Genomic DNA, 102,312 nt, shown 5'->3' with positions numbered 1-102,312 from the left:
GGAATATGAAACTGCTTCATTTTGAACAAAATGGGAAACATGTTGGACTTTAGTGCCAACAAGGTTTATTGAGATACTATAAGATTCAACAGGATCACTGCCCAGTCTTAGATATGTTGAAATCATAAAATGAGTATAAACGTGGCAACACTGAAAGAGAGTATACATACCCAGCCTATATCTGTACTAGATTACACAGCGTCTGATCACCCAACAACACACTACAACATGCTGTTTTCTGTTATCTGGTTATGAATGGACAAAATGACGATCTCACCTCATTCAGATTTATTTTTGTTTTTCTTCTCCTGAGCTCTTAAAGTACTTGGATGGATGGATGGATGGATGTGATGAGATTATTTCTCAACTGCTGAACTTTGAAACCTAAATCATTTTATTAGCAATTTTTTTCCCCAAGAGTTGTCAAAGATTTGTAAATACTACATTAAGCAAACTTGGCTTTTAAGCTTTATAGGAAAAAAACAACTTCCGCTGGGATTAGAATATTGTGCCTATGACTGAACTGACAAGTTCAACCATCACAGCATGTTCTGGTCTTTCCCTCTGCAAGGGTCAAACCTGAGCCTGTCACCTCACTGGGCATGCCTGCATCACGTGACCATGTGTGCAGACCTACCTGTCATTTTTCAAAGAAACTTGGTGCACAAGTAAAGCCACAGTGTGTGAGCCAATCCTGCTCCACTGCACATGCTGGATTTACTGGGTTGCACATAGATAAAAGTGTCGGTGTAATAGTTTCTGTGTTGTTAATTGGCAGCTGAGTTGGAAAAGGAGAAGGAGGAGAAAGCAGCAGCAGCAGCAGCAGCAGCATTCCCTGCTCCGGTCGTCAGGGATTTAGGGAAGGACTGAATCCGAGCCCCGACTGAGACAAACAATAGCAGCTATGAAAGGCGAGGGGAGGGGTCGGCCTAATGCAAATATCCACTTTGTGCGCCCCCGGAGAAAACTGGTCTAAACAACTGACAACCACCAACTTCCACACGAAGTGATAGAGCTAGTGCCGCAGACGCCAGGCCGGGAAGCAGGGTCGGTTTTTGGGGGGCGGTTTACGTCTGTGCGCCTTTTACGCACAAACTTGCAAAGAAAGTTCTGCCATGGAGGCGTCACTGGAGAACTCCCTCGGTGTCAACAGGCGGAGAGGAAACGGTTTGTGGACACAGGAACCCGCAGCATCACCGAAATGTCCCGAGTGCACCTGCTGCTGAAGGAGCAAACACAGAGGTAAGGAGTCCAAACTCAGCTTTAGCTCTCCCTCCTTTTTACGCATCAGCTCAACAATCCATTCCCTTCTGCTTCCCTCGGTACTTTTCAGTTCTGCGTGCGGAAACCTTCTGGGGAAACTGCAGCTTTTTCGTCTCAACATACAACAGTTTTTGCCCCAGCCACCATTTCTTTCCCTCCTTCCCCCTGTGCGGCTTATTTAGTGCAGCTCTAAGCCTGTCTCGGGAAAACGTGATTATCCTCAGACCATCGATACGCTGGCTTTCATTCAACACATGCATGAGAAAGGCCCTGCAACATAATAGGTCAGTGGGAGCCTGTCTGCTGCTTGTATAGGCGTGGGGCAAACAGAGGGGAATCCCACCAGAATATTGAAACGATTGTTGTGTCCATGTGAGTGAAGCAGACAGAATATTAAATCGCCCAAGACGTGACACTGGACCTCTGGTATTTTGATGTTATTCCCCTTATCTATTGAGTAAAAAAAAAAAAAAAAGTCTATGTTATTATTATTTTAACATTCCTAACTTAAAAAAAAAAGAACTGATAAGTAAAGTTTGAGCCTTGATTTATTTGATTCTGCACTTTTTTATATCCAGTTGTCTTGTGCAAAAGTACTGGTGTGAAATGCTACTGTAAAACCCCAGCATATCCCCCCAGAGCACACATCAAAGTGGGCTCAACATGAGGCCTTTATCTGAACAATTGCTCCATTCTACCCTGCACCCCAACCCCGGCCACCCCCACAGCCCCCTATTCCCGATTTCCACTTGATTAAGCCCTAAGCTGAGCAGAGTTGAATCTGGAGGGAAAATGGTTCACTAATTCTGACTCTCTCCCATCTGACACAAAAGAGGAAGACTGTTCTCTCCGCTCTCATTTGAGTCATGGTTCAATAAGTTGACAGGAGTCCTCCTCTCTGACGTGTTGAAGCCCCATATAGTTGGACAAATATAGGCAGGACCAGATCGACCGCATGGTAAATGAGAGGCGGGAGGAAAGAAAACAGACAATTGTTATATACTCAATCAATTAATGGTAATTTCTTCTTGTCATATCAGTTGTGTGTATGTTTCTATCTGGAATCTGCTCTGACTGTGGAGCCAAATCTCCCTCTGCGACAATGAAGACCTCAGTATGCCCAGATGTTTTGCTGCTGGATGTAATTCCCTGCTTCTATAGCACCTTGCGTCAGATTATTTCCCGACTGCCATTAATTCATATTTTCATCATCCATTCATCTATTCATTTATTTTCTCAGTAAATCATTTGGTTTATAAATCTTAAGAAATATATTAAGATATTAATCGTAACTAGAATGTAAAGTTTTCTTTTTTCAAATAGTTGTAGATTAAGTTCAAAGTAGGTTTTGTCAACATACAAGGAATTAGCTTTTTTTTGGTGCATAACAAACATAACAATATACATGAGTAGGAACGATGAAGCAAATTAAGATGCAAGTACTAAAGCACAAAACTATACAATGAGATTCGATGTATCGAACTTAAATTCAATCAAGCCTCATCAAATTACACACTCATAGGTATCAGTCCTAAACATGCCAGATTTTTAAAAAATCAAGATCCATTCATTATTTTTCGAGAATCAATGAAAATGTTAAAAAAGGCCCTATCTTGAAATGTTATAGAAAGTGGATTGGTGAGAACATAAGCTCCTTGGAGGAGGTAAAAATATCCAAAAAATACCTTCAATATGAAAATATGTGCAATATGTTACAGATTGTGCAGAAGATGTGCAAGTGGTCGCTGGTGTGAACATTATGTTCATGTTCATGGGGTCAGTGTCAGTGCAGAGGGAAAGAAAGTAATAATGACAATATCAGTATGTAAACACAATGTGTTTTACACCAAAATCAGAAAGTAATTGACTATGTTAGTGTTTATCATCAATCCTACATTCTCATGCAAAAATGCAAAACAACTATTTGAAAAGATCTGTTTGTTTCGAGGTGGACACTCAGGTAGAGGTGTAAAGGCCGATAATGTAATTTATGAAGACTCTTTAGAAACCGTCCTGTGCTTGTTCGAGCTCAAACGTCCTCCAGATCTAACGAGTGCCGTTGAAAGTGTTGTAATCTACAACGTCCTTTAGCTTTTTACACTGTTTGTAAATCATTATCTGAATTGGTGAGAGTAAGCAGAGGCAGCCTGCAGACTGCACTGTACACATTCTCTGTCTGGTGTCGGGGTTGCCTGGCAATGTGAGAGGTGCCGCTGGATGAAGGCTGCTCCGATCGCTCTTCTTTTCTCCCTCTCTCCATCTCTTTCTGTCTCCAACACCCCCCTCTACCACCACACAGCTTGTTCTCCTCTCTGCATACTAATGAATGAAGCTAAGGCTGATTACAAACCAGGCCTGTCAAAGTGATTATTAATATTCCTCTCCGTGGCCTCCGTTTACAGGCACATAAACTTTATGGGAACTTACTCTACTATTGTTGTGTGTAGCGTTTGTTGTTTTCCCTAATGCAGTGTGAAATACAGCAGACAGACAGTCTCCCAGTCTCCTGTTAATGTCTGCCGGGTGGATTAGTTCTCTTGTGTTCGGCAGGACAGCTAGGTTTTTATATGTCTGTGCGTCGGCCACTAGAGGAGGGCAGTGTGCAATCTGTTTCGAGACGCAGTCAACCCAGTTTTTTTTTTTCAGACGAGTGGACGTCCCACTTGTAACTGTATTTGTGTCCAGGAAGTGTCTCTGTGAGCTACAAACGTTTTTTGCCCCTCGACTCAACATCTTTCAAAAGCCACATCATTTCAAGGGTCTATCTCCACTGCATCTCTAAACAGGAAGCAATCATGACCCTGACAGGTCACAGACACAGCGAGTGTTTCGTTTATATGAAAGCAGATGGAAGCAGGAGACAAATACAGCAACAGTTGGTGCAATACCACACCAGTGTAATAAACATAGACATGCACTGTTTCTTTAATATAATAAAGCAGCTCAATACATTTATGTGACAACCAGACTAGCTGTTACTTTGCAGTATAAGAAACTTCATACAAGGAGATTCGGTTTTTGTTGCCGTTTGTCTTTTAGCAGGATTATGATCAAATGAACAGATTTGATTGAAACTTGGAAGGGAGCAGTATGAGCCAAGAAGGAACCCATTAACTTTTCGAGCAGATTCGATTAAGGGGGCAGATCCAGGAATTTTATTTTTCTCTTTCTTCAACAAATTGCGATGGTTGTTTTTTGAACATTTGCCCCAATTTCCCAGTAAATAATTCAAGGACCTTGATTTACAAACAAACAGACATTGTTCACGGACTGATATCTATCTGTTTGCAATTTGATGCAGCTTGAGTGAATTTTAGGGGACTTTTGGCAGAAGTGAGTGCCAGTCTAGTGTTATTTGAGTTCATTATCTTATCTCCTCTGATAAAAGTGAAAAGTCGGACAATGCAACGAGAAGAAAGCAATGTTGAATTTTTCTTAATTTTAATACAGCAACATGTCTCATTTCTTGTTCCTAGTTTTGAGCTGCAGGCTCTTCTTTCTCTGGCATTTTCAAATATATTTAGTTAAAATAAAAACTACTTGAATATGGTGTTATTACTCCACTCTGTCTGTCCGATTTTTCCACTTATTTCGTAAAGAACATATTTATATTGAACATAATTATACATTTCTTCGTGATATTGGGTTAGTTTAATAGTAGCGTAATTACAATTTGATCTCAACCTCAACCAACTGAAGTCATAAATACATAAACAAGTAATGGTGTAGTAAATGTTTAACACTTCTCCATCAAGGCACATTTACTTTTGGTACGTCAAGCATATTTTGCTGATAGTACTGTATCATACTTGTGTAGGATTTTGAATACACTGCTTTTTCTTGGAAAGGAGTATATGTTTAAATTGTTGCATCACCACTTTTACTTTTCTTCCACCACTCAACAAAAAACAGAAACCTACGTATATAGGAAGTTTCAGAAACTCTGCATTTTGCCATTGAGGAGTTCCTCTTCCTGATAGGCCCTATCCTCCAGAGACGGGTATAATTAGAGCTATGGAAACAGGAAACACCTCGCCCTCCCTATCGTTCTCTCCCCCTTTCTCTCCCTCCTTCTCTCTCTCTCTCTCTCTCTCTCTCTCTCTCTCTCTCTCTCTCTCTCTCTCTCTCTCTCTCTCTCTCTCTCTCTATACTTAGTTATGCATTTTTTTCGTTCAAATTATGAGGTGCAGGGACAGTGCGTAGAGTCTGTAATGAGTTCCGTGATGTTTATCAGTGTGTCTCAGGTCCATAGGTTTACTGGAAATGAGGCTGTGGTATGTTCTTTGATTTTTTTTTTTTGGAAAGAAATCAACAAGCTGTTAGTCAGTCAAACTGCCTGTTAGTAAAGAAGAGTCACAGCTATTTTCACTCATAAACACAGCTTATTTCCTTTATTTCATATATTTTCGAAAAATGACAATTGCTAAAGACTAGGTGCCAAAGAACCCAACGGTGTTCAGTTCACAGGGATATGAAAAAAGAAAATTGCACCTCAGGTATAGGAGCTGTTACCACCCAGTGTTTGGTTTTATGATCTGAAAAAGAATTGTACCATTAAATAATTGTATCTACAGGAGTTGTCTTCCTGCGGCAAAAAGAATAAATATCAGAGAGGTAGCAGACATGTTTACTTCTATTCATCCTCTCGCCCTCGTGAATCATGATGTCAGACAGGCACTAATGCTGTATATCATTTCGCGCTGTCTATACCGTAATCCGCCCGAACTCTTCAGCCCGCCTTGCGTCACAATGCTCCAGCTGTGACCGCCTGTGATTCATTTGCGGTGAATGTTTATACGCCCAGGGTAGTTCAGTGCAAAGTGAGGGACATGGGAGACTGAGGGGCCTCTAATTTCTGCTCCTTCCTCCAAAGATTAAAGACCCGGAGGAGACCAGGTGTACAGCTCAGACCAGAGATTAGCCTCCCGTCGCACTTGCCTTCTCCTTAGACCACATAAACTGCCGCTCGCTGCTCGTGTGCTGACTCCGCCTCTGTAAAGGTGAGCACATTACGCTGTTCTTGTTGTTTTCTTTAAGAGCACGCAAGTTTCTCTTGATTCACTCCAGCAGTGTCTCCCTCTGCTTGGGCACGCTCAGTTCATGAGAGAGAGAAAAGTTTGCGGTTTTTTTTTAACTCCTTTATTGATTCAGAGGAGTGGCTCCCACCTTTTCCCCTTCCTGGTGTGGAATGCACACCTGGAGGTGTTTGCCGAGTGGCTGGAGTAATCCATATAACAATGCAGGCTGACATCTGGGGCCATCAGTGCTACTAGAGGCAGTTTGCACTCCAACAGCCCCTGCATTGTCCCTAGATCAATATGTGAGCTGCGCTTGATGTCTTTATGGCCACATTTATCTTTAATCCTTTGTTTTTAGCTCTGACTGAAGAATAGAAGGCTACCGATGATTAGAGTCATTTTAATTAGCAGGACATTTTTGAATTTTAGAAAATTAGTAGCATTCAACCAAAACCTTTGCACTCATTAATAGCACAATCAGGAATCAGAAAGCTCAGGTAAAGTGCAGTTGTCTAGACTGAGTTGACATGACAGGTCAGTTGAGTTGCGCTGCTCTTGGTTTCCCCTCACAGTGCTCACACACACACACACACACACACACACACACACACTCTGGAGGGAGATGGGTGCAGATAAAACGACTGGGTAACGCCCCGCCGAGGAATTGGGATGCCTGGGGGGGCTGGGATACTTTCTGCCTGGCTAGCCTTAATATTGTGATTCTCCCCCAGTCAACAAAGCAGTGTGTTTGATGGAACATGTCAGGTTCCTGCAGGACTTATAGGGGCCGGTCCTCTCCTCTGGTTAGACAGCTGTCAGCCCCTCAGAGCCCAGAGAGCCAGCGACTCCTCCATGTGTTGTTGGAGACTCTAGAGCAGCACAGCAGAGCGAGGTGAGTGCTGATTTTCAAATTTGAACACAGGGTTGGGTCGTTGAGTCAAATTTCCATACGACATATATTAAGTCAGGCTTCTGTTTGAAGTCAATGTACAGTTTAAGTTCTTGTCGAAACTGATTTATGGGCGCATGGATACCCAGGCATGTCTGTGCAGGAATACTAAAATCCAGCATCAGTGCGTTCAATATGTTTTCATGCCCTATTTCTTCTCCCCTGCAGCACAGATCAAGTTTGATTACTTTAGACTGTAAGGGGAGAAAGCCCCATTACTATACAGGGATTACTTATTAAAATCATTATTTCTAAACCCTTTATTGCAAAGTCTTACATCGTATTGACTGAACGATCACTGTTCATACTGTGGTATAATATGTGTTCTTGGTCAGACTGAGCGTGTCCTCTCCCTGACTCCTTGATGATCTGAGCTGTGAGAGCCAGCGCTGTAACTCGACCTTGCCTCCTCCAGCCACCTGTGCTCGTGTGCCCAGAGAAAACAGTGGCTTTTGTGTTGGAGTGAGACGTCCACACGGCAGGGGGCTAAGGTGCATTAGGGGGCTATGACAGGTGGCGCGCTCTTCCTGGGCCTTCCCCTGCAGTAAAGAGCATGAACACCGAGGGGCTGTTGGTCGGAACAGCTGCACCACCCTGCATATGTAGTCGGGGGGTAAAATGTCATTCCTGACAAAGACATCAGAGGAAGAGTGTGACTGTGCTGAACATTTGATTTAAGATGCGTTGCTCTTTTTGAAACGTGTCAGTGCAGCGTTTGCATATCTCCATACAGAGTCAGTTCTCAGTCTAAGTGCAGCGGCAGTGGGAGACTCGGGGGCTGGGTACAGTATGAGCGGGTTTGTGTAGCTGTGCGCATTTGTGTTGCGAGGCAATCAATCAAAATCCCGGAGGCTGACGTGTGCAGAAGCACCGCAGAGTCTGTCTGTGAGAGGAGGAACGGTCCGGTCAGACCGTCTTTATCTGCTGGGACTGTTTGGGAAGGGGCAGTGGGGGCAGTGGGGGCAGTGGCTCAGGCTGCCTGTGTGAGTCCGGATGGTGATGTGATGTGAACTCTCAGGTCCGTGTGAGGTGGACAGACGGAGGGCGATGACTCACTTCACTCTGTCCTCTTCATGGACTCAGCCTCCCTGTCCATAACATCCAAGACTGAACTGTGAGTATAAAGTATCTGTAATGCTGATTCATGCTTACCTTCCTTTAGGATTGTCCCCACTAACGCACTGAGAGTTGGTGGAGACGCTTGTTAGTCAACGACCTCCGTATCTCAAATGGTGAAGTTGAGTGAGGATCTATACTGCAACAGTTAAGCAAGTAATTACGTAGTTGATTGAAAGAAAATTGAGCAGCAACTCATGGAACAGCATTTTTACAAGCAAAACATTTGATTGTGTCAAGTTCTCACATTTGAGAATTGCCTTTATTCGTCTAACATCACAGTACATGGAGTCTTTTTGGAGTTTTCTGGTTTTGGTCAGATAAAATTGCTCATATGAAAATGTCACTTTGTCAAAAAAATATTCAATATTCATTTTAATTGATGATCAAGATAATTGCACCTTGCAGCCCTAGTTAGTATGGATTTCCTGAGTTGTAGCAAAGTAATGCTCCTGCAACATTTGCTTCTTTTTTTTTTTAATGTACAAGGATCTGGCAAACATTTTGTTGCTGGGAAGATGTGTTTATATTCAAATGACTGGGCAATACTTTGGTTATAGACAATGTGTTACCGCAACTGTTGTAAAGGGGTGAAATTTAAAGTTTTCATAACAACTGCTGCTGGGTGGCCTGTGTGGCACTGTGAGGTTGGTACGAAGTGAGGTTAGTACCAAGGTGTCACATTCCTCAGTTTGGTGTGTGTGTGTGTGTGTGTGTGTGTGTGTGTGTGTGTGTGTGTGTGTGTGTGTGTGTGTGTGTGTGTGTGTGTGTGTGTGTGTGTGTGTGTGTGTGTGTGTGTGTGTGTGTGTGTGTGTGTGTGTGTGTGTGTGTGTTTGTTTCAGTTCCTCACAAATGACCACCCATCTATATAACAACAGAGACTGCGCTTCAAAGTACAGTTGATGTACCTTCCAGTTAATGAGGGAGTTCTTTCCTCTCCAGTCGCCAAAGTGCTCGCTCATTGTGGGAACTGTTGGGTTTCTCTATAAATAATAAGGTCTTGACTTTAATATGTTATAATATGGCATTTAAAATTGAACTGAATTGAATACCTTTTATTTGAGTTCATTCATTTGCCATGGATTTTGTGAAGCACTTTGTAACCTTATTTAGATCAGTGCTATACAAGTATTTCGTTTTTATTATTATTAGTTCCTCTGATCATTCCTTCGTGTCCTGGATTAAGTTTGGTTTAACGTGTGTGTGTGCGTGTGCGTGTGCGTGTGCGTTTGCGAAATACAAATCTCCAAAAATCTTTATCCAAACAACTACTGTGTCCTACCTCCCCTCCTAAATCTGCCTCATATTTTTCATCTGTAGTCAGATGTGACGTTGAAAAATGATGAGACTGCAGCTCTCCCGTCATCTGACTAATTTGTTCCCTTGATAGATTTATCAGATCGTGTGCCACCCCTGGGACCGGCCTATCTGTTTTTTCACATCACATAAATATTGTTTACCAGAAGCCTGCGTAAATGAGGCTATTTTAAACTTTGTGGTTACTCGTGGAAAAACAACAGGAAAGGTTTCATTCTCGCAGTTGTACAAACATATTATTGTAAATGGTGCTGATGTTGTACTGTGCAGAGCTTCACCTCTGTCTTGATCTGTCTGTTTCCTGTGTATCTCAGTGCAGCAGGTTATGCTCCTGATCTAAATCATCAACTCCACAAACACACTGAAGTCACCTCTAGTGGCCACAGAGGAACGGAATGTTTACATTTCTTAATAAGGCCAAATTAGAGAGAGTCTGTGTTCACTATTTGAAACATTGTCAATCTTTGTTAACATCTTTAAGAGAGTGTATGTTCTAAAATATTGTCTTATATAAAATAGATCTAGAAATAGTCCCATCCCTCATTTCCATTATTTAAGATGACATTCTGTATATGGTGTTAACAATGTTTTATCTATGTATTACTAGAGCATGGTGGTATACAGTATGTGAGATAAGTCTTTAATTTGGTGGATTTACAAAATAGTCCTATTATAAACACCTACAACTGTAGACAGAGCATTAATGCTGTGGCTACAGGGGAAAACAAGTTTCACACAAGGAAGCTTTTTATTAATTAGACAATTAGATAATCTCACACAGATTTGCACAGTTTAAGATTTTGTAGAGAAGTTAAATTTAGTCCAAGATCCGGCTGCCCCAGCGGTTAAGGGGTTAAGCCGCCGAACCACAATGTTCCCAGTATGAGAGCTTCTCTGCTGCCTGTCATTCCCCCTCATTTCCTGTCATCTCTCTACTATCAACTTGGGAATTAAATACATAAAGTGACCCCACGATTCTTAAAAAAACATCTTCTTAAAGTTTAAAAATATAACTAGTCACCATGTGGCCTTGAGGGTCCTGGCTGCACTTCACTGGTCAAATTTACACAGGAAGGACTAAACAGCAGGCATCCGGCTCTCTCACTTTGGCCGCCGCATCTGCATCTTGGACGCGTGCCGACCTGGGATCTTTGTTGACTGCGGTGCCCCAACATGACCCGCTCTGATTCTCATGTGCAGCGATTTCAACCCAATTTGATAAGTAAGAATTAAAAGGAAGGAAAAAAGAAGACAAAAAAATGTGGGGGATGGAAGAGACATAAAAGAGAGAAAAAAATCGGCCCTCACCAACAGTGAAACCAGCCTAGTGGAAAAAGGCAGCAGAAATTATAGGGTCAACCCCTGCACAAACATCATGAGCTGCAGGGAGAGGAGGAGGAGGAGGAGGAGGAGTGTATATTTGCATTGTGCACATGTGTGGTATGTGTGTGTCTGTTTATACAGCAGATTATACAGTAGATATATACATAAGACTAAATCTAGATCCACTGTGTATATAACGACACACGCAGTCAGTGATTTACCTTGTCACTTCTCAGTTTACAGTAATGCCTCGGCTTCTTTGTGCTGCCCAGAAATGTGCGACATCAAAGTGTGTATCTCCCCCAGTGCCTTCTGTCAACATATCGCTAACTACAGTGCGTTTGAGTTGTGCGAGCCACTGTGTGTTGTGTGACTGCAGCCGGTGACAGTGTGTCTTCTTGTCTCTGTTGTATCATTGTGATGTGCGGCTCTAATGGCGTCCTGACAAGAGTCCAGTGCCTCTCTCTAAATATAAACCAACCTAATTAACCGCCCTCACTACCTCCTCTGTCTACGGGAGCCAGCTTAACGTGATCTTCCCATTCTCACACAAAGCCTGCTTTCTCGCAGAAAACGCTGCGTTCCAGCGGTGAAATCACGCTCACCCCTCTTCTTGTGTTTTTGTGTCTCAGTGAGTGTTTTCGTGTGATGCCTCACCAGTGGTGGAGGAAGTACTCAAACATTTCCCTTCAGTAAAAGCACATGTAAACAAAAATGCTCTTGAGTAAAAGTACCACATGAACTTTTCAACTTTTAAAATGTTGTGGAGGCCTTTTCCAAATAATTCTCAGGTGTTTCTTCAGCAGTGATGCTGCTGCTGCTGCAGGAGGCGGGGTCTAATGTTAAATTTATATAAGCATAGTAACTAAGTAAATGTACCATCAAGGAATGTCACAACTGAGTTTATTCTAAGATGTCCTCAAATGAAAAGAGCAATTTACAGTTTTGATGTGTTTTAAAGATGTGCTATCTGTCTTCTGAAACAGGAGGATGTCCCACATATGTCAGTGGTTTGTAAGTGCCAGTGACAGGTTTGGATATTCCCCTGACAATATTTAAGGGGGGACGCCATTGTGGCGAGCGACCTGAGCCGCCAGTCCTGTGCTGATGTCTTTCTTTCTTTTTCCTTTTGAAAAGCAGCAGAATAAGCTGAAACCCTAGTCCATTTGTATTGCCGGGACAAAGAGGGACCATTGTGGCAGGAGGGGGTGGAGGGGAGCTGCCGGTGGAGGTAGGGGTGCAAGGGGTCAGGGGGGGCAGAGAGGATTTAGTCAGAGTCCGACCCCTGCTGGGTGGAGTGTTGGGGGCTCGGGGCGGTGGGGGTGTGCAGGTCAGGTAGTGTGTGTGTGTGTGTGTGTGTGTGTGTGTTTTTTTCTGAATGATGAGCCTGAAGTTGCAGCAGTTTGCATTTATCCAGCTGGAAGAGGCTTCAGTAGCACAGCAGCAACAGGGCGGGGGAGGTTATGCCAGAGAGAGGGACTGAGGGAGGGAGGGAGGGAGAGAGGGAGGGAGGATGAGTGACGGGGAAGTCAGCGCACTGCCTCTCTCACGCTCCGACGGGAGTTTAGTCTGCTCCAGCTGCCAACACCACAGCACACTGAGAGAGAGGGGGACCTGTTGATATGCACAGCGATGACTTACAGCAGCACTTACTGCGTGGATCATACACTGGATTATAGCGCTTGGAGTTGATGACACTTACTTATTTATTGAAGTTTTGGATTTCTTCTCTCTGGGTTTCTAAATGCTGTCACTGGGCAAAATGCACTCCAGAGCCAAGTCCCGGAGTTGTGACAACTACCTGAGTATAAAGGTACAAGTTTGAATTATATGCTTTGAATTTCTCCCCATTATATCTTGAATGGGGTTTCTTTGAAAGTCTTTTGTTTGTCTCAGTGTGTGGTGTTTTCCCTTTTAACCCAGTTTTTCCTTTTTCTTCTGTGCTGGCTGTAAACCTGGCTTCTCGGGAACCTTCAGTGACTGTGTAATGTGTCTTATTGTGCCCATTCAGAGGATGGATGTTTTTAATGCCTCCACGTCTAGACAGCTGATATTTTTTACTTCTGCAGCCAAAACATTGCAGGCAGCTTTTATACACATGCATTAAGTGAGGACAAGGAAGGACAATGTGTACACTGATTAAGGATTATTTTATTGGTCAACATATACACACACACACACACACACCCGTTTATTTTCATTTAGTTCCGACAATTTCATGGCTTTATTTTCTCAAGGGAATATACTGATGGTCAACAGTGATTAAAGACAAATGTGCAGTCAAGCTGAAAACTAAACATTGAAGTTTAAGAACAGAGCTCATAGATAATGTGTGTTTTCATTGTGCCATCATCATCAATAGCAAGCTGGTATCTGGGGAAAACCAGTGAAAACAAGATTGACGTACAATTTATTATTGCTTGGGTCAGTGAAGTGCACGAGTTTGTATCCGCTCTGATAAGTCAGGTTTCTTTATCATCCCCCCTCTTGTTTTGGAATGCATCCTTTCTATATTTACCCCTGCGGAGGTATCAACACACTTTGTTAGTCTCCTTTGTCTCTGCTGTCGCTGCTCATCACTGCTCTGATTGGTTGAGGGCATCCATTCACTCTTTTTACCCTCTTGTTTGGATTTCTTTTCTGCAGAGACCCCATCAAATGTGTGATTGGTGTGTGTGTGCAGTGCATCTATCTGTAGTGTGTGTGTGTGTGTGTGTGATTGTGTGTGTCAGGGCTGCTCAGGAACAATATCCTGTCAATGTTGTTTACATCCTGAGGTACAAAGTGATTAGTTTCCTGCTGATGACATAAATCAAATCTTTACGATAACTTTAAGCTGCACCAAATTTCACACACTGATATGTCAGTCCTCTAAATATCCATGATTACTTTTCATCGAGATCCATAGGGAGTCATTCCCTGGGAAATCTGGGAAAAATCAAAAAATGCCCCATATCTCAATGAAGAAAGTGAAAAATGATTCATCAATGATTCATCAGCACATACATTGAATGGGTTCTTGCCTGACCCATACCACATCCTTCCAAGGTCTGTAGAAAGCTGTCCAGTAGTGTTTTGCATAATTATTCTAACTAACAAACAAGCCAAACAAAAAACAAAGGGACACGGGGGGGGGACATAACCTCCTCCATCCTTTCTGTAATGAATGTACGAAAAAATACTGTTGCCTGATGATTAGCAGAAGTATGTATCTTAGTTGCTGCATTATAGTCAGGTCAAAGGATGCAAAGGTAAATGATAGGAAATTAAAAATAGGAACCTTTGTCTGTACATGAGTGGGTGGGCTACTTTGTCACCCCCTGACTTCCATTATTGTCAGGGTTAAAGTTTATCATCTGAGATAACATTTACTAAAGTAACTTTTTACAACGCCATTCTAATATTCTGCTGCTGTCGAGTGGAAGAAAAACTGTTGTTATGTATCTATGATCTAGTGTGTGTGTGTGTGTGTGTGTGTGTGTGTGTGTGTGTGTGTGTGTGTGTGTGTGTGTGTGTGTGTGTGTGTGTGTGTGTGTGTTAAGTTACAATTCAGTTTGTAGGAATGCATCTCAAGAAATGCACGTGTCTCATCCTAGACTCTTGTGTGGAAGCTGAAGTCAGACAAAGGATCCGCAAACTCCACTGATTACTTCTAATAAATTGAATTAAACACAGGAATGTTTTGATTGCACAGGAATCTTTGTCTGGCATTGTTAGGTGACCTTACTTGGTTATCTCTCTCTGTCTCTATAAATAATATACACCGTTACGGTTAAATCTATTTGGAGTTATTCGTACAGTGTGCAGATCTTTTATCTGCCTCTGCCTCTCCTCCTCCTCTCATAAGATAGGATTTCTACTGGTGCAGATCAAAAGCAGAATCAGACTGCGGGTACTTTACTGAGGTCTCTCTAGCTTCCTTTGTTGGCGTCCTGGCACCTGGCAGCAGGGGCAGGTCTCAGCAACCTGTGGCCTTTGTCATCCCGCTGCCTTTCAGGCTGTTTGCAGGTTGGTTAGTGGGCGGCCTGTATCGAGGCTCCAGGGCTCTCCTGTTACACTCCCCTGGTGGCTTCATGCTCCACTGGAGGCCTGGTAGGCAGCGCCTTTTGTGTCCCTGACCCGCTAAATGTGTCAGTGACCACCTCGCGCTCACTCTCTTACTGTCTCTCACTCTTTCTTTCTCTGCGATGCACCCCTTCCCCCTTTTTTTCCCCCAACTCTGTTTCCCCCCTCCCTCTTCCACATGCTTTTATGCTGATTCATTTTGGAGAGAGCACCCAAACCCACTCGTTTAGCTCACTTGCTCGCCCCGTGCACCTCTTGAGCAGCTGGTTTACCTAGAGCTCAGACAAAAGTGTCCCACCTGGAGCACCAAGCCATTAATTAGCGCCCTGGCCCTCCATCACGCAGGCAGCGCGCTCACAAAGACCTGGCATCGGAGAGGGTGGGACTTCCCACCCTGCTCCGGTCCTGGCTGAGGTTCTGAGGCCAGACACACACAACAACCATACACACTGCATTCCTCCCGGCTCAGAGCGGATGGGAAGCTCTGCCCTGGCAGCTCAGCTCAGTCCCTCTGCTGAGACATGCAGATATGCCTCCCGCTGCCCAGGTGACACTTTATGAAAATGCATCCTGACGATGAAGAGTTGGGTGTCATGCAAACTATTGTTCCGATATAGGTGCTGTTTTTTTGTCTTTATGTTGTAGCATTGGATTACGTGGGCTGCAACTCCTGTGCAACAGGTTCAATAGAGTTTGATTTATGATTGAGCTCAAGTTGATGTTGAGTAATTGTCCTTCTGAACCCTGCTTCTGTCACTGCCACTGTTTTCACTGCCTTGGGAACCTGAAGAGAATCTTGCTAGTCTGTCCTAACTATGTAAAGAGGGCTTTCCTCCCATTGTTAGCTTTCCTCCAATAAAACACCATGTTATTCTTCTCCTCCCGGCTGCAACAGTGACTAATGCCCTGAGACATTTTTGTCTCTAAAAGCAGGCGGACTGCTAATGGAGGTGGGCGTTTTGTTTCAGGGCATCAACACTGTACGGCACATACCACTTAGAGAGGCGGAGCGCACAATGAGAGCCTTGTAGTGGAGCGGTGGCATGTGTACCAATGCACTGAACTGTACTCGCTCGCCTCTAATTGATGGCGCTGAGCTGCTTAGATCAACAGGACAGATCCTCTAAAGGGTGAAACACGGGATGTCTGCCAGGCTCAGTTTCACCACAGCACAGGCGATCTCTCCATTTCCAGTCGTTGTTCTTTTTTTCTTTTTTTTTAACACACTTTTATTGTCATGCAAATGCAGCGCACACATTCAAATCAAAAGTTAGCTGCACCCTCAGCGCCCACGTCCCTCAGCGTGGTGCACAGTTGTCACAGTGTTGGACCCTATCTATCAGCGTGGTTATCGTTGGAGTCAGATGTCTCTGACTCCAACACTGTTGTGTTCCATTCGAGGAAGGACAGATAGCGGAGGGATGTTTGGCCTTGGCTCTCACCGCTGAGAGGAAGGTCGGAGTCTGAACTGCGAACATAACTACAAGAACAGGTCAAACCTCAACCACGACCACTGTAACCACAAATTTCCCGACTCATTTAGTAACAAGTTGTGGCTAACAGTATCAAAACATGTCATCTGGACCACTGTGGCCCACCCCAGTCATGAAGGGGTCAGAGAATGACGTGGTTGTTATTAGAGGGTAGCGTTGCACCGTTCTGGCCAGAGTGGAGTTCATCCTGGACTTTCCAGTGGGGCTGTTTGTGTCCACTGACGGTGACGTCACTGTTACCAGGTGTTTCCCTTCTAACTGATGGAAAGACCATCAGGGCTGACATGTCATGTTTCCTGTCATGTTTCAATTTCCTCACTGTCTGACTAAGTGGAATCATTCCTTATAAATATAGTGAATATGCAGTTGCATGTATATCTAGTTGAATTTAAGTAAGCAGATGCTTGTAATTTGTATAGTTTTGGAAGTGTATCCTGTCAATACTAAGAAAAATGGTGACTTATCTGGATCATTTGACTATTTCACACATCTGGAAAACCTTCAATTGAAACAAAGAGAGGAAGAAAAGAGAGGCTGCATAATGTCCACATGGCCATAACTTGTAAATTAGTTAGTATTTCTCCAAAATCCAGATTTTTATATAGCACCAAATATAAACATGTACATACTCAGATACGCCTGATTTTTGTCATCAAGATCCATCAATTGTTTTCTGAGAAATCCACGAAAATGTCTAAAACGCTCTATCTTGCAATGATAAAGAATGTGAAAAACAAATCCTGGATTCGCCCCCTGATGTGGATCTGCAACAAGAATCTTCCCTTACCCATGCTGCATCCTCCCACCACGTTCCGGGATAATTCATCCAGTAGTTCTTACGTAATCCTGCTAAATGTCAAACAAACAAAACCTCCTTGGCATGGAGATCGTAAAAAGCACTAAAATGGTTGGCACACCATTATCATTCTTTTATTCATTTGTTCCTTTTATGACAAAATGAGGAAGAGGGGGAAAAACACACAAATTTGGTTTGGTAGAGTTTGGTCAGGTGCACCCCAGCTTAGTTTATTTTAAGGTCTAGCCTCACATGTCCAAGTTATCCTGTGCTGTGTAGTTTTCTTGTATCTTGAGAAAAATCGTTATGTGGCTCTGAGCATTTACTGCGGCACAAATATTTAAATCCTGAATTTTCTCTCATTTTCTTCAGGACGCTGAGTCTTTGGACAACTGTATCCAGAACACCTTGTCGGCCCTGTACCGCCCCTTCACTGCCACGGCCGCCACTGTCCTCTGGCAGCTCTTCAGCGTGGTGGAGAGACAGTACCGTGGAGACGGACTCCGCTGCCTTATTGACTTCTTGCTTCCTGCCAAGAGGATTCTGCAGATCATCCAACAAGAAACCTGCGTGAGTAGTTGATATCCCTGACATGGCACCTGAGGTTAAAATGGTAGAATCCAAGAACGGTTCACAGGGATTTGTTTGAGGCACAACCCAGTCGGAGATGTAGCTGCTGCTAACTGACAATGTTCACTGTATCAGGAAAAGTTAACTTGTATTTTTCTAGGCACAGTAACAAGGCACAGTACTCACCTTGAAAGAAAAACAACTAGAGTGATAAGACAAGATGTTTGTGAAAGAAGAATGTGAGAACAGTGCTGCAGAGTGTGAATATCTCTGCTGTGTGGGAAGAGGAAGCAGCAGACTGAGACAGGGTTGACAATTGTTCCAAAAACAAGTTGAAAAGTCGCCATCGCTCTCTGAAAAGAGACACAGAGGGAAACTGTGGTCTGTCATGGACGCTTGTGTCCAGAGTGAAACTCAATATCTGCTTTCAAAAGCTCTGATTGCTGTGGGTTGGGGCTCTATGACCGAAGCACTGAAACTGTATTCCTCTGTATTCATCTCTGTGGTGATTTCACTGTGACGATAGCCATGGAGCAATAGTATCAGCTAAGTCTAGCCCCTGAGAACAGCCCGCTGTGCATGAGAGTCTTTGTATCGCAGGCAATACGAGAGGCTTCAGAGGAAGATCACATCCTCAGCCTCGGCCTTGACTTTCATAAGCGATGAAAAAAAGTGAGCCCTTGAGCGGCGTATCTTTGTTTCCCTCCCAGGGTCTTTTTTTATGCTGTCACTGTGAAGGTTTGTGTTGTTGTTGCTGCGAAACCAGGCCTGATCAGACAGGTTTTCCTCTGAAGTCGAACAAGCGCTGACAGTGATTCATCCAGCGCGTTCCGTGACATCTCACCCCTCCATTAAACATGTGTTCTGACACTGTTTTGCAGATGTCTTGAAACCATGCAAGGCGCACCAGATCCGAGCTGTGACACAGACAGATGATAATAATGTTTTATGAAGAGCGGCTACTGACTGACTTCTCTGTTTTCTCTCAGGTGAGGTTCAGGGGCTTGTTGTTCTATCATGAGGGGTGGCCGCTCTGCATCCACGAGAAAGTCGTCCTGCAGCTCGCCCCTCTGCACAAAGTCCGACTAAAGCAAGGAGACTTCTACCTGCAGATCGTTCCTTTGGGCCGCAAGACCGCCAAGCTCGTGATAAAATGTTTGTCAGCCAGTGGGCAGGCCATTGCAGAAATCCCCATCGCAGAGAGCATGTATGGCAGCGTCTTCACAGCTGAGTTCTTGCAGAATGTGACACGTGACCGAAACCTGCACCCACTACAGAACTGCCTGCTCACCACCGGCACCTCTGTGTTCAGGACGCCGTGGAAGAACGTGGTCAACCCTCTGTTCGTCAGCAGCACTTCGGACGCCATCATGCAAGCACGCTGCAGCAGGGTGGGCTTCCGCGGCCAACTCAGCACCTGCAGCACGAGCGGATCCACGGGGACTCTGGACAGCCACCGCAGCTCCAGAGAGTCCCTGCACTCTCAGGGAGCTGACTCCATCTTCTCTGAGCCCACCTCGCCAAGCAGAAACCACACGGACCCCAGCGGAGACAGCCACAGCATCAGTGCAGCGGACACTGCTACACCCATCATTAAGATCGAAGGATCCACTGAAGAGAGTGGGATGGGACAGCGGGGTGAGGACACAGGTGGGAGAGGGCAAGGGTCCAAGATGCTCTCTTATAGCACGGACCTCAGTAACCCAAGTCCTCGACGTCGCCTCCCGAGGGATTCTGTAGCTTTTGAAAGCAGGAGACTCTTCCGAAAATCCTACATGGAGGCCTTGCAGAACCCGATGAGCCTGGGGTCCAGCTCTGAGTCGATCCTGGAGGAAAGCCCCGAGCACAGCCCTGGGCTCAGAGAGAGATCAGGGACAGCAGGCAGCAGCCCCGACACCCGCATCTCCTCCAGAGAACACTTAGCGCGGCGGTTGGGTGGCCGAGGCTGGCTCAGTGGCGATGACTCCAGGCCCAGCACACCTTTGCTTTACTTACAGAGGGGGTTACGGAGCGCAGAGAGACGCGCGGATCGTCGATCAAAGTCACTGGAGAGGACTAACAAGGCAGCACAGGTGAAAGGCCACCGGGAACGATCCTCCTCTGGGGGCTCAGTCAACATATCACCCAAAAAGCTGATGAATGGCTACACTCTTCGTTTTGGGAAGCTGGACGTGGAGGCGGCTCTTCCTGGTTCTGAGAGGAGAAGCAGCAAAGAGGAGTCAGGTGTGTAATGCTGCACTGATGTTCAACCCTTAGTTATCACAACGTACAAAAATCACACTGAGGTTGTGTTAAAGTATTTGCCTTGTATGTTTGTTTTACCTGCAGTGAAACGTGCACAAGCACATTTACTCGACAACCCTATTACACAATATAAACATAACTTATTACAACATTAAATCTACCTGGGGTACCTAAACATTCTATTAAAGGTGTATCACATAAAACAAATTTTTTAAAAATTAAATCAACAGCAAGCAAAAACAACAATAACAGTTTATTCATTCCATTCTATTGGGGCTGATCATCATCGATCAAACCAATGGCTGCTGACCACAGGACAGACTCTTCTGTTCTTTTTGGATCATCTCTGTCCTAGAGAGCTAACTGATTATGTGCTAGTTAGCTAACCAGACAATCAGGTTAAACAGATAGGGACAGACTGTATTTACCATTAACTCCTGTCTGACAACTGCAGATCATATATGCTACATCTCTTTAGGTTATCTTTATTTTGACTTCAGGAAGTGCCCAAATGTATATTTCCCTCCTTCAGAGAAGTTAAATGACTTTCCCAGATTACCCAAAGCATGCTGTCCCACTTTATCAAATATGATTGATAATGTGGGACAACTAAAAATGTTCATCAACTCAAGGCATATTTTGTTGCTTGAATACAGAAAAACCAGAAACATTGTCTTATTTATGACTGATTTATATCCTTAACATTTATCTTGTGAAATTCCTATGTCACTGACCTTGTCATGCAATTCCAAGGTGGAGCTTCTGATTGACACTTGCCCCGCCCCTTTCTCAGTCACATGATGTCCATACTAAACCTATAGTAAAAGTCCCGTTGACTACATTCTGTTAGAACAGGATATAGACAGACTGGTGATTAGGTTTTCCACATTACTAGATGACCAGAATTCACTAAAATCTAAATGTGGTCCATAAAGACAATTTTGCATCAGAAAGATATTTTTAAACCAGGTGATTTAGTTTTAGTTACACAGAAGCTTAAACGTCAGTGTTGACATGTTTGGCTTTCTCCAGCGGTGGTTGAATCATCCATCCACAGCTCATCATTCATCACTTATCAAATAATACAGCCTGAGGGTGTGAAAACAAAGCTTCACTCTTATTAGCCAGATAACAGTGGTTTGTCATCAGGCTGTGAATTTGCGCCCTGCAGCAGGAAGTGGTTACAACAGTGCATCAGGTGGACCAGACCTGGAGTTTCAGCAGAGACAGCTCACGTCTCTGCAGCATTAACGCTGTCAGTGGTGACAGGCTGCTTTTCAAAGCCCACACTGTGTGTGTTTTGGCAGGTTCGGGAGACAGGTATCGCCCTACTCTGGAAACAGAGGTTATAGTCACCACCCTGTGTTTTCTTTACCACTGTCAGTCTGTTTTGTTTTGTGTGGTTTCACACTGGGCAGCTCAGGAAATCAGCAGTGTGAGAATACCACAGAGGGAATCTCGCTGTTTTTACAAAACACGGCTTCTTCCGTGAATTGAAATGTGACCTAAAAACTGATCACAGCTGGTTCTATCCAGGTTTTTTATTTTTTAAATGCACCATATATTTGCTTATTGTAAGACAACACCACCATTCAGCAGTACAGTAGTTTAATCACATCACTGTTGCTAAGATTACCTCACAGGGGATTGTATTTCAGCAGGTTTCCCACTACGACATTTCAAAGGCAACAAAGGATCCTGTAAACCCTGTAAACCAACCACGGGGACCCCCCGCATCCCACAACTAGATGACCCTACACTGTTATTGAGGCTGGGGGCTGCACTAACCCCCGATGTGTTGCCTCATTTACAAAAGTTTCCTTTGTGAACCAATCAGCCACTGGGGATTGACAGTAAAAGAAAAAGCCTTTCAAACTGTGCATATGTCTTTGGAGAGTCCTTTCACTCCAGAAACACGAGACTCAGACTCACACCAAAACTCTGCAAGGGTCAAATTACTTGAGTCGAAGCAGCAGCCAGTGCAAGTTGACGGCTTTAAAGTGCATCCAGCAGAGTGCACAGAAAACCGACTTTCACACAGGACCATACTCCAGAGGCTTTGCTCTACTTTTGTCACTTCCTCTGAAAACAAAGCAATTTAGGAAACATGCAGCAAACACAGGCCCGGCCACACAGTCGCACAGGAAATGCACTGACTGTTGAAAGACAATAGAGTCTGAGCTGGGTGGGTTTACTGTCACAGAGCAGAGCAGAGCGGGGCAAGAGGCCTCAAACGGTTTCAAAAGGCAAAACACGACAGGTGTCCATCACACACTGAAACATACAGGGGCTTGCTTATGACTGTGCTATCGCCTCACAAGTACAGACACTAAACAAGTAAACGCATTTAAACCCTATTCATTTAAATGACCAGATCGTTGTTTGTCTCTGTGTGTTGGTCCTGCAATAAGCTGGTGATCTGTCCGGGTTGTACCTATACATCTCACCCAATGTCAGGTGGGCCGGGCTCCAGGACTCAACCCTCCATACATGGTGATCAATTAATCATTTCAGTCATTTTTCAAGATAAAATGCAGTAATATTGGGGCCCAGTAGCTCACCTGGTTGAGTAGGCTCCCAAATTATGGCATTTTTAACTTGAGGAATCGCCAATTTTTTTGCCAGTCACTGTTCTAATCAGTGATTTGTTGCAGCTCTACTCTAAACTGTGCAATTCATTTAACCCCGGTTGTTGACATTCTTCCTTGGCCAAGGCCCAGTGAAGTAAGCACTGTAGAGGTAACACAGATACTATACTCTGCTTGAAGATTTGCACACTGTGTTGCTGCCTCAGGAATCGGATCAAGTGTATAAAAAAAAAAAGCGTGGTACCACTTGGGAATGTCAGGAGCAGCATTCCAGTAAACAGAGCCTTGAGGTATGATGGGCAGAAGAGGAGGAGGTGAAAATATGAGAGTCTAGTAACACCACAGTTTGCTGTGACTCAGGCTGACTAAACACCTGGTCTCCATGGTGAGTCAGTGTAGACTCACTACTAAAGCCCGCCTATGCTACCTCTCGTAAACACTTGTTTCATGAGGGTATTACGCTGAGGTGAGAAAGCACTGAGGTGAAAGGAAACATCTAATTTCTATTGATTGGTGTGTATTTTTGGACAATGTGCGCTCAGTAGATATATAATTACAATAACTTGAGCTCACTGTTTGTAATCATCTCCCCAGGAGCGCGTGATGACGGCATCGGCTGTGAGAGCAGGCGGCACAGTGGAGAAGAGTCGCACAGTCCTAAAGCTGCCAATGGGACGGCCGTCAGTCCGGCCTCAGCATCCAGCTCCTCATGTGACGGTCACTCAGCTCGGCCCAGGCTGGGGTCAGAGGTCAACCAGGAGCTGCTCGCATCGGGCGCCGTGATCCTGCCAGGTAGGGGACGAGTGACATGGTTCACATGGTAGCTATTATATACATACAAGAACTGTCATGAGATAGTCCCAAAATCGTATATTACTCTTTAAATAGAAATAGAAATTGTGCGTATAGCTGACATGGATGAAGAAAAGTTCCCTTTTTCTTATTGTTTTTCAATATAATTGGGTTCATTTCAAGACCAGCATAACTGAACAATGAATCATTTGCATTGCTAATCATCTTGTAACCACTTTTACGAATCAACAATTCCTTTTAAATCAGCATAAACCACATGCTAAACAGTTGATGTTTATTTCTTGTTAATAGAACAGTGTGTTAATAGAAAGGCAAACTTTCAGGTGCTCTTCTTTTTATGCCTTAAGCTCCCATAAATTTCTTATCCCAGTGGGACGGCATAATTGACCTGCCACTGTGAAGATGAAGAGAGCGATAGTGGACATCTGCAGCGCGTGTTAAGTGTTGACCCCCTGCCGGCCTTCTCTCTTTCCAGGAAACAGAGATCGCGGTGGGAGGGCGGTGCTGCAGGTGTGCACGAGAGCTCAGGTGTGGGCAGGTGAGAGTTGCACGGCCAGTGACCTCACCTGTTTACTGGGCTACTACCACTCCACACTGCGGTAAGTCGCACATACTTAGCTTTTATTCTGTCTGCGTCAGGAATAACTTCAGGAGTGTTCACACCTGTCGTTTACCCCTGAGGTGAACAAAACCTCCGTCCCATCCAAAATACCTTTTACTCTTTTTCCTCCACACTTCTATGCATGATTAAAGAAGTGGTAAACCCTCTTATAAAAGAAGTATTTAACAAAAGAATAAATTGTACATTATCATGTAGATGTAAACTGATGTAAGGACATTTTAACCATTTATTAATTTGTCAGCATTTACCTTATGAAGTTGTTTTATCTTATTATAACTGTGTTTTACCTTGTCGTCAGTCATTATCTATTTATATAGCAGCCTCACTTATTGGTGCTTCACACTTATTGACAAATACATTAATTAACAGTTAGAACTAGGTAATGCATGTTATGACGCATTTATTCAATGCTCGTATATTGCTTATAAATGTCGCTTTAGATATAAATCTGTATTTTAATAATAGGCATTGAAAGGAAGAATTAAGAATCATCAATTGTCTGTTTCACAGGGTTTTCTAATAGGCAGGGAAATGTATTTGTTACAGCATCGGCTAGTCAAAGTGAGGTAGGAAAGAGAAGATGTCAAAGTATATAATAGAATAGAAATAAACAATGAAATGAAATAAAACATAAAATATGAAAATGTGCATTTTATACAATATTTTGGGTAGAGGTGACTGAGATGACTTGTCGTACATTACAGTTTTTCTAAAGCAGTAAAACCAAAACCAAACTGGCGGACTTTCACAAGAGTCGCACACACTGCGTTAATCCTCCTCCTCATTAATCAGGGTGCACTGACAACTTAGCTGTCCAAATCTAGTATTGCATGCAGTCCGTTTGTTTTTGCCAACGACGGCGCTCTAACTTAAATACTTTGGTTTCAGGAAAGAGAGGCAGGATCAAGGTCTGACTGTTGTAATAGACAGCAGGAGGCAGCAGCCGGTCCCAGCTCTGTTGTCATCTCTGTCTGAACTGCAGGTGAGTCCACAGTGGAAAATATGTAATTACCCTCCAACACGCCCTAAGAGGTTTCAGGCCCCACTCAATCTTTGTTGTCTCCTCAGCTGTAATGCTAGGTCTCTCTCTCTCTCTCTCTCTCTCTCTCTCTCTCTCTCTCTCTCTCTCTCTCTCCTCACACATTTTCTACTATTCCGTTTCGTTTTTAAGGAAGAGCCCAAGTTAAATGCGTAGTGACTGCACTTTAAGACATTTTTGTGAAAAAGGCTGCCCTCAGGGCTCCTGTGGAGAAGCCTGTGCTTACTTGTCTGTTTTTAACCACACACTGGGAGCGGGGTTGGCTTCAGCCGACTCGCTTAGAGACATGTCATCATGTGTATGATGATGAGTTGCTCTCTGATGTAAGACTGGTAATTCTGCAAACCACAACACATACATTAGACGTCTTTTTAAATGCCTGTTTCACAGTATTTAGCTGTGCACCTCAGGAAGTACAGGTCTTGTAGTTTTTATTTTCTTCATTTTAGGAAACTGTAAAAATGGCATGTGCATGTTTTTCAGGCTTTAGTACCAAATGCACTTTACTCGGTTCTCCTCCTGGTGGAAAAGGAGGCAGCAACTAAACCTGAACGAGACCTCAACCTGCAGGTAAAGAAACACTTTTTTTATAAGATGGATAAGAAGTATTTCAAACACTCAGTAGAGCGCATAACTCCACCAAGGTCCAACAGTCTCCTTAAGAATCTACATTTACATTCACTGGATCTGGATTTTTATTTATGTATGCACACATTCGTAAATATCAGTCCCCTAAACATGTCAGACTTTTTCCATCAAGATCTATGAATGTTTCTGTACTGTACTGTACTGTACTATACTATACTATCTGTCAATGTTAAAGAAAGTGAAAAAAGATTCCTGGATCTGCCCCCTAATCCAGACAACAAACAAACAAACAAATGCAGATAAAAACATAACATAATAAAGTGATGCATTTGAGTGCAAGATGTAAGTGGATTTCATAACGTGTGTTTTTGTTGTTCTTGGCACAGACTGAGACGCTGTCGTCTCTGAAGGCCCTGCTGAAACACATCGACCAAACCCAGCTCACACGAGACTTGGAGGGCACCTTCCACTACGACCACAACCACTGGATCCACTTCAGACAGGTGGGTGTGACGGAGGGGGGCTGGCCTGTCGCCAACATCATAAACATACTGTATTTGGAAGCTTACTAAAGAGCTTCGTGAGGGTGGGGTTGGTTTTTGAAAATAGTTTGGCTGTAAGTTGCTTGGTTCCATAGGAGAAAAAAGTTAATTATACTAATTGCTGGTTTTCTAAGGTTATGTATAGGTACAAGAAACGCCTGTGGGCCAGTAGGAACATGATCAGTTAGAGATATGGAAATTTGACTATTTCTGACTCAAGCCTATTTCATTTCGGGGGGGGAAGAGTGGTCAACTTTTCATCATTTTGATGTAGAGAATTTACAGTTCTGACACTTCTAATTTTATTTCTTCATCTGTCTCTTACAGAAAATTGAGCCATTTGCCAGCAGTTGTAGCGCAGCCATCACGTCCCTGCAGGAGTCGATCAGCACACTGAGCAACAGCGGCAACATGAAGACCTCAAAGGTCAGACCCAGCCCCTGTGGCCTGTCTGGACCTTCTGATTTATGTGCCTCTACTGACACACAATGGCTCCCTGCAGGAGTAAACATTTGAGGACTTTGTTTTGTGGTTAACCTTCATGATCTTTCAGTACAGTCGTGATCTTGTCGTGACCTTGAAAGGATGTTGTTTTCGAAAAAAAAAGTCAAGAGCATATACTTTCCACTGTGAAAATGTAATAAATCGTATATCATTAATTTCCCTGTTCACATGTTTGATTCAGGAGGTGTCCGAGGTGATGGAACAGCAGAGGCATCTCATGAAGCGTGTCCTGGATGACACGCGTCTGAACAGGCTGCGTCTCGAGGGAGGAACTGTCCTCGCCCGCATCAGGAAAGAAGAGGCCTGTGAGAATGAGATCTACAGGTACTGGAGCGAGAGTGGATGGACTCTTGACCAAGGCTGTGTCCGAAATCACTCACTAATCAATATGTAGTCCGCTATATAGTGAGTTCGCTTTTTGTAGTGGTGTCCGAATGTAATGCATCATGAATAATAGTGTTAAGTGTAAAACAAACATTAGAAATGTATTGTTTTATAGCTCACCATATACTGGATTTCGGACACAGCCCAAGACCTTTAAATGGGTAATACCTATTGTGACCTTTGACCCCTTTGTTGTTCATTCAGAGATGCTGTAGACACGTTGAATGCACTGTACAACCAAGTAGATGAAGAGGTCCATAAGCTTGTGATCTTGTCCAACAAGTCTCAGAAAGAGTTAGAGAGCCTGCTGGAGGTGCGCAAGTTTGAGGAGCAAACGCAACAGGTGACCTCAAACTTTACTTCTCTCCATATGTGGTCATCTGTGCCGCAGACAAGTCTCTGTTCTCAGTGAAAAGTGTGTCAACAAATAACATTAACATTTCCTTTCTCCTCTCAGATCAAGCTCTGGTTCAGTGTGGAGGGAGAGAAGCAACTCGTACCTCTGGAGTCACTGACTCTGTCTGTGGCCAAAATCAACGAGATGAGAGGGAGCTTGGAGCAATTTCTGGAAGAGTCTGTGGTGAGTATGTCAATTTCAAACTAGAATGGCACTAAGTAGAGCGCATACCTCGGCCAAGGCCAAAGAGTACCCCTTACAAATTTCACACACTGATATTTTTCTGTTATTTATTTATATTTATTACATGAATTATTCCTAGAGACATTTGTGAAAATGTAATACAAAATGTTAAAGAAAGTGTTTTAAAATTCCTTTGACCAAATTTTGTCGAATCAGTTCAGTTGTTGGTTTGTAATCTTGCTTACAAAACAACAGTTATTAGACCTACCCCTAGTTGTTTTTATGTCGGTGTTGAATCGTGTGTGTTCTCTTGGTACTGACAGCACCAACAGAGACATGGCCTGAAGCTTGTGAAAGAGTCTCCAGAGTCTCTTCCAGGCTCCGCTCTCCTCGACTTCAAGCAGCATCTGGGCTCCATCCTGAGCAGAGTGGAGCAGAGGAAGACCCAGCTCGACATCCTGACCAACCTGCACGAGTTCTATGACTCAGTATGTATTATTTTCATGTCAATGTTTAAATTGTTTGCTATTAAAGCTGCCACACTCAACGACCACTGAACTCAGACACACTATAGCTCTCTAGCGTCTTCTAAATCTCGTCTTAAAATTTGTTTGAAAGCTGTTGAAATGTTTGATTTATTTATACTGTTTATTTGTTTTATCTTAGTTTTAAAAAATGTTACTAGTATATCTCTTATGTGATCAATTTCCTCTTACTCAAATATTTTGCCTGTTTTTTTTTTCTTTATTTTCTTTTTTGTCTTCTCTGTAAATACTTTCTAGCATTGTAAAGAAGAGTGCTATTTAAAAGTTTATTAATATTATGATGATGATTATTATTTGCATTTTAGAATTCAGGATATTCTCTAATGCAAAGTACTTTAAAATTATCACAAAAGAAACATTTTAATTTAGACCTAAAAGCTGGATTCATTCAAGCTAATCATTTAACTGGCTTTACTCTTGTGCTATATTGATAGGCCTGTCACTCTTTCATATCTGTAGGCAAACCAGTGGATGGACCACTGTCAGGATTATTTCCATCACCTCAGCCTGGACACTGCAGGTGTCACTATTTCTCCGTCTGTGGTGGATATCCTGCAGGATTACTGCACCGAGGCATCCAAGTTCTCCATGGACAACTTCAGCAATCTCAACGACATGGTGCTCTCCCTGGAGAGTCCTCAGCAGCTGCAGCAGTGGAACACAGTGTGGCACCAGTGTCAGCAAACCAAGCAGCAGCTGGAGGAGACTTTGGCCCGAGCCACGGCGGCAGCGCGGACCTCCCCCGCTGCAGACACGGAGGCTCCTTCAAAGACTGAAGACAGTCCGATCAGCACCACCGAGGAACGTGAAGCTAACGGTTGTGTGATTTTACCTGGAGCGATTACACTGTTGACTTTCGAGGATAACAAGCCTCATTCTGCCGGGCCTTTCTCCAAAAGCCCGTCCAGCTCCATCTCCTCCTCCTCGCACTTCACGTTCTCGCCCGACAGCGACAGCAAACTGAGGCAGAGCCCGTCCATGTTCGACGACACGGACAGCGACTGTACCATCGACTCGACCATCTCCTGCCACTCGGAGCCCGTCTACACAGGGGCCGCCCGCCTGCGCAAGCAGCCGATGAAGAAGATCATGAAGAAGACCTTGAGCTACGAGCTGACGCCAAGGGACGGCAGTCACTCAGATGTTAGCCACATTCACGGCTACACGGGCGTGTACATCAAGGGTTTGGAGGTAGCAAATAATGTGTCGGTAGAGAAGAAGCTGCAGAGACCGGATGTGACGAGCCCTGCGTTAGGACGGAGCCGCAGCATGTCCACGCCGTCCAGGGTTCATTCCAGACACAGTGATGGAGACGGCAAGAAACATAGCAGGTGAGGAAGAGAACCACAGATTCTTAAAGACCCATTCCGCTACAGCAGCTGATTTCTTCCCTTTGTTCTTCAAACGTACATATTCAAAAGGTTTGTTATTAAAACGATTTCCCTTGTGGCTTAAAAGTGACTCTACACCTTCCTTCCTCATTTCATGACTGGAATTCATGAATATGTTAATATAGCCCCGCCCCTGCCCCATCTCCCCACCCAAACAGCTTGTGACATCACAAACCTAAGAAACCAATCCTCAATTAGTTTTTTCTTAATTTATTATCATCTTAAAAAGTCTTAAATTGAACTTATTGAAACCTGCAGAAACCCTGAATATAAATAGCATCACCTAATTTCATCAGGAAACATTCTTACTCTTGCACCCTCCTGTGTCTTTATGTTCACCAGTAAAGTGCAGCACATCATGGACGAGATGATCTCCACAGAGAGGGAGTACGTGCGCTCGCTCAGCTACATCATTGAGCACTACTTCCCCGAGATGGAGCGGCTGGACCTGCCGCAGGACCTGCGGGGGAAGCGCAGCATCATCTTTGGCAACGTGGAGAAACTGTGGGACTTCCACAGTCGGTACTTCCTGAAGGAGCTGGAGTCGTGTGCTCACTCGCCGCTGTCCATCAGTAGCTGTTTTCTCAGACACGTGAGTCCACGCCTTCTCAGACATTGCGCCCTGAGGCAGCACGCTGACAGCTTGAAAACAGCTCTCAGGCCACCGTCACTGTAATGATGTGTGTATTTGCTGTTAGTGATGTTTCTTAAAACAAGTTAATGTGATGTTTCCAGTTAAGGGACATGGTTTCACTGTACCACACCGTCCCATTATCATTTGTAAACACATGTATTTAGGTCACTTGTCAGCATCATCATGTGTATAACTGGTAGGAGAAGTCACACTATTACATTTACAGCTGCGTCAGAGCTGAACCATTCACAGTGTTCGTTAAAGCTTATTAAAATGTCAGCATGCTTGTTACTGTGGTCAGTGTTGTAACTTGTTAATCTTGTGTGCAGGAGGATCAGTTTGGAATGTATGCGCTGTACAGCAAGAATAAGCCCCAGTCTGATGCTCTGCTCAGCAGCCACGGCAACGAATTCTTTAAGGTGCGTCTGGAAACCTGGGCTCTGGTTACATTCCTCACATCATCGCTGTGTTTGAAATGACATGTGGTTCAGGTGCAGCTCCAGAAATGGTTCATATCATAACGCAAAGAAGCGTCGCTCTGTCAAGGCCAAAACGAGGAAATCCATTATATTTTCATTATTCAGCACTTATCGGATCATGAACAATATACACATCAGAGTTTGACCAGTACTGACATGGCTGATATTTTAAGCTTATATATACAGTATATATATATTTATATATATATGTATATGTATTGGTTTGTACTGTCTCCTCACAGCAAGGGGGTTCTGGGTTTTCTGTCCTTTCTGTGTTGAGTTTGCCTGAACTCCAGCTTTGTTTCACATTCCAAAGACATGCATCTCATGTCTGAAGACTCTAAGTTGCCTGTGAGTATGAATAGCTGTCACTATATGTCAGCCCTGCGATTCGCTGGTAACCTTTTGCCCGATATCAGCTGGGAGACGTCCACACAGACACAAGGGAAAGATGCAAACTCCACACAGAAAGGCCTGAATCTGGGTTTGCACCCAGAACACTCTTGCTGTGAGACAATTGATATTGATAAGTCTCTTTTTCAATTATTAAATATAATTTTTTCTTAATAAGCAGTTTTAAAAATTACTTTGTGTTACTTTGTTATCTGTTTATCTGTAATTTCATATCTGCTAATATATTATCATTGTATCTAAGTCTGATTTTGATATCAGTTTGAATACAATACCTCAGAACAATACCTAGAAAAGCAATAACAGCACAGCAGTAATCCTCACTGTGTGTCCCTCCAGAATAAGCAGCTGGAGCTGGAGGACAAGATGGACCTGGCGTCCTACTTGCTGAAGCCCATTCAGAGGATGAGTAAATACGCCCTGCTGCTGAAAGACCTGATAAAGGAGTGCAGCCAGACCCAGGAGCAGGAGCTGAGTGACCTCCGCACCGCAGAGGAGCTGGTCAAGTTTCAGCTTCGCCACGGCAACGACCTACTGGCCATGGACGCCATTCGGGGCTGTGATGTAAGTAGCAATATGTGAACCATGTGCTGCTATTAAGAATGTTTAGCACCACTTAAAGAGGACAGAGGTCATTAAATCTATTTTGGCGCTGGAGGTCATCTTGTTATGTATACAGTAGTGTGAGGTCAGAGCCCCGTCAGGAGATGTATTGTTCTCTGTCACGCATGTGAACGCTCATGTTTCCTCTCTAGGTGAACCTAAAAGAACAGGGTCAACTCCGCTGCCAGGACGAGTTCATAGTCTGGTGTGGACGGAGGAAATACCTTCGCCATGTCTTCTTGTTTGAAGACCTCATCCTTTTCAGCAAGACTAAGAAGATCGAGGGAGGATATGACATCTACATATACAAACAGTCCTTCAAAGTAAGAATTCGTTCTTTGAGGAGGATTTTTTTTTTTTGCCCGTTTATTTTGTACAGTGGCAGAAAATTCCGTGCAGATATAAAACAAATCTTTTACTGTTTAGACTGCAGAGATCGGTATGACTGAAAACGTTGGTGACAGCGGCCTGCGTTTTGAGATCTGGTTCCGTCGGAGGAAGTCACAGGACACGTTTATACTTCAAGCCAGCTCCGCAGAGGTCAAGGCTGTGTGGACGGCCATTATCGGCAAGATCCTGTGGAGGCAGGCGCTCCGAAACAGAGGTGGGTTCAGATTACACACATTTACTCAAGATTATTGAATATGATTCCTCTTTGTACTTTTATTGACATTTTATCTATAAAGATGTATTTTTTACTTTAGAGTTGCGTATGCAGGAGATGGTTTCCATGGGGATCGGAAGCAAACCTTTCATGGACATCAAACCTAGTGACGCAGCGATCAGTGACCGATTCATCGACTATATAATGAAGGGGTCAGGTGAGTTTTCTTCTTAGTTTTCTTCTAACAGGAGTACGCAAAAACTACTCAAGTGATTTCCATGACATGTTGTGAAGGGGTGGGGCGTGACCAAAGGAAGAACCCTTTGAATTTTGGTGTGGATCCTGATCAGGGGTCGGATCCAGGATAATTTTGTTATTATTTATGGATCTTGTTGGGCCTGCATTCTACTGAGTGTCTTTCTAGTTTATATTTTAATGTCTTCCAACTTTCTTTCTCTGATCCACCTTCTCGCTCCAGTTTGTTTTTCTCTGAGAGGATGCAGGTCGTAGTGATTCATTACCTCATAATCAGACACACACATTTGTTCTTTGCTGAAACCTCAAAAACGTGGCGCAGCCTTGAAGGTGCTTTCGTAATTTTTTTATAGTAGACACCAAAGATGTAATCTGAGCCTTATTGTGTTTTATGTGTCATTACAAGTAAATTATTTTCACATTGCCTTTCATGGTTTACCAGAGCTCCCGTAAACAGAGATTCACACCTCAATTATCACCATTTAAAACCACAGGAATTTTTCAGACATTCCTGTCGCTGTTCCTCGCTCACGTGACCTCACCGTGTTTCTCTCTCCGCTGACAGAGTCTAGGACGAGAGCTTCCATCGCCGTGCCCTCGTTTGAACACTGCGCGTCGATCAAGAGACCCCACTCCACCATCTCCAACAGCAGCACCTCCTCCTCCAGCAGCCAGTCGTCCTCCTCCCTGCTGGGCTCGCTCAATCTCCACCTGTGCACCTCACCCTCTCACCCACACTCACACCCGTACCCGATGACCAGTGTTCCCTCCTTTGCCCAGTGGCCCTACGACTGCATAGAGGAGGACGAGCTGGAGCAGGACACTGGGAGCCAGCCCTCCATGAGTGAGTGTTCAGCTATTATTATTTAAAAGTCTGATTATTGTATGTGTGTTTAATTTGATTATTAAAAAGTGGTGATTATTGGATAAATAGATTTTCTGGGAGAAATTAAGATTTAAAAAATGCAATTTTCACCATAAATACTGTAGACACTTCTTATTTTCTGTGTACATAATCTGCAGCTCATTTGTGCTTACTGGTTATTCGTCTCTTCTTTTTTATTATTGAGAATCATTTATTATTTAAGCCGCTATAATCGGTGTCATCTCACACCCGAAAACAACTTTTAGATGTGTGGGGAAATCGAAACAAAGTGAATAAAGATGGTTTATATAATTTTTCAATATTTATATAGGTCAATAAAAGAAAGACCCTTTAATGTCTTCAAGAGAACAGATCTCTTCAATGCTATCTGAATTAAAAACATATAAAATGTTGTTATTATTACACATTAAATACTTGCGACCAAAAGTATTTACCCACTACAAGTCAATATTTATCTATATTACAAAGAGCATCAGTAGACAATAAAAAAAGACAAAAGACTAAGACTCAAGAGACTCATAGTTAAAAATAAAGTATAAAAATTCAGGTTTAAAGGCTGGATTTTTTTTGTGTAAATGGGGATTACTGTCCGTCTGTGTCTTTTTTGCTGTTACCACTAGGGGTCGCCGAAGTCTCAATCCCATACCTAAGAGCTGCAAGGAAACATGAGAACTACAACAAACGTAGTGACTGTTTCCTTAATGGCGTTCTGTGTTTTTGCTTGATCCAGTGTGTTTGTCTGTTTCTCTGTGTTGTGCCACAGTCACTGAGAGCTCAGAGACGTCGTCCCGGTGCACGTCCAGTGAAAGTGTAACAGGACTCAGTAGCCTCGGCGTTCCCGGGCACCCCGACGTCGTCATAGACTCCTACAGCCACAACAATAACAACAACAAGCCCCCCTCTTTCCTCTGCTCCTCCACACCTCCCTCCTCCATCACGTCTCCCTCGATATTCCAGAAGGACGAGGACCTCCAGCCACAGGGCACCAAGTTCATCACAGCAGTGGGTGTTTGATTCTCTCTCTCTCTCTCTCTCATTATCTTCTTATGATCCGATGCTGATAAACTGCTGATGTTTCATTGTTTAATATTCTATATTCTGCCCCACTGATCCAATGAGTCCTGCCTGGTCATATGTATTGTAATGTGATTAGTTGTCAGTTTATTTTTAGCTGTACTTAATAAATTGACAACTAAATGCATATTTCCACTGATAGTCAAGACTAACTGTATATATTGTAGACACAAATATAATTAAATAAAGTGGAATGGCACTCAGTAGAACTCAAACCTGCACCAAGGCCCAACAGTCAAGTCGCACTAAATTGTACACACTCAGAAATCAGTCCCATCAATTTCTTCATCTAGATCCACGAAAGAAATCCTGCAGTGTTAAAGAAAGTGATAAACAATTCTTGAATTCGCCCTCTGATCCGGATCGGCACCAAACATTTGATGAATTATTTCATTGTATTGCATCCTTCCACCAAATTCCGTGGTAATCCGTCCTGTAGTTCTTGTGTAATCCTGCAAACTAACAGACAGTTAAACTATAAATACAGAATCTCCTTGCTGGAGGTTATGAAGGAAGAAAAACATTTTAAAAGCCTGACTATAACCAAGCTTTTACTGTGATGATTGATCTTAAATATGCAGACGTGTGAAGTGGTTTTCTGTGGACAGACAGCAGAAGTCATCTCGTGGAGTAAAACACTGAAAAGTGTGAAACAAGTCTCTCGCCAATTTAAGAATCTTGTCAGCAGAACTGGTCATACTCTGGTATGTGGACTCCAGATTCTGAGAACTTAAAGGGAAGTTGTCGAGAATAGCTGGCGAGTCGTTGCACTCACAACCTTTCTGCTGATCTGTTTTTGCCAGAGCAAGACCTCTCATGTAGCAGTAGGCCTCTCTACTGTGGTCTGACTGAGAGTTTTAGCTCAGTAAGTAACTGGTGTCACCAGAGCGGACATATATATGTGTGTTGTTTCCTTCTCATTAACAACCGCGAGGTGCCTCCTCTGAATACTAATCTGTGTGGAATGTGCTGTGTGCTGCATGGCCGTGCGTCCTGACCGGCTTCCAGGGCTCTCGTTTGTTTTTTGTTAACTTCTGGCTCTTCCTCAAGTTTACCTCGGGAGTTTCCTCCTCCTCTCTCTCCTCTGTGCATCCATGTTGACATGAGGGTGAAATCTGTGTCGCTGAATATCATGAGTTTAATGTCTGTTGTAACACGCGCATGTTCTGTCTCGGCCTTTGTTATGTGGTTTTTTTTCTTTTGGAATGCACTTTGGGTTGAATGCTTTGGAGTTTGGGGATTTTATTTGTTTGAAATGTTGAAATTCTTTATTGTGTCCAAGGGTCAAAAGTAAATTTCAGACAGAGACAAATGGATACTCACAATATTCTTAGGGATTAAAATACACAAAAAAATTACATTTGATGAACTGGAAAGTGTAAGAACATAACGGAGCATGTCATTTGTTGTAGGACCTAAATGGCAATACAACATTCATTCATTTTAAGCCACCTTTAGCTGTTGCTTTAAATGTATGACACACTGTAAACAGTAGAAACATGACTTCTTCTTAGAATGTTTTCATTAACGTTTAGATTTTTTATTATTAAGATCTTTTTCAGTAAAGTAACTTTCCTGAATTTCCAGTGTTACTTCTAAAGAAACATATTTCAATCTCCAGTTAAGCTATTTTTCCATCTTTTCATTTATAAATTGCATACTAATCTAACATAAGCATTTCAATTATAGCAATGTTATTTATTCGAATTTTGAAATAAAAACTTTAAAAATGACATCAAACATGCCAGTAATTGAACACCTTTTTTATTTTTAACCATGACATATTTCTTTATACTGTGAGAAAAAAAATGATGTCTCATTTGGGGAACTTCTAAATATGTCTTGTCTGAAGCCATTTTACATCATGAACGTGTTTAAAATGGCCGTTTCTTTGACTCACATAAATATTGCATGTGGACTCAAATAGAAATGTTGTGTGCTGTGTGTTGTGTTGACCTGTTTTTCTTTCCTTCTCTCTTCACAGCTGTGACGCCCTCACACAGATCACTACTTGATGCCACAGCAGCTCGTGTGTATATATATATATATATATATATATATATATATATATATACAGAGTCCAGCTCCGGAGCACTGAGACTTTAATGGATGAAGCTCAGTTATTACAAGACATTTCATGATGATACTGTAAATTGGAAATCGACACATCATACACATTGTCATGATGGTACGTAAGTGGTCTGTACATTTGTGTTTAATGAGCTATAGATAAGAATCAGTGTTAATATTGTAGATGAGTTTTTTATTATGTATTTTGCAAAAGAAAAAAAAAGTAGCAGGCAGATCCACACAGACGATGTTTTATTGTCATGTTTCTTTTGTCACCAGCTCTGTGTTAAGACGAGTTTGTACAGATGATTAAAATGTGTAAAACATATCGTTGTATTCTTATCTTTGTCACACCAAATATGAAATTGAGTATTTCCACCAGTGGCTATTTATTCGAAACCTAAGAAAAACCTATAAGACACATATACTTCTGAGCTCTGTAAAAACCTCCGTGAGAAACCGAAAACAAGAAGCAGATATTTCTAAACTGATAAGAAAACACGAGTGTGAAACCACACACACAGAGGGCCCTGCAGAGAAGCACTATGAGACCCACCACTACCGTTGCACAGAGGCACAGAGGTTGAGGAGTGAGTTTTCCTTCGCATGAGAGACGCTGACATTTGCCCACCGCAAGCCTCGTATTCTCAGTCCAAGTCAAGCATCCGACACAGCCCACAGCCCGGCCTCTTCAGCAGCGGTTTCAGCTCCAATATACAATCGAGACAACAAAAAGCCACACATGATGAACAAAAAAGAATCAACCAGCTTTATCATGGTGATTTGGCACGTTTCTCTTTACAGAAGAAGAAGCAGAGAACCGCAGAGAGGAAAACCTCAAGCCCCATCACACAAAGTTCCAGCACTTCTATCTGTGAGAGAGATAAAGAGCATCAGCACATTAAATTCCCTTCAGCAACTACAACTTAACATGCACAGGGTTTCATTTTCCTCATTTTCACATGTTCTCACCCTCAAATGCTGTTCATTCCCTGGATGCCAGTCAGCCAGGTCGACGATTATCAGACAGGCTGCGGCCACAGCTGCGATGATACCGGCACAGTTAACCCCAAAGGACAGCTGCAACAAAAGTCAGACAACCATCTATCAACCAATAATCACTGCCACCAGCTCTAAAGTGCTATCGGGGGGCTTCCACTGAGTCACACTCACAGGCAGTAATCCTGGATATTTGAACAGCAGGTTGGAAACAACTCCAGCAAAGATGAACTGCGGAGAGGAGAGGAACGCAGCACATTTTTCACACTGGGTGATTTAAAGATTCATACATATTAAAAATTAACTTGTAGTTTTATCGTCTTTAAATGATGCCTGTTTTTTGTAATGAAGTTCTGGTTTGAGCAGAAACGTACGATCACTCCAGTCAGGTGGGAAAGTCTGAACAAGGTGAAAAGTGACTGATGCATTTCCTGGGTCACAGCGAAAAAAATCCCCACTCCGACACTGAGGAAACCGCTCACCATCTGCAGAGACTGACAGAGGACACAAAAATACATATAAGACTATATCTATACACATATATATATCTTTTCTTATGTAAACAATTTCATATCAGCTTACAAACTATGAATCACAATATTAAACAACACTTAAATATGATGTGAAACATTTTTGCTGCAATCAATACTTACAGTCCTGAAGTTTATAATAATTAATAATTATTGAGATATGACACTTTTTGTATTTTGTAGTTGCAGTAGTACTTTGATCCCTGTCTCTCCTCTTTCCCCCTCTCCCTCTCTTTTCTCGCCCCCATTTTTCTCCCTACCCACACACACACACACACACACCAACCGGTCAAGGCAGATGGCCGCCCACATTGAGTCTGGTTCAAGAGGTTTCTTCCAAATAAAGAGGAAGTTTTTTTTTTCTCTGCAGTTACCAAAGCGTTTGCTCATTGTGGGAACTGTCTGACTTCTCTATAATATTGTAAGATCTCGGCTACTAAGTGTTGAGCAAGACACTTAACCGCCAACTCTTCCTGTTGATCACTGTGTGCCATCACTGTGTGCCATCACTGTGTGCCATCACTGTGTGCCATCACTGTGTGCCATCACTGTGTGTTTTCGTTGCATTTGAAACAAAATCTCTTTGTTTCCTTTCTTCAAGGTAAAGTTGAAACAAAAATCAAACCAATTTATGACATGAAAGACATTTCAAAGACATTTATTTGTCACATAAGAAATACAAAAACAATTAAAATTTTGATTTGGGTTCACTCTGTCCACAGAAACATGTGGGACTGTCAAATAAAGTGACAATTATCTATGCTTGGATGGTTAGAATGAGAGATTTAAATTGGGTCAGTCGCCAAAAAATGTTGAGTGACCAAAATCTCATTCAATTAGCAACTTGTAGACCTGAGTAAATGCTCTAAATCAGGGGTCTTCAACGTTTTTCAGGCCAAGGACCCCCAAACTGATCGAGAGATGGAGCAAGGACCCACTACTATATATATTGTATAAAATTGTGTTTTATATTAAACTGGGCCTTGTGCCATGTACAGTGCATCCGGAAAGTATTCACAGCTTCACTTTTTCCACATTTTGTTATGTTACACAATTCATTTTTTCCTCAAACTTCTACATACAATACCCCATAATGACAAAGTGAAAAAAGTTTGTTTCAAATTTTTGCAAATCTATTCAAAATAAAGAACGGAAATATAACATGTACATAAGTATTCACAGCCTTTGCTCAATACTTTGTTGAAGCACCTTTGGCAGCAATTACAGCCTCAAGTCTTTTTGAGTATGATGCTACAAGCTTGGCACACCTATTTTTGGGCAGTTTCTCCCATTCTTCTCTCAAGCTCCATCAGGTTGGATGGGGAGTGTCGGTGCATAGCCATTTTCAGATTTAATCCATTTTGGAATAAGGCTGTAACATAACAAAATGTGGGAAAAGTGAAGCGCTGTGAATACTTTCCGGATGCACTGTATAAACATAGCTACCCTGTTATTGTGCGTTCAATACTAAGCTATCCAAATAATACACAGGTTCATATATTCATGTTTTTATTATTGTGTGTCGCTGAATGTGTGCATTGCTGACTGAAAGATAACGTCTTCTGCCTCCATTTATCCGTTCGCTGCAATATGTTGGATTCATGTTAATGTGTATTTAAAGACATTTAAATTTGTGGGAAAAAAATTGGTTGGAAAAAATAATTACAAATTAAAAAAATATAAAGAATTGTCTAATCAACCAAAAAATCTGCGACCCCCCTGTTGAAGACTTCTGCTCTAAATAGTCTGGATTTAAACTCTCTTTTTCAGTATAGTTTGGCCACTCACCCATTCACACACCCATTTATATCGTGCATCTATGTGCACACTCGATCGCACATCAATCACACCCTGGTACAGCCGTCAGGGGCAATTTGGGGTTTTCGGGTTCAGTATCTTGCCGAAGGACACTTCAGCATGCGGAATGGGGAGACTGGGATCAAACCGGTGACCTTCTGGTTAGTGGACAACCCGCCCTACCTGCACAGTCACTTGGTTCAAACAAGACTAGATATGGTTTATTTTTCATGGCTGATAACATGAGATTGAATTTTATTTCATTTTGATGAACTCACCCCCAGCACAGCAGGTTGTTTTTGCAGGAGGTTGTGCAGCGGCCCTTTGACTTCTGGCACCAGCTCTACAGCTTTGTACTCTTGCACCAGAGGCAGCTCTTCTTTGTTCACGCTGAACGACTCCTCGTCAGCTCTTAGGATATCCAGGTTTATATCAGCACAGGCCATGATGCTTCCCTTACCTGCATGGATAGTTTTCCCTTATGATCTATAATGATAGAATAATTTAGAAATCTTTAATTTGTCAGTCATTCAGTACTCGTTTAGCCTCAGAATGCGACAATCCAAAAACTTTCTATCATGTAAGATAATACTATATAAAACTGTCATAGTTAAGATTTAATATGTAAACAACAAGATATTAGACATTCACTCTGTAATGCAGTTTAATACAAATAAACTACAGCGTACAGCTTTGGAAAAATTAAGTAAACAACCAAACAATTCAAAAGGTTTCCTCCCAAAAATCGTCAAGGTTTTTTTCTTATTGTTTTTAATATTTATTGTAGAGAGAGCTTGGAGATTTTATATTTGAAAGGGTTAAAATATTCATATGTTTCTAGTCATCATTTTTAAATCAATTGCGCATCACACATTTTTCATAATTATCAAATATACAGAGTGAGTTTTGTGTTAATCAGTTGGATTGTATCAAACATAGGGTTAATAGTTTGTCAAATTTTAACATCACATAATCAAAATTTTATTCTGTTTCTTCTACTTGACACAAAATATTAATTTCCTCAAATTCTTAGCAGAAGTTTACTTTGTCAGATTTCTTATTTAACATCAAATACACAAAACTTACAATCCTATATATATAAACACATACTGTATATGCAGACTTAACAAAATCAAATTGTGTGTTTAAAATTTGTACAACAAAGCATTTAGAAGAGCAACTTGATAAAGATCTTAGTTTCTTACCCTGTTTGGCTTGAGCAGAACCTTATTTCACACTTTGTACGTGTCTCAAGCAAATGCTTCTTTCTTTACTCATTTCCACTTCCCTGCAAGTACTCAGAAATTTGAGGTCATCTCACACCTTCATTTCCCCACCCCCCTGAAAGAGTGCGACAAACAAAGACAATCGTCGTGTCAGGTCATTTCCTCTTCAAACTTATTTGACAGAGCAGAGAATTTCAGGTCAGAATAGAAAAAAGGTACGTTACTGAAAACCTGAACAACACTTCAACAGCGACAGAAACTGCTTCACCATCCTTTACACTGATCTTGTTCACAGGAAAATGAAGACGACGTTTGTGTGCAACGAATCGATGGTCATCTCTATTCCCATCAGGAAACTAAACGATGCTGGAGCGGCTGACCTGATGCCAGAGAAATTCAACTGTGTGTTCAAGGACTCCTACAAGATCTTTGTTATCAATGGGAAACCTAAACCTCTGGGAGTAAGTTCACCTCTTTCTTAGACAGATATGTGGAAAACTGCAAACTGACTCTTACATGGTTTGTGTTCACATTCTTGTTATAAATCTGTTATACAGTATTTTCTGTTTATATATTAATTATCTCTTTTTCATTTATAAGGCAGCTCAAGCCATCGCTGGTGTGTTTCTTTGCACTCTTGGTCTGATTGTGAGAGGAGAAATGCTGATCTACACTGTACCCTGTGCTCTGGTAAATATATTCATTATAAAAAAGAGCTTGAAACTATTATTATGGATATTTGTTTTTGGAGAATAGTAATATACAATCACAAACCAACCATTTTATCTTATATTTCTACTGTTATGGTGAGCTATACTGTGCATCTGTGTATCTCATACTTCCTTTTACTGCTGTGACACAGCTTATTTTATCCTCTTTAGTTATGACCCAGTATTTGAAAATATGTGTCATATATATACATCTATACATATATAAACATTATGTTGCTATACTGCAAAATATTATATTGTAAAAAACTGATATATTTTACCATCACCTTAGTTTGTGGTCTCTGGTTTGCTGTCCTATGCTGCAGGAAAAGGTCCGCATATGGGTGTGGTGAGTTATTTAATTTAAAACAAAAACATTGTTTGCAAGTGTTAAACCCACCTTTCTCACTGATTTTATCTAGAGTTTATTTTAATTGAAAAATGTATGTTGTTTTTTTATATGAATTATCAGAATAATCTTTAGTGCTCTTAAAAAGATTGATTCATAGGGAATGTAGTAATGTGAAAATAATGATATTGATGATTAACGTCTCTTCTTTGCTGATAATAGATTTATCTCTGTGTTATAGTCTGTGTGGTCGTAGCTCAGCTTCGATCACTTGAATTTGGTGATAGAGCTTAATGGAAAAAATATATAAATAAAACTTAAATAGTAGGATTTGTGAAAAGAATGTGCATTTGAGTTAATTTGACTCAATTCATTTAAACCGGACTACTCAGTTAAATTGAGAAAAAACTTTATGCAGCTAACTTGCTTAAATTATGAATACATACACTTTAATTGTTTAAGTGTATACATGGTTGAATGTTAGTTTTCTTACACAGTTTGAGTTGAAATTACTCATCAGGTTTTACAGTGTGATTTAGTCATGGCTTAGTAACACACTGAGCCCACATTGCTTCTATAATGGAAGTCGGTGCGGACGCTAAATGTACAGTAACATGATGTCTTCTTCCAGGCAAAGCTGTCGTTCTCTCTGAACATCATCAGCTTCTTCTGGTCAGTTGCAGCGTTCGCTATCAGCTTGATCCACTTACTCAATCCATATCATTACTGGCCCCATTTCACGGTAAAGGAAACACCACTGCCCTCGATTGAGGGAAATACAAAATACATATGTTTTCACTTCCAATAATCTCTTGAACTTTTCACAGGTGTTCACAGGAGTCAATGGGCTGATAATGAGTCTGCTGGTTGTTGAATGTTTCCTCGCCCTCTTCTTGATCTTCTGGTTAAGTAAAGCTGTTTGCAGGCAACACTTCAACACTTTGGTATGTTTTTTTCATTGCAGCTCCTTTTGTTTTAGTTGAATAAAATATAATGTAAATTCTAATGGTCTTTCTTTCTCTGCAGCCCATCATACTGCTGAAACATGGAGACTGAAATAAAAGACTTGATGGAGCTCAACACACCAACCGACCATGTTTAAACTTTTAACTTCCTGGTTGTGTAAAAAGTGCATATCAGCCCATCAGTGTATTTCACTACACTGATGGGCTGATATATCCCTGAGCGCATGCTGTAAAAAAAAAAGCAACTTCATAACAACCTAATGCTTTTGGTTTTTACAATTACATGTTTTATTGTCTTTTTAAAAAATCACATCCATGTAAATAAAAGAAACAAAAAGGACGGAGAACACTTTTAGATCATATCTGAAACCTACATATTCCACACGGGCTCTGGTAAATGACTATAGATTGATTATTGATTCCTGTGGTAGCCTGTGTGTTCTGCCCAAAAAAATGTAAAGACTTAAAGATGTGTCTTAAGATTTCAGTGACCCACTGTGGATATTCTGTTGAGTATTGACTCACATTGTGTACTTGATTTTTTAAAAATCTGGCTTGTATTCCTGGATTTTATTTCATTTGACTTTATGTTTGGCTTCAGATTAGTGAATTACTCTGGACGGGTTTTATCTCGTTTAAAAAAATCAAAGATTCTCAAGCTGACAGATACTGTACATTTTAATATGTGATTAAATACCTTTTAATTCTTTATCCATGAATTTGTCTCATATACAGACATAATGTTTTTTTGATTGTGGTACATTTCCTACCAACTATGAATTGAATATTTTACGTTTTTAATAAATTTGCTTTGGAATACTGGTGGGAGCATACAACATGTCCACCAGAGACATTGTGATGATCGAGCTTTAGAGGCCAAAGCTGAGGAATGTCAGACCTCCTCCATCCTACACCACCAGGGTTTGCAGATTCTGTGGAGTCATTTAAAAAAAGTCATGACATTCGTATTTTAAGCAGGCCTTTGGGTAATTGATGTGCACCAGGTCTGTCTTTTATGCTCTTTACTGGTCTCTGTATTCTTTTCCTGTGTGTGTGTGTGTGCGTGTGTTTTCTCTTCTGCACTTTGTATTAGCGTGTCTGAATTTTAGGCCTTAAATATGTTAAAATATAAAGTGACAGGTCTTAAATGTGTTTAGGTAGATCTTAATTATCTTAACATTCATCTAATGCTGCTTCTGTTGCACTTGAAATCGGTTTCTTAAGAGAAATGTTTTAGCGACACACATAGTTTGTAATGTCTTCATGTGTTAGCTCTTTCTCAGTGGTACCAGGTATTAGGATGCTGTAATAAAACAACAAACAAGACCAGCATGGAACTGATGATTGATGTACACACTGGGCCCGGCTGTGGGAAATACTACTGATACCTACTCTCTCTGCCTGTAGTTCATGAGATACGAAGCATTTCTCTACTTGACTACTTCACCTTATCTTCAATTATGATATTCCTTCATATCTATTTGACATAGGTCTTAAACTTTGTTCATTATCCTATTTGAAACTACTTTGCATTATGCATTATGCAAAAGTTTGTAATTGAACTTGTTGAAACCTGCAGTAATCCTGTGTCAGTGGACCTGGGCCATCTGACAGCCACTCAGTCGTGCAGTGACTTACCACATCCTCTAGATGTAGCTGTTGTCTGCTTTTTTGCTGTCGTTCATCACTCATGTCTGTCTTTCCCTTTCACACACACAGCAGTACAGCCACATAGAGGTTTCTGAACCAAAGCTAAAAATCCACTGTTATACGTTCAATGCATTTTGTTATCTTGCAAAGAGAGATCATGATGACTGGATGAAACAAAAAAGTATTTATTCAACAGCACATACAATTAATACAGCAATATAATTCTGATCAACAACCACTATGCTGCACCAACGTTTTCTTGCAGTGGCCAACTTTTAATGTTGGTATAATAATATAGAATATATAAATCAATAATTTCACGGGTGTGGTGTATGTAAAACACTTCTGGGTTTTATGTTTGGCAAAGTGGTTTGAACACTTCTACCCAACAACATTTAAGTGTTTCAATTTATCTGGGTTTGTATTTTTATATTGATGGACAAGACAAAATATATATTTTTATTTTGTTTCTAAATATATAAATATATAAATATTATATACTGTACAGTCTATGCTCTCAACCCATATTCTCCCGCTCTCACACTAACCTGAGGGCAACCCCCTGTCTCCCAGCCAATGAGAAGCACACCATCTCACCCAACCCAGAGCCATTGGTAGCTGGAGCTGACAACAGTGTCACGTGCCCAAACACTGACATATTTACTGACAATCTGTAAAACTCAGTTATTCAAACAATAATCCTTATAACTAAGCTGAACTCTATTACTAAGCCATCAACACATAATAACAATCAACATTGACAATAACTACCAGTCCGTTACAATATCATTAACTCCACAGCACAATAAAACATAATTCTGAAGATGGTCGTTAATTGATAGATATCAAACTGAACATTTGATTATTTTTAAATACCAAACATCAACTTTTGGTGTGTTGCCATGGAAACAGCATTCAACAGTGACTTTGATCTTTGACGGCGTCACGCAGTACAAAGCTCTCTTCAGTTAGGTTTCGTCCTGCGCTCGCAACCATCACTTGTGTCTGGATTATCTCTGCGTTGAACGGTCAGTGGATGAGGAGGAATACATCCAAGTGTAAGACATGCAAAAACCAAGACATTTCCTGTTGCTACCAGGGGGCACTGAAATCTTAAGTCATGATTTCTGTGTAGATGTCATCAGGCCGGGTCAGGCGGCGCCGTCACAGATGAGGTCATCGTGCTCCTTTAAAATAAGCGTATTAATTTCCCCTTTTTCCTTAACAAGAATTGTTACGGTGGCTAACTGAGGGCTTTTCCTTAGATGGCTGTTGAGCCATTTTGCCACACCATTTAAATTACTCCAGAATTCAAATACTTTTTAAGGTTTTGAATTTCCTGCAAGCTTTGGTGAAGTTGAGCATGGCTAGGCCCTGAAAAAAAAGCCCCAAAAGGGAACTACAAATCCTTGAAAACTAATAGGACCTCCCACCGGAGAATTTCGAACCCTAATAAATGGAATAAACCATTCAAACAATGAGAACTCAAACAAGGAAAAAGGAAGCAAGCCCACGGTCCAATCCAAACATTTATGTGACCCAAGCTAAAAGGGAGCCAAAAGCCTTAGAAACAGGCAAAGTGGCGAAGGTGAAACCAAAACAGCGAGAGAGAGTAGGCAAAATAGCGAAGGGAGGAAAATAAGCGAGGAGGCAAAACAGCAGTGTTTCTGTCATCAATTACGGAGCTGAGCAGACCTGGCCCACGGTTCCTGTCACACAAAAGCGGACCAATTAATATTAACTTAGGTTGAGTGATAGGAAGATGGAAACAAAATCGCCGTGGGCGTACATACCCCTGATCAGGAGTACGTCCGTGCGGACACCATGAGGAAGGAGAGCACTGCAGCTCACACACACCAACCCAGTGGCCAGCGGGCATGTAGGCAGTGCACCACACATTGAATCTACATATGGGCAAAGATGACCAGTATAATTGTGCATTGAATGGCTAACTTCTCATGCCAAACAAGTTGCAGCTAATGCCTTCACACACCCATTGAGACGGAGGAGGAAACGACACTTATGATTGATAAGTAGATTTACCTGATTGTGAAATGAACATGAAGAGAGCAACCAAATCACATTTATGACATTTACTTTGTTAAAATTCTTTTGGATTTAATTAATTGAATTAGTAAGATAACAACATAATAAATAAATAAATTTAAATAAATAATAATGACAGTTTTTTCTGTGGCTCATGGTATTGCTGTTTTATACAAACTGACATTTATTGCCAACAAGTTTTATGACTGAATCCTGAGGCCTTTCTGTACATGTGTTGGGACACTGCTGTGAGGTGTTAATCTCACAATAACATTTAAACTGAGAAACATTGGGGATACCTTCAAACTCAATACTTCCTGTAAACTAACCCCAGTTCTATAACTGAGTGTCTCTATTTTTAGATGACAATGATGAAGGATTTGAAATCTCAAAGAAAACACAAATATACTCTGGCAGAAAAGTGTTTATTTTGCTTTTTATTAAGAACATATACATTGATATCCCTGATGTAAACATATTCAGATTAACAATGACTATGAACCATAACTCACATTCAAACTTAACCTAATGATATTTTCTTGCCTAAATTGATACTTTTTCATTCATCAGGTCAAAGTAAAGGAACGGGGTTGAAGCCCTATGAAGAAGAACAATTGAACAGTGATGCTGTTGTAAACTAAAAGAACATACCGTATCAATGGGTGCAACCAGGGAGCAGGAGGCCAGCCCGTGTGCTGATGGCACTGTTGCAGTAATTCCCCTAGCAGCAGCTCAGCTCTGCTCCAATGGCTCCTGGCAACTGTGCAGTTTGTGAACTTGAGCACATCAGTGGGAGGCACAGCCTTCATAGTCATCTTTTTTCACCCCGAGAGACACTGAGAGAAGAAGAGTGGTGTTAGAGTGTGAGCTTCATGTTTTACTTCTATAGAATCACCACTGTGGCCTGTCACCTGTTGTTGTCATGCAGTAATCCTCATTCCCCTCGCGGTTTAGAGTTCCACTGCACATCTGTCCGTCTGTGGAAGCACTTTTTACCATTGGGAGTAGATTTTGAGGTCTGTAACACAGAATGCATATTGTTTGTTGTTTCATTTTTAGACAGTAGAGGCGACACACGCACGCACGCACATACGCTATGCCTTAGCACGCCTGCGCTGCGCACGCGCGCAGCCATGCCATCTGCCTTTGCCTTTACACACACACACACACACACACACACACACACAGGAATTTGTGCCCTTGGGCTCCTCTATGCAGATGGCCAGGTAGAGAAAAGTAATTGCCTACGTACTGGCTGGTCTTAATTGAGATTTGTTTGTCTAACATCTAATATCACATATAGCGTCTAATATCCATGATCACCAAGGTTCTGATTCAGGTTTAATAAACATCAATCAGTAACTTAACCATATTCACAATGTCAATGTTAGCTCAAGACATTAATAGAGATCCTGTAGCCATAAAAGAAGCCTATACATAAAATGTAAATTTGTTGGCATTGTTTAGCTGTTAAAGTCACTTTTTCTGTTTCTATTTGGACAACTGAAATATAGCCCGCGCTGTCTACATTCTTCCAAAAGTACAGTCAAAGGGAGGATAGGGGGTTTTAGGTGCGATTAATTCTTGCACGTAACTAAATGCAGGTTTAAACAATGAAAGCTCTCAAGAAACATCACAGAATACATCTAAGTTACCACAGGGCGGGTTGAGAGTTGCAGAGTTCGGAGGTGCAACACTTGCCTTGCTCAATAATGACCGTCCTGGTGATTCCAAAGTTAGTGAGCTCTCAACACATTGCTTTCGACCGTACACATTGTCATGTTGATGTCGCTGACTTTCGAACCACCTGCAACGAAGAACTTCTAGTGAAGTGTGCCGCTAAGTAATAGCCAAGGACAGTACACCGCAAGAATACCATACCCTTTAAATACAAAGACTCTCAGCGACCTTGCTGAAAACCCTCGGATGGACATTCCATATACAAATCTTTGCAGGATCCCAACCCCATCAGGTAAACACTTATGACACTTTCAAAATTTGGGGCTGAGGGACCACCATATCCAGATTAGTTTGAAAAAATGCTACTTTATCAACGAGGGTGGAAAAGTATTTAGTCTAAACATTCCCTCTAAAAGTCACATTCATCCTGAATTACTAAGCTACAGGCAGCTCTGAAATTACACATTTTATAGACAGAAATTTATCTTCAATGAGAAGAAGAGAAACAACAGAAACAAGTAAAAGTGACAATTAACATTTCTCTGTGGGCGTGAACATATTTGACATTAAACACGTAACCTTAAATAAACTACGTTCTTGCTTGTATGTGTAAAGGCAAATTTGTTATCAGAAAATTACCCTCCTTTCTGCAAATTATTTTTAAGATTTTTGAAAATCAGTCTAGAACAAATAAAGCGTACCTTTCTGAAGAAGCACAATCCCAAGATCAGGAAGAAAGCATTTCGCGTGACAGTGAGGACAAATGACTTGGATTTGAGTTATGTCTGTTAGTAGTTCTCTTTGGGGAGTAGTCTGCCTTCATCTCTACAAAAAAAAAAATGTTAATTTTCAAATGTCCTCTGGCAGGAGAAGCACACCACCAGGGACTTGTTTCATTTTACCCAATCCAAGCCTCGAAAATTGTTAATTTTCAAACATCACTCTGGCAAAGAGATGGCGGGGTGGTGGGTGGGTGGTGGCTGTTAGGTTTTCTTTTCTAGAAAGTGAAAGTGTACTTCCCAAAACTGGTCTATCAACTGTTGGTTAACTATTAAAATGAGGGTGTAAGTATCAGTATGTGACGCTATGCTCTGTCTTGTAAAATTATTTATCAAAGTTATGTTTGTGGACTGTGCAGATTAAGAACCACACAAATAATTGTTTAGCTGAAGTTTATTTTTATTCATAAGTAACTGCCTATTACTCTCATAGTGATGTATTAAGGAAAATAAACAATTTACAGAGGGCTGTATATTTATGTCAGAAAACGTGTGCACTACCAATACATCAAAACTGCAGGTACAACATTGCAAATAAAGGCTTGCAAAAAAAATAGTACCACATCTTGCTTAGACATGTACAGACAATCCATTTTTGCTCTTCCACATGACATTTCTTGCGGGCAGGAAGTGGGGCAACTTTCCCACCAAAGTCTACAGAAGGCGCTGTCCTGCTGCGTTGCGTGCGACTCTTCAACACTGACGAGCTTCTAGTTTCACTTCCTGAAGGGCCCGAACAATGGTCCCTACTTCAGGACCACATTTCTTTAAGTGACCTGAAACCTGGACATACGAGGATCCACCACGAATGCATATAACAGCAGTTCAACCAAGGTGTTAGCAGAGCAGTCGACTGTATTCTGACAGCGCTGAGGACTTTTTCACCCCATCCCAGATACGGGCTGCATAGTGAAACCTGTAAAAACAGAAAACAATCACAAACAGCACAAGTCATACTCACAAAACAGTTTAGGTTAACAGTACATTTGGTAGAGTAAGGAAAAATGCAATAATAAGACGTGTGTCACACCTAAATATACGTGTTGTAACACATCTACCTTGTAAACAGAGTAAAACAGTAAAACAACTGTGCTTTTGATTTACAGACTCTGGAAAACCTTCAGCAAGATCAGGATAACACCAACAGTACCAAGATCTGGCACGTGCACACATAGACATCAAAGGGGGCTTGAGCCCCTGCCCCTTTTCTTCCTTGAGAGAAAGTGCCCTTTTTCTGGGGTGCTTTAAAAACATTTTTTATTAATATTATAGTCCTGTTTGTGCACAGCTTCCCTGTCAAACTAATATATTGATTGAATAAACAATCAAAATATCAGGTCGGGAGATTAGACTATGTCGAGTTCCGGGACGCTGCTAAGGGGGGGCCAGGCGGCCTTTTAATCCTGTAATGGCAGATTTTGCATTTGTGTAATGTTTAATAGAAGAACAGATATGTATTTAGAAGAAGTAGATAACAAATGTGTTTTCTGTGACTTAACTACGGAAGTTGCAGAAGGAAGTGTTTATGGCCCCCACATGTGTGTCTTAGCAAATGCTTCACTGCAGGGGTGTTACTTAGTGTGTCTGATAGAGATGGGTGAGGGGAACTCTGCATTGTATACAGGACTGGGGTCTTTTGATGTTGTAAATGAAGATAGAGGATCTCTGAGACAGATTGTCTCACACCAGAGGTCACACCAGGGGTCTGGGACGGAGATCTGAGACAGGAACTCTGCCCAACCTGGTCAGACATCAAGAGGCTGAAGAATACCTTTTGGCTCCTCGCAGGGAGGGGCTTCTGATTGTATAAGTGAAGTGATTCTCCTGTGCTCTGTGCTCATTCTATACACGTTACACTAGGTGGCTGTGTGGGGTGAGCCCACCTGCAGGTGTTAGAATTGAACTTTCCGAGAGACAATGTTATGTGTGTATTATTATACAATAGAGTATCATTATTAAACAGAAACTGCCACCACAATTTTGGCGTTGTCGGCAGGATCACTCGTGTGAGCAGACACTCTGGATCTCAACGCTGAGGAAAGTCTGGGACTCATACCTCAACAAATGAGGGCCGAATGCTTGAGAGCCAGGAGTGCACTCACTGAGGTGATCCAACGGACCTGGTTTGGCAAACAAGCATTGTCTTTCGGGTGAGTAAAATTAAAATGTTATGACTGTTGGGCCATGGTTTTGTGTGAAACCACACTTCGGCCTACATGTACCATCAAAGCCTGAAGCAGCATGTCCCTCCAGGACTCCGTCTCCCAGGGGCCATTAAAAACCAGAGCAAGGAACTCAATGTCCCAGAGGGCATCAACTTCACACAGAGGGGTGGAAACCCCCCCCAGGGACACAGGTTTCAACTCCCATTGGTCACTCTGGACCCCATGACCTGTGAGGTCACCGGGCCAATATAAGCTAAGTTCTCCAGCTTCTCGATCTCCCCTTTCTACACTCCCTCCAAGGAGAGAAGGCTGTCGAGCCAGTTCCTGCCTCTTCCTACAATCCTTCTACAGGAGGGAAGGCTGTGGAGCCTCTTCTCCAGCTCACATCTTCTCTTCCCATCCAACTCTTCGAGAGGAGCACAAAGGTGCAGCTTCCAGCTCATCTTACCAAGGAAACCTCTTCGCACTCCAAGCTCTGCCAACCCTTCAAGCAGCGACTCGATGTCCTGCTGTAAGAACTTCAAACAGCAACTGAACTCAACCGAAACCAGCAAGACGACACAAAACTGCGAACTGCACAGCAACTTCCTTTTTCCCCTTTCCACGGACTGGTAACACAACTGGGCTTAATAATTATACTAGGCTAAGCAAGACTGTTTATTCGATTCTGTGTGAGGTTTATAAGTTTGATTTGTGGTGTTGTGATATTTTGGGTACAAGTTATTGAGAAAGTAATGTTAGTCTGTTATGCTCTTCACAGTCTGTCGTTGCATCCAATCTAGTAACTTCCTCTAATTTGGCACACACACAGACACACGCATAACTCTTCACCTCATTAGCTCTACAGGTCGTAAACATTCCAATAGGTGGGGGACGGGTGTTATCTCTTTGGCCAGCCACCATCTTGAAAGCACGCTGACTCACACAGACACACACACATGTATACACACATACCTATCTTTGTTTAGCAATTAGACCATTAGTAATTTGTGTTTTTATACTTTATTATATTCATAATAAATGTTTTTCTTTCACAAATGTTTTTCCATTAATGTTGCATAAGTGAATTTCGCCAACCTCTACACTGTCAAGAACCCCATATCTTTCAACTTAGCTAACTATCTATATGGTAATTTTGGTTATAGTTATTAATTTAATTGTTAATCAGAGTTCCAAATTTGTAGTTAGAACCTTTATGAGACTTAATCAATAAATTGGCTATCTTTTCCCTTCCTTTGAAGGGTGGTGCCCCGAGGTAACTTTAATCAATTAAAATATACAATATTAAATATTAATAATAAAATATTAATATTTAATATTTTTATCTTGATAACCAAATTTATTGAATGCCGAAAGGCACACCATTTTATGGTATCACGTTTGATGCATTATGGCACAACATTAATGGCGTCCCTGGGTGGACAGAGTACAGTTGGCAAAAATTCATAATTATGTAACATTAATTTTTTCCTCTTCCATTTTTGGTTAACATAAATGGTGCCCCCGCGTGAGGCAGAGTACAGTTGAAAAAATTAATAATTATGCAATATTAATTTGTTTTCATTTTCGGCAAACGCCAGAAACAAGTGGAATTTTGAATTTTCAGTCAAACCAAAGGTTTGAATTCAATTCCACTAGTCTGCCACCGGAGTAGACATTCAACCGTATTTACAAACAAGTGCATTGTGGTGAAATTTAATTTATTCATAAATTAAATGTTTATTAATAATTAATTATTCATAACTACCACTTTAAGTCCTCATAGTGTTACGCTAAAAGATTGCTATCGTTGCTAATAACTCCAGTTGAATATTCGTTATTGAAATTTTAAGAATTTCTTTTAACATTTGAATACCACATATTCAATGTTAACTGGTCAAGCTGTGAAATTTCCTGGAACTGTTAAGTGCTTTAGAATTAAGACATAGCGTGCCACCGGCCCTATGTAACAGAGCTTGTACCTGGCTGTTACTGCCAAGCATTTCAGCCAAAGTTGGATAAGAGAACCTGAGAAAGAGCCACAGCGTGCTTCCAGCCCTGTGAATTTATAGAACCTAACTGTTACTGCCCTGCATATCAGTTAGTGATTAAAAGTTTGGTGAACTGTTTAACCCACCATAGTTTTGGTTAGGCTAGTGTACGATCAAATCCACACTACAAGGTGTCTGCCAGTGCAACACCAAAGCCAACCACACTGCTTTTGATTTATAAACTTGTAAATCTAATTTTCAATTTCAGAACCAACAATGGAGAACCCCTGTGTAGAACAATTTGTTTCTTCCCTAGCACAGAGCCTGACCCCTGGCTATCCTGAATTCATCAGCAAGTTGAACTTCAGTGAGTGTAATAAAGAAATAGATTCACTACTTAATGACAAGTGTGATGCACAAACAGCATCAAAGGGTCCATTGTTGAGATGCATGATTCTAAATTTCCACAGGCAAATCAACCTTGCCTGTCAGAGCAAAGCAGCTGTGGAACAGGAGGTAAATGCCCTAAGAGCGCAAAATGCTTTTCTTTTCCAGGAGGTTCAAACTGCTAGTAAGAAAGCCCTGCACTACTTAGAGGACCTGCACTCAGCAGAGTCAGATCTCATTTCACACAAGGAGGAACTGTTAAAACTTAGATTAGAAGGCCCGGCCTCACATCAGTTTTTGAACCAATGCGATTCTGGTTATTCCGATTCACACTCCTCCGATAGTGTACGGTTAACTCCCTCTTCACTCCCAAGATGGGACAGAATCCCATCTGACCCCAAGTCTTCGGGAAGTAAGTCACCTCCTGATCCTCCACTGACAGGAAGAGGTAACAGCTTCCTAACTTCCCATCTCCCTGACTCTGACGACACATGTAGTTTATCTTCAAGAACACATTGTGCCTCATATGCTTCTCATCCACGGATGCATGACCCTTTTTTCCGTGCACAACTCTCCAAAGGGGGGACTTCAACATTCAGGAATGTTTTAGCACCTCCCCCTCAACCAGAGAAACCTGGAGCAGGTGATGCACGTGCCCGGACCTCACAGTGTCCTCGCTTTGATTTGCTTGAGTTTCTAGCTAAAGATATTGAACAATTTGATCCAGACAACTGTGATAACAATATTGATAATTACTTTAGAGAACTAGATCTCAGCTTAAGTGATGTGCCAAATGCAACAGAAAGAGAGAAGGTTAGACTTGTGTTAAAAACCAGCTCTACAGCTGTTCACAAGTTTATTCAGTCACTTCCTTCCAGTGTCACAAGTAACTACACAGAGCTCCGTCAAGCACTAGTCGAGGAATTCTCTTCTACTGCTGACGAGATCACATCCATTGTTACAGCATCCCAAATTAAACATTCACGTCGCGAAAATCCCAAGGATTATTTTCGACGTTTGAGGCATGTTTATTTTCAGGGAAAGAACGCACCAGGCCTAGAAGAAAATCTCACCTTCAAGTCCATGTTCTTACGAAACTTACATCCATGTATACGCACACATGTTGTACTGATGACACAGCAAGGAAAACCTTCAATGCAGCAGATCAGGAAGATGACACAGGTGGCTTGGGAAACTGTTATCACTTTCAAGGCTACAGTAGGTGCAACCGAGCCCGTCAAAACAAACAGCACGGTGTCAAATTCATCCGCTGCCTCAAAACTTCACCCTCACAACAAAACGAAGGGGGGTGACAGAAGGCAGCATAGGGACACAGAGCGTACCCGCCATGTCCACCAACTTCCCAGAGATAGGCATTCCCACAGTAGAAGCTGTAGGAAACCATACTCTGAAATTCTGGCCCAGACAACTTACCACTGCTCAGAAGATGACGACAGCGTCTCTGAGTACAGTTTAAGATATGGTTATGACCGAGCACACAGTGACAGCGCCTCTGAAGTCCTCCTGGACTCTGGCTCCCCAGAGCGTTACGGCCCTGAGCCACGACACAGGCGATCCAGAGCTCGCTTCTCACGGCCATAACCAACACAGTTAACCCCTGTACTGACAGTCAGTATTAAGTTTCTTGCAGTTAATAGGAAAACTGTTTTGTTAGCAACAGCAGCAAACTTCAAAACCTAAATTCTGATTAAACTTATATACCACTGCCAACTTTGTAAATATGTTTGGATCGACTACGTTCCATTCCATAATAATGTAGTCCATACCACACATGTTAGGACATTAGCATATTCTTACAGAAACAATGATACAGTCATTTGGATTTTGAAAAATTATGACAACCTTCGCAGGAAAACCTGCTGAAGATTAAAATTGTTAAGTCTAACAGATCAGACTGAGTACTACATTGTGTAGGATCCAAGGAGTGAACAAAACTCTTGGACATTCCAAAAATGACCTTATCATTGTACGTGCCACTCTCTCTGCATCTTATCTTACAATTCACAATGTCTTATTTTTTTTCCTTTTTCTCCCTAACCTAGTGAACGGTTATTCATATTGTACTGTCATTGTAATCTGAATTATTTGTCTAATTTGAATCTTGCTTAGCCAAACTAGATAGTATACACAAATGCCCAGATGTTACAATCCAAATGAACTGACAATTGACTTTTCCAGCTTTGGACTAAACATGTTCAAGTTCGCCCTCAGGAACCCACGTCAGGTGCGATCCTGAGAACGAAGGGGGGATGTTGGGCCATGGTTTTGTGTGAAACCACACCTCGGCCTACATGTGCCATCAAAGCCTGAAGCAGCATGTCCCTCCAGGACTCCGTCTCCCAGGGGCCATTAAAAACCAGAGCAAGGAACTCAATGTCCCAGAGGGCATCAACTTCACACAGAGGGGTGGAAACCCCCCCCCAGGGACACAGGTTTCAACTCCCATTGGTCACTCTGGACCCCATGACCTGTGAGGTCACCGGGCCAATATAAGCTAAGTTCTCCAGCTTCTCGATCTCCCCTTTCTACACTCCCTCCAAGGAGAGAAGGCTGTCGAGCCAGTTCCTGCCTCTTCCTACAATCCTTCTACAGGAGGGAAGGCTGTGGAGCCTCTTCTCCAGCTCACATCTTCTCTTCCCATCCAACTCTTCGAGAGGAGCACAAAGGTGCAGCTTCCAGCTCATCTCAGCAAGGAAACCTCCTCGCCCTCCAAGCTCTACCAACGTCCTAGCAGCGATGCGATGTCCTGCAGGAAAACTTCAGCCAGCAACTGAGCAATACCGCTCAACCGAAACCAGCAAGACGACACAAAACTGCGAACTGCACAGCAACTTCCTTTTTCCCCTTTCCACGGACTGGTAACACAACTGGGCTTAATAATTATACTAGGCTAAGCAAGACTGTTTATTCGATTCTGTGTGAGGTTTATAAGTTTGATTTGTGGTGTTGTGATATTTTGGGTACAAGTTATTGAGAAAGTAATGTTAGTCTGTTATGCTCTTCACAGTCTGTCGTTGCATCCAATCTAGTAACTTCCTCTAATTTGGCACACACACAGACACACGCATAACTCTTCACCTCATTAGCTCTACAGGTCGTAAACATTCCAATAGGTGGGGGACGGGTGTTATCTCTTTGGCCAGCCACCATCTTGAAAGCACGCTGACTCACACAGACACACACACATGTATACACACATACCTATCTTTGTTTAGCAATTAGACCGTTAGTAATTTGTGTTTTTATACTTTATTATATTCATAATAAATGTTTTTCTTTCACAAATGTTTTTCCATTAATGTTGCATAAGTGAATTTCGCCAACCTCTACACTGTCAAGAACCCCATATCTTTCAACTTAGCTAACTATCTATATGGTAATTTTGGTTATAGTTATTAATTTAATTGTTAATCAGAGTTCCAAATTTGTAGTTAGAACCTTTATGAGACTTAATCAATAAATTGGCTATCTTTTCCCTTCCTTTGAAGGGTGGTGCCCCGAGGTAACTTTAATCAATTAAAGTTATTATTTAATATTAATAATAAAATATTAATATTTAATATTTTTATCTTGATAACCAAATTTATTGAATGCCGAAAGGCACACCATTTTATGGTATCACGTTTGATGCATTATGGCACAACATGACCTTTAGGAAAAGGTCCAATGTTATGATCTTTAGGAAAAGATCCACAAAAAAGAGATTCACTCATTCATTGTATTGAGGGACAGACGTGTCTGCACGGCTAGGTTTTTGGGAAATCGGTGTAGGATCCATGAAGCTTCCTTGTTTCGATCTTTAGGAAAAGGTCAAAATAGATTATAAATAATATTGGGCTCTGATGTCGGGCTCATGATTAGTAGTTATTATTAATATATAGTAATATTATTATTTTGCAATAGAGGTGTAGCTGGGACGGAAGGACCAAGGCCAAGTCTGGATCGTCTCAGTACAGCAATCTGTTGAAAATCTGATAATTCCAGTACATGTTATACCTGCATGTGTGGTGCTAAAGAGAAGTGTGGCTATGAGATTTCTCTAAGGCATTATATCAGGCAGAGTATTTAAAATGTATTAAGGAATCAAAAACTTAGGAACAATAATTGAGAAATTTGCCAAGTGATCAGGAATTACAAGAGGTAATTACAATTGACAACATTATATTGGAGATGGTTTTTATTGTTCCTTACAAAAGCATTTTGGTGTTGGTTGAAGGTTTAAGGTTACTAACACTAAAACACTAATAAACTAAAACTTAACAATTTTTGTTGATGGATATGTGTGACTGTGAAAGAAGAAACATGTAGAATTTGATGAAACTAAACTGAGTATTTAAGCTGAGGATTTCAGCTGAGAAAGCAGAGGAGAAAAGAAAAAGAGAGGAATCTGAGAATCCTCGAACTGGAGAAAAAAAGGTGAGTATATGTTTAAATATATTTGGGGTATAATTGGGTTTTTAAAGGCTAATAGTAAAAGGAAAAATAAACAACCTCATAACAAATCTTAAAATACATTTTTTAAGAGATAGAAACGATTTGGTTAAAAAATTTAATTAAGAGACTTAAGTTCTTTTCCCATATAAGCAGAACTTTATTTTCCAAATTTCGTATTCTGCTGAACAGAGCAGAGTTAAATTTATAAAATAAGAGTCGGGTTCACAATTGCTGAGACAACCTATTTGAGAAAATAGGTTTAAAAATAGAGAGGATGACTGTGTCTTTTCCGAGCATGGGAAGTTTGAGTTTAAATTATCTTTGGTAACTCAAAACTAAACTGCGTGTGAAAAGAGAAATAAAAAGAATAAGAACGAAGTAGAGAGGACAAAGAAAAAGGAAAAATGAATGTAGGGATATTTGTGCTGGATTGAAGAGTGTATGGATGTTGTTTAACTGAAGTGAATATGCAGGAACTGAAATAATCTCCAGTCTCAGTGTCTCCGACTAGATTCTGATCTGGACTCAGCTCCACCAAGAGCATTTGGCAAGAGAATGCCCTGGGAAGCAGCGCACACAGTGCGATTGATTAGCGGTGAGCTGGGGACAGTGAAGGAATTCATCTGGTGCGGACGCTGAGATGGAGAGAGAGAGTTTCAAGCACGTCACTATAGTAAGAACACGGTTACACACACACCATGTGAATTAATGTTAGACATAGAACAGATGATTAAGATTGCTATTGACCATTGTGAGCTTAATCAGAAGATCAGTAGAGAGAGGCCTACTGTACTTTATGCTAAATATTTTCACAATGATGTGTATAAACTAATGCCCGAACACACAAATCACAGTGACTGGTAGAAACATCACATATATTTGTAGATTCAGGAACCGGAATCAGTTAATAAATGTGAAGAGTGTGATATTACTCCTAAAATGAATGTTGGATATCTCATAATGATTGGAGCAACAGGTACAACAGTGATAGAGAGATGCACTGTACAATTGCTATTTTTTCATGATGTGGTTGAAGGGGATTTTTTAAGATTCATTTTTGTTGTCACCACACTGCCTGATAAATCTTAGGGGTAAAGATTTGATGTGTTCATTGAGTAGTATGTTAAATTTTAAACACCGCAGGGCATTAGAGGTAACTGGAGTCAAAATAACATCTGCATTTGTTAGATAGAGAAAGGGGGATTTGACACTAGCATATCAATGGGAGGTCTAGACTCTTTTCTACTCTCTGGAAGTAACACCCTCTTGCGAAAGGCAGAGGCAGAGAGACTTCAGACAAATGTGAACATAGATGTTATTTACTCAGAGAAGTGAACTATTAAGTAAGAGCAAACTAAGTTTAAGAAGGTTATAGAGGATGTTAATTAAAGAAAGGATAAAGTAAGTTGGTTGTATTGAGATAGTAAACACTGTGTTGTCTTAGTAGTTTTGATAGACTCATTGGCTAAAGATTTGTTAAAATATCAACTTTTGATTATAATACTACTGGAGGGGAAAAGACATTTAATACCAATAAAATATTTTATTAAACGATTTTCCATAGTGATAAATGAAATTAGAGGAGTGTTGAACTCATTCCTGAATGTTGTAAATCTTTTGATAAAATGTATTAAGATTTTTAGTTTTGGTGTAAACATTAATGATATTCCTGAGTTGAAACAGGTACCGTCATGTTTGTGGACCGGGCACAAATATGTTTTGGGTCTGATCAAGGGATAAGACCCAACTAGACAAGAATATCTGAATCCTCGTATGGAATATGTAAAGATCGTCTGTTAACACACTACTTTTTTTCCTGTAAGGAAAAACAAAGGAAGCAGAGCTTCAAACAATGTCTTAGAGCTGCAACAACTGCTGAGAGAGCTGTGATATTTGATGTGTGATATGTGACGCTGTGATATATGACTTTACTGGTGCCAATATGCTGATAGGATGATTTTGCTTGAGCAAAATACCTCCCACCTTTTAACAACCAGGTGGCTCAGATATGGGACAGTATTGCCTTAGATGATAGACATCACTATTTAGAGAGGCAATGTTTTTAACTATGCGACTCTCTTCCCTACATCAGTAGGGATAGCCACATGATTGCGTAGCAGTTTTTCTTAACTAAAAAAGATTAGATCAGATTTAAAAGATAACCAGCTAATTATGCAGAGGTGATAGTTGTTTGGTGATAAGTTCAGCATCAAAGGATGCAGCAACTGAGATAACCAAGTGGGTTTACGACTGTGTGATACAATAGAGGCTAAACCACTCCCATCACACTATTGTGCATTGACTGAAGAATGCAAATATGCTAGGGACAAGAGTGTTAAGATCAACACTGATAGCAGGTTTGCATGGGGGTGGCATGTGATTTTGTGAGTTGATTGAATAGGAGATTCATGAACCTATTTCACTTCACACTTTCATCTGTGTGCTGATAGATGCTGTGTTATCATGCAGACTGTATGCAGTCTGCAAATGAGTGCATATTAAAGATTTTTAATTATTAACTTAATGTAGGTTATAGGAGCTATAAACAAGGGTCAATCGCAATTAAATAATTTTTTTAAGAATACAGATTTAATTTAATAAGTTTAAGGAGTAAACTGTTTGGTGGATAACAGTTTGTTTGGTGACTGACAGACTTTTGATGTGGGTCGCATGGATGATATTGTTTAACCTATGTATGTTTCTTCATTAGTTTGAATTGACACATGACTGTAGTCAGTGTGTCAAAAGGGAGGAATATAGATATAGATGTATTGGGTGTACAAAAACAACACTCTAAACAATACTCAATAAAACTTTTTTTATCTGAGTCGTGTAATTGAATTACAATTAAAATAGGTAAAGAAATCCAGATTCCACAAAGTGAACAATCCACCACCAAACAAACAGTTTGATCATTTATAGAGGGATTTGATAAAGATTAAATTGAATTGAGTAAGTTAGATAAATAAATAAATAAATACTGTCTTGTTCTTGTTGACATGTATGCTATGCAAGTAGAAGCTTTCCCCACATCTAGACAGGATTCTTCAGCAGTGGCGCAGACACTGCTCGGAGAACTCATTCCACGTTGGGAAATTCCAAAAAGATGTCCACTGATAATGGTACCCCATTTGTAAGCACAGCTTTAAGGATGCTGGTGAGTATGGGTATCGACACGAGGCAACATCGTGCCTATCATCCCACCAGTGGCGGGCAGTGGAAAGAAACAAACAGTGGAAGGAGACAACAGCACATTGAAAAACGAACTGGTAGATATTGTGTAAACCTGTCCCCTGTACCCTTTAAAATCCACAGGCAGGTGATGGACTCCCTACCGAAATCCATAGACAGGGAAACTGCATGATCTGAGACCAGGAGACTGGATTGTGGTGAAGGACGTGAGGAGGAAACCAGGAGAGCACGTCGATGGAACAAGTGCAAACCAAGTGCCTCTCACCACACAGACGGAAGTGAAGGTCAACCTGGAGACGTGCAAGCCATTGAAGGAGGATTTCCGGAGCACGAGTGGATTCTACAGGACGGAGCGTGCGTTGTGTCAGTGTGCGAGCCTTCAGCCTTCAATTGTTTCGTGTTTGCAAGCAAGGAGAGGTGTGGAAATGATTAGGGCCACACGTCTCTAATCTCAAGAAGAGGCAACACTTTGAAGAGGGGGTTGGCGAGGGGCACTGCTGATACAATAGCGCCGAAGGGGGAAAACAACGACACCTGTTGGGACGACTGGGATGCAGTTCGAGGGAAAAGATGGTTTCCCTGTTCATGAACACCGTCATCGTCGTCCTGCCACCAATAATATGGCATGTGAAACCTTGGCAGGAAGAAAAACACGAAATATAACCTGAGCATCAAAGTCAGAACAAAAGGAGAACTCATGTTTGACTTCCCTGATGAACTGACAAAGCCTGGAGAATGCATGGTTTGAGACCCAAGCTCATTTACAGATTCAACTCATTGTGTGTAATCAAGAGATGAGAGTTTCACAGTGTGAGTGTCTCCAGATGAAAGGTTTTGGAGGACTTGCCCCAGGGGGGAGCACTGTGAAGAACACACACAAACAGATGAGTTTGCTCTGGAGATGGAAGATTAACATCTTTAGAGGGGGGCTGGGTTTCCAACTCTTTCTCCCACTATCTAGAGTCAGGAATGACTCTGCATCACAGGATGGCTTTGAGAAAAGATGCTAGCCAAGAAGGTGTTTGTCACATAATCAGGACGAATTGTGGCACATACACAGTGAACATTTTTGACAATATGATGCATATCGTTTCAAATTTTAAATGACCTATTGTCCAGAGAAAGAACAAGGACACTCAGATTCCTGAAGGGCGGAATTGATGGTCACGCCTACTTTTGAATGATTGCAAAATATGTTATTGAAGTTTGTTGAAACCTATTTGGATTTTCATGTGTGTACTAGTGTTGTTGAACTGTTGTATTGTCTTTTGAGTTTAAGACTATGGTTATTTCCTTAATCAAGTCTATGATTGGACGATATGTTCAACTTCCTGAAACTCATCTATCCTGGATGCTTCCCTTCCAGGATGATGAGATGGTATAAAGATGTATAAAGGATATTGAGCCTTTTAGGCTCAAAGGGGGAATTGTAATGGCAGATTTTGCATTTGTGTAATGTTTAATAGAAGAACAGATATGTATTTAGAAGAAGTAGATAACAAATGTGTTTTCTGTGACTTAACTACAGAAGTTGCAGAAGGAAGTGTTTATGGCCCCCACATGTGTGTCTTAGCAAATGCTTCACTGCAGGGGTGTTACTTAGTGTGTCTGATAGAGATGGGTGAGGGGAACTCTGCATTGTATACAGGACTGGGGTCTTTTGATGTTGTAAATGAAGATAGAGGATCTCTGAGACAGATTGTCTCACACCAGAGGTCACACCAGGGGTCTGGGACGGAGATCTGAGACAGGAACTCTGCCCAACCTGGTCAGACATCAAGAGGCTGAAGAATACCTTTTGGCTCCTCGCAGGGAGGGGCTTCTGATTGTATAAGTGAAGTGATTCTCCTGTGCTCTGTGCTCATTCTATACACGTTACACTAGGTGGCTGTGTGGGGTGAGCCCACCTGCAGGTGTTAGAATTGAACTTTCCGAGAGACAATGTTATGTGTGTATTATTATACAATAGAGTATCATTATTAAACAGAAACTGCCACCACAATCGAATCCAATTGAATGAATGTCAAATCAGTGTGGAGAGCACTGACCACTGTCACACACTTACTGTTGTAATCTCTCATTTTTGAATTGAAAACCTTATTTTGTAAATAACAGCACAATTGTAATAATAGTAACAGTCTATAATACATTTTTAAGCACTTTCAAAATAAATATTTTTCCGACTGATTTTATTAATATTATATTAACTGATGAAAAAGCAGCCATGTGCAGTAATATAGGAAATTGTGGATGTGATACATTGAAATGCATCGAGATGCATTGTTGTGCATTCGAATCGTTGACTGCTGAATCGTAATGGAATCGTGATCCTAGTGAAGGTGCACTAGTGAGCACAGTCATCACAGTCCTGTCAGACAGGCAGCACCTCCCACCTCCCAGCTCCTGTTCCAGTTGTGGTGTTCTTTCTTTGCACAAAATAAACCTGAACTATAACTACACTAAACTTTAAAAAAGAGGGCGGTGGAAACGAGATATTGAAAAGTTGCGACAGGCATTACAATTGTGGAGGTAGATGAATGAAGAGCATATAAATGGAAAGTGTGTTTACCAGTTCTTCTCTGTTAGGATGGTGTGGGACAGCTGACAGCGGGGCATGGTCAGTACTTGGCTGCGAAGTTTAGAAACCATGGTGGAGAAAGAGGGGTGTCCTCTGTAGCCCGGGAGCAGGGAAAAGAGCGGGTATGTTCCCGGCCCTAAACATGGAACCATGATTAATTCACACGTTACACAATGTACAGGAGGACAACTGAGTTCTTTCTTATGTGACAATAAAGTCTTTATGACCTGCTTTAGTCAGATTTTCCTCCCCATCATTCTCCTGCACAGGAAGCAGGAACATGTTGACCTCAGGTGACAGATAGTCCGCTCCCAGGCCAGGGAAGATGTTGCAGTCGAGCATGGACAATGTACCTTAGGACAAACCACATATTATAGAATGAGTATGGATTGAGTGTAGGTTCGGCATGTTTGTAGAGGCAATTTAGGGTTTATTAAACATGGTACCTTTGTATTTGAGATGGGAGTGGGCCATTAATTTATCCACCGCCATATGCATGTTCTTCAGATTCCTTGGGCAGAAATCATCCCGCTTGGCCTTATTCTGAAGGAACACTGTTTGAACAAGAACAGGTTTTCAGTTTAAGAGCATTGAACCTGGTTGGTGTGTGAGACTGTGTTTGTCTTTTTGCCTAACAAACCTATATGAGGATAGTACTCTGCTCCATCATCATTGCCTGAAGAGCCAGCGCTGTCATGGCTTGCAGACGGAGTGGAAGGCTTCAGCATCTCAGCGGTCTGAAGAAACCTATCGACAAACATAACAGTAAACTTCCTGTGTGGTACCAACATCTGCAAACCAGGACTGGGTAATTGTTCGGGATTTCAGTGTGATCATCTCTGTGGAGGAGATGTAATAGGGGAGGGTATCAACGTCCCCCCTCGTCACCAATCGTGTTTGGGATTTCCATGAACAGCTTCTGAAAACCACAGCTGTGGTGTGGCCCCCGGTTTGAGGGCCTCCAAAATTCCTCTCTGGTATTTGTAGATTTATAATTCTGTTAGCTTCATCAGACTGTGTTTGCAGTGCAGTGCGGCTTGGATGAGGGTCAGCATCTCAAAATCTGAGGCCACGGTTCTCTGCCAGAGAACTGTGGCTTTCTCTCTTCAGGCTTCTGCCCCAAATGAAGGAGTTTCAGTATCCCGGGGTTTTGTAAATGAGTGCGAGTAGGATGGAGCAGGAGATTTACAGGTGCAGTGCTGGACCACTGATGAAGAGGGGGCTTACCTCTCAATTTAGCAGTCGATGTTTGCTCCTAACCTCCTTTATAGTCATGAGCTTTGGGTAATGACTGAAAGAACGAGATCTACAAAATATAATCAAAGAATATCTGGGGGAGCTTGAGAGTAGAGCTTCTGCTCTTTCACATTGAAAAGAGCCAGTTAAGTTGGCTCAGGCTGGTCTTCTACGCACGTCCAGACAACTCCGACAGTTATGACCCAACCCTCGCCCCAGATCCTGCTGTATTGTTTAACTCATTTGACCTGGGAATGCCTTGGGATTCCCCCAGGAAGAGGTGGAGAATGTTGCCCAGGAACTTCTTTTGTTGAACTGCAACCCCACCCCAGATTGGCAGCAGGAAATTAAAGGATGGAAAACTGATGGAAGGGCTATGCTCTGCTGACACAGAAAACTAAATACTTGATAAATCTAAATACTTCATCACTTGGCTGTAAAAAAAACAAAATTGGTCTGGCCATAACACAGTTCTCCTCACGGATTTTCAGGACACTCACTTGTTTTCGACAGGTCTGGCTTTTGGAGGCATTTGTTGTTTACAAGACCAACACAACGCATTACATTATTGAGCTCATGAAAAAAGCAGAACACAAATATCCTCTCAAGATCCAAGATGAAATACTCAACATTCCTGTGGGATGAGGGAACATGTTATTGTCAGAGTCGTGCAGAGAGCTACCCTGTCCTTGCGAATGTGGTAATTGGTATAACACAGATCCAAATCCAATAAACAAGTAGGTACCTGTAGAGGTTTAAGTCGGTGAACCAGTCTTGAACCACAATGATCACATGGCAAACAGTGAACAGGAAGGCAGCGATCTGAAGAGACTGTAAAGATATTATAGTGAGCATTAATGTGGTTACATGTGACTGTGTGTGTACAGAATTAAATTGACCATTAAACCGTTTGACAGGGAACAATAGCTTATGTTTTCATGAAGCGCCCTCTGCAGGCTGCTCACTGACCTGCATCTCAACGTATGTGTGAGGGAGGTTGTACTCTGGGGGCAGCTTCCGGTCGTTGTTGATGAGGTGGTCCAGAATAGATGGACTGAGCATTGGCTGAAGAATCAAACAAACAAACCAACAAACAAGGCATTTAAACATATCTTGATGCTCCAGTGCTCATCAATCTACAGACGGATTATTTTACAGTCTAGAGGCTCATTTATGCTGCTTTTACAAATGAAAAGAGATGTGTCGGTTTCAAATGACGTAATCATCACTGCCTATATGCTTCCATGCGTCCTACGCTTGATAAGCAATACATCCACTAGAGGACAGCGCAGAGTCGAGAGTTTCCAACAACATGGCGACGGTGGAGGAGGTTGTGATACTATACCACTTAAGACGGAGGTAAAAGCGTCTGAAGTAGGCAGGTGAAGAAACAGCATTTAAACGCCTGTAGTTTCTTTCCAACTCTTAAAGTCCCTCCTCAAAAAGCTTTGCCATTGTTGACATTTCTTCTTCAGGTTTCATGGACGTCTTGATTGATTGATTGGCTACACTTCCGCCCACAATTTTCGTTGGCACTGTTCAATTTTGTCTGTTTCATCCATATCCGTAAAAGACGTAGAGGATGTCCACAAATATGAATGGAATGCACACAGAGACCGGACAGAAGGCTCCAACCTTTGCGAAGTGTATCTTCTCTCTATTCTAAGGTGACATTTCTATTTACACAGTTCACCACCTGTGGACATTATGACAGCGAATTAAAGATACTGCAGAAAAAGACATAGAAACACACTCTGTATCTTCAATACTTTATTCTTACCTGTGTATCCAAGAAGATGACTCTCTCCTGAGTGATGAAGAAGTCAATCCCTGTGCTCTGGTTCCCTCCTCTTTCCTTGATTTCTTGAGTCTGGGCTCTGAATACATAACTCCTGTGCAAACACATATTCAATCCAAACACACAGTATCAGTAATTAATCTGTCTCTTACTGAGGGTGCAAGTCACAGACCCTGAAACATGGGAGATTGAATTTTCATACTGTCAAATCAGTTCATTACAGAGTCACACTTTTTCAAGGTTGTTTTGTTTACAAACCAAAATAACGTGATTGGGTAAAACACCTCAAGACTATACAGGAGCAGGTGGGTCCACTGTGTGGTCAGAAAGAGTACTGCTACTTTTTATGCACGGATATAAAATACAAAATGATAAAGGGAAGAAAACGGGTAATGGAATGGGTACACTTCTAATTGAGAATTAAGAAATCAAAAAACTAAATATATTACATTCTTCTGTTATTCTCCTTTGTTGACCTATCCTTGCCCTGGTCAAAGCATTTAACTATGTCAGATTGAGGTGTTTTATTCTGCCGGCAGTACAAAGCAAGTAAGAGCTGTAAAAAAAAGTTCAAAGTTACATAGTTTTCTCCTTCATACAAGAGGTCATTTTCTGTAATTACAGGAAAGTCTCATCCTCAATTTCTGCAATTTTATCTTTAAGACATTGAATCCTTTTTGCCCCAGTATTTTACATATGTTTTATAAATGTTTTCACTTTCACTTTTGAAAGTGCAAATTTTGATTTAATTATGGCTATATAATTAACAGATATCATTCACGTGTTACTGAGCAGTTTACAAGCTTGAGCTTATTGTTGGCGTTTTGGACAACATTACCGTTGATCTTCCTCAGGGGTGTTGGCAGATAACAGTGACATGACTGTAGATTTCCCAGTTCCCTGAAGGCCAATGACTCCCACCACCAACATATCTGTCTGGTCCCTCAGATACTGCAACGCATCACAACAAAAAGCAACTTCCTCTGAGTAAAAACAGTACAGTGGGTACAATGTATTCAATTATTTAATACAATGGCTCCACAATCAACTAAATTCATTAAATACTCACCTCCATGGCACTGTCACACCAGTTCATCTGATCATCCACGAGCTTAATGCTGTGCTTCATCTTCTCTGGAGGGAGGAGTTTGGACTGGCCAACCATGGCTGAATGTTATTTTAAAAAAAGATCAAGATTTACAAAAGTTGCCCTTACTGAGCTCATTCAAGAAGAGTATTTGTAAGCATTACAGCAAAATTTGTAATTTTCAATTTCGGTTGTTCCTTGTTGAAATCTACAATAACTCACGGTCCACAGCGCTGCTGGATGCAGAAGCACCCATTCCTCGGTTTTGGATCTGGTATACAGGCTGAGTAGGTCGCTGCCCCTCTCTCTCTATCTTGGAGGGCCCGGGGCCAGAGGGCTGAGCTGCCGCCTCTGGAGGGGTCCCCGTCTTTGTTCCATCATCCCTGGCTTTCATCAGCATGATTGGCTTCTCCAGGACTGGAGTTCCGCTGACAGATGTATTCGCCAGTGGCTTGGCCTTGAAAAAGATCCATTTAACAGCACAAGTCAATGAATCACATGAGTGGAGAGGTAGCAGAGATGAACATAAATCATACTTTATGTGCTCTTTACCTCCACAGAGGAGGTTATGTTTTCATCAGCGTTTGTTTGTTTGTCTGTTAGTTAACAGCCTTACACAAAAACAACATAATAGATCACCATGAAATTTGGTGGAAGGGTGCAGTATGGGTCAGGGAAGAACCCTCTAAATGTAGGCGTGGATCTGGATCAGTGGGCGGATCCAGGCATTATTTTTCACTTTCCTTGTGTTTTTGATGTTGTTTGTGTGTTCGTTTTTTATTTTATGTTTTCACCAATTTCACCAAGGAATGATTCTTGGATCTTGATGAAAAATCCAGGCACATATAGGGGATTGATATCTGTGAGTGTGTACTGTTGGTACAAGTTCTTCTGAGAGCACATCTAGTTTGTTATGGCAATGAGAGTGCAGTCCTAAATTCTACAAAGAACTGTGCCTTCAACCTCCAAATAACTTAATGTAAATGTAACTGCAGTCAAATTCAATAACATAAAGTCTGATCATGTGCTGCAGTCTTATGCGCACTTTTACTTTCTGGCCAGTCTGACTTCCCTGAGAGCAAAGTGCTACTTAGATCCACCAAGCAACACAGTGCTGTTTATGTTCAATAAAGAATATTGCAATCAGGGTTTAGAGTGTGACACCAGCCAACGTACCCTTTCCCCGGGGGGCTTGGCAAGAATGATGGGGGTCTTCTGGATGAGTGGACCCGGAGGATCCTCACTCCCATCCTGAGCAGACACGTGAAAGTTACTACCCAGTCACACATGCAGTGTCAACAACCCAGACTCCATTAGCGAGTGTTTGTGTTACCCTTCTTTCTCTCGGTTGGAATTCTCTGTCCCGGCTCGGACCGGACAGGTTTTGCCCCGGGGTTCCGACGTCTCTCTCTCCGCGGCGGCGCCTCCTCCTGCGCCCCTGCCCGTACATCCCGGGCTGACTGTGGCCGGACTCGGACATGTCGTCTCCCCGCTGCTGTGAACAGAGAGCTAGCAAAGCACTGGTAAGCAGAGGCGACCTAAAGGTTGTTTGATTTGACTTATATCTGCTCTCAACTATGAGTCCTGACACACTATTCTCATTAACGCCAAACGTTATCTAGTAGTGGCACCGGAGAAGATCTAACACAAGTACATGCATTACGTTGGCTAAAGCTTTTTGTTGGTGCGCTTGTTTTGCAACTCGATCTCAACCGTTAAGTTACTTCTTTGGAGCGGTTGCTCGATATTAACGGGCTCCACCCGCTTGAAATGACAACTTGCTACTAATCAAACGCATCTTGTCCGTCTGTTAAATTGTGTCGTTCTAAAACATCGGAACGATTTAGTTCCGGCTCCCACCTGGTCCCAACACTTCAGGGACCATTTAAGTTGCATGTGTTGATTAACAGTCCGCCGTGGCTTTTCGTTTTATTGGAAATACATTCATAATAATCACAATAATCTTAAACTAGGAACGGCTCCTGTTTTTCGTGTATACAATATTTTGAGATGTGGGCGTCTCTTCCGGTTCTAACCGGAAATGGAGGATCTCTGTGTGCGGACGCCATCGATGTTGACGGGGAAATGCACCGAAATTAGATAATTCTGTTATTCTAATCAAGTGAATCATAACTTTACTATTGTCCCCATCACGGTTAAACGTGCTGGAGACAGACATGTGTTGATGGAGGCTGTTCATTTCTCCTAAAGTCTGTTTGTTTGACATTGTCAAACAAGTCAACATTAGCTGTTAGCAGTTTGTATAGTTTTGGTATCGTAAAGTAAATTACCTGGACTCGGTCTCCTTCTCGTTTGGAGGAGTTTGGTTGTTTTACCGGCGTTGTGAGCTGAAGGCTGCGGGGCTATGTTGCACTTTCTGTGGGCAGAGGTGAGTAATTTCCCCGTGTAGCTAAAAGTGTAATGTGTTGTTACGTGGCTGACTTCTTACATATAAACATTGGGCTTTTAGGTAACTAGCTAAAAGTGGGAAACCAGCCATTGTTAAAGGTTTCGTGCTTCAGACGAAGCAGATTGTGTTTGGTCATGTGAAGACAGGAAGTTAACCACAGTAAAGAGCTGCTACTGTTGCTGAAACTCAAAAACTTTGAATTCAAATGTTATAGCAAAGGTAAAAGACTGAAACAACTGCAGTTACAATAACACCACAGCCATGCTAGCATCGTTGTGATGCTACACTATGGTACTCTGCGTGTTTGAGCTAAATGCTAACATGCAATGGTAAGTTGGAAACTTTGGTTAGCCTATTAGCATGCTAACCTTTGCTAGCTATCACAAAATAAAAATGTGGTCGTGATTTGTGCAGCTATTTAGACAAAAATCATGAATGCTAAAGTGGATGTTTGTGAGTTGTTTCATGCCAATCTGGTTGTTGGGATATTTCACGTAAAGCTACAAGTCTTTATAATACAAAATTGCATGGCAATCGATCACATGGTTGCTGCATTTCAGAAAATAATATCGCAGTTTGCTCACTCAAATGAATTAGGATACAAACTTATTAGCTTTGTCTGTGGTCTGAATCATTTCAGTATCATTTTCTGGGTAAAGATCCCATTTATTAATAGCGTTTTGCCTAAATGTCATTCCTAAACATTTTTCAGTCATTCTGTCTTTTCTGCTTTGACTTGCAGACATCTCAAACGATGCCTGGACTTCCTCCTTATGTCTGAAGACTCCAGCAGCGATGAGGAATGGCATAGATCTACTAAAAGGCAGGCGGACGCACGCACTGGGCCAAACATTGGGGATGTCGCAAAACCTACTGTGACACAAAAAAACTTGATGTCACAATCAATAAACCACGATATAATGCAAATTTTCGACACCTGACTTCACTCTCCACACATCTGGATACTGCAAACTTGGCGTCCGTCTGCAAAAAAGTGCCATCAGTCTTTCAGTAAAGTGTGGGAATTGAATGAGATACATTGCAGCAACTCAACGCCATGTGAAGAAGCTCCCTCTTTGACTCCTGCAGTCATATATCAGATTGCAAACATCTTTTCTAATGTGGTGACTCTTCAGCAAAGCCCAAAGTCAGGACCACCCGACTCAGTTTCAGAGTTGAGGCTTCAACAAAGAACTGAGATGAAGCCTAAGAGTCTGGAGACACCTGATAACGGTGTGGAGTATATAGTGGTTGAAGATGATACAGACATGGAAAGTGACAGTGAGGAGGATTCTTCAAGCTCTGAATCTGATGATGAAGATGAGCCACTCTCCGAACATAGTAACTTGTGTCCCAATGATCCAGATTTGGACGATGACTCAAGTTCAACTGATTGTTCCAGTGACTCTTCAAATAGTCTGCACTCAAAAGAAACTGCGGCACCCCCTCCTAATGTTAATAGTTCGATATGTGCAGCCTGTGGTAGAGGGCCCTTTAGGTCAATGAAGCTCCATTTGCTGCACTGTAGTGGTATCAAGGTGAAATATGAGTGTTCACTGTGCAAGAAGCTCTTTGTAACGGAGGGGGCTCGTAATGAACACTACATGCCTTTGTATTCATGTAACATCTGTGACCAAGTTTTTTCTCACGAGAGCTCGTACCATCACCACCAGTGTCCCAAGGAAAGCAAGCCACCTTTGGTCTTCTTTTGTTCAGAGACGATGCCTAAAGCATGTAACATATGCAAATCCTTTTTCACTTCAGAGAAAACTTTGTTAAACCACATCAACAGAGTTCACACATCAGTGGTCAGCACTAAAATATGCATTATTACCGATCCATCAGCACTGACCAATAAAAAGGTTTCACCATCTCTCCGTGGCACAGCGGCCCAGTCAGCCATCACTACAAATGTAGTCAACCGGGTCTGTAATGGAAAGCTCCGCGTCGGCCAACCTTCTGCGGGGTCACTCTCCACTTTTGCAAAAACTAGCCCTTCCTCTTTCTCGACCTCACGCAGACTTCCTTCCCGATTACTCGTGGCATCTGCTGCTTCACCTGTCAGACTGGAGGAAGACGATGCCCTAGGTGAGCCAACCAACCAGCCTCCAACTTGCCTCTCTGCCCCCGCTGAGACAACTCCAGCCACTGCAACCTCTGACCCCGACTCCCCACCAGCACCCACTATCATGGCCATGTTTGAGAACGACAGCCAAGATGTGGCTTTGATGAAACGCATGAACACAGGCTGGCGCTCCAAGGTCCCTTACTCCTGCAGGCAGTGTGGTGCCATCTTGAGGCAGCCCTCCTTCATCATCAGCCACCGCTACCTCCACAGAGGCTACCGCTCTCATCGGTGCCAGTGTGGGCGAGCTTTTAGGCACCGGCTGCATCTCCTGCGACATTGTGTTGAGCATGCTGAGGCCATGAGCTACATCTGCGTCAGTTGTGGGGAGACTTTCATTGGAGCGAGACTCTTAGCTGAGCACATGAAAGGCAAACCACAGAATAAGTCCCATCATTCTGGGCATACATGGAAACATGAAGATAAAAGAAAGTGCAGAATGGCCTTTACATGTGACTGTGGACAACTCTTTTTAAGGCCCTCTGCTTACATATGGCATCAACTTCAAAACTGGACAAAAACTACACAATTGAAAAAGCCCTTGAGCTGACAAACCATCAACACATGTCTGGTTTACTCCGTTTTTAGGTTCTCTTCTCCAACTTTGTGTACCACACTTTGTAAAACAAAGTGTTACAATAAAATTGACATTTTGTACGGCCTCTGATTGCCCCCGTTCTGTTTAAAGTGTCAAAGCAAAATCACATACACGTTCTTTTTAATGGCTCTTTAATTATAAGCATGTTCTGGATGGTTAACATGTTCTCACCATGTGCAAATGATACATAGTAAACGGTAAGAATAAGTTCCTCAGAAGCTCTTTTGACAACCTACTGAAGTACAAAGGCAGTAAACCCACAAGGCTGTTTTTTCAGTATTGTGATTAAGTTAAAAAAAAAACACCAAAACTCCAGTTCATCCTCCAGAGGAAGAGTTCAGTCCAGTTTTGCTTATTATTCTGAAAGTGCATTTTTTTACAGTGAGGGGTGTGAATGGGGGGTTTCTTGGTCCTCGTGTGTTCTGTTTTTCAGATTTTTTTATTTCAGCTTAAACTAATACAAATGTCATCCTCTTCTGAGACATCAATATCCTGGTTGAAAATAGCAAATAACCTTTTTTAAATGATTGTTTTGACTCTCCACAATATCACGGTTAACTTTTTTCATGTCCACTTGGTGGAGCTGTTGAGTTGCTAACGGTTGATCTTCCAATACAACTTGAACAAGTCGGATTATTCTGAGAACAGGTGTAGACTGCAGATGAACATCACAACCCTCAATGTGGACATTAATCTATGAGTTCTAGTTTATTTATGTTAAGATGTCTAGCACTTTACAAATTGAAATAAAGGTTGTTTTTGACTTGAAGTATTTTGTTCTGTTGGTGGAGCATCACATCAATTATCTTAGTGGGTTGAAGGAAAACAGAACAATGAAGAAGAGTTAGAGGTTGTACTATATTCAACAAGCCTGTTTGAAAATAACACTTGGCCTGGGAACCTTTAAACTGTCTCCTAATGAACAAATGATTTGTACAAGGGTTTTAGAAAAGTTTGAATATTGCAAGAGATTTCAAATAACAGTATGTAAAAATATATCTCATTCCACAGGAATAAGGCAATATTAGAGTCCATCAATGAAACCTTATGAGTAGCAATTCAAAGAGCAATCGTGGAGGCTGTGAGGGTGCTGATTACATAGATCTCCATGGTCCCTGTTTGACATTAATTCAGTTCTTTCAACTGCTGAAATCACAACAGAGTTCTCAAAATGCACATCGATTCTTCTCCCACAGTGAATAGGAGTCTTGTTTTATCCGTATAATTCTACTGCTATGAGTAACTGTACAGTGGACTCGGCACAGGCCCAGAAGATGAGATCTTTAGTAAGTATGTCAGTCCTCCAAGTGGTTCAGCAAGTTAAAGAGTCTGGAGCAGCTGTGGGTGGAGAGGATTCACTGCATTTTCACGGATCTTGTAAATGAAAACACTGGAGGCAGTTCACTCTCTCTTTTCTTCAGAAACGCATGGAGCCATGTCACCTGCAAAGACAATGTAGACAAAAACTGGTTATTTTCCTCCGCAGGCATGTTCCAATTCAGCGCAGATAGGCCTACCACATCCTGCAGTGCGCAGATAGAAAATCTGCACAGTGTCACAAGCACTTCTCTGTGATGTTTACCTGATCTCTGGGTTGTGGTGACGTAGGACCTGAGACAGCAGCTCAGATGTTTGTTGGAAGCAGCGACTCAGTTCGTCCAGCTTCTGCTCCATGGAGAGGATGCGCTGCTCCAGCTCCCGATAGGAGTTGTTCCAGTTGGCGCTCAGGTCACACATGATCATCTGCATCTGTGGAAACCGGCCACACTTTAAGTACATGTTACAGATTCACAGCAAAGCTCTTACTCACTGACTGAGTGACAGTGTTATTATTGTGCATGTTTGAGGCCAGCTCAGTGAGTCAAGCTCGAAACCACCCGAGTATTGTTGACTCAGAAACTGTCACTCATGGCGGTGACTCCTTCAGCAACTGGAAGAAACCAGCAGCAACAAACTTGGGTTTTCTTCCTCTATGTTAAGTGTGACCGTGGCTCTGCAGCATTCAGTAAGTTTCAAATTCAGGATTCAAGATAATTTTATCACAAGAGCCATCGCTGTAAAAACGGAGTAGAATGAGATTGTGTTTCTCATGAGCCGTGTGCACATACAAATGGTTAGAAAACTATACAAGAAAGAAGCAGTTGGACAAATAAGATGAGTGCTATCAAGTTCCCAAGTTAAAATACAACAATTGTATACAATATATATGTGCATAAAAGTAGTTATATGATTCTAAAGAAAGTAGCTTATTATTAGACTGTGCTAGTTTAGAGAGAAGTAAGCCTTTAGTCTTATGGCCAGTGTGAAGACACTTCCGCAAACTCTGGCTGTTGTGCAGCACGTTGGGATCACTGCTTGACTGTATCTGATTGTGAAGTGACGGTGGCATGGTTTACTTTTTGCATCTTACCAAGAGGCTACACTTGAAGACTGGAAAAAAACAGGCTTGTTTTCCACATAAATCAATCAAGGAAATGCATAAATTACACACCAGTGACCCGTGCTGGGTAACGTCTTTATATCTTGGGGTTATCCCACACGGAAAACCCTCTGCGCCTACGAATTCCTGCCACAAATGAATCCTGAGACATTTTATGGAGATTTTTTAACAAGTGTTTAATGCGTCTGAACACTTGGTGATGAACAGCGGACTGGGTAAAGAACTGTGCGAGTAGTGATTGTTGCTAGGGGGAATCTTTGTCATCTCATTTGGCATCTGGCTTTACCAGTGAAACATGCATTATGTACAGTGACAGTGTCGCTCACCTTAGGCAGGTCCACCATCTCACTTACGTAATCCCTCAGTTGTCTTTGTTTGAAGCGTAAATGACGGAATCTGCAGAGAAAAAGGTTTCGATTGATCTCAGTCATGAGGAACTATTTCACACATTATCACATTTTTAAACACTGGGACAACAGAAACTAACTTCATGTACTAATTTTTAAGACCATTTCATTGTCATATTTCTGGGCAAACAGAACAGTTAAAACACAGAACCCCGGTTTGTGGAGGAATAAGACTTTATTAATCCGAAGGAAATTCTTGTGCCAGCTTGCTCCAGGATTAACGTATCAATAGAAGACATTAAAATATAAAGTGTATACAGTGTAATGCAGCACCACTGCCTAATGGAAATAATAGAAATGAGAATAAAATAAGTAAGTTAAATGTGACGGTAACTAAATTGTCAGTAAGAAGTTATGATAACAGGAGTAAATAATATGGAATGCACATGGTATTGAAGTTATATAATAAAAAAAATGTAAATGTGTTGTCCCCACACTTCTGTACTTCCTGTCTCATGCAATTCATTTGTTCGTGGAGGAGGAGCTTGGGCTCAATGATGAAAAGACCTAACGCAAATTGGGAAGAAAATGGCTCCTCATTGTGACGTTGTCCATGTTGTTTTTCGTGGTGGGTGTCTCAGTGGATTGACATTAAGATGTGTTTAAGAAAGTAAGCAGTAACACATGAAATATTTTCATTTCGCCAGCATGCTGAGGAATTTTGTGTTTATTCTGTTGATTCAAAGGGTTGAAACTTGCCCTGCCGACATAAAACAGGCAAACAAATCAAATGACTAATCCTAATTAGGCTTTAAAGACAATGTCTCTGTGGTTAAGCATGTTGACAGTAAGTTAATGACCCGTAAAATACACATCTAAGGCGTATAAACCACCAACCACTTGTATCCCTCGCCCAGATAACAACACGCAGGGATCACTCAGCGATATGGTAACACTCACACTCTGATGGCTTCCAGAAGGCATCTCTGGTGTCTTCGGTGCTCACCGCGGTTACCCTTCGTCAGGTTGGTGCGATGCAAGAGCCAGCATTCCCTCAGAACATTAGCAGCAGCGTGGCGGATCTGGTAAAGAGACAGAAAGTTCAAACGAGGGAGTTCCGGGAGGAGAAACATGTAAATAAGACCATGAAGATAAAGTCAATCAGAGTGGCAGAGTTAACCAAGCTCTTATCTTGTTTTTTCCAACAGAACCTGGATTATATCGTACATTTTACTACAAGAAATAAAATCATCCAAGTCATCCAAGCATGCTGATTAATTCCAGACAGGGTTTCCTGTTCGGCTCTTTTGCTCTATGATGCTGATTACAGATAAAGCAGAAGTATGAAGGTTTTATTTTCACAGAGAGGCATATTTAGGAGAATTTGAAGAGCGGGTCATACAGAGTGGAAGTGAGATTCAATGCATTTGCAGGATTTCTACAGTATCCCCCTTTTTTTCTCTTTGATTCTATTCGTGTCTGTTTGTCTTCCTGTCCCGAATCACTGTAAGTGCCCCGTAATGATGTCACGCTGGCCCTGTTGTGGGGGTTATTAATAGAGGTTTGTCAGTGTCTGCATCCAGATGTCTTCCCTTGTTCCCATCAGTGTAAATCTGGACTGCACCAGATAGCTCAGAAGGACGCAAGCACATGCAGGAAAACACGCTCAGACCAAAACAACCACAAGCTGCGCGTAAAGATGCACCGAGTGACAGGATGCAGCCACTGGGAGAAAGGAAATGGTTGTATCCTCCAAAGCAGTGTACCTACTGCAGTCAGTAGCTGCTTTACAGTTTGGCAAGAACCCGTAGCATTGTATACAAAGCACGCGGAGAAACTGAGAATGTAGGAATCAATCATTACGTATTCATGTATATTCATAAAATACATCTCTGACATTCTGGCAGTGTTTTATACCTTTTATTTATGGGACACTTGGATCCTGTCCAAGACTACAAACAGAGTTACTCTTCTGCAAGCCACTTCCACCCACACACACCTAAACTCAACCAGTTTCCTGCCCACAGCCGCACCGTCCTGAACTGACACGAGTTTCTTTCCTGACAGAGATAAGATTGTTTCCTCTGTTTGACGCCTTGAAAAGGCTTTTAAAGAGATTGGCACAGCTCATCTCCCTCCTCTTTTCCCACACTACCATGTCCTGTGGTGTCTCTTGTTTAAAGAAAATGCAACATGGAAAGTAATGACGTGTCCATCCTGACAACTCCACGCACTTTGTCATCCGTCGTATTTGTCCGGCTACACTGTAGTAACCTCTGAGAGGAGGGAGGGTTGCTCACTATTCATATTTATATAGGGAAGTGCATTTGATGATGAGAGAAATCACACTTGTGTTGTAACCATAGACTGTATATGGGCTCTACCTGTGATATTATTTAAATGTATATCTATATGTCCTTTTAAATCTACAGTTAATTATCTGACCTAGATTGAGCTGTTGGTCTATAAATCTGTTAATAGTTGTATGTAAATTCAAACCTCTATCAATAATCTCAGAAGTGTGCTTCTTGGTGGCTTCATTCTAAACGACTAGAATGTTTTGGTTTTGTCCCATTCAATACAAATACTGGAACATATTTTGCATGACTACCAAACCTTTACTAATGTATACCAAAGTGTTATAGTTTAAAATATATATGTTATTGTTGTCTGGCAATGCAATAGATCCACTATCCATACAATTTATAGTTTGAGGGTATCGGCATCGTATTGCAGGGCTAATTTATAGAGACAAACAACAGTTCACACCTATGGGTGATTTTTTTTTCTTCAGATTAACCTAACCTGCACGTCTTTGTTCTGTGGGAGGAAGCCGGAGGACCCATGGAAAAGCCAGCCAGACGGGGAGAACATGCAAACTACACACAGAAAGGTTCTGGTCAGCTGCAAGGTTGGAACACAGCACATTCTTTCTGTGAGACGAAAGTGCTAAAAAGCACCGCAACACTGCGCCGCAACGAAACACAGACCTTTGAAATAATTTTGCATTAACAGCTACATGACCACGCAATCCTCCAATAAACACAAGCATGCAAACTAACCCCCTCAGCTGCAGGCCAAACACCATCTATTTATACAGATTTGGTGATGGATATAAAGTGCATTTTCTTTTTCCAGAATCAAATATTGTTAAAATTAAAGAGTTACAGTGAAGATTCATGATCTGTTACGAAATATAAACTGTCAACTCTGACTTCAGATGATTCATCGGGAGACGAATGTGAATTATTAACAGAAAACATTGTGACCAATAATTAACTATTCACTTAATTTACAGCCTCTTCATTTTGCTCATGTCGATGGTGGGCTTACGAGCAAGACTTCATTTTGCCTATAAAGACAAGAGCTATTGATATGTTGATTGGTAGGTAAATAGACCAATTGATTGATGTGCAAGCTTCTCTCATCAGTCAATGCAGATGTTCCACTGGGATTAACACATTTACACAAGTTTGAAGCCTCTGACTTTCATACGTGAAACCCCACGGCTACCTAGACATTAAGAAAGATACATTCAAAAAATCTGAAATGTTACAACATGTTTTGAAACTTGAAGTCATGTGAAGTGTGTACATTCTTTGTAAAACTCGGGGTCTAAATATGCACAAAGTAAAAGTGATTCAAAGCAGCTGAATTCCAAAGCAAAGCAGTCAGCAATCAAAAGTTATATGCTTGAAGAAAAGAAATTGCTAAACTGTTGCATAGAATAATCCACAACATGGTGAGCGTGTATGTTTTTCTCATAATCCAGTGTTTCATCATGGTGTAGCTTCTCACCCTTTTCGAGATCTGGATGTCCAGCATGAAGAAGTGCACATGTTTCTCTCCTTTGTTCAGCACCAGCTTCTTGGTGACGACTGCCACCAGCATGGCCGTGCAGGCTACACCCTAAAACCCAACACACACACACACACACACAGAGCTGTTGGCATGGTTACTGATATATTTACCATCTGCTTCAACAAATTCACGATGATTGTGAGGGACTTATTCTGTTAGATGCTGATTTTAGTTCCGATTTTGTCTCATTCCTTGACAGTGACTCTCGCCTCTTTTTTTCACCGTTCCCCTCAAGGGAGAGTAGTGCTGCTTATTCAGAAAACTGGATGTTGATCTTCATACCTCATATGGTTTCATCCAATAAATCAAAGTTATATTTATAAAGCGAGTGCAATGGCGAAACGCAGGCCTCTGTGGCACTGCTATGCGGGTTTCCTCTGAGAATAGCTTTGTGCTATTGCTGGACAGACTGATGGTGAATATTCAGATGGGCGGCAGAGCGAGTCACAGTCACATAGTCTCACATACAAACACATAAACGCAGACAAAACACTCCAGTGAACCTGTAATCACCACAGATAATCATAACCAGTGTTTACCTGTTTTCCTGTTTTTCAGCTTGCATTAGAAAGTGAGAGAAAGGAGAGAGCAGCATCAAACGTGAGCACAAAAATGCACAAACCAGAGCTTAGAAAGATATATTTATCCTTAACGCCAACAGCCACAAAACATCCATCATTACATTGCCTGTGAAAACCTGGGAGGTACAAACTCTTTCCTTGGATCCATCCTCACATAGTGATGGGATGCAAACAGTGTTGTCAACCCCTGAACACAGCTGCAAATTGAGTTACAGCAGAAGTTCAGAAGCCTTCAGCCGTATTACAGGTGCGAGCAGCACCGCAGTCACTGGCTAGAACTGCACTGATGGGAGTAGGAATTTTATTTATTTTTTCCAAACCATGGGCACAGGTTGGCACACCCTCCTGTTGTAGTTAGTGCCAAAGACAATAAACCACCTAAAAATGGATATGGTGGAAAGTTTTCCCTTACAAGAGCGGGAGCTTATAAAAACAAGGAGAGAGAGAGAGAGAGAGAGAGAGAGAGAGAGAGAGAGAGAGAGAGAGAGAGAGAGAGAGAGAGAAACGACTGTTTTCCACTTTGTCACAGAGGTGTCTCAACCAGATCCATGCCCATTACCCACAACCATGGCAACAGCTCTTATCTTCTCATGTACTGCATTAAAAGGAGGTGTAGCAGCGAGCTAAAGTTTTGTCTATTCAAATAAACTACCGCTCCTGGATCTCAGTGACTTATTGTTTATTTAACTCAACTGTAACTCTTTGTGTTTTATCTCAAATATGATTTCCCCCATCCCTTTGACCTTCTTATCGCTGCCCTTCCCTCCCACTCCCTTGTGGGTCTTTACCCTGCATTCCTTTACAATGCCATAAAAAGTGCCATATTATTTTGCAGTGAATTTGAAGAGACTCTTTCTCTGCTTCCTCTCTGGGATATTTTCTTTCTTTTATTCTATGATGAGATGTACAACTAATCTAATTTCAACCTCTAATGTATCTCCACAATGTATGATGAGGAGCATAGAAAAACAATGTCATCAATCAGCAGACACACCACACTCAATGCAGATGTTTTGTGTGGACTGCACAGAGCCAGCTCAACTCCGACAGCTTCCCTCCTTTTGTTTTTGGAGTGCCTGGTACAGCCAAGGTCCAGCAGAGGCACCATCCATTTATCTACAGCTGTGATCTAAATCAAACACTCCAAGGAATGAAATGTCTGTCAGCACCTCTATGGTGTGCAGCCGCGCAGAAAGTGTCCAACGCGTCCAACATAACGAGTGGAATAGAGCGTAAAAGGCCTGGATAGAAGACAAGAGGTGCAGGAGAGAAGTCAACCGGACTGGACCGACGCAGGAAATGTGAAATAGGAAAATGGGCAAAAAGCTGCTGCAGTGGAACAGAACAAAAATGGAAGGGAATGAAACAAACCAGATGAGATGATATGGACCAGCGCAGAACAGAATATAGCAGAGGAATATCCCCCAGAACAGAGGGAAATAGGAGAGAGCAAATCAGAACGAATACAGTACATTGGGGATGTAATGGAAAATTCCACTGATCAATGTCTTATTACTGTTTTGACTGTTTTCTGTGCACTTAGCTGATACAACATCTATATCTTCCACCTCCTGTTGACATTTATTTGTGCAACTGTGTGCTGGATTTGATTCCTATTTTTGTAACAGTGATGCCAGCAGACGGTCCTGTCTGCTTTCTGTTCTGTTTCCTGTTTATCACATTGTATAAAAACCTTCCTTTTTACCTTCTCATGGTTGCACTCTGAGCCATGTTGCTGGCTGTGTAACCATCTGCAGAGCTAATAATTAAAACTCTAAGGCAACTCCGGTCTGAGAAACTCATTATTTCAAATCTCATGATAAATTTCCACGACAGGGAGAAAGTGCATGAAACGAAATAGACTTAAATCGAACAGAATATAACCGAATCAAATGGAACAAAATGGAGTGAAATGAGCCAAATCAAAACATGAGTTATGAGCAGATTGGGTTATAAAGGGACAGAACAGAGAGGAAATGGAATAAAATGAAAATAAGGGAAAATTTGACCTGTACAAAGAGAACATAACTAAAGGAAAAGAACAGCAACAGGACAACTTGTTTTTATGCGTTATCAATGTGTTATCAATCTGGTCATGTACACAGATACAAATAGAGGTGGTTTATTTAAGAACAAAGATAAGACGTCTTCATTCTTTGCGTTTACCTAGTCAAGCATTAAATGCCACTTCTGTTGAAACAAATACTGCTCACTGGCTAAATGACTGAGAAAAGCACAAAAACAACCACGTGTGTGACTTCTCACTTTGATGCACTCAACTGCGTTTAAAGAAAAATTTCTTAGTGCGTCTCGGAGCATGAACTCTTCAGTGTCTCAAATATGACATTTCCTCTATAAGCCAACCTATATTTACCATGACTCCAGTGAAGAGACACACCACCTTGCCACAGCTGGTGGTGGGCGCCACATCCCCATAGCCCACTGTGAGGAAGGTGATGGCGATGAGCCACAGAGACGTGTCTATGTGGCCTGTTACTGCCTGGGTCTGCCTGCAGGGAGGAGAAAGCATAGACTGAGACTGTCATAGCAAAATGTGTTCAAGCCAAATGACTAGAATGGCACTCAGCATACATCCAGCAAGGCCCAACAATTCAATTCAATTCAATTTCATTTGTTTGATTGAGAAACCCAAGAGTTCCCACAACGAGCAAATGCTGTGGCGACTGGGAAGAGAAAAAAACACCCTCATCAACTGGAAGAAAACTCTGGCAGGACCTGATTGAGTTTGGACGGCCATCTGCCTCGACCAGTTGGAGTGAGCGGTGAAAAATGGGGAAGAGAGGAGAGGGGGGTGGAAAAGAGGGGAGAGAAGAGAAAGAGAGGGGGGTTGAGACAGAGAGAGACCAGGAACAGTTGTGTGACCTTTATAGACGTAATGATGTTATTAATGATAGCAGCACCAGTAATAATAATAATAATAATAATAATAATAATAATAGTTGTTGGTGAGTAGTCTCCTTAAATCCAGTCACAAACTCCTGACAAACAAACCATAACATCTTTGGTGGAGGTAGCCAATGAACCAGAATGTTGTGGGACTTGTTAAATGTCCCTGAAGCTATAACCTATAACTATGAATATGCGTTAATCTCTCTGGAACATTATATCTCAGATACAGCTAAATATCAAACAACTATTTCCTGTACACGGTGAGTCTGCAGAGTTTGATAAAGGTGAGCTTTGTAAATCAATTAGTGTATTATCTCCACTCCACAGTTTGAAATAGAGTCAACATTATAAAGTACAATTGTAACATATGCTTGGCAGAAACCACACAGAGGTTATTCAGCGTATGAGTTTTCTTCTTTCTCCTGTCACAATCAAACAAGGGCTGGTGTGACAGTTTTAATCAGCTATCAATCAAAAGCTCTTTTATTGCTCCTGACAAATCAAACACTCGAGACTGAGACGTGACAAACAGGAGGCAAAACCTCCGATTGCGGTTAAGAATGACCTCACACTGAACAAACAGCCAAGCAGACTGTAGAGCATCAGGCTGACGTCTAGTTGGCTCCCGCTAAAGGGAAACTTGTCGGTGTAACAAAATAAAATATGATTATCAAATCGTCAAATCATTGGAAACCAGTTTTGAGCAGGAAAGTCAAATTGACCATCAAAGTTTGTGTGTGAGAGAGCAGACTAAGAGATGACATTCAGATGTGATGAATAAAAAGGTTCTGGTTAATGGTTTGCACAGCGTAGTTAATATAGGGCCTGACTCCTGACTCATTCTTCCATTGAAGGGGAAATAAAAACTTAGTTTGCGCAACTGTTTGTTGTTGGTTTTAATTATTTGATGTCACGATAATGGGGAGTGAAACGTCCTGATTTACAGCTGCGACTGACTTGTGATTGTTAGAGAGCATATAACGATGGGACATCACTACCGCAGCTTTATCCCATTTGTATCCAGTATATTTGAGTTTCATTTCTGGATAGTGGGAGGAAGTGGTGAGGTGTTATTCATCTTTATATACAGACTATGATATTCCTCACAATCCTCCGCCTCTGAAACCAGAAGGCGTGTCGCACCACAAACTCTATTTATAATTCTTAGTATTTAAATAAAATTCTTGCAAAATATCAAATATGAATGCAAGTCATTGAATTGGTCGCACAGAGATGCAAATTCTGCATGAAAGAATCATGTTTGCAGCGAACTCCTTTGTCCGGAACTCAAAAATATATTGTGCAATGACTCTGTAAATAAAGAATCCTTGATTACAATGGTTTTACTCAAAGTTGGTAGGAAGTTTTCAAGAACCAGAAAGGATCTGGTCGAAAAGGGCTGTGACTAAGAGCTCAACTGAGCTAAGAAAGATTTCAGGAAGTGATTCAGTGTACTGTACAGAAATGAGAGTGGTTTCAGACATTCAACTCTCCGCAAGAACGAGAGTAAGCATATTTCCCAAAATAAACAGTTCCTTTAAATACACAGTCTTTCTTTCGTGGGTTTGTGGTCAACTTGTTCTTGTGATTGTTAAAAAAATAGTGTCATTAGAGTTGTTTTGATTTAATTTTCTTAACTGCTTAGCATTGTATAATTTCATCGAAAAAGTTTCCTATTTTTATGTATGTCCCTCATAATATAACAGTTCAATCTCTGAGTGTGGCGTAAGTCCTTTCTGTAGCAGCCTCTTATATATAAAGATAATACTTATTATAATGTTTAATATGCACATATTCCATTTGATTACTTACATGCAGCTCTCTTTCCCTACCTCTCACACAGCGTAAGCATCCAGGACGCAGTGAGCCAGAAGAAGAGGATGAAGACCAGCAGCGTGCGTGCCGGGTGCTTGTTCATCAGTACCTTGAGAACAAAGCGGAAGGTGAAGTTGATGTTGTTGAGCGAGCCGATGCTCCTGTAGGAGGCACTCAGCAGCACTTTGCTGTGCAGCAGGATGGCTCTGTGCACCAAGTACAAACGCAGGAACATCAGCACTGACAGCAGCAGCTCCATGTCCAGCAGGGCCCTGTTGTGATGGCTGGTATGACAGAGCGGAGCTGGGGCAGAGGAGTTGAAGTGGAGGCCCACCTTCCAGTATGTGCCTATGGGGTGGATGGAGCACACTAACAGCTCAATGGTGATCACCAGAACCCGGTGGCTGGTCAAGGCAATACGCCAGTCCACCTGGTTGTGGTCATTGATGAACAGCTGAAAGATGGAGGAGGACAGTAAAGACAGAGAGAGAGAAGATAAGAAATAGAAACTAGTAAAATCATCAGATTGTTACCATTTTATATGTAATGTTTAGAAGTCATATAAAAAAAGTGATTACAAGTACAAGTGAGTACAAAACTCAGGTAGCACGTTTAACATAGTAGCCAAGAATGTAGTCACTTGAAATTGATTTATTAGTAATATTTTTCGATTCATTTTTTATTATCTGATTTTGTTATTGTTTTTTTACATATACATAATTTATTATTATGATCACAGTGATTGGTTCATATAGGAGGTGATAACTCATGGTTAACATAACCACCAGCTCACCTGTGTGTAGAGAGAGGGTGAGTGACGCACTTTGTTGATAGCTGTGATTATTTTGCTTATAGTTTGTCCACATTAAAAATAAGATGAGCTTTGTTCATTATTATTTCTTTTTCATTACTAAAATCCTTTTTTGACGTTTACTGGATCTCAGCGATTCTCTTTATTAGCGCGTCAGACAAAGTCACTCAGGCCCGAGCCTCAGCCTCTATGCAACTTTTGTGTTTATTCCCTGAACCTGCAACAATGTCATCGATTGTTGAAATCAGGTCAAAATAGAGAGTCATCTAACAGCTATCTGAGGGGAAAACCTACACAAGTTTGCATTCATACTTCATTTGAGAACAATGAGGAGAGTGTATTCACCATGGTATTCACCCTCTTTTCCTTGATCCACCTATTGAGACTTGTTCTTGTTCTTGCATGATTTAGTTTGTCACCTCTGACACTGCATATGTTTTGGTCTCCACCCTGCACCTGCCCTTTCTTATCTCCTATACGCACTCTGCGTGGACCCCTCTTGTATCTGACACATGACTTGCAACCAAACAGGAAACACTGGGGGAAAACCCTGCAGCCCATCCACAATGATAAAAAACCTGAATCCTGCAGTGTAGTTCATTTATGCCAAATTTTTTGCACTTTAAATATGCACATTATGAATACATATGATAGTAAAGAACAGTGTTTACTCAACCAAATCTTTGTATATATAAATCAAATCCACACATAATGACAGAGAGCCACGTGGATTGGAAAAATAATGCACCGGCAAAATTGTGCATGCCTGTGTGAGCTGAGGTTTCTGTGTGTTTTTCACACATAGCAAATAAAGCACAGACAATCAGTGTTTGATCAGAGTTCCTTCTAAAACAAATGCCCTCAAGTACATCTAACAAAGTGTCATCATAAACAAGCTAATGAGGAGCTATTGTTATTGTTATTAAGAGTGATGCACAAAATACAGCCATGAAGTTCAACAATGCAACTATAGACATGTACACACACACACACACACACAAACAAACACAGAGCATCCAGACTGATGGAAACAACGAGGGAAACTCACCCTGATGTCCTTAAAATGAAAAGCTATGATGAGGATGATGAGACACCCGGTGGACAGGCTGATGGAACAGTTGATGATCAGGGCGATGTTTGTGCCCTGGGGGGGGGGAGAGAATGGAAACAAAGGCATGAAAATGAAGATGTCCATTATCAAGGGTTTTGTGGAAATAACGGTTGGAAAGATAATCATAATATCCTAAACATTTACATGTGTTTGATTCATTGTAATTACAGTTAAAGTTTGATAAAAATAAAGGGTCAAAACAGACAGGGACATGGTAACATCCAGTCACTACAGACCAATGCATAGCATATTTAGTGCATACCTTTATTTCATTGATTCCATATTTTGGTCAAATATTGAAATGTAGTGCTGAAACAAGCAGTGGTCGATCAACAGAAAATGAACCTTTAACAATTTTGATAATCATGAAATTGTTTGTAGCTTATTAAGCAAAAACTCAAACATTCACAATTATCCGGTCAGCTATTTCACAATGCATTTAATTTATTTTTGTGGACGGAACAATTGTCAGTAAATTGAAAAGAAAAAAATTGGAACAAGATTTTTATCAGTATTATCACGGTGATGTCAAAATGTGCTGAAAATGTTCAAAACGTAAGTTGCTTTAAATATTTATTAGAAATACAAATATTATAGCACCATGCAACACCAGATAAAATGTGCAGCATTAACATTTATGACAGAAGGCGTTAGCTTGAAGCCGTTTCCGTATCATGATAATGCTGAAAACAACAAATTCAAGACTATACTTGGAATCTAACGGTTTGACTTGCTAACTGTGGTTGATGAGCTTCATTAGTATTTTACAGAACCCAGGCCTCATGAAAGTGGAACTGCTGATTCTGTAATGTACTCCAAAAAGATACGTTAAAAAAACCCCACTCAATTACAGTAACAACAGCGCTCGAGGTTTAAATACTTTCCGCTCTAGGGAACGGACAGCAGGAGACACCGATACACACACTGTGACGGTTTTCCCCGTCACGTCAAAATGTTTTCAAGAAGTGTATTTAGAAAAAGAAATAAGCACAGGCCTCTGCCACACCACCTTGGCCTGAGCAGGTTGAAGAGCTACACCCTCTTTTCATGCATCTCAGCGCCACTGATGCAACGTCAATGGAAGCTTTTTAACGGGAAGTGAAGTTTAATGTGGTTTACAGTTAAAAAGATAATTACAAACTTTCAAACTTGAGGAAACTTGAGCGTGTAGGTGGTATGGTGTGACGTCCATTGGCAAGGTACGTCGTTTTCCAGTTTCTCCTGTAGCATCCACATCGTGTCTGTATTTCATCCAGGGCTCATTAGAAGACCCCACAAAAGCTCAACGTTTCACCGCATTCCATAACACAGAGTTCAACAACATGCTTCTTGCCGAGTTTCTAAAAAAATGTTTTTGTACTGTTTTTCCCGTTGGAAACAGTCACTTCAAACCCGCTGAACCTAATTTGGGTTATCACGCTTGTTTCTCATGGTCTTGGACGTACAAAGCCACCGTAACCAGGACAGGCCACTTACAGCTCTGAATCCAATGTTAAGGTTTGTATGTTCTGATGTGAATAAAATACTTTCCAAAACAAATAGTACATCTGACACGAGTTTCCTAATGTGGTGTGTTAGTCAGTGGGGTTTTATTAGCTTTCATGTCGATTTTTTCGCTATAGGTCACTCATGGAATCCTGTAAAAAAAAGAAAAAAGGCTTACAAATAAAATCCCCCAAGATTATTAAACTAGTGGGTCAGTCACAGGAAATGAGACACTGCAGGGGGTAAAACATTTGCAGATTTCGTTAAAAACCACCAACACCTGCATGAAGTGAAGACCCTATGTTTAGATTTTATTAGAAAACTAGAATGAGGCTCAATAGTCAGTTAAATTCACAAACTCAAATTTCACACACTTACAGATATCAGTTCTCTAATGTTAATCTCGCAATGTTAAACAAAGTGATAAATAATTCCTGGATCTGCCCCCTGATCTCGACCTGTACCAAAATTTAATGAGATCTTCCCTGACCAGTACCACATCCCGCCAGCAAGTTGTCATGAGAATCTGTTGAGTTATTTTTCTGTAATCTTGCTAACAAACAGACGAACCAGGGGTCTTCATGTCAGTCAAACACTGCGTCACACACTGTGAGTGATTTCTCAGTTGAACGTGCGCTGATGAGGGAAATCAACGCTGATGTTTGACTGACTTCACCTGGCGTCACGTGAACAGTGTGAAGGACGGGTGTGGTTGATAAGCTCTCTGAGAGGAACAGAAGGCCGCACATCACCAACCCTCCAAGACCACAAGTACGTAACATGGCACTTTACTTCACAATGTGGTACAAGGTATGTGGACCTCTTTGCACTGCTGGTTTTCTGACTGACTACAGTGAGTTAGTTATTGGTTGACTGCAGTGTCTCATCAGCCCTCCATAAAACCAGGATTGAGATCCTCCGCCCTGCAGGAATACTACAGTGGTTTGTCACCACTAATCACCATGGCAGCACGTTTCAATAAATCCTGAATTCATCTGACACATGTGGGCCGGATCTGGACCAGTTAAGGTCGTCACAGCTTCCTTCCAGCAGTGGAAACAGTCTTTGCGTTCGTTGTGGCCTCGTCTGTAGCTGGCTCATACTGTATTTAGCCGCTTTGTTGCAAATGGGCCAATCGTGGCTGATACACAGAATGTTGCCTCTGTGGCGAGTAGTGACATCTTGCATGCATGAGGGTAACGGACACAGTGTTCTGTTTTGTGAGCTCATTTGCATGCAGGTAGTAGAGCTACAGTTATAGTCCATGTGTGGGTCCTTTGTAGCCACATCACAGCAGTCAATCTAAAGAAGATCACCTGTAATTTTACACAAAATATGGGTCACATCACTCAAAATAGCTTCATATTAATGTCTACAACTTTATATTTCAGAAGGAAATTTGGCTGAACCGCTGTCTGCTTCTTAACTTAAAAAACTTGAAATCAGAATCAATCACAATCAATTCGGTTTATCTTTGCATGCAGGTAGTAGAGCTACAGTTATAGTCCATGTGTGGGTCCTTTGTGACTACATCACAGCAGTCAGTTAAAAAAAAAATCACCTGTCATTTTACACAAAAAATATGGGTCGCATCACTCAAAATAGCTTCATATTAATGTCAACACCTTTATATTTCAGAAGGAAATTTGGCTGAACCACTGTCTGCTCTTTAACTTAAAAATTTAGAAATCTGAATCAATTTGGTTTATTTTTGCAATTGACAGTAAGGTAAAATAAATGATTAGCCCAGAATTATTCATCCGCATTGTCATGTGGTTTTGTTTCAGGTTTGATTTCATTTCAAAACAACACAACAAATAAAGTAAGCAGGAAAAAGCAGCCATGAAGTACTTTATTTTGAAACTAAAGGCTCTTACACCAACCTTTGGGACAACAATGTCGCTTCATCTGTCAAACCTAACCTGCACTTTTACAGTCACATGTGTGGGAAGGAAACCAAAATGAGTTTGTCCAAATGATCCACTGCACTTCCTGTGTAAACACAAAGGACTATTCTCTTCAGATCATGGACACCATGCTCGGCACATGCTCGGCACACTGTTTCGGACCGTGAAGTCATTCCAGGAAAGTGGTCAAAGAGTTGCAGAAAAGAGGACATGAGGTTCCATGCAGGTCAAAGTGCACTCTCCTGGATCTTGCCCAGCCAAACTCAAGACACAGAGACTTCCAGACTGGCCATGCAAACACTCTAATTATACACTAAATGATGTGGAAAGATAGCCTGAAGTACCGTGAGCAATCTCGCTGCAGGGGAAGAGGTGAAATGTGGAAAAACGTTCCAGAAATAGCCCTGTTTTCGTGCATAACCATGAAAAGGTATGCTTAAAATATAACTTTGCAGACTGGCGTTATAATTCTGATAAAACATCCCGCCGCACACTTAAAAAGTGCTTCGAAAATAAACAGCAGTAATAGCGTTTTGCAACGCAACTGCAAGGATGCTGTATTTTTGTTAAGACGGCCCCTGTGTGACCAAAACTCCTGTCACTCCACAGGGAGATGTCACTGCTCACACCCACGACTTGAACATCACATGTCGTTTACAGATGAATGTTGACAACAGTTACATAACTGATGGTTAAATCAGGAGAGCAGCCTCTCCAAAATAATATGCTTTAACTGCGGCACACAGCACTTTTCCAGTGCATCAGCATTTCCATGGTACCGAAGCTCATGGCTGTTGTTAGGAATGGACAGACAACACCTGTTCTTGGTTCGCATTTGTAAACTGGAATGGTAATGTCATCCTCGTGCCAGCACTGGTAATTTCCCAACCGTGTCTCTCCTGCTCCAACTCTCTCAACGCATCAGGCGTGTGTAGTTTTGAGGGCCAGGCCACATTTCCATAGGTTCCATGAGATTGCGAGCTAGAAATGTGGGGGTTCTCTGACAGTGTAATCAATCACTGACTTTCACAGCATGGAGGTGGTCTGATGTTTTTTTGCGGCATGATGCATGAGAACTTTTTTCCACATGTGGAACTGGCGTGTGCTGTAGGAAGTGCAGGGGGAGTTAATAATTTGTTGATTGGGTGGCCTGGCATTGTTATCCACTGAGATCTGCATGTTAATGTCATGAGGCTGTGCTACCAAATAGTGTGTCTGGAAACGGGACTAACTAATCAGGAGGTCAGGGGGGTTCAAAGCCCAGGTGCAGGTTCTGCTGTGGAGCTGCATGGGTCCTGTGCTGTCTGCTAATCAGGGGAGCTGTTATGACAACCAATACGGCCAAGTTGTGTGTTATTTCTGCAACAATTATTGGCAATTTAGTTACTAAATATATCACAAGTACAGAGACAATGTGATTTAATATCAGTCTGTTGATTTCTATGTGATTAGTTATGCCATAATCTGAGTGAAAAACTCTATTTTGAGCTCCGAACTCCCACAAACAGCAGCAGAGCAGTTGTAAACAGACTCTTGCTCCATCAGCAAAGCTGCCTGATGCTGAAAACAAGAGGATTTTGTAAATGATTTCATAATTTGATGATGAGGTAATAAAGGGAAAACAGAGCAAAGTGAATGTAATGCTGATATAACATTATTACAGATGTGCTGCATGTGTGAATGGGCTAACGTTGCAGATGTAAATGCAGATGTGCTGATTTAAACCCTTTGCAACGTGTGTCATCAAGTCATTAAAGCTCAACTTTTTAGTTTGACTTGTAAAATTGATAAAACAGCTTTTAGATCATCATATTTCTGATAAGCCTGGTTTCATCACCAGCATGAGTGTGTGTCCCTGTTGTCTTACCGGTTTATAAACGTAGGGACATATCTCCGCGTGGATGATCATGAGCAGGATCCCGAGCAGCGCGGTGCCCAGCGCCAGCGCGCACAGCCGCTTCTTATCCTCCAGCAACACCTTCCTGTCCCGCAGTCTGTATAGGTCGTCTCCCTCCATGGGCGTCTTCTTCCCGGAGAGAGGCACGGACACCTCCGCCGAGTCCCCGCCGACGTTCCGACTCATCAAGCCATCGCAGTTCACACAATCCACCACCTTGGAGTCGCCGACCAGGCTGCGGGTCGTCATCTCCATCTCCAGAGCGCACACGGTCCCTCTGTCCCCGCCGTGCCCCTCCGCTGCTCCGTGCTCTGTCTGCGCTTTGCTTCGCTCCCAGGTTGGAGAAGGCATAGCCCGACGGGCGCGCTGTGTACCAGGCTCTTCTCTCCTTCGTTGCTCATGGAAGTGTCCGGTTCACCTCAACACTTTGCCTCTAATACACCAGCACCTTAAGCACTCCTACCAACCTGCGCGCCGTGTTTACGCGCACTGGTGCCGCACTGACACTGCAGCGGACTGTGCGCGCTTGTTGGCATGGGTTATAATTTTAGGAGTGTGCGTCAGCCTGCCGCAAATCTTCGTGTGTGTATGTGTGCGTGTGTGTGTGTGTTCCTGAGGAATCACGACGCATTAAATCTCACGAACATGGCAGGTCCACTGTTTTAATAGAAGAAACGAGATGTTCTTTTATATTGTATTCTTTATTTGATTTGGATCAGTTTCATCAGATAACATTTTATTCGATGGAAAAAAAATATTTTAGACAAAATGTGTTTTGTGTTTCACTTGTCATGGATCAAGTCACGAATCCTTGTTTCCCTTCTCTGGCAATTAAAAAATAAAATATGTCCCACAATAAACTTTTTAATTTTATTTTTGGTAACGCGCTGCAACAATGTTGAGCACCAATAATTGGTCAGCACGAGTTCCACAACAGCTGCAGAGTGACATCTCGTGGTTGAGTAACTTGTTGGGGTCCATTCAAACCATTCGTCATGGTTCATCAGGATTGGCCATGGCTCGCACAGCTTCCACTCCTTAGTCACGCATCTTAAAAAATATATTTTACGGGTATTTTACTAAGGTGCTTTATAGCCTCTTTAAATATTATTTTTTATTTTACAAGTTGATTTATTATACTTTTTATTATACAAACTGAGTTGCCATGGTGCCCTTTCATTTCCTACAAACGGATTCAAAAGGTTATATCCACCAAAGGCTAAACAAAAAGTGGAGCACAAACCCTCACCCTCTTTACTGGGCCTGTTTAAGGAGGAACAGCGTCATGACCTTGGGTGTAGTGACGCACCCAACACACGTTAGTCCTTCCTGCTGCAGCATCCTGCTGATGGCCATGTCCTCAAGGCTCTGACTGACAGCACGAGCTGAAGTACAGTTAATATAGTGTTTCCTATGGGGTCAAAAATATACTTATGTCATCTAATCAGACATCACTAAAATACAGCACCAAACTCTGCTCTTAAAGGTTATACAGGTATAAAGCAAGAGAACAAACTTACAATCACAGATGGAAGTTGATTTATTCCACTTCAGTATAAAAAAGTAAATGGCTGATGCACAATTTAAAAGCAAAACAACACTTTAAGCCAGCAGGTGAGCGTCAAAGTTGCATGCAGCATATACACATACAATAATTAAATAATCTCAGTACATAAGAAACAGTGAGCGTAAATGGAGAGGATAAGGATATATAGCAGTAGCAGATTTCATAGAGATAGTTATTTACAATAAAATCTTTTTAAAAAGCTTGAGGCAAACACATAACGAACAAAAATGCATATTTGGTTGAAAGCAGGAAGTTGGAGCCATTTAAAACCAGTGTTCTGTGAAGTTAGATTTGCAGTATCCATCAGCTGCTGTTAATAGAAACTATACAATTTCATGTATTAGCCTTGAGTTGAGTGCCATCCACTGGTGGCCAAATAAATTACAAGTGATATTAGAAAGTGTGCATCAGTCTATCTCTGTATGCAAGTATTCTATTATTTACAAGCAGTTTAGTACGAAAGAATTCTTGATATACATAATTGATATTTCTAATCGAGCTACAATAGATTAAAACCCTGAATCACATTTTACATTGATTGACTGTGAAGTACACACAGTGGAGCACACCTGGAGAGAGAAGTGACAGACTGTGATAACAGCTGGAAGACAATTATTTGGCATCGAGTATATTGCTGAGAGTCCCTGAGTTAGTCTAAGCACCCAGTGACTGAAGTCATTCTTAATGTGTACAGTATGTAAATAAATTGCTGTGAAGAGCTGACAGATTCAAAAAGAAAAAGAAAGTTTTCATTCAAGTGGCATCTCTGTGCTGAGAACAAGCAATCAATCACCAGTATTCAAAAAGACAGAAACAACTACACAGTGGAAAATGTTCTTTTTGGCCCAAGTTCAGACCTGATAGGACACGGCTCAGTCGAAGGAGCTTATAACTCTCCATCCGCCTTCAGACCTCGGTTGCTGGTTGGTTCTAACCCTTCACAGCTCCCCACGGCTGCAGAGTGGCCTGAGGCAGAATGAACTGCGGAGGCGGCTGCGGCAAGATGTAGTAGCCAAATACCTGCTGTGGAGGAGGAGGCCGAGCCGGAGGCACACACACCGTGGTGAGGAACACCGGAGCCGGTTTCTTGTACTGAGGCCACACTGGTGCAGGGTGGTAGAAGTACTGGAGGCTTGCAGGGAGCTGAGCAGAGAGGAGGGTTGGAGGGAGTATGAGAGATTAGCAGGGATGGTGGAGACTTTATTGTACGGGTGTTGTATTTGTTCCTTTCTAGAACATACAAAACTGAAACTAAATCACATGGAAATAACTTGAGACAGATCGTGTTCAAAGTAAGCAGCTTATGGTTTGTGTACGAAATAGATATGAAGTCTGTACTTTTAAAGCATTTGTGGGTGCGGATGAAAACATCACAGCTTTTCTGTGACTGCAGCCAAGAATCTTCAGTTTGTCACCACATACCTGTACACGTTGTTCTCTCATATTATAAAACTACGTATGTTTTAAAGCCTCAACCTGTTTGTTGAAATAAATCAAAGGTTTGTATTCCACAGATATATTTGCACATTTATATATTGTATATTTTTAAGGCGTATAATATTGAATTTTCCAGCTTATTTATTTCAGATATTGTTTCTATGCTTTTCATGTTTCCCTATCAATCAATGAAGGTTTATCTTATCTAATTTTATCACCAATTTTTGCCTACTGAAGACCAAACACTTGAGCTGGTTCAAATATTTCGTTTTTTTTATTTAAAAAAACTGTTGTATTTTGCATATTACTGAAACAAGAGCAATTGCTGCGTTTATTTTCTATTTATTCTATATCTATCTTCAATTGCGGATGAATCAGCTTTATCCTTTAAATGGGAGACATTGGGTCCTTACCATATTTCTGACGTATTTGACTTTATTTGGTCCTTCTCCATGTCGCTTCCGAATCCTGGGCACCATGGCTACCGTGTAGGCGTCACCTTCTGGCACCTCCTTCTTGACGACCTCCTTCTTTCCCCCTTCTTTCCCTCGCCCGCCCTCCGTCTCGCCATCCTTTGCCTCTTCCTCCGTGTCACTCGACGCAGTGGAGCCACAGTCTGATGAGGTAGCTGAGTGGTAATCTGACGTTTCCAGGTTTTTTGAATCCACGGAGGACTCATCCTGTTCTCCCTTCACGCCTCCTTCCTCTGCCTCCTCCTCTTCTTTGAAACTGGCTATTGTGAAGGGCCTGCTGTTCTCTCCAGATCTGTGAAGAGGGAGTGGATTATTTCGTTTTTTGTATCTAACAGTCACCCATATTCCCACTTTTTACTCCCCACTTGTATCTATTCATCATTTCACAGAATGCATCATGACAACACATTTCTTGGCGAGACTGGGAAATGCCTCGTTGTCATTGAAGCCTGTCTGTATGCCTCACCCGCTGACTCACCTTGCACACACTTCTAGTGGGTCAATCCAGACTGTGACCTCAGGCAGCACGCACAGCTCACTGGCTGTGAGCTCACTCTCCTCACACGCCTTCAGAACCACTTCATCACACAGTACTCCATTATTTATCCGAATGCATCTGTGGAGGATAAAATGGTTAAAAATTAAGCATTTCACATGTGGATCTCTCCCTCTGTGGTGCGTGGATCTCAGCTAATAAACTGGAATAGGATTTTGTTGAGTTTGGTGCAGGTACCTGTAAGCCTGGCCTTTGCTGGGGGAGTCAGGGTACCAGTGATTGTCGTATTTGTCACATAAAAGCTTCTGCAGCTTCTCAGCAAACAATTCTGCTTTGGCCTCGTCGAGCTTGCCACGCGCCACGACCAGGCGTTTGAGGAAGGTCACTCCGGCCTTCACCTCTCTTCTCATGATGTCTGCAGAAACTGAAGATGAAAAAAAAGAATCAGTTGAGCCGCCCCCAAAAAAAACTCTCTTTGTGTTTCTGTCTGTCATCACTTGCCACAATCACTATGTTTGTTTCAAACCAAAGCACAGAGAAGGAGAGAGATCAGAGTTTTTTTGATAATAGACTGTGACTTCCCTTCGACGAGATGTGGGGGAGCAGGAACATCAGCTGCAGCGATAACAGCACTTCCCTGTGCAGCTGCCCCTCATCCTCCTATGTTTTTTTTAAATCACCTCCAGTTGAACCTAGAGTCCGTAAAGGCTGAAGTTTGTATACAGGCAAACAAGATGCAAACTAGCAGTGTGCATTTCGACATGTACAAATTTTGACATACAAATCCAAATGAACTCATAGTGCTGTTTATCTACTGATAGCGTGTCTGTTTGGGTTGGTTGCCAATGTCAGCGTGACCAGGAGGGAAGAGCATGTTCAACAGAGGCCAAGGAAATTCAAACTTTGCAGCGTGCGAGCACACTGCTGATGTCCCTGACGACTTAATCATGCCTTGAACATCGAGGTGCAAACGCTCATTTGTTATTGTGGCTTGTAACAGGCCGCCATTTAATTTGAAGTGTGCAATGTGTTGTGAGAGAAAATTACTATTGTGCCCTGGGAGAAGCAGCCACAGCCTTCCCTTAAAAGCAGCATGACAAGTAAAAGTAGAAGTGACATAAAATCCTAACATAAGTGTTTTGACATGACATGAACCAAGCATCAGCGGTGCCTTATGTTTAGAGGTCCAAGCAGCAGCTGAGATATTCCACTCAGTTATTTGTCTCTGGGGTAAACAGGGTCAAATAGCATGTATTCTTCACATTGTTTTTGCCTCCTCTGTGATGCAATACAGTTTTGCTTTCCATCATGCAGCAGCAAAAAATGCCCATTCCACCAGCACCCGGCAGAAAAAAGGGTCTTAAATCTTACAACACACAGGCTGTCACTTAGTCTGACCGACATACATGAGCACAGGTTCTTCTAGTCGGGTATATAAGTTTGGGATTTCTGCTGCCACATTGATGAATGTTAAAGCAGCCTTGTACTCGAATTCCTGCTCATGTTGCCTTCAAGAGGCCACAGAATTTCAAAAGCGATAAGGTGTTTTAGCTGACGCAGCCATTCGTGGATATCTGTCAGCATTTTTGGGCTTGGAGCCTTGGACCGATAAACGCTGACTGCAAAGCCTTTTGCCTCTATTGTTTTTTATTTTTATTCAGAGTTTATGTTATTCAGAATCAGTGTGAGATCATTTACAGCATAAAACTTACATGTTAAACCATCATGTTATGTATGTCAACATCACCAAGACTGTGACTAATGATGAGTTTTATTACAGATTCCTGCAATCGTCATGTTCTTTAGAAATCTTTTTATTGGCTCTTGGCAGTGATAGAAAATAGTTTCGTCCATGAAACAGTAAAAAAAAAAAAAGGACAAATCCAACCAGCAAACAATCACAAGTGAGAAGCTGTTACCATTTTTATTTGGATAGTATACTGTTACCGATCAAATAAATTTCAGACAGATCATCAATACATGGACTCATCCTTTTCAGCTCTCAACTAAAAGATAAACTCTTCTTCCGTGGGTTGATAAATGTCTCAACATTTAAAAACCAGTTGGCTTATCAGAAATTTATATTGTTCTAGAGATGAAACTTAATGTCTTTTATTGTACCCAAGAAAGTTGGTGTTTCAAGATCCAAATCAGGGCTGAACGATGTGACCAAAATTGATATCAAGAATTAAATGCTCACATCAGTCGATATCAATAATCATTATTGCTGTTGTTGTTGTTTTAACCACTTCTTTATGAACAGAGGATAACGAACACTTAATAAATAGCGAAACATTTAAAAAATCTGAGGTTGATCAATCAGTTTTGTTTTCAGGAGTTTTGTAACAAATCTTACTGATGAAAATTATACTGTGATAATTATTATTATTGTTTATTTGCCCAGACCTAAAAAACAAACAACAATTTCCTCTGATTGTCAGAGCAGCATTTTTGTCATAAGTGTGTGTCCAGTGACAGCATGTGACACATCAGGTTTATTATAAACAGTGATTCAGTGCAACATTGAGTCATGTCTTCAGCAAGATTGCATCAGGTCACATTAATGATGAATATTTGTACATACCAGAGGAAGTAAAAACACAATCACGGCACTGATGGTGTGTGTTTGCTCTGATTACTGACTGGTGTCATGTCTTTGATATAATCAGACGTCCTGAAAGAAGATGAACAGCTCGGCTGCCTCAATTACTGTCTGTTTACTGAGCAGTGACCTACTGCCATTACCACACTCTGTCTGCTTGTACCATTTACATTTGACTTGACCCATATTCAGACTCAGATGTTGCTCCACTGACTACTCTGCAGTTTTTCACCAGTATACACACTGAGCACGGGCTGGATCACATATATAAAGCTAATTGATAACCTCAATGAATGTTGTGCACGTGCAGAATACTTTAACTTCGTATGAGTTTTTTTTTAAAGGCCAAACAGACATGTCACATCCTGGTCAGTGGTTTGCAAATGAAACACACAGAGATCCTTTGTCCTGGTTTCGTAAATATTCACCTCAGGTGACAACAAAACTTGTTTTCGTGTCTGCGTGAAACAAAGGACACTCAACAGTCCCACCTTAGGAGGTGGACACGTGTATGTGTGCGTGTTGTGGACACCCATAGTACATCAAAACAGAGAGAAACAGCATGAAGATAATTCATTCATCAGGTTTTTAGTCAGTGTGTTTCCAGTGTGAAGAAGGAAACTGAAAGGCTACACACTGGAAATAACACAAATGGGTTTAGTGACAGTGCGGAAACCCCCCAGTGGAAATGTAGAAAGTTAGAAGAAACGAACCTACAGGAAACTTATTTTAGCTAAATAAGATGATTTGAAACTAATGTTACAACTTGTACGTTTAACGCACATCTTTAGAAAGAGACATAAGTGTGTAAGTACCAATAACAGCCAAATGTGAGACCCCAATGAAACAGTACAAAGAAAAAATAAACACTAAAGTGAATACAGGTAAATAACTGACTAAAACCACAACATTATAATTATAACAACGAGCGCAAACTAAACACGGTACAATAATACAAACAACACGGTACAAGTTTAAGAAAGAATAAAAACAACACAGTACAAGTTTGAGAAAGAAAGAATAACTACAACACAGTACACGTTTAAGAAAGAAAGAATAAAAACAACACAGTACAAGTTTAAGAAAGAAAGAATAAAAACAACACAGTACACGTTTAAGAAAGAAAGAATAAAACGAACACATTACAAGTTTAAGAAATAATAAAAACAACACAGTACAAGTTTGAGAAAGAAAGAATAAAAATAACACGTACTCACGGATAGAAATGAAGAATATGAGTTGCGTGGATGTCGAGCAGTCAGTGAACGTGTCCTCTCCTGTGTCTGTGTCTCTCTCCCTCTCTCTCTCTCTCTCTGTGTGTGTATGTGTGTGTATGTGTGTGTGTGCGTGTGTGTGTGTGTGTGTGTGCGTGTGTGTGTGTGTTGGACTCAATGCACTCAGCACATGTTGCTTCCTTGTTCTCTCAGCTCGGCGCTCCTGCTGCAACACACGCGTAACTTTACCGTCAGTGTGACTCACTTCCTGTTCTCAGGCCGGTGACTGTCCCTGACCCCGCCCACCCCGCCGGACCAAATATGGCGAAAAGTGCAGCCAAGGTAACAGTTTGTGTGTGTGTGTGTGTGTGTGTGTGTGTGTGTGTGTGTGTGTGTGTGTGTGTGTGTGTGTGTGTGTGTGTGTGTGTGTAGTAATGACACTACTAGTTCTCTGATACAGTCTTATCAGAGAACTAGTAGTGTTATTACTATTACTATTAACTATACTATATTGCACTGTTCTGTACTATTTTACACTATACTGTACAATAATATACTATGCTGTGCTGTACTATACTATACTATACTATTATTGGTACATTATCACTACTATATATGTAGTATAAGCATACTTAGAGTTATTGAGTAAAAACACAAAGTTATAATCCACTTGAGTATACTTGAGTGTGTGGGTGAGGTTTCACTTATGTGATGACATTTGAAGTAATCCTCGTGTTTGTTCCTTGTGGTCTCTACCTTATGATAGTCTTATCAGAAAGCTAGTAGTATTATTACTATTACTATTAACTATACTATACTGCACTCTACTATATTATTTTAAGCTATACTGTACTATACTGTACAATACTATACTGTGCTGTGCTGTGCTTTACTATACTAAACTATACTAAACTATACTATACTACTTTTCATAAATTATTACTATAATACTTATATATGTAGTACTTTATTTTACAGTATTATCAGAAAAAGTTGAAGTATGAAATGTACATCACTGTGTCAGTGTTAAAATACTATAAATACATTAATGGATTGCTATTATTAGCAATAGAAGCAGCATTTTATTTTTTAAATTGACAGGGTTTTTAATTTCGACAAGCAAACATCCTCCGTTGTCAGGTGTAGCTTCTTTCAACTGAGACTCACAGCCAAGGTCAAGGCCTCTCTCCCACAAAAAGATCTAGAGAGGGTGATCCCTGCCTTCATAACCTCTCGTCCTTGACGACTGCAATTCCCTGTATGTAGGCTGAGACCAGTCGTCTATTAAACACCTGCAGCTCGTCCAAAATGCTGCTGCTCGCCTCCTGACCAGAAAGAAAAAGAGAGACCATATTACACCTGTGTTGCGCTCCTTCCACTGGCTTCCTGTTCGTCACAGGAGCGATTTAAAAATAGTATTGTTAACTTTTAAATCTCTAAATGGACTGGCACCACCTTACTTAGCTGAACTTCTCCATACCCACACTCCAGTTAGAGAGCTGAGGTCAGCCACTCAGCTCCTCCTGGTCTTACCCACACAGTCTATGGACTTACCTCAAACGAGGCTCATAACCAGAGGTGAGCGTGCCTTTGCAGTAGCCTCCCCAAACCTGTGGAACAGCTTATCACTCCACATTAGATCTGCCCCCTCTCTAGCACACTTCAAATCATTACTAAAAAACCATCTGTCCTCACCTCACTCTTCCATTCACCTCACTGTACCACCTGCCCGTTTGTCCAACATGGGATCCAGAGCCTTCAGCCGCTCTGCCCCCCACCTCTGGAACTCCCTCCCACCAGACATTCGCAACACTGACTCTCTCTCCATTTTTAAATCACATGTAAAAACTCATCTCTTTA

The 102,312-nt window shown here is 41.6% G+C and overlaps 7 protein-coding genes across 13 annotated transcripts; 3 read left to right on the top strand and 4 right to left on the bottom strand.

The window, feature by feature from the left end:
• Positions 1-12,568: 12,568 nt before the first annotated feature.
• zgc:158766 (uncharacterized protein LOC100009641 homolog) lies at positions 12,569-37,092 on the top strand. Of its 3 annotated transcripts, none has more exons than XM_035164330.2 (24): positions 12,569-12,799; positions 17,713-17,910; positions 18,900-20,133; positions 23,337-23,534; positions 24,031-24,154; positions 25,066-25,159; positions 25,700-25,786; positions 26,191-26,307; positions 26,674-26,772; positions 27,032-27,174; positions 27,439-27,577; positions 27,692-27,814; positions 28,138-28,302; positions 28,819-29,690; positions 30,093-30,342; positions 30,714-30,803; positions 31,614-31,838; positions 32,030-32,200; positions 32,304-32,481; positions 32,582-32,698; positions 33,302-33,580; positions 34,386-34,624; positions 35,500-35,561; positions 36,681-37,092. In XM_035164330.2, the coding sequence occupies exons 1-23, from the start codon at positions 12,731-12,733 to the stop codon at positions 35,542-35,544; spliced, it is 5,256 nt and encodes a 1,751-aa protein (XP_035020221.2). In that variant the 5' UTR covers positions 12,569-12,730; the 3' UTR covers positions 35,545-35,561; positions 36,681-37,092. The 3 variants fall into 3 exon arrangements, with proteins under 3 accessions (XP_035020221.2, XP_035020220.2, XP_035020222.2); XM_035164329.2 differs by having other exon boundaries at positions 32,564-32,698; XM_035164331.2 differs by lacking the exon at positions 35,500-35,561 and having other exon boundaries at positions 32,564-32,698.
• si:ch211-269k10.4 (uncharacterized protein LOC100150242 homolog) lies at positions 37,002-41,448 on the bottom strand. The gene is made up of 6 exons (XM_035164334.2): positions 41,298-41,448; positions 40,371-40,578; positions 38,140-38,259; positions 37,940-37,996; positions 37,739-37,846; positions 37,002-37,638 (listed from the first exon to the last, which is right to left on the bottom strand). The coding sequence occupies exons 2-6, from the start codon at positions 40,536-40,538 to the stop codon at positions 37,540-37,542; spliced, it is 552 nt and encodes a 183-aa protein (XP_035020225.1). The 5' UTR covers positions 40,539-40,578; positions 41,298-41,448; the 3' UTR covers positions 37,002-37,539.
• Positions 41,434-44,051, top strand: LOC118114091. Of its 2 annotated transcripts, none has more exons than XM_035164332.2 (7): positions 41,434-41,533; positions 41,614-41,779; positions 41,919-42,008; positions 42,321-42,377; positions 43,009-43,119; positions 43,205-43,321; positions 43,404-44,051. In XM_035164332.2, the coding sequence occupies exons 2-7, from the start codon at positions 41,618-41,620 to the stop codon at positions 43,431-43,433; spliced, it is 567 nt and encodes a 188-aa protein (XP_035020223.1). In that variant the 5' UTR covers positions 41,434-41,533; positions 41,614-41,617; the 3' UTR covers positions 43,434-44,051. The 2 variants fall into 2 exon arrangements, with proteins under 2 accessions (XP_035020223.1, XP_035020224.1); XM_035164333.2 differs by having other exon boundaries at positions 41,448-41,516.
• Positions 44,052-49,876: 5,825 nt separating this feature from the next.
• Positions 49,877-70,129, bottom strand: smg9 (SMG9 nonsense mediated mRNA decay factor). Its single transcript, XM_035163280.2, has 13 exons — positions 69,699-70,129; positions 69,542-69,616; positions 68,588-68,822; positions 68,348-68,445; positions 68,117-68,229; positions 67,261-67,372; positions 66,450-66,545; positions 66,226-66,311; positions 64,885-64,991; positions 64,691-64,798; positions 64,472-64,597; positions 64,236-64,380; positions 49,877-50,413 (listed from the first exon to the last, which is right to left on the bottom strand). Exons 1-13 carry the CDS (start codon positions 69,843-69,845, stop codon positions 50,335-50,337), a joined length of 1,527 nt encoding a protein of 508 aa, XP_035019171.1. The 5' UTR covers positions 69,846-70,129; the 3' UTR covers positions 49,877-50,334.
• Positions 70,130-71,716: 1,587 nt separating this feature from the next.
• Positions 71,717-74,267, top strand: si:dkey-79d12.4 (zinc finger protein 836; the record flags this gene model as incomplete). The annotated part of the gene is made up of 1 exon (XM_035163286.2): positions 71,717-74,267. A coding segment is annotated over one exon (1,734 nt), but the record flags the coding sequence as incomplete, so codon positions are not given.
• Positions 73,613-93,244, bottom strand: kcnn4 (potassium intermediate/small conductance calcium-activated channel, subfamily N, member 4). 3 transcript variants are annotated; one of them, XM_035163281.2, is made up of 9 exons: positions 92,634-93,244; positions 87,312-87,407; positions 85,470-85,906; positions 83,102-83,237; positions 80,084-80,194; positions 77,246-77,367; positions 76,265-76,334; positions 75,081-75,247; positions 73,613-74,940 (listed from the first exon to the last, which is right to left on the bottom strand). In XM_035163281.2, exons 1-9 carry the CDS (start codon positions 93,012-93,014, stop codon positions 74,937-74,939), a joined length of 1,524 nt encoding a protein of 507 aa, XP_035019172.1. In that variant the 5' UTR covers positions 93,015-93,244; the 3' UTR covers positions 73,613-74,936. The 3 variants fall into 3 exon arrangements, with proteins under 3 accessions (XP_035019172.1, XP_035019174.1, XP_035019173.1); XM_035163283.2 differs by having other exon boundaries at positions 75,081-75,241; XM_035163282.1 differs by lacking the exon at positions 73,613-74,940 and having other exon boundaries at positions 75,077-75,247.
• A 941-nt stretch (positions 93,245-94,185) lies between these two features.
• On the bottom strand, positions 94,186-100,677 carry si:dkey-79d12.5 (maternal B9.15 protein). 2 transcript variants are annotated; one of them, XM_035163278.2, is made up of 5 exons: positions 100,452-100,677; positions 96,874-97,060; positions 96,619-96,756; positions 96,081-96,432; positions 94,186-95,373 (listed from the first exon to the last, which is right to left on the bottom strand). In XM_035163278.2, the coding sequence occupies exons 2-5, from the start codon at positions 97,044-97,046 to the stop codon at positions 95,161-95,163; spliced, it is 876 nt and encodes a 291-aa protein (XP_035019169.2). In that variant the 5' UTR covers positions 97,047-97,060; positions 100,452-100,677; the 3' UTR covers positions 94,186-95,160. The 2 variants fall into 2 exon arrangements, with proteins under 2 accessions (XP_035019169.2, XP_035019168.2); XM_035163277.2 differs by having other exon boundaries at positions 100,456-100,676.
• Between the last annotated feature and the right edge of the window lie 1,635 nt (positions 100,678-102,312).

This window comes from Hippoglossus stenolepis, chromosome 8 (genome assembly GCF_022539355.2).
Source record: "Hippoglossus stenolepis isolate QCI-W04-F060 chromosome 8, HSTE1.2, whole genome shotgun sequence".
NCBI classification, from domain to species: Eukaryota; Metazoa; Chordata; class Actinopteri; order Pleuronectiformes; family Pleuronectidae; genus Hippoglossus; species Hippoglossus stenolepis.
The sequence above is the reverse complement of the archived record's forward strand: the minus strand, read 5'-3'. Positions and strand labels throughout refer to the sequence as shown.

Excerpts from the sequence above, each read along its gene's own strand:
- zgc:158766 (XM_035164329.2), top strand. The coding sequence starts at position 12,731 with ATGCTGTCACTGGGCAAAATGCACTCCAGAGCCAAGTCCCGGAGTTGT. Across the intron at positions 27,175-27,438 it reads TGTGAGAATGAGATCTACAG|AGATGCTGTAGACACGTTGA; the intron begins GTACTGGAGCGA and ends TTGTTCATTCAG. Across the intron at positions 30,804-31,613 it reads ACGGCAACGAATTCTTTAAG|AATAAGCAGCTGGAGCTGGA; the intron begins GTGCGTCTGGAA and ends GTGTCCCTCCAG.
- si:ch211-269k10.4 (XM_035164334.2), bottom strand. The coding sequence starts at position 40,538 with ATGGCCTGTGCTGATATAAACCTGGATATCCTAAGAGCTGACGAGGAG. Across the intron at positions 37,847-37,939 it reads AATATCCAGGATTACTGCCT|CTGTCCTTTGGGGTTAACTG; the intron begins GTGAGTGTGACT and ends CTTTTGTTGCAG. Across the intron at positions 37,639-37,738 it reads GGAATGAACAGCATTTGAGG|ATAGAAGTGCTGGAACTTTG; the intron begins GTGAGAACATGT and ends TCTCTCTCACAG.
- LOC118114091 (XM_035164332.2), top strand. The coding sequence starts at position 41,618 with ATGAAGACGACGTTTGTGTGCAACGAATCGATGGTCATCTCTATTCCC. Across the intron at positions 41,780-41,918 it reads GGAAACCTAAACCTCTGGGA|GCAGCTCAAGCCATCGCTGG; the intron begins GTAAGTTCACCT and ends TTCATTTATAAG. Across the intron at positions 42,009-42,320 it reads ACACTGTACCCTGTGCTCTG|TTTGTGGTCTCTGGTTTGCT; the intron begins GTAAATATATTC and ends CCATCACCTTAG.
- smg9 (XM_035163280.2), bottom strand. The coding sequence starts at position 69,845 with ATGTCCGAGTCCGGCCACAGTCAGCCCGGGATGTACGGGCAGGGGCGC. Across the intron at positions 68,823-69,541 it reads CCAAGCCCCCCGGGGAAAGG|GCCAAGCCACTGGCGAATAC; the intron begins GTACGTTGGCTG and ends ATCTTTTTCAAG. Across the intron at positions 50,414-64,235 it reads ATCCTAACAGAGAAGAACTG|GTTTCACTATGCAGCCCGTA; the intron begins GTAAACACACTT and ends CTGTTTTTACAG.
- kcnn4 (XM_035163281.2), bottom strand. The coding sequence starts at position 93,014 with ATGCCTTCTCCAACCTGGGAGCGAAGCAAAGCGCAGACAGAGCACGGA. Across the intron at positions 87,408-92,633 it reads GTCCCTACGTTTATAAACCG|GGCACAAACATCGCCCTGAT; the intron begins GTAAGACAACAG and ends CCCCCCCCCCAG. Across the intron at positions 75,248-76,264 it reads AGATGGTGGACCTGCCTAAG|ATGCAGATGATCATGTGTGA; the intron begins GTGAGCGACACT and ends CGGTTTCCACAG.
- si:dkey-79d12.5 (XM_035163278.2), bottom strand. The coding sequence starts at position 97,046 with ATGAGAAGAGAGGTGAAGGCCGGAGTGACCTTCCTCAAACGCCTGGTC. Across the intron at positions 96,433-96,618 it reads CCACTAGAAGTGTGTGCAAG|ATCTGGAGAGAACAGCAGGC; the intron begins GTGAGTCAGCGG and ends CCCTCTTCACAG. Across the intron at positions 95,374-96,080 it reads TCAAATACGTCAGAAATATG|CTCCCTGCAAGCCTCCAGTA; the intron begins GTAAGGACCCAA and ends CTCTCTGCTCAG.